At 35.3% G+C, this 144,179-nt stretch overlaps 11 protein-coding genes, 1 non-coding gene and 1 pseudogene across 21 annotated transcripts; 1 reads left to right on the top strand and 12 right to left on the bottom strand.

The window, feature by feature from the left end:
* Positions 1–10,721: 10,721 nt before the first annotated feature.
* LOC107415976 (PR5-like receptor kinase) lies at positions 10,722–12,868 on the bottom strand. The gene is made up of 2 exons (XM_048471245.2): positions 12,132–12,868; positions 10,722–12,042 (listed from the first exon to the last, which is right to left on the bottom strand). The coding sequence occupies exon 2, from the start codon at positions 11,969–11,971 to the stop codon at positions 10,943–10,945; it is 1,029 nt and encodes a 342-aa protein (XP_048327202.2). The 5' UTR covers positions 11,972–12,042; positions 12,132–12,868; the 3' UTR covers positions 10,722–10,942.
* Positions 12,869–13,663: 795 nt separating this feature from the next.
* On the bottom strand, positions 13,664–14,572 carry LOC112491346 (LEAF RUST 10 DISEASE-RESISTANCE LOCUS RECEPTOR-LIKE PROTEIN KINASE-like 2.1). The gene has a single exon (XM_048471249.2). It carries the CDS (start codon positions 14,555–14,557, stop codon positions 13,679–13,681), a length of 879 nt encoding a protein of 292 aa, XP_048327206.2. The 5' UTR covers positions 14,558–14,572; the 3' UTR covers positions 13,664–13,678.
* A 1,952-nt stretch (positions 14,573–16,524) lies between these two features.
* Positions 16,525–17,770, bottom strand: LOC107416010 (PR5-like receptor kinase; annotated as a pseudogene).
* A 26,668-nt stretch (positions 17,771–44,438) lies between these two features.
* Positions 44,439–99,367, bottom strand: LOC107415978 (LEAF RUST 10 DISEASE-RESISTANCE LOCUS RECEPTOR-LIKE PROTEIN KINASE-like 2.1). 4 transcript variants are annotated; one of them, XM_060816902.1, is made up of 6 exons: positions 50,188–51,081; positions 48,635–48,664; positions 47,255–48,549; positions 47,088–47,153; positions 45,198–45,249; positions 44,439–44,682 (listed from the first exon to the last, which is right to left on the bottom strand). In XM_060816902.1, the coding sequence occupies exons 1-3, from the start codon at positions 50,993–50,995 to the stop codon at positions 47,450–47,452; spliced, it is 1,938 nt and encodes a 645-aa protein (XP_060672885.1). In that variant the 5' UTR covers positions 50,996–51,081; the 3' UTR covers positions 44,439–44,682; positions 45,198–45,249; positions 47,088–47,153; positions 47,255–47,449. The 4 variants fall into 4 exon arrangements, with proteins under 4 accessions (XP_060672885.1, XP_060672886.1, XP_060672884.1 ...); XM_060816903.1 differs by lacking the exon at positions 45,198–45,249; XM_060816901.1 differs by lacking the exons at positions 44,439–44,682; positions 45,198–45,249 and having other exon boundaries at positions 46,825–47,153.
* LOC107416009 (PR5-like receptor kinase) lies at positions 52,251–55,200 on the bottom strand. The gene is made up of 2 exons (XM_060816905.1): positions 53,689–55,200; positions 52,251–53,599 (listed from the first exon to the last, which is right to left on the bottom strand). Exon 2 carries the CDS (start codon positions 53,418–53,420, stop codon positions 52,500–52,502), a length of 921 nt encoding a protein of 306 aa, XP_060672888.1. The 5' UTR covers positions 53,421–53,599; positions 53,689–55,200; the 3' UTR covers positions 52,251–52,499.
* Positions 56,124–63,350, bottom strand: LOC107416039 (uncharacterized). 2 transcript variants are annotated; one of them, XR_007240065.2, is made up of 6 exons: positions 62,764–63,350; positions 59,468–59,504; positions 58,803–59,039; positions 58,669–58,716; positions 57,649–58,108; positions 56,124–57,325 (listed from the first exon to the last, which is right to left on the bottom strand). XR_007240065.2 is itself a non-coding variant. In XM_016024487.4 (5 exons), exons 1-5 carry the CDS (start codon positions 63,066–63,068, stop codon positions 57,704–57,706), a joined length of 1,032 nt encoding a protein of 343 aa, XP_015879973.2. In that variant the 5' UTR covers positions 63,069–63,349; the 3' UTR covers positions 57,429–57,703. The 2 variants fall into 2 exon arrangements, 1 of the variants encoding a protein (XP_015879973.2); XM_016024487.4 differs by lacking the exon at positions 56,124–57,325 and having other exon boundaries at positions 57,429–58,108; positions 62,764–63,349.
* Positions 75,075–76,873, top strand: LOC107415972 (uncharacterized). Its single transcript, XM_016024426.4, has 5 exons — positions 75,075–75,352; positions 75,465–75,568; positions 75,697–75,822; positions 75,935–76,206; positions 76,496–76,873. Exons 1-5 carry the CDS (start codon positions 75,235–75,237, stop codon positions 76,686–76,688), a joined length of 813 nt encoding a protein of 270 aa, XP_015879912.3. The 5' UTR covers positions 75,075–75,234; the 3' UTR covers positions 76,689–76,873.
* Positions 79,976–80,862, bottom strand: LOC107415973 (uncharacterized). The gene has a single exon (XM_048471250.2). It carries the CDS (start codon positions 80,596–80,598, stop codon positions 80,092–80,094), a length of 507 nt encoding a protein of 168 aa, XP_048327207.1. The 5' UTR covers positions 80,599–80,862; the 3' UTR covers positions 79,976–80,091.
* Positions 83,070–94,754, bottom strand: LOC107415969 (LEAF RUST 10 DISEASE-RESISTANCE LOCUS RECEPTOR-LIKE PROTEIN KINASE-like 1.3). Of its 5 annotated transcripts, none has more exons than XM_060816898.1 (4): positions 94,199–94,754; positions 84,864–84,893; positions 84,414–84,764; positions 83,070–84,328 (listed from the first exon to the last, which is right to left on the bottom strand). In XM_060816898.1, exons 1-4 carry the CDS (start codon positions 94,698–94,700, stop codon positions 83,400–83,402), a joined length of 1,812 nt encoding a protein of 603 aa, XP_060672881.1. In that variant the 5' UTR covers positions 94,701–94,754; the 3' UTR covers positions 83,070–83,399. The 5 variants fall into 5 exon arrangements, with proteins under 5 accessions (XP_060672881.1, XP_015879909.3, XP_048327200.2 ...); XM_016024423.4 differs by lacking the exon at positions 94,199–94,754 and adding an exon at positions 91,843–92,881; XM_048471243.2 differs by lacking the exon at positions 94,199–94,754 and adding an exon at positions 88,876–90,120 and having other exon boundaries at positions 84,864–84,896.
* Positions 99,368–101,171: 1,804 nt separating the features above from the next.
* On the bottom strand, positions 101,172–101,975 carry LOC132803436 (LEAF RUST 10 DISEASE-RESISTANCE LOCUS RECEPTOR-LIKE PROTEIN KINASE-like 1.3). The gene has a single exon (XM_060816453.1). The coding sequence runs from the start codon at positions 101,973–101,975 to the stop codon at positions 101,172–101,174; it is 804 nt and encodes a 267-aa protein (XP_060672436.1).
* A 3,184-nt stretch (positions 101,976–105,159) lies between these two features.
* LOC107415975 (putative glutamine amidotransferase GAT1_2.1) lies at positions 105,160–106,117 on the bottom strand. The gene is made up of 3 exons (XM_060816454.1): positions 106,034–106,117; positions 105,707–105,931; positions 105,160–105,619 (listed from the first exon to the last, which is right to left on the bottom strand). Exons 1-3 carry the CDS (start codon positions 106,115–106,117, stop codon positions 105,365–105,367), a joined length of 564 nt encoding a protein of 187 aa, XP_060672437.1. The 3' UTR covers positions 105,160–105,364.
* A 3,676-nt stretch (positions 106,118–109,793) lies between these two features.
* LOC125421767 (putative glutamine amidotransferase GAT1_2.1) lies at positions 109,794–111,544 on the bottom strand. 2 transcript variants are annotated; one of them, XM_048471248.2, is made up of 3 exons: positions 111,314–111,544; positions 110,470–111,200; positions 109,794–110,317 (listed from the first exon to the last, which is right to left on the bottom strand). In XM_048471248.2, the coding sequence occupies exons 2-3, from the start codon at positions 111,178–111,180 to the stop codon at positions 110,120–110,122; spliced, it is 909 nt and encodes a 302-aa protein (XP_048327205.2). In that variant the 5' UTR covers positions 111,181–111,200; positions 111,314–111,544; the 3' UTR covers positions 109,794–110,119. The 2 variants fall into 2 exon arrangements, with proteins under 2 accessions (XP_048327205.2, XP_048327203.2); XM_048471246.2 differs by having other exon boundaries at positions 111,297–111,544.
* A 9,449-nt stretch (positions 111,545–120,993) lies between these two features.
* Positions 120,994–121,067, bottom strand: TRNAV-CAC (transfer RNA valine (anticodon CAC)). Its single transcript has one exon. It is a non-coding gene; the product is annotated as a tRNA-Val (tRNA).
* Between the last annotated feature and the right edge of the window lie 23,112 nt (positions 121,068–144,179).

Here is a 144,179-nt window from a genome sequence, read left to right on the forward strand (position 1 = left end):
ATGAGCGAACAGTGTCACCTAGGGTGGTTTTATGTGGCCTGAGACGCTTGCGTGAAAGAGGGGAGAAAAGAGAGAAAGAGGGGAGGAGAGAGAGAGGGAGAGAACCCACCACCGTAGACCACCACCGTTGACCATTGTTTGGTCATTTCTAAGCCACACGCACCAATCACCATCTCCGACCTTCCATTTCCAACTAACCCCTAAAATTTCATGGCCACCTGGCCACAGACACATCGTGAGCGAAGCCTTTTCCGAAAACCTTTTTGTGAAGTCTCACATCAGTTGAAAAGGGGAACGAAGCATGGCTTATAAGTGTGTGGATACCTTTCCCTTGTGAATGCATTACCATCTCCTAGAGACACACAGAAAACGGTGAGGGGAAGGTTTAGGCTCACCACCTTCCTTCCATAGCGAACAGTATCTTGAGTAGGCCTGGAGGCCCGGGGCAGTGGGACTGGCAGGTGACAGGGTGAGACCCCTAACCCTTAGGACTCATTTTGACAAAACCGTGCGGGCGGACGCAAAGAGGACAATATCCATATGCAGATGGTCTGGACTATTACAGTTGGTATTAGAGCCAGTACCCAAATCGGTGTGCTAGCGAGGACGCTGAGTCCCAAGGGAGGAGGATTGTGAAGTCCCACATTGGTTGGAAAGGGGAACAAAGCATAGTTTATAAGCGTGTGGATACGTTTTCCTTGTGGACGCGTTACCGTCTCCTAAAGACACGTAGAAAACCGTGAGGGGAAGGTTTGGGCTCACCACCTTGCTTTTAAAGCAGACAGTATCTTGAGTGAGCCTGGAGGCCCAGGCTAGTAGGACTGGCAGGTGAAAAGGTGGGACCCCTAACCCTTAGGATGTGTTTTGACAAAACTGTGCAGGCTGATCCTAACCTTTAGGATGCGTTTTGACAAAACCCTGTGGGCTGGGCCTAAACGGACAATATCCACATGCGGGTGGTCTGAGCTATTACACTTTCAACCTCAATTTCTCCCAAATCCAACCTCTGTTTGCCTCATTACCAGTCCCGTTGAGTCACCTGTCCTTCAATCTACCTCCCCACCAAAAATCACAGCCATTGGCCACCAGCAGTGGCTTTTCTGGTGGGCCACGGTGGCTCGCCGGAAAACACCATTTTGGTGGGTTTCTGATGATCCCACCTACCCTTCCCCACTAATTTGACTTCCCTAAACACAAATCCGAGGTTGGTTTCCTCCAATTTGCAATGGTTTGAGAGAATCGAGGACACTAAATTCGAAAGCTTTCTGACGAGATTCCGTCTACCATGGATCTGATCTCTAGGAGGTGAGACTTGATTCTTAATCTTCGCATTGTAAGCTTCATTTTGGTATATTATTTGTAAATTTTGGATATTGTTTATGTTAGCTCCCTCTGGTACCATGTATGAATTAATCGAATATAATATTAATTTATTTGTTGTTGTGTAATGTTGATATTTTAGGAGCACATGTGAATTGTGGAATTGATCCCGTTGAGGATCTTGATTGAATTGCGTGCTCGAGGTGAGTGATCCACCAAATTTATTTTTGGGTGTTAATTATATATATTTTGTGATAATTAAATATTTGGATTTGATATTTTATGTGTTGAAAAATTTGTGAATTTCTATTTGAAAGTTTTGATGTCAATTTGGGGTGAAGTGGAATATGTATGCATAAAAAATCATATTTTGATTTTTGAAAAATTATTAATTTAATTCTTATTAAATTATTGTTGAGTAAATGTTGAAATTATGACGCATGATAAATGTATTTAAATGATTTAAGAATATATGAATTTCATAAGGTTTAAATATTATTTTTGGTATGGATTGAAGGAAATTAATTATTTAAACTTATTATGCATTGAAATAATTGTGGAATTTATTTTATGGTATTGAAAGATTTCGGAATTTATTTATGTTTGATAAAAATATATTTATATGAATTTATGCATATATGGATTTTTATGCGAATTTCAATGCAATTTCAATTGTATTGAATTTGGAGAATGGATTTTAACGTAATGGATTTACAATGATGGTTTAAAGAAATATGAATTATATAGATTTGAAAAGAAGTATTTAATCCAGCGGTAATTATAAGATTTTGAGATTTGAAAAATATATAATTTTACTAATTTTATGATTTTTAAACGCACTCATACAATACTAGTGTTTCGTACTATATTTACATGGATATGATTAGCGCGCATGATTAGCACGCATAGTGAGCATTAGCCGTCCCCCTTTATGGTCAGGATGACTATTGATAACATCAGCCTGGTGGGACGCCACGGTGACTGAATGCAAATTCTCTCTTAACCTCCCCATCAGGCAGTGTTTTGGGACACTGGGCACTGTCGAGCATCACTGTTATATAGTATAGTGCGTCAGGATATTCTCAACATGATTTTCGAAATGAAATATTTTAAAATCATATTGAAAATGTATTTAATGGAGTTTTTACATTTATTCCAATTGATATTTTAAAAATACATTTTACTATGATTTTATCATTTAAATTGATTTAATGATTTAATATCGATTTTATTATATTTTACCACTTATTTCAATTAGATGTTTAAATTAATCTCAATATTTCTTTGATTATTTCATTGATTTAATTAGTAAATTTTATAATTTATATAATGAGTTTATTTTTATTTTTATGCCAAATTTCCTTAATGTAAGTTTAATTATGATTTTATTTTATTTCATCTTATTCTAGATTTAATAAGTGGTTTTTAGAATGCTTTCAATGTAAACTTGATGTCTAAATTATTATTTGCATTTTGTGTGCATCTTAATTTATTGCATTTTATTTATTTAACATTTCCTTTATTATTTTTGATATAAATTTTATTGTGATTTGTTTTATTCTATTTATGACAATGTGTTACAATTTAATAATTGTTATTGAAATTATTTTTTTAGTTTTCATTGTGAGTTTAGATCTTTAAATGATTGTATTTTATTTGCAATTTATTTAATTAATTAATTCTTGATTTTTGGGATATATAAATATTAGGTTTTGTGAAAACGTTTAAAAGGGGAACATTTCCAACTGATTAAACTATGAAGGTTTTGACAGAAAATATTATTTCTAGTGCTTAGTATTTATTTATTCACTTATTTATTATTAATGGATTAAGTTTATTGTATTATTATGCTAGTATTAGTATTGTATATTAGATTGGGTCACTCACGGAGATGATTAGCATCTCACATTTTTAAATTCATTCCCCTAGATCAAAGTTAGTAGATGTGATTGACTGGAGCGAGCTCGAGATTTAAATTGCCGCCGAATTCCAAGGAGTTCTTTCTTTCCTTTCCTTCCTACCTTGTACTATTTCTTTTTATACCTTGTTGTATTAAATTCCATAATTATTTGTAAACCCTTGATGCTCTATATACTATGTGGATGCATTTATATAATATTGCACTGGTTCCCTATCAATTTCGAAGTGTTGCAAAAATTGTGGAAACTAAATTGTAGTAAGGTGGGAGAAATAAATAAGGTGGTGCATATAGAAGTGTGTTTTTTGTGCAAGAAAATTTTCAGGTAAGTCCAACCCTTAGGGGAGATTCTACCAGATTTTTCATTGAAGGATTCGGTAGGATTTCCCTGGGATTAGGGCTTGTCTAGAGTTTCAGTAAGGAATCTTGGACGGGTCCTGACAAAGTGACTCACGAAATTGTGTCTGGTGGCTATCCTTATGGCACCTATACATTCCCAGCAAAGTCAAAATGTTGCTATGGCATGCTTGTAATGATGCATTACCATGTTTCTCCCTATTAGTTTCAAGACATATTGATGTGAACAAAGAATGTTTGCTTTGTTCCCCAAGGGGAGGAAAGTACACTGCACATATTTTGGAGATGTGTGAATGTGATTCGTATCTGTAAATAGCTTGATTTTTATCAAGAATGCAAGAGGGAGGTGTATGACTCATTCGCAGCGCTATGCTGTTCTGTCTTCACAAATCTACCAGATTTCCAACAGGAAAGGTTTGCATGGACATGTTGTAGTTTATGGGACAACCGGAATGCTATTATTCATGGGCATTTTGTAAAGTCAGATTCTCAAATGTTGGACTCTATTTCATGCTTACATATCGAATTTAAGGAAGCTGTGAAACCACCAACTTTCCAATGGGCCTGTAGTTGTGCCTAATGTTGGCTACCACCCCAAGAGGCTAACTTGAAAATTAATGTAGATGCATCTGTTAAACTGGGTACTCCTACGATTGGAATTGATGTTGTTGTACGTAATGCTTCAGGTGAGCTTATGGGAGCTTTGGCAAAACTTTTTGAAGCTTCATGGATTCGTGAAGCAATAAGCTTTTGTGTAGATGCTGGCTTCTTACAAGGTGAAATTGTTAGTGATTGCATAGAAGCTGATTAACCTGTCAACTCCGCAACCAAGTGTAACCAGCTAGATCAGAACCGCTTCTTGGTAGAAACATTGCAGGAGATGTTATTGGTCAATCCAGGTATAAGTTTTTCTTGTGCTTCTAGATAGGCAAACAATGTGGCTCATTGTATTGCAGAATATGCAGCAAGTATAGTTCAGTTTGAGTCATGGCTTGAAGATGGCCTGCAATGGCTAACAAATTTACTTCAGGCTGATGGTTGTAACTCTTCTGGTTAATGAAATTTGATGACTTCTTTTTAAGAAGACCATATTAATCTTTATTACATGATTACATTATAATTTTGTATGAATAAAAATATTATTAAAAAGAATATTATTGATATAAAAATAACCAAATAAAAAAATTATTCCCCTTTTTTTTTCTGTGCTATATATATGTTGATTGAGACTCACGTTTCTTTTTTTCCTTTTTTAGCTATAATTTTTTTCTTGTTATTGATAGAGGACACAAGTGGTGTATACTATACTATATGATTGACAATAAATATTTATTCAAAGTTCCCGCAAAATCAAGAAAAAAACTTGATTCAAACCCAAGAAAGGAAGAAAAAAATATAGTAATATATATTTACTATTTACTTTATATTCATTTAATCAACAAAGAAGAGAAGAAAGAAAATTGAATATGCATGTATATATATATATATATATCATCAATTTTGTTTCCATCGAGAAGGAAAAATTAAGGACCCATTTGATAAAGAGTTCATCTTTTTGTTTTTCATTTATTGTTTTTTATGTTTTTTTTAATGTAATGTATGAAAATTATATTAGTTTAAATGATATTATTAATATGAAAATAACCAGATAAATAAATATTTGCTTTTTTCCGTTTATATATATATATATATATATATGTTTGGTTGGGCATTGTAAAATTTTGATTTTCATAACTTACTACTTAATAAGTTAAAACAAGATCCAACAGACCCAAGCATGTTATAGAAAAAATTGCAGAAATATGAATTTTAAAGGGGGAAAAAAAAAAGAACTAATTTTTTTTTAACATAATTTTCATATTTTTTTTATTCCAGCTTTTTTTTACTCGAATTATTTTTTTTGCAAGTAATTGTCATAAATTTTCATGTGTTAACTTGCTAAAAGACACTAGAACTTCCATGTACTATTCCCAAAAAAAAACAAAAAACAAAAAAAGGTAACTGAAATAAAAAAGAGCAAAACAAAAATTAAGATAAAAGATAATAATAATTTCAAAAACTTATCTGATAGATAATAATAGTTTCAATAAGCGGATGGTAAAAAATTAATTTTAATTAATTATTTATTCATGGCACAGTTTATCCTCTTACTAATCCTTCCACTTATAAAGGAATTGTTTTGGATGGAAAGGTATCCCTCCTCCTTTCCATCCTTCCTCTTTTTCTTTTTAAGCAAACAGTGAATTTGCTCCCCCTCTTTTCATTTTTGCATCCCTCCTTTTCTTTCCTTCCACTCTTCCACCGAACCAAAGAAAGCCTTAAACTCTTCAACAAGATTTGTATTAAAAAAGCAATAAAATAATAACCAACCAAAAAACACTCTTCAGCAAATTAATTACTTGAATGCACTTTTCAATTTTTCCTTTAATGAGAATATAGATTTTCATTTAAGAAAACAAGTTAGCATCTCTTCCTTCTTTGAAATAACATGTAGAAATCCTTCTAAATATTCATTACATCTAAATTAAGCGAATTAAGAAATCTAGTGCGTATGGCACCAGCTTCTTTTATTTCTTCTCTCAATTCGTGGACTAGAATTTAAATTTTTATTTGCACATTATGTAGTATTTACTGTATGATTGCTTTCCGATAAGTAGTTTAGTTTTTAATCATTATTAATCTTTAATATAAAATATATAAATTATTGAGTATAAAAATTAACTTTATATAAAACAAATCCCTATAGGGCCAATCTTTCTTCGCTTAAAGCTTCATGTAACATTGAGCCCACCCTGGACAAGGGATCCACATGTACTCCCAATAGACAAGCAGTGGGACACATATGCGTGGGGACCGTTTGTGTGGGTCCCACCTCCATATGCTTGTCTCTTTAGTGTATCAAAGATTTCCTCCATGCTTTGATTGTGATTCTACCCAATTTAAATTTGTCAGTGAGTGCAAATTTCTCTAGATGTTCAATGTTAAGAGCTCCCTTTTGTCTTTGCACTCGAAGGCCAAAGCTTTGTATGCCTCTGTTAGTTTTTAAGAGGCCTATGCCCCATAGAAATTATCTATCTGAGACTGTCCCTTAGCCCGTAGGTCTTGACACAAGGTTAGAATTCTAGCTCTTACAGAATGATATCTCACTGATGGCTTAGACACCCCTCCCCCCCTCCCCCCTCTCTCTCCAGGAAGGAGGCCTTCTTCGCCCTCCACCTAAGCTGCGCAGGAAAAGCCGAAAACCAATCCCAAGGAATAGTGAAGCTTCATAAGGTTTTTCTATCCAGGTGCAGGTCGTCCACATCTTCATAAACATGTCTATTTCACTGAGCCTTTCTCCGAGATAGCGCCCAAATCGTTACGCCTTTCGTGTAGGTCGGAACTTATCCGAGAAGGAATTCGCTACCTTAGGACCGTTATAGTTACGGCTGCCGTTCATCGGGGCTTCAGTCACTGGGTCCCCTATCATCAGGTCACCAACTTCCTTGATCTACCAGCACTAGACAAGCATCAAGCCCTATATATGGTCTTATAACTTTACGGAGCCTGTGTTTTTGGTTAACAGTCACCCGAGCAAGAAAACAAGTATGTTTCACTTGTATGAGAAACTCTAGGATTGATATTCTTTCTTCCTCCTACCATTTCAAGAACCAACATTCCATAATGAAACATCATATTTATGAGATACTCCATCAAAGATTCAAATTCCTATTGAATGCTTCTGGTGTTATATATCGTGCAGTTACTCTGGCACCCATTATTGACACAATACTCTTCTTGTTTGACCATAATTTGGCTAGGCCAAAATCAAAGACTTTAGGACAAAAATCTTTATTCAAAAGAATGTTTTAGGCTGTATATCAAAATGCAAAATCCTTATGTTACAGTCACGGTGCCACCAATAGCAATAACGTACAAGGTTTTTCATTCGGGTCAACAATATGGTTTCTCATATTTTATAATAAATATAAATATGTCAAGTGAACCATTGGGCATGAAATCATAAAGCAAGGCTTTTTTGTTCCTTTCGTAACAAATCCAAGAAGAGTAACTATTGTTACATACGAGACATTCTACCCATACTAGCAATTTCATTTATAAAATCTTCTCCATTGCTTTCGGAATCTTTTAGTAGTTTCACAGTAACAAGGCAACCATCAGGTTGTGTTCCTTTGTATGCACAACCATATTCTCTTTCCCTATTACTTCAGCCAGTGAGTTTGCCATTTTCTTGACCTGTGAATAACTATAGTGCTTTGGATTCCTCGTAAATGCCACCACATCAAAATCCTGTCTACTATCTTTCTTCCAAAAGACCATTGCTTCTGTCTCATAGATGCATAGGATTATAGCAAAAAGTATCTAAAGTCCAACCACAGCCTCTGAAATGCCTACATTCAAAAAAATATTTTAAGTTGTACATTATATTCCATTTCTGTTGTAAAATAATAAAATTAATAACAAAAGAGCACGATATTATTTTACTGATTACCAAATTGTGCTTTGAAGAAGATTCTGCAAGAGAAGGTAAAACTAAAATTTAGCAAGTTAGATAAATAGAAAATCATGTTATATAATTGAAGTATGGTGTTATATTAGTATGTACTTTTCAAGTATTCATAGGCTTGCCAAGTGAAGAAATCACTTAGAATGCACCTTCAATCCTTAGATTCAATGAAAAAATTTTCAAAAGCTCTTGAGAGCACTTATCTCCCTTCTTACAAACATACGGGCCTTAGATGTGCGGGTCTCACACGGACCCCATATATTTGTGAGAGGGAGTAGTAATGCTTCCAGGAGTATCGAAAATTTCCTTAGGTCAACCAAAGCTAGGTGAAATCACCTCTTAAAATATATTGTAATTCCTTACCAAAAAATGTCTATTGTTGGTTCCATGTTTCCAAAGAAGATTAATCCTTGCCTTGTTTTTCCTCACATTTCAATTAAATCCACTATATATATATATATATATTTTTTTAAAAATTTTAGTATAATGGACAAAAATGATGGCATATTGTCATAGTGTCTAATTGAATGTTATTAATATGAACTCACAAAAGGTTCCAAGATCCAATAAAACAAAACCTAAACCAGGTCAAAGAATAGTAATAAAGTAAACTGTGTGTAGTCTGGTCTGTTATTTTATTTCGTTTCTAAAAACAATGAAACGTAAAATTTATCGCATGAACCGAATTAACCAACCTGTGTTTGTAAAGTAGACGAATTCATCAGAACTCAGGTCGTAGCCATGGCGGCCACCGCTTTGACATTGATCATCACAAAGATTGTCAGATTGTCATTGCATACCGACCCAAACCCGGCATCCACCATCTTTATCAGATTCTCATTTGACTTTGGCATACTGGCTTGTAAATCGGTGGCATCTGTTTGGGAAATATGAAGTTCCACACTTACATTGCACATACGTTCCCAGAGTGAGGCTTTGCTGGTGAAGCCAGGCAAGTTGCCTGCTCTACTCATGTCTCCTGCTGAGTAGAAATTATCAGTATTTGATCCTCCAGACACGCTGCATTTGAAGTGGTTTGGAATACAGGCAGTTTCAGTTACTGGGTATCTGAAGTGTAAGTAAACAAGGTGGTATCTAATAAGGTGGCGTTACGAGCTCTTTTTGACAAACATCTCCCCAGTAATATGCTCTAACAGCTTTTAGAGTACGTGTTCCCTCATTGATTTCCAGCACTCCGTATTCCTGCGAATATCTTTTCATACAAGCTACGTACATTGTCGTCTGTGCAGTTCAACTTGAAATCTGGATGGTCACCCCAAGAATGGATAGCTTATTGTGAAGTCCAGCCGCACCACCACTGCACCGACAGTGTGAAGACTGCACAGCCACCATCTTTGACAATGGCCATTGCTGCATTTAACACCGAAAATGGATTGCTCAACAATTGTAGGCTACTGTCAGAAGCTGTTGAAGATTGTGGCCATGCAACCGACCTTGTAAGCCTATAAATAGGCTCCATCCCGTTGCATGCAAGCCAAGCCAAGAGAGCAAGCTCAATATTATCCCAAGTGAGGAATATTGAGAGAAAACTCCGAGAGAGAGAGTGTTTAAGTTCCAGAGAGAGCTTGAGATAAGAGTGAGCAATTCCAGAGAGAATTAGATAGTGTAGAGAGAGGTTCCACGTAAGAATCTCCACGAGAGAAGTTTTTATTTTTGTATTCTATTTCTAAGAGAGTAATAGAATTCTTTTTATTTTTCTTATCGTATTTCTTCTCTAAAGTTGTCAGAGAACCACAACACTTATACTCCAAATATTACTTCCACAGCTGAAGGTTTTGCCGCGGCCAAAGAAGATGATGGGTCATGGATTGATAAGACTGCAATAACAATCAAAATTAACAAGGAGACCTATTTGGAAGGATGGGGTTGCATTTAGTCAGACCCAAAAAAAAAAAAAAAAAAAAAAAAAAGCCCTCCAAACTGTAAAGCCCATTGCATTGCATACACTTTTTATCCGCTTGAAATGTCATTTCTCCCAAACTTTTTCTATAATGTACTAAAAGTCAGCACAACATTTATAAATTTTGCGTTAAATTATAACTAATTATTCTACTTGTCCAACAACGATGTTTCAAATTCCGTTGAGTTTTCAACAAATAGCGCATGCAGTACTCTATTTTTTTTTTCTTTTCCCTTTATTTTTCTTTATTTTATTTTTTTCAACTTCTTTTTCTACTCTGATGCAGCGATAATTTTATCGAAGATTGTAAAGATAACTGTACATTAGCCTTTATATGAATTTGCTTACTAATTGATATTATTTTGCAGCAAAACTCCTGAATTACAACACTATCCTAAAACTAGAAGGTACTAAAATTATATTAAACCCAAAATCTTAGAACAAACATACAAACACTGTATAAATCATCATTATTACATGTCAACATCAAAAAAATTTATAATCAAATCTAGATAAATTCATTACTAATTTCGTTTTTCTAGGGGAAGTTGCCATGTAACTTACATCAAATTTCTTTTGAATGTTTCCTAGTCTTCGGATGTATTTGCTACGAGTCTTCAAGCCACACCTAACAATCGCACCTATATGCAACCAAACCAAGGATATTGCTGGCCCCATCCCCCCAAAAAAAAAATATATATATATCAACAATAATTATGGAAATTTCCAATTTGCCAATGGTCCGTACAAAAAAATTTAGATGTTCAGCTTATACGGGGAAATAGCCCCCAAAGCTACATCAACCGGGATTAGCATACAAATACATTTGCCATCTCCGGGATATGGAACTGAAAGAAACCAAAGATAAGGCTGAACCTAAAGCATGATAAATCTATTACAAAAGAAAGAAAATGGATTATTATGATGATTCTGTGGATTGTTGAGGGGATCTTGCTGGAGAAAACAAGAATGGCTTTGGTGGAATCTGGACATGTTGAAGTTCTCCTTCTAGCATATCCACAACCTTAGTCATTGGTGGTCGATCTGACGGATTTGTCTGAATGCACCAAAAGCTCACTAATAGCATCTTCCTTGCTATTTCTTTTTCTTCCTCTGTTGTGACTCCCAAGACTCTTAAATCTTTACCCAATTCCACATCTTCATAAATCCAATAAGGAAAGTAAATTTCACTATTATGAGAAACTCTAGGATCAATATTCCTTCTTCCTCCAACCATTTCAAGAACCAACATTCCATAACTATAAACATCAGATTTATGAGACACTCCACCAAAATTCCGACTGAATACTTCCGGTGCTATATACCCTACAGTTCCTCTGGCACCCATCATTGACACAATACTCTCCTTGTTTAACCATAATTTGGCTAGACCAAAGTCCGATATTTTTGGACAAAAATCTTTATCCAAAAGAATGTTTTGAGGCTTTATGTCGAAATGCAAAATCCTTGTGTTACAACCACGATGCAAGTATTCTAGTCCTCGTGCAACACCAAGAGCAATTTCATGCAATGTTTTCCATTCTAGGCACCTGGTTGTACTCCCATCTTCTTGATTAAATATGAATTTATCAAGTGAACCATTAGGCATAAAATCATAAATCAAGGCTCTCTTGTTCCTATCATAATAAAATCCAAGAAGAGTGACTATGTTAATATGAGAAGTTCTACCAATGCTAGCAACTTCATTTATAAAATCTTCTCCATTGCTCTTAGAATCTTTTAGAAGTTTCACTGCAACAAGGCGACCATTAGGTAGTGTTCCTTTGTATACACAACCAAATCCTCCTTTCCCTATTATCTCTGCAAATGAGTTTGTCATTTTCTTGACCTGTGAATAACTGTATTGCTTTGGTGCAAATGAACTATAATTCCTCATAAACGCCTCCACATCAAAATCCTCTCTACTGTCTTTCTTCCAAAAGATCATTGCTTCTCTCTTATAGCTATATAGAATTATAGCAAACACTATCAAAAGTCCAACAACAGCTGCTGAAATGCCTAGATTCAAAAAAGATATAAATTTAAGTTATACAATATATTTCATTTTACCATTGAAAAATAAGAAAAAGAGGATGGTGTTATTTTACCTATGACCAAACTGCGCTTTGAAGATGATTCAGCTCCTGCAAGAAAAAGGTAAAATTAAAATTTAGCAAATTAGATAAATAGAAAAGGAATTTGAGGTACCGTTGGAAATCCCTTAGTCATTATGTTCCATTTGTTTATATATATCTGTCTTTCTAAACAAATGAAATATCGTGTTATATAATGAAGTACGCGTCTATGTTAGTTTAATCATGTAATGTTAGTTCCATATTTCCATGGAGCTTTAAATCCTCTGCTATGTTTTTGCTTAACTTTTCAATTAAGCCACTCATTCATATTTTCATTTTAATCCAAGGGACAAAAATAATGGCATATAATCATTATGTAATTGAAACTTATTAATATAAACTCAAAAATGTTTAGGTGGTAAACTCTCTTGGCATAGTGCTAGGGACCTAAAGATCAAATCTTGTCACATAAGTATCCGCCCTGTGTTTGGATAGCAGACGAATACATCTGAGAAAATATATAAACACTAAAAGACGTAAACCAAGCAGTTCTAATCAAAGAAAAAGGAATATGGCAACCTAGACGAAATCAACAAAGCTTGGGGTTTGAAGTCAAATCCAATGTAAAGGTCTGTTGGCAAAATTCCCCCTAAAGTTAACACAAAAGATCGGACTAAATTCCTATTTTGATCCAAATCACTTCCTCTCCAATCGACGAGAGTCTTTCATCAATCATAAATCGCAATAGTCCAGTTCTATGTCTCTTAATTAGCACCTTGAAATTAACTAACAAAAGTAATAAAATTAAAAATTAAAAAAAAAAAAAAAAAAAAAACAGAACAGAGGAATAACAGGTCATCTCTATGAAAAGTCATTTTAAAATATATATGTATATATATATATATATATATTTACCCTTTATTATTATTTCAAGCAAAATTGTCTACACATGGGGACCGAATTTTTCCTTAAAAAAATGTAAATATTTTAATAGTATTGACCCAACAGCCGCCTAGTTTGCTTAATTGAATAAAGATCGCACATGGATTCCCCAAAAAAAAAAAAAAAAATAGTTTTTCTTAAAACTACTAGCTAAAAAGTTAATTATTGGTATTAATGGAGACAAAGAAAAAGTAGAAGTGATTTTAAAATTCTGATTTTATATGTTAAAAGCAGCCAGACAAACAGCAATCGTAACTCTGAATTAGAACAAGTTGAATGATGGAATAAACAGACAAATAAAAGGCAGAAATGTGGGACCCAAATGATAATAATAGGTGGAATGGAAGAGGAGAAAATATAATATAGACTAAAAGAGGTGTCTGAAACCGAGGAATTGAATATGGCAAGGTAGACTAAATCAAAAAAAGCTTGGGGTTTAAAGTCAAGGCAAGGTAAAGGTCGGTTTGGCAAAATTCCTCCTAAAAACTTAACAAAGAGTCGTATTGAATTCCCATTTCGATCTAAAATCACTCCCTCTAATCGACAAGAGTCTTTCGTTCACCATCGATCGCAATGTTCCAGCTCTATCTTTTAACTAACAACTTAAAATTAAAAAAATAAAAATAAAAATCAAAAAATCAAAAATTGCAGGCATATGTACCTGTACTGTTTTGATTTTGATAGCAGACGAATTCTTCAGAGCCCCGGTTGTAGCCACAGCGGCTACCATTGCTTACACAGCCATCGCACAAAGAATCGTTGGCATTCCATACCAAACTAAACCCAGCATCCACCACCGCTTTTATGAGAGTCTCATTCGACGCAGTCGCAAGGTTTCGTAAAGTGGTGGCTTGTGTTTGGGAAACATTGAGTACCACACTTCCCTCGCACCTTCCAAGTTCGCTAGGGATGTTGCCCGGTGTCCCGCTGAGGTTTTCGACAGAGTAGAAATTAACTGTATTTGATCCTCCGGACTCGCTGCAATTGAAATGGGGTAGTATACTGGTACCATTTGGGGAATCACATGTATAGAAAAGAGTCAATGGTTGAGTATCTGCGGTGTAATTAAACACGGTGGTATCTAATAAGGTGGCGTTACGGAGCTCTGTTTTACAAACATCTCCAAAGTAATCCGCTCTAACAGCCAAAAGAGTACGCGTATCCTGATTCATTTCAAGCACTCGATAAGCTTCGGTATTTATTGAGATCTCTGTGACTCCGTCGACGCAGCTTAATTCGAACTTTGGGTGGCCACACTGTTCTGGCCGATCGGAGCCCCAAAATGGATAGCTTATATTCTGGATATTACTTCCACAGTTGAAGGGTTTGCCGCAGTCGGCGTAATTGTCAGCGAACGAAGACGATGGACCATGGATTAATAAGATTACTAAATGTATCAAAATTAACAAAGAGATGTTTTTCGAAGGATTGGGATGCATTTTGTGAGGCCAAAAGAAAATCCTCTCAAATGTAAAGCCCATTGCATTGCATACGCTTTTATCCAGTTGAAATGTCATTTGTTCCGCACTGTTTTTCTAATGCACTAAAAGCCAGCAAACTATTTATAAATTTTTGTGTTAAATAATATTTAGTCTACTTTTCCAAACAAAGATGTATCATCTATCTTTAATTTTCAACAAATTCAGCTCAATAATTTCGATTCATAACCGTGTCTTCAGTACTCTGTTTTCTACTTTTCTTTTTCTTTTTCTTTTTCTTTTTTTGTCTTCCTCCTCTCTCCATACTTTGGCCTCTGTATCAACTTGCTATTTAATTTAAATTTTCTCTTCTTTCTTATAGCTGTATTACAACGTAATGTTAAATTAGTTGGTCTCAATTGAAGGGAAAAAGTTTAATTTTCTGTGCCACAGTAAAATATGGTTAAAACTAAAGGGACTAAGATTGTATTAGACCAAAATCTTATCATCATGACATATGAACATAATACACTGTAAATATCAAAACTAACTAAAAATTATTAATTAATTATTTAAATTTTCCAAAGGAATCTGCCAGGCAACTTAAATAAAATTAAGGAAGCTGCCCGACAACTTAAATAAATTTTTTAAGTTTTCAAGTCTTCGGATGTTTTGCTAGAAAGTCCGCAAGGTTCACCTACCCGGATCTTGCAAAAACCAACTTCTGGTATGTTTCACTAGTATGAGACACTCTAGGATCAATATTCGTTCCTCCAACCATCTTAAAAAATTAACATTCCATAACTATATAAGCAGATTTATGAGACACTCCATCAAAATTCTTACTGAATTCTTCCGATGCTATATATCCTGCAGTTCCTCTAGCCACAATCATCGACACAACACTCTCCTTTTTTAGCAACTTGGTTGACTTAATTTTCAACAAATTAAGCTCACTACTCTGTTTTTTTTTTTTTTTTTTTTTTTTTGGGGTTAATTTTCCCTCTGTTTTCCTTTGTTAAGTTTCTTTTCTTTTTTTCTTTTGTTTTTACCTCTGATGCAGCAATAATTTCAGCATAAATTATAAAGATAAACTTACTTTAGCCTCTATGAATATTGCCACATTAATTTCCTATGTTTTTGACAATGACCATTGAAGATAACCCCTAGATCTTAGATTGAAAATTTGGTGATGAAATCCCTTTTCTTCAATTTATCAAAAAGTATAAGGCACTTTATTTCAAAGAATATATATATATATATATATATGCTAGCAGCTACTATTTTATTTTCCCATACAAATGATGTCAAGATTGAATATTCCATCTTCAATATTAGAATATAGAGGCACCTTTTTATATTTTTTTACTTATAACTAATTTTTATCAAAATAAAATAAAACAATAAAAAAAACAGCATAATTACTTATGTTAGGAATCATATATATATATATATATATATTAGATTAAAATTTGGAGATGATGAAGATGAAAGCCTGGAATTCATTTTTACGTAGATATGATTAGGGTGGAGAAATGAAGTATTCATCAATAAAATGAATTACAACAATATGTTGAATGAAATCTTTAATTTTTTCTTTTTTTTAATTTTTCAAAAGATGAATTACAGCATAATATAGAATTCATGGGTTCAACTAGTAAAAACTACCTTGGTTCGGAAGAAGATATTTTTTAGTGCCACAATTAACATTGTTTACCCTCACCCACAATATCAAAAAAGTCAACCATATTGCTAAAATGTCAATATCCAAAAAGTTGATAATCAAAACCAACTAAATTAAATATTTATTTGATTTTTACTAGGGAAGCTGCCAAGTAAGTTAAATAAAATATTTTGAAAGTTTCCAAGTCTAAAGGAAATTTTGCTACAAAGTTTACAAGCTACGCCGACCCATCGTACCTAGTCTATCTACATGCAAACAAAAAGTAATTTCCACATGCTGACTTCTGGGAGGTCAGCACCCAACTCAAATGTATTTGAAGTTCCATAGTCGAATGGCTTGCTCTGATTATGAATATTCTACATAATACAATTTGCCAAGAGTAAGTGCAAGTTTCTCTAAATGTTCAATGTATAATAAAGCTCAGTTTGCAGTGTCCCTCCCCACTAAGATCTTACTTTTTTGCTGCTAACACAGAATCGACGCTCAACTTCATTTTCCATCCCCCGCACATGGAACCAAAAGAAACCAAACAGAAGACCAAACCTAAGCATCACATTTATATACAAAGGAAAATAAGCAAATCGTTGGAAAATAAAAAATCTGTTAAGAGGGAATTAGATACTAAGAATACCTACTTCTATTATGATGATTTTGCAGATTGTCGAGGAGACCTTGCAGGAGAAAACAAGAATGGCTTTGGTGGAATCTGGATTGATTGAAGGTCTCCTTCTAGCATATCTACTACTTTACTCATTTGTGGCCGATCTGATGGATTTGTCTGAATGCACCAAAAGCTCACGACTACCATCTTCATTTCTATTTCTTTTTCTTCCTCTGTTGTGACTCCCAAGAGTCTTAAATCATTACCCAATGTCACATCTTCATAAATCAAATAAAGAAAGTAAATTTCACTAGTATGAGAAACTCTAGGATCAATATTCCTTCTTCCTCCAACCATTTCAAGAACCAACATTCCATAACTATAAACATCAGACTTATGAGACACCCCACCAAAATTCCTACTGAATACTTCTGGTGCTATATACCCTGCAGTTCCTCTGGCACCCATCATGGACACAATACTCTCCTTGTTTAACCATAGTTTGGCTAAGCCAAAATCAAAGATTGTTGGACAAAAATCTTTATCCAAAAGAATGTTTTGAGGCTTTATGTCAAAATGCAAAATCCTTATGCTACAACGACGGTGTAAGTATTCTAGTCCTCTTGCAATGCCAATAGCAATATCATATAAGGTTTTCCATTCAAGGCAACGGGATGCATTCTCATATTCTTTATTAAATATGAATTTATCAAGTGAACCATTGTGCATGAAATCATAAATCAAGGCTTTCTTGTTCCTCTCGCAACAAAATCCAAGAAGAGTGACTATGTTGACATGAGAAGTTCTACCCATACTAACAACTTCATTTATAAAATCTTCTCCATTGCTTTTGGAATCTTTTAGGAGTTTCACTGCAACAAGACGACCATCAGATAGTGTTCCTTTGTATACACAACCATATCTTGAGCTGTGAAGAACAATATTGATTTGTTGCAAACGAAGTATAATTCCTCATAAATGCCTCCACATCAAAATCCTCTGTATTTTCTTTCTTCCAAAAAATCATCGCTTCTCTCTTATGTATAGATACATAGAATTATTGCAAAAAGTATCAAAAGTCCAACCGCAGCTGCTGAAATGCCTACATTCAAAGAAAACAAATATTTAAGTTATACATTATAGTTCATCTCACTATTGCAAAATAAGAAAAAGAGCACGGTGTAATTTTACCTATGACCAAATTCCGCTTTGACAAAGATTCTGCTACTGCAAGAAAAGGTAAAACTAAAATTTAGCGAGTTGATAAATAGAAAATGAATTTGAGGTACCTTTGGAATTGGAACTCCCTTAGTCGTTCGTTTCCATCTCTATCTTTCTAAACGGAGGAGATGTCATTTTATATAATTGAAGTAAGTGCGTATGTTGATTTTATTTCCAAGGGGATTAAATCCTCTGCTTGTTCTTCCTCAACTTTTCACTAAATAAAGTAAACGATTTTTTTCTTTTTTTTCCCCCCTAAAAATATGAAAAATAAAATTTGCGTCTGTATCAAAGTTACCAACCTGTGTTTGCATAGCAGACGAATTCATCAGAACTCAGGTCGTGGCCACAGCGGCAATAAAGGCATAAAGCATCGTTGGCTTTCCATATCAAACCAAACGCAGTATCCACTGCGTTTGTCAGAATATCATTTGACGCAACCGTATTGGATTCCAAAGTGGCAGCTTCTCTTTGGGAAATATTGAGTACCACAATTCCCCTGCACATTGCAAGTGCTTCTGGGAGTGCGGGGTTGCTGATACTTGGTGGGAAGTTGCCCTCAGAGCTCATGTCTGCTACTGAGTAGAAATTGATGGTATTTGATCCGGACACGCTGCAATTGAAACGGTTTGAAATATTGGGCCAAAGATTGGAACCACAAACATAGAACAGCGTCAGTGGTTGAGTATCTGGACTGTATTCAAAAGAGGGGTTATCCAAGGTGGCGTTATAGAGCTCTCTATGACAAACAACGCCCCAGTTATCTGATCTAACAGCTTTCAATATAGAGCTCTCTATGACAAACAACGCCCCAGTTATCTGATCTAACAGCTTTCAAAGTACGTGTTCCCTGATTGATTTCCAGCACTCTGTATTCCTGCGAAGAGATATTGATACACGCAACGTTTTCTGTGCAGTTCAACTTGAAATCTGGATGGCACAATGTTTTGGCCGATCGGAACCCCAGAATGGATAGCCTATATTCTGGATATTACTTCCACAATTGAAGGTTTTGCCGCAGTCGGTGTAACTGTCCGCCGACAGAGACGATGACCCATGGATTACTAAGATTACAGCAAGTATCAAAATTAACAACAGAGACGTTTTTGGAAGGAGGGGATTCATTTTGTGAGACCAAGAGAAAATCGTCCGAATGTAAAACGCATTAATGCATGGCACAAAATTTTATCCAGTTGAAATGTTATTTGTCTCCAACTGTTTTCTGATGTGCTAAAAAGTCAGCAAAATATTTATAAATTTTGTGTTAGATTATAATTAGTCTACTTTTCCAGTAAAGATGTTTCTATGATCCGTTGAATGTTCAACAAATCAAGCTTGATAATTTCTTAAAACGACTTGGTTGATTCAAACGAATTCATATGGCGTGTCCAGTACTCTGTTATTTCTTTTCCCTTTATTTTCTTTTATTATTATTGTTATTATTATTATTATTATTATTATTTTCCTCTGATGCAACAAATATTATAAAGAGAATCGTACTTTAGTCTGTGTAAGAATTGCTTACTAATTACTATTATTTTGCAGCAAAACTCCTGGACTACAACACGGTGTCAAAACCAAAAGGTAGTAAAATTGCAGGGATATTTGCAGTTTTGCACTCTGAATTATATCGTATTTTACGCATTATATCCTAAATAATTTTTGCATTTTGCAACTTAAACTTACTAAAACCTTGTGCCTTGGTCTTTTTAATTTTCTGTCAAAATCTTTAACAGACTTACAGTGTCCACATGAATAAATATAAGGTTATAAAGGTCTTTTTACCCATTAACCCACCTTTTCCCATTTCTCTTCTCATACTTCCAGCTTATCTTGATTTCCTCAACTATGGTTTCGCTCTCTCTCTCTCTCTCTCTCTCTCTCTCTCTCTCTCTCACTCTCTCTCTTTCTCTCACTGAATATATATGCTCTGCTCATTAGTACACAAAGCACGCCTGTCGCTCTGCTTAATTTCATGGGAATATGAACTTTGAGTACATCTCAATAAATATAATGACAAATAAAATTTTACCCAAATGAAAATTAGCTCTGCCCAGGATAGCTATAAATTGTCCAGTAGCTTTTAGTTTAATAGAGATTTTTTTTTTTTTTGTTTTTAATTTTAGTTTAATAGAGATTTTTTTTTTTTTGTTTTTAATTTTAGTTTAATAGAGATTTTTTTTTTTTTTTTTTTTTTTTTGTTTTTAAGGCTACCTTTACCACCATTGAACTTGAATCTGTTTTCAATTACTACCATCTTTTTGGAAATTTTCTTCAGCAAAAGCAGTAATTATCTTGTCAAACTTGTTAAACCAAGGCAACTAATCTTAAAATATTGGCCTAGTTCGTATATATATGTATATATACACCCATAATCATATAAGAAACATTCTTAATATATAGAAGTATTTATCAAGTAATCTTACGTGTTCAAAATGTGATCTCCTGCCTTAAGAATTATGAATTTTGCATAGTCTTTGATTGTAAGATGTAACTTGGCTAAATCCTCGGACTATTAACTTGTATTTCCAAATTTCAATGTAATCTCTTACGACTTTTCTAAGTTCAGGTTTTCTTCGAAAACCCACTTGCTCCAAGCAAGTTCACAAGATTTGAGCTTGATTTTCCAGCAGAGATGGTGGCAAAATAGGGCAGTCCGGATCCATTTACACCGGCTGCCCAGTTGAGGAGCTGCTGCTCGTTTTCGGCGTGTCCGACCTGGTCTATTAAGGGCCTGTATGGAGGACCGTCTGAATCGGACTTGGAAAAGATGGTTCTTGGGTTTCAAAGGTGGCGTTCTTTCTCGAGCTTGGTAAAGATGAGGGAAGAGGGTTAATGAGTCTAAAAAGACTTTTATACCCTTATATTGTACTCGTTCTGTTTACATGTTACCTCTGTTAAAATTTGGACAGAAAATAAAAAAAAAAAGGACCAACAGCGCAAAGTTTCGGTAAATTCAAGATGTAAAATGGAAAGGAAAAAAAAAAAAAATTGTTTTCAGGTGCATTATATAAGACTCGTTATCGTTCAAAGTGCAAGAGTGCCAACTTTGTAAAATTGTATTAAACCCAAAATATTATAACCCATATGCACCGTCTAAATGACCATATTACATCCAAAGTTTTTTTAATAAAAACTAACTAAATTGATTTTTCTAGGGGAAGTTGCCATGTAACTGACATCAAATCTCTTTTGAATGTTTACAAGTCTTGGGATATATTTGCTTAGACTTTTCAAGCTTCCCCTACCAATTGCACCTATACGCAAGCAAACCAAGGAGATTGTTGTCCCCATCCCCCCCACACCCCAAAAAAATAAATAAATAAATAAAAATAAAAAATAAAAAACAATACAGAAAATCAAAAGAAAGAAAAATCAACATTACTTTTGGATATTTCCAATTTGCCAACGGTCGGTGCAAAATTTTTTAGATGTTCAGCTAGTACAGGATATAGCTTCCAAAGCTACATAAACCGGTATCAACATTAGACTTCACTCGCCATCTCCGCGATATGGAACTGAAAGAAACCAAACAGAAGGCTGATCCTATAGAACGATAAATCTATTACAAAAGTAGAAATGTCAATTTGCCCTTCATATACCGAAAATCACTATGCACAGTCCCTAATGGGGTGGTTTTTCCCCTAAAAAATGAGACCGTAGGACGGGCTCGGGATAAATCTTTAAGCCCCGAATTAGGGATGGGCTGGGATCGAAAAATAAAGAAATCGGCCCGAACGCAGCCCAAATATATTTATTTATTATTAATTTTTATATTTTATATATTTTGACTATTGTATTTTTTAAGAATGTATTTTATCATAATTGTAAATTTGATCCTTCATGTATTTTCTTGTATTTTTATTACATTTTAGTCACTTTATTTATATTTTATTTATAAAAAAAAATTATATAAATTTTTTTAAAAAAATTATATCAATTATAAAAAAAATAAATGGGGAAAACCACTCCGTCCCATCCCCCATTGGGAAATTCCCATTCCCGCTTCGCATATAAAGAAACAGAGAAACCGTGGAGATGAGATGAAAAATTCCCTATAGGAACGGGAATGGGATTTAAAAAACCAGTCCGCTGTGCCCCATTAACATTCCTATACAAAAGAAAGAAAATGGGCACCAGGCCGGCTAAAGGCATAGGCCACTATGGCTCATGCCTAGGGCCCTACAAAAAAAAAAAAAATGAAAGAAACCAAACATGGGGCTGAACCTATAGAATGATACATCTATTACAAAAGAAAGAAAACGGGCACAGGGCCGAGTCTAGGCATAGGCCATTAAGGCTCACACCAAGGGGCCTACAAAAAAAAAAAAGAAAAAGAAAAAGAAAGAAACCAAACATAAATGCTAAACCTATAGAATGATAAAGGGGAATTTGGTCCAATACCTTTTTTTAAAGGGCTATAAGTACATTTGCCCTTCTCATCTCAAATGTTTTTGTTTTGCCCTTTAATTTTTCAATATTTCTAGATTACCCTTTTCAAATATAAAAGAAAAGGAAAAAACTAATGAGACATATTCCATTTTTTCTCTAACCTGGACGGAGCATGAAGAAAAGAAGAAGAGAAACTGAGAGAGAATCAGGTCGTTGCTAGCGATTGGAGGCAGAGAGAGGTTAGCACCATTTGAATCGAAGATGGAGAGAAGCCACCTCAAGTCGCCGATTGAGGATTCGAGAAGGTTCGCACTTTTCGGAAATCGACAGTGGTTATGTGGCGAAAACTTGATGGAGAACACCATTGTGCTTTCGCTTACGGACCAAAGTGAGGGCACGATCGAAATTCCAACACAAAAGAAACATTTGGGGTGAGTTTTCATTTCATAAGAAAAAAAAAAATACACATTATAACTTTTCATTTCCCTCCCCATTTTTTGTCTTTCCTGCTCTTCTTTTCTCTTTTGTTTCTGACATTTTGTCTAAACCATGGTAATTTCAAGCTACATTGTCCCCGAGTATCTCCTATAATTTCTCATCAATTTCTCACTTGAATCGGGTATTGCTTCAAAAAATTTTCAAAACCCATGCAATTTTTTTTTTTTTTGTTAGGTCATGGAAATAGGAGAAACTATGATTTGAAGCTCAGTCCAATGGGATTCCTTATAAAAGGAGGTTTGGTGAGCTTTCAAACGCTAACTTACAATTCTGCTTCAAACAAATTTCATACTACGAGCACTTTGGCTAATTTTATATAAATCATTTGTATTTAAAAGCTAGACAAAATGTGGTATGCATATTTCATCTTAAACATAAATGCATATATCGCACTCAAGCATTACTATACATAATTTGAAAAGGAAAATTGATGACATTATTATGGTATGTGCTACAGTGACAATAAAAAGGATAACTTTATAAATCTTGGAGAGAGCAATAGGAGTTATTGTGAGAGAAAAGGAAGCCCACGCTTATTTGTATGATATTAAGACCAGTAATTATTTTCACCTAAAGATGACTACCTCAACCAAAATAGTGTAGAATATATAGCTGGCAATAGCTGAATTTAGCGTAATCCTCTATGGAAAGTAGCCCTATAAGTACTGGATTCTGAGGGAGGAAAGGAGGAAGAACAAATGGTACCTAGGGTTAATCTATCTTGTATACTTCCTTTAATAGACTCTGGACATTCAAAACCTCGTGCATACATACTGAATATTCTTCATCATTTTGGTGTCAGGTCAGTCATCATCCAATGATTGTTGCTTGCCACTGTGAGGGTAAAGGATGGAAATTTTGGGGTGATAGCAATTTGAAGACTAAATTTTAGGGTCACTCAATTCAGCTCGATCATGTTGTTCTTTTAACGATGGAATTTGACGACAGTGAAATTTTTCAATGGAGTAAGGTAATGACTAACGATTCGACTAATATTCCCCTTTTTTTTGTTTTTGTTAAAAAGAAATATTTTTTATATTATTTATTCTTTGTTGTGTTTCTGTTCTTTTTTCTGCCTGGTTACAATATCAATTAACAACCTTATATTAGGAAAGCTCTATTGTGACCACTATGGTACAATGCGTATACAGGGGAATCATAACTATTCATGCAAGCTGAAATTCAAGGAGCAATCTATCATTGACCAAAATCCTCACCAGGTATTCTTTTTTTATCTTTTAATTTTCAAATGCTTTACTTGCATATAGTTTTATATGGATATTTGGAAGTCTTCTTGGATGACTGAAAAAAAGCATGGCAATTTTTTTCTCTAGGAACGTAATTTGGCATAACTTCTTCAATTGTTTGGTTTGTTTCTTTGTGGAATGAGATATAATTATGTTGTTTAATAACTTTAATTTAATTTGGCTGAAATTATACTTGGTTGAGGCTATCAAATTATTGAAATCTCTCTCCATATTTGTTGACAAAGGATTTATTTTATTTTATTTTATTTTATTTTATTTTATTTTATTGAAAGCCTAATATATAATAAAGTCTGGACAGCTTATAATCCCATTATATTGGATATATAATTCCATTAGTTTCTGAATATGATGATACCAACTTCGAATCCTCCAAAGGGGTTGGAGTTGACAGCAACAGAAATTTTTATTAGTTAATCCTTTATGGGAGTTGAAGTTGTCTGCAAGAACAATATGTATGGATTATGAGAGGCGAAGCATGAATCATTTTCTTACCCCTTTGGTTTTATTTTGCTTCTAGAAGAAAGCCTTTTTTTTTTTTTAAATAAATACATCAAACCAAAGGATTCTATTTTTGGGTGAACAGAATGGATTGAGGGTATAGATTCTATTAATAAGTACTATAATATTGTTAACAAGCTTAAGGATTGTTCTTTTAAAATTATTGCTGTTTTTTTTTTTTTGGGTCAAGTACATGGTTTAGTTCAAGATAGAAATGAAAAAACGATAGTAATACTATTTGGAAAATGGGATGAGAGCATGCATTATGTGGATGGAAATTGTTCTGGGAAGGGAAAAAGATTGGAGTCTTGACCTGATGGCCAGTTGCTTTGGAAGAGGAGCAAGCCACCCCAGTTTCCTATATAACTTACCACACTTTGCCATCACCATGAATGAACTCACCCTTGGATTAAAGGTAGTTTCGGTGACTTCATTACTATTACTTAATGCCCTGGTTTGAAACACTGCACTGGAACATTTTTTCTTTCTTTTTTTCTTTTTCCCAGTTGCATTTTTAGCATGGACATGAATTGATGACAAGAGATTTTAGAACATGCAAACAAAATAAAATCATTCAAGTGCTTTTAATTTTACTATTGTGTGAGTGGATGAGGACTTCTTAATCTTGATTTTAGTTGCAGGAAAAGTTGTCCCCTATAGATTTAAGGCTCAAGCCTGATCAAAAGTATCTAGACATTGATTGCTACAACTTTTTATCCCTGGCCACATGTAACATACATTTAAGTAACCGTTGTTGTTAAATTATTCATTTAAGTTATAATTTAAGTTATAATTTCCTGAAGCTTGTATCTCAAGGTACATAACAACATGTTGATTATTATGTTTTCTTTGTAACTTGAGAGTCAATTGGCTTCTAGGAAACCAGAAATACTACTTCGGTTGGGGAAACCAGAAAAGCATATATGGAAAGCACCATCGTTTGATACTGACTAAAACCCTTGAGTGGACCTTAAATTGGTGCATACTATAGAGCATGTTTGACAGGTATGTTAAACTTTATCGTGCATTTCTTGTCATGGATTTCTGTTCATATTTAATATACATATTTTGATTGGTTCGTACAATTGGACATATGTCAAGATGTAATATGTAAAATGTCCATTTCATATTTCTTAGACAATATGTAGAAGACAAGAAGTTATTTTTAAATTTAGCAGTTCTTACAAGTTTGTTCTTTTCAAGGGATGGTTACTTCTTATCCTAGATGCTTTATTGAACTTTATACCTTGCCTTTTAAAAGACAAGGTGGCAACGCAAATTAGAGATAGCCCTCAAATAGTCAGACAACCCTTTATAACTAGGAAATTTAAAATGTTTAAAAACTTGATATAATTAAACCTATGATTTTATCCAAGGATTTGACTTTTGTTCATTTTCTAGTAAAAACATGTCACATTTAATTGTCTGTTTGCAATTTGATATCTTAGAATGAATAAATTTTTTGCAATCAATTTATTTGGTTTGAATTTTAATTTTTCCTTATTTTATTTACAACTGATAATTTAAAAACTTAGAACCTAGTGGAGTTGGAAGGTTTGAAAAAAGCACACATTCAAGATGGCGTTGCAGTGGTGCATTATCTTGTCTGGTTGGACAAGCAGGTAGTCCGTGAAACTTATGCATCTGTTTATTTCTTGGACAAGTAGTTAATATACACTTTTTGGAGGAAAAGCTTTTTATGAAAACAATAAAACTAAAAAATAAATAAATAAACAAAAAGATGTCTAAGCTTTTAGTGCGTATACAAATGCAGGAGATATATGGGGTTTCTGGTTACCTTTTGGAGGGAGACAAAGTGACTAAGAAAAAGCAATTGAAAGTTTATTTTTTGCTTTTTGTTTTTTTGTTTTTTTAGGTTGTTATGCAACATCTAACATTTGATTGAAATACTAGTTGAGATGTATTATGGCCTAAATATTGCCTGAAAGAGGAATGTAAAAGGACATAAACCATATCAGGCAACTTGTCAGTACATAGCTAGTGTATATTTCTATGTGTCTGCACGCAATGCTCTGCTTGTGCAGTTTTAATACACACTAATCAAATAATGATGCAATATCTTGATGCGGGTGGACTGGGCCGTTACAGGACTGTAACGGCCCAGTCCACCCGTGTCAGGACCCGTCCAGAATTCCTCCCCGGAACCCTAGACAAGCCCTGATCCCAGGGAAATACCACCGAACCTTCCAACGGAAAATCCGGCAGCACCTCCCCTAAGGGATTTACTTACCATAAATTTACCTGCACTGAAAACACACTTCAAAAATATCCCCTTATTCCTTCCACAATACTACAAATTGGTTCCACAAATTTGAGCACTTCAAAATAAATACAGTAATCCAGTGCATAATAAATACAACAAGAATGAAAGAAATAATACAACTGCAATAAAGAAGAACAGGGTACTTCACGAAGTAAAACAGCGATGAAGATCAAGTCCGCTCCGAATGAACACCGACAACCTGGTACCTAGAGGAACGGAATTTAAGAGTGTGAGATGCTAATCATCTCAGTGAGCGACCCTATCTACTATACAATATAATATCACAGTAATAAGTATAAATAATAATTATTTGGAAATAATAATTTCTCTCAAAACCCTTACAATTCTCTCAGTTGGAAAGGTTCCCCTTTTAAAACATTTTCACAAAACCCTTTATTCATATTCCCCGAAAACCAAGACATCAAATAAATATCCGAACAGTAATAATTATATTTTTAATTCCAATACAGTTTCCAAACATTTTATTTTTAAAACACAGTTCTGAAAATCATTTGATGCACCCACTATATACCAGTGGCGCCAGAGTACCCAGCGTCCCGAGGTACTGCCAGACAGGAGGTTATAGAGAGAAACCGGCATACGGTCGCGTGGCGTCCCACTGCGCCGCTGCTAACCTGGTGTCCCGGCCAAAGGGGGGTGGCCGCCCTCTCCGATGGCATCCACAGGACACCCTCATAATATCAACCGCGCGCTACTCACACCCACCTGCACGCTAATCACATCACCTGCGCGCTAATCACACCCACCTGCGCGCTAATCACAACCGTGTGCACACTAACCATATCACATATACCATATCACATAATCAGAACACCAGTACGTGCACGGTGCATCTAAAAATCATAAAATCCATAAATTTCAATCATAAAACAAATTTCACATTTTTCATAAGCATAGCGGGCATAATCCATCCGCTTGAACCGGGAATTTTCCCACAATTTCTTTGTAATCAATGCCATAAATTCCATGATTTTCAAATCCACCAACTTTCAAATCCATCAATTCAAATATCCACATTTTTCCAAGCATAAATAATTCTCGAAATATCATAGTCAACTCTCATAATATTCCATGGGCATATTTTATAAAAATTGAAATCAGCAACATAACCAAATATTTTCTTTGAAATATTTGAAAATCAAATCGTGCCCAATTTACCATTAAAACCGTTAAAACCACACCAATTTCAAAATCCTCAAAACCATAAAATAATTCCACACGGCATAAATTTGTAGAATTCGCATTTTCTTAAATCCAATAAATTCATAAATAATTCTACAATAAATCCAATAAATATTTGGCACATAGAAATTAAATTCCAAATATTTAATTCACACATAATATATTCATCAATTAAATTCCCCAAAATTAATTTGAAGGTGGGTCACTCACCTGGAGCACGCAATTAACCCATGATCCACTACGGGATCAATTCTACGACTCACCGGTGCTCCGAATCGAAGCTCGAGTGATGCTAATCACAGATCCGGTCTTACTTCCCGGTGATCGGACCCGACGGGGTCGGAATCTCGCCGGAAAGCTTTTCGAGTTTCGGCTCTGCAATTCTCCCAAACCGTCGCGAATTGGCGGAAATGGAAGCCGGATTCGGATTCAGGAGGTCGAACACAGCGGACTGGAGCTGGCCGGAAATTTCGGGTACTCGCCGGAACAGTATTTTCCGACGGGCCGCCGCGGTCACCGGCAACCGTCGCCGGCGGCGCGTGCGTGCGGTGGCCGTTTGGCTGTGAAATTTTGCAGACTTGTAGATCGTGAGGAGAGCAATCCAACGGGACCAACGGTGAGCAAAACGGAGGTCGGACGGCGGAGAAATCACCGTTTGAAGATTTCCGACCCCTCGCCGGAAAACGCTCCGATCCCGGCGCGTCGGTGGTCCGATGGCCGTGATTTTTGGTGGGTAGGCCGGACTTGAGGAGAGGATGATGGGTGTACGGCGCGTGTACTGTATATCAGCCGGAATAGTGTCCGATTCGCAGTGGCCGGCGGTGGAGGGGGAAAAATCGCCGCCAAACTTCGGAGGTCCGATCCGGGTGCGTCCGGCGGCCGTTCGCCGTGAAATTTGGAGGTTTTGCCGGAAATGAGGTGGGCAATCTGGCTGGCCGGTGCGTGTACAGTAACTAGGCCGGAAAACGTGAAAATGATCGGCGGCCGGTGACTCTCTCTCTCTCTCTTTCTCTCTCCTCTCTCTCTTTCTCTCTCTTCCCCGAGTGTTTTAACAAATAAAACCCCTGTGTGACACTGTTCATGCCACGTGGACCAATCAAAAACTGACACATGGCATTTCACTGTTCACCGACCCAAAAAATATTAAAATAATACGGTATCCGGTAAACTTCAAATGTCCATAACTTTTTAACCGGATGTCCGTTTTGAGCGTGCCGCTAGTCTGTGAACTCGTATCGACGAGCACTTCACAACCATGCATGAGTCAAAGCTCAATTCCCCATAAACAAAAAGTCAACTCCGGCACCCCTTGGACAATTTGGACCGCAACTTGTTTCGCCCATAACTTTCAAACCGTAGCTCCGTTTTTGACGTGCTACTAGTCTACGAACTCAGGGCGTCATGCACTTCCCCACGGTACCCTGGTCAACTCGAAATTCTAACCGAGTCAAAAAGTCAACTTTTGACCCCCTTCGGTCAATGGTCAACGGTTAACCTCGGTCAACGTGCACGGATTCCGGTGCGATTCGGGACGGGGTGTTACAACCCGCATCAACATATTGTCTTCTTTGGCCTAGGGTTCACTCCCTCTCTCCCTCCTGGCCTCAAGGTTTTGTCAAAACGCGTCTTGAAGGGAGAGGTATCCACAGCCTTATAAAGACCGCTTCGTGCCCCTCTCCAACCGATGTGGGATGTTACAATCCTCCCCCCTTGGGGCCCAGGGTCCTTGCTGGCACACCAATCCGGGTACTGGCTCTAATACCACTGTAACAGCCCAGTCCACCCGCATCAAGATATTGTCCTCTTTGGCCCAGGGTTCACTCCCTCTCTCCCCCCTGGCCTCAAGGTTTTGTCAAAACACGTCTTGAAGGGAGAGGTATCCACGGCCTTATAAAGACCGCTTCGTGCCCCTCTCCAACCGATGTGGGATGTTACAATTGTAACGGCCCAGTCCACCCGCATCAAGATATTGTCCTCTTTGGCCAGGGTTCACTCCCTCTCTCCCCCTGGCCTCAAGTTTTTGTTAAAACGCGTCTTAATGGTTAGAGGTCCCACCTCTTTAACCTGCCAGTCCCACTGGCTCGGGCCTCCCAGGCCCAATCAAGATATTGTCTGCTTTGGAAGCTAGGTGGTGAGCCCAATCCTACCCCTCACGGTTTTACTTCCCTTATGGGACGTGTCTTGAAGGGAGAGGTATCCACAGTCTTATAAAGACTGTTTCGTGCCCTTCTCCAACCGATGTGGGATGTTACAATCCTCCCCCCTTGGGGCCCAGTGTCCTCGCTGGCACACTGATCCAGGTACTGGCTCTGATACCACTGTAACGGCCCAGTCCACCCGCATCCTCTTTGGCCCAGGGTTCACCTCCTCTCTCCCCCCTGGCCTCAAGGTTTTGTCGAAACGCGTCTTGAAGGGAGAGGTATCCACAGCCTTATAAAGACCGCTTCGTGCCCTTCTCCAACCGATGTGGGATGTTACCAAATGTGATTACCATAGGGGTTTCGGTAATTACCGATGAAACCTACGGTAATTTTTCCAGCAAGAACAAATTGATTACCGTAGGTTGTATCGGTAATTACCAAAGACCCTACGGTAATAAATTTTTTTTGGCAATTTAAGAACTTTTTCAGAATTTTTGGGATTTTTTCTCCTTAGGACCATTGAATAATATATATTTTGCATGTTGTTACATTTAACACACATTAGGGGACTTGTGGGGGCTAAAAAATTGGTAAAATGTGATAACCATAGGGGTTTCAGTAATTACCGATAAAACCAAGTGTAATTTTTCCAGCAACTACAAATTGATTGTCATAGGTTTCATCGATAATTACCAAATGCCCTACGGCAATCAAATTTTTGTGCCCATTTGAGAACGTTTTTAGAACTTTTGGGATTTTTTCTCTTTAGGATCATTGAAGAAAGTATATTTTGCATGTTGTTGCATTTAACATACATTAGGAGACCTGTGGGCGCTAAAAAATTGGTAAAATGTGATTACCACATGGGTTTCAGTAATTACAGATGAAACGTACGGTAATTGTTCCAGCAAGGACAGATTGATTACCCTAGGTTGCATGGGTAATTACCGAAGACCCTACAGTAATAAATTTTTTTTGGTGATTTGAGAATTTTTTCAGAATATTTGGGATTTTTTCTCCTTAGGATCGTTGAAGAATGTATATTTTTCATGTTGTTGCATTTAACACACTTTAGGAGACTTATGGGGGCTAAAAAATTGGTAAAATGTGATTACCACAAGGATTTCGGTAATTACCGATGAAACCTACAGTAATTTTTCCAGCAAGGACAAATTGATTACCGTAGGTTTCATCGGTAATTACCGAAGGTCCTGCGGTAATCAAATTTTTTTGCCAATTTGATAACGTTTCAGAATTTTTGGTGATTCTATTCATGCCTTCTCCAGCCTCCTTGATGCTGATTTTTAAAAAGAAACCTTGGCGAGCAATGTCAGAAACTTAAAAACACCCACAAATCCTAGTAGAACCGGAGCAAAAACACCATTTGCTAAAGACCCAGAATCTTCCAATCCACCATTCAAGTATTTCTGAAGCAACAGAGAAGAAACAACCACAAGTGAGAAGGTAAAAGCATTTCAATACTCGTAGAAATAAAGGCAAGATTGAATATGGGCATCGTCGAGCATTAACATGAAGATCTGAGCATCACTTTCTTCGAACTCAAACTTGTTGTCTTTAGATTTGGTTCTCTTTCTAATCTCAGCATTGGTTTTTGATGAGAACCCAAAAGCCAAATCGGAGGAGCCACAAAAGGTTTCCTTATATTAAATCTAAAATAAAGGACATACAACTTTTTTAAAATTTTTTTAAGGATGTAATGGATATTAAAGAACAAAAAAAAAAGTTAACCAATGAAAGGATATATATCATCATAACCCTTCTAAAAGGGACATTGGATCAAATTCTCCTATTTCAATATGCCCAAATAAAGGAAATTTGGCCTAACACCCCTTTTTTAAGCTGTCTAACGAATTCTACCCTTTTCTTTTTAATTTTTTTTTATTTACCCATTATTTTTTCATAATTCCAATTATACCCTTATCCATAAATTCCCTAAAAAACGCAGAACGCAAAGCCTAACAAAGGCCATATACACTCCGTTGAGGCAGAAACTTGAATACTTGGAAAGTTATTGTGAAGAGCTGAAGAGAGCTTTAAGAAAAGCCACACAAGCAAGGAATTCCCAGGTTACTAAATAGCTTGAAAATTTTTCAAAGAGAGGGAAATCCATTGATGGTCATACTGAGAATTCTATGCCTGTCAGCGAAGAAGTAATGGTTGAAGGTTTCTTGCAGATAGTATCAAAAGCAAGGCTATCAGTAAAACCATTCTGCAAGATCTTAGTCAGCTAGATTGAAGAAACTGATAATATGCTGATGGACAACTTCAATTCCCTTCTTTTACCATATAAACTTTCTCTAAATTCAAAGTATTCTAAGGCAGTTTTATAACATTTAGAAGCCATCATGAATCAGTCTCTTTACCAAGACTTTGAGAACTGTGTGTTTTAGAAAAATGGATCTCCAAAACTCCTAGACCCCCAACAAGATCTGATTCTAAACTTGAAGAAGAACACGGATGACGAATTTCATATTTTCTCTCTCCCTCTCTCCCTCTCTCTTTCACACATTCTGAAAAAAGAACAATGGCAAGTTTGAGAAAAAATCACGGAGAAAAAATCAAAAAGACATAAATTTGATTTTTCACGAGGGATGCTTTTTCACAGAGGGAGGAATTTTTTTTTTTTTAAGAGATTGTATGTGGGGGCTTTCTCTGGCAAAAAGAAAGAAAAAGAAAGCACAGGTGTAGAGACTCGGAGTTATCGGCTTATAAAGAGAAATTGTGAGATCCCACATCGGTTGGAAAGGAGAACGAAGCATGCCTTAAAAGAGGGTGTGGATACCTTTCCCTTGCGATGCGTTTTCATAAGGGAAAGTAAAACCGTGCAGGCTGGGCCCAAAGCGGACAATATCGTGATTGGACCTGGAAGCCCATGCCAGTGGGACTAGTAGGTAGGGGTTGTAAGAGGATTCCCCCTAACCATTGCAACACGTTTTGACAAAACCGTGCGGGCTAGGCCCAAAGTAGACAATATCGCATGCAGGTGGACTGGGCTGTTACAGATGGTATCAGAGCCAATACCCAGTCGGTGTGCTAGCGAGGACGCTGGGCCCCAAGGGGGGGATTGTGAGATCCCACATCGATTGGAAAAGGGAACGAAACATGCTTTAAAAGAGGGTGTGGATACCTTTCCCTTGCAACGCATTCCCATGAGGGAAAGTAAAACCGTGCGGGCTGGGCCTAAAGCGGACAATATAGTTATTGGGCCTGGAAGCCTGTGCCAGTGGGACTGGAAGGTAGGGGTTGTAAGAGGATTCCCCCTAACCATTGCGATGCGTTTTGACAAAACCATGCTGGCTAGGCCCAAAGCGGACAATATCGCATGCGGGTGGACTAGGCTGTTACAGAAAAGGAAAAAACAAAGTAGTTTTTTTATTTTATTAAGGGTAAAATAGGAAATAGAGGGTAGATAAAAATCTTGACAGAGAAAGGGTATATATCGTTAGCCTTTTACTTTGGTGGGTAATGGGCTATATTCCCCAATGATAAATCTATTGCGAAAGACAAAAAATGGGCACAGGGCCGGCTCAAGGTATAGGCCACTAAGGCTCACGCCTAGGGCCCTACAAAGAAAAAAGGGCATTCAAAAAATTTTTAAAGGGGGAATTTAGTCCAATACCCTTATTTTAGACACCTTAATGAAAAATACCCTCCCTCTTATAAATCTTTTTTATCTACCCACCCTTTTTTCATTATTCCAACCTTACCCTTACTCTATAAACCACGTACAATTTCTCTCTCTCTCTCTTATCAATATCCCACCTACCACATTTCATATCCAATTTCCCTCTTTCTTCTCATAGTTCTTTTTGATGTTGGATTCGAATGACGATCTTGACGCTGTGGAAGGAGGTTTTATGTTCAATTTCAGGCATCCAAATGGTGGACCATAACACACATGTCATTGATTCCGCAACAGTGGAGAGAGAGAGAGGAAGAGAGTTGTGGGGAGCTTTTGTGTGATTAGTTTGCTGATTTCTTTCTTCAACCACAAACTTGGAATCGAATTATGAAATCACTTGGACCACCAAGTTCATTAGCAGTGGCAGCTTCACCAAAGTCGCTTTACAGGTGATTACTCCTCTTTGATTCTCGTGTCTTTTTTTTTTCTTTGGAAAAATTAAAACATATGAAGTAGCAGAAATAGATTATTTTGCACCGCCTTTTTACTAAGTTTTTAGGGTGATTGTGTTTTGGTTTGTGAATAAAACTAAACTAACCAAGTTTGTAATTTTCATTTCCTAGATGAGCTCCTAAACGAGTCGGTGATAGTTGGGAGTGTTTTGCTGGACAAGCTTTAGTGTCTACGAGAATCTCAATCCAATAGTGATCGGAATGGCAATGTAAAAGATGTATCTTTGTTTGTGATGGCCGACACAGTGTACGGTAGCTGTTGCGTGGATGAGGTTGGAGCATCGCACATCAATGCTGATTATGTCGTGCACTACCGCCATGAGTGCTTCCGCCCATGAGTTCTCATTAATAATACCTTTGCTAAAGCCTTTTTTTTTAAAAAACAAACTATAATTATAGGATTGTTTGTTTCAAAGCCCAAAAAAAAAAAATAATGAGTTTTTGTACCAAACTCATAAGACATTAATTCAAGAAATTTTGTTTTAGTTGTAAATTGTTGTGTCTCAATCTGTTTGTGTTCTTTTCGGGCATAAAGATTAGGATTTGAAGCCAATGAAGCTTCTTTTTTTTTTTTTTTTTTTAACCTTTTGAACTTTTCTGTATATTATGCAACAATTAATTTTGGTTTCATAGTTTCAAAAGCCTCTTCTTTTTCATTATTGGCAGGACTACAACTCTTCCAACATTCTTTGTTTTTGGAAAAGCTTCAATTGGTGTGTCCAATTGTGTAAAACATTTATCAGATCATGCTGCGAGAAATGGCAAACCTATCTTGGTAAGATGGTTTACTAAAGACTTATAATTATGAACTTCTATGCTATACTAAATTTGCAATAAGCATGCTTTTTCTTTTTTTCTTTTTTTTTCACCTTTAGAAGGATTTGGTACTAAGATCATGTCGTTTCACATGCAGCCAAAACAAATTATCTCAGCTATCCAATCTCAACATAGTTCGTTCAATCTAAATGCAGGTTCCCTTTGGGCTAGAATATGCACATTTGATACAGCATATAAGAGATGAAGTGGTAGAAGCATGTATGAGTAGCTCTAGATTAGAAATACAATTTGCTGAAACTATGTCTTCTGACATGAATCCATCAGAATCTTGTAAGATCTCCAATGGGAACTTGGAAGTAGCTAGTGTCTTCTCTGATGATAAATGTATCAGGACTTAGCATTGGAGGCTTGGTTTGGGAATTATATGGGGAACACAAAATGGAGGACTACTTGTTTTTTTGGATTGGTTCTGAAAATGCTGCATTTGCAAGTGTTGTACTGACATTAAATGGTTGTGAAATAGGTATACATATAAATTACCAGGTTTTGTATGAAATTTATTGTGTATGCATGTAATATTGCTTGAGATATTTATTGTGTTATTTACTTTTCCTTTTGCCAAATTGCTTCTAGTATATGCAAGTCCTTGTGCTAGTTCTCTCTCTCTCTTTCTCTAAATTAATAAATCTTTCTTTAATTTTGGTATTATCGGTTTTAATCAGATATGATGCAAAGTCAAATTGCATGGTGACAGACTTATCTCAACAAAAAAGAATTCTTAAGCGTAGGCAAAGGATGTGAACATTGTTGGTATTCTGGTTGGAACTCTTGGTGTAGGTGTGTTCCTTTTGGCTCCTTTAATATTTCTCCTGTAGTAATTTACTCTGCATTTTTCATCTTTAGATAAGGCATGGCTTTTCACTGTCGTGGGATTCAAGTAAATTTTTAAGGATCTTATCATGCACAGCTTGCTAAAAGAAAACTTTGTTGAATGATTTATTTTTTCCCAATTCTGTAGTAATTTTTTTGGCATACATCATATATTTATTTATTTTTTTCTAATTTCCACCATCATAAGTTTAGCATATGTATGTATAATTCCACAACTATTGATGCAGCTGGCTACACATGATTAATCATATGAAAGAGCTTATCACAGCAGCACGTAAAAAAGCATATACCCTCGTCGTGAGAAGACCAATCCCTACAAAACTTGCCAACTCTCCTAAGGTAAACTTTGGTACATGCAAGTACTAAGACTATCATGTACCTTTTTGTTAGGGATTTAGAATATTTAAAAGTTTTAATAATAAATTTTCATTTGTTGTGTGACATTCTTAGCAGTTTAGCTACTTTTTTTCTTTCCACTTCTCATCCATGTATATATAATATACTTATCTCGAAGCCTCTTCTCTTGCAATATCCTTTGAATCTAAAGATTGTATTGTTCTTTATTGAATGAAGTTTAATGTTAACTGCTGATAGAGGAAGTGAATGGACTGGAGCTTATTGGAGTTGAGGTTCTCATATTAGAGTTGCTTTTGAAGTTTTTAAGCAATTTTATTTTCCATTTTTTGCATTGTGTATCTTGGGATTTCTTTTGGATGATAAAAATAAATTGTAGTCAATATAAGCAGGTAGTCCCTGAAACTTGTGCATCTGTTTATTTCTTAGACAAGTAGTCAATATACCCTTTTTGGAGGAAAAGCTTTTTATGAAAACAATAAAACTAAAAAATAAATAAATAAATAAAAAGATGTCTAAGCTTTTAGTGCACATACAGATGCAGGAGATATATCGGGTTTCTGGTTACTTCTTGGAGGGAGACGAAGTGACTAAGAAAAAGCAATTGTAAGTTCATTTTTTGCTTTTTGTTTTTTTTGTTTTTTTAGGTTGTTATGCAACATCTAACATTTGATTGAAATACTAGTTGAGATGTATTATGGCCTAAATATTGCCTGAAAGAGGAATGTAAAAGGACATAAACCGTATCAGACAACTTGTCAGTACACAGCTTGTGTATAATTCTATGTGTCTGCATGCAATGCTCTGCTTGTGCAGTTTCAAATACACACTAATCAAATAATGATGCAATGATTGCAGGCAAACACTTAAAATGACAGAGGTGACTGCAACCGATAAGCTGGAGAGTTTTCGTGCAGTAAAAAAGGTACTGTGAACTTCCAATGAAAATTCTATATGATAATAAGTGGTAATGGTTGAAAATTCTATATGATATCTATGAACTTCAAAAGAGGTATATTTGACATTGTCATTTATGCACATGAGTGGTAATGGTTCTTAAGTTGTATTGCATGGGCAAAACCTGCTTCTGAAGCAAGCATGGCAAATTTCACCATATAAAGATAAATAAAGTGTTTTCCAATTTAAAATGAACTTTGACATGGATATGCTAATTCCTACTTTAGCAACCACTTTCAAAAGCTAGCATGACATTCTATGCATAACGAATTCCAATATATCAAGAGAAATAAAGGGTTTTCCACTTTTAAAATGAACTTTGACATGGATATGTTAATTCCTACTTTATCAACTACTTTCAAATGTTCTTGTTAAAAAGTTATATAGTTGAAAACGCTATATTGCAACAAGTTCTAATCTATTTAAACCATGCTATACTGCATTAAGTGCTAATCTATTTTATTTTTCCTTTTTATTATCATTATTATTATTATATTTTTTCAAGTCTTGCAAAGTAATTTTGTTTGCTTCATTTTGCAAGTCCTCAAGGGTCATATTGCATTTGGGAATGCTCAATTTCCTAATGGAACCAATGGTATTTTATTTTATTTTTTAAATTATGTATTTCATTTTAAGTGAAATGTATTGACTATATTCTTGTAAGATTGTGTGATAGGAAAGTATATGTTCATTTTCCTATAGGCAATGCCCTAGATATTCTTGCTTGAGTTCCACTATAAAAAAATGGTCTTGATTATTGGCATGGTACAGGCCATGGAATTGGGTCTTACCTTCATGTTCATGAAGGCAAGTGTGTTTTACTACTTTCCTTTATTATTACTGGGTATGAGCTATTGCCTCAATTGTTAGATTTGAACTTTTATACTTCTTTATGGATACTCTAGGTATTTAATTATTTTCCTTGAAACTTGTAAGCTAAATATTGTAACTAACCGCAAATATTTCGTTTGATTTCATCCAGATATCAAATCGATCTCCATTATAGTAGAGGTGTCCCGTATGCTTTTAATGCTGTCACTAAAGTTTGGCATTATACCAATTGTGGTGCCAATTGGTGTTCGAGATTTTGACATTAATGGGGAACTTTGGGTCAAATTAGGATTGATACCAACAAAGCCTTTTGTAGGAGTTTTAATATTCTCTAGATTTGATCATAAAACACTTCTACATTTTTCTCTTGCTAATTCAGATTTAGTTTTTAGTTTTTCTACATGATTCTCATGTCAAGATGAAGTGTAAGGATCCAATTTCATTATTAACTTCTCTATATTGTTTGAGATGTGGAAAAGCAAGAAATAAGAATTATGAGAATTTAAATGGATGGTAATTGAGTTCTCAATATTGGCTCTCTAGTTTGGGTCCATTTGAACTTGTTTGAATGATATGCATTGAAATTTAGTTAGTTTTAAATTGGAGACTATTTCCAGCTTGAAAGCTCCTTCCAATCTCTTTTAAAATGTGGCTCCATGGTAGTATGTCCAAAAGAGAGTAGTTATCAGGGAATTAATTGTGCAGTTGTGGAAAATATTTAAATAAATGGATATAAAAGTGTTGAATAACTAGAACCATCTTCCATTTCTCATCCACCCTCATTTCTCATTAACTGGTGAATAAAGTGAAAAATATTTTGCATGTTGTTGCATTTAACACACATTAGGGAATTTGTGGGGGCAAAAAATTAATAAAATATGACAACCATTGGGGTTTCGGTAATTACCGATGAAACCTACAGTAATTTTTCCAGCAACTACAAATTGATTACCATAGGTTTCATTGGTAATTACCGAAGACCCTATGGTAATCAAATTTTTGTGCAAATTTGAGAACTTTTTCAGAACTTTTGGGATTTTTTCTCTTTAGGATCATTGAAGAATGTATATTTTGCATATTGTTGCATTTAACACACAATAGGGGACTTGTGGGGGCCAAAAAATTGGTAAAATGTGATTACCATAGGGGTTTTAGTAATTACTGATGAAACCTACGGTAATTTTTCAAGCAAGGACAAATTGATTACCGTAGGTTTCATCTGTAATTACCGAAGGCCCTATGGTAATCAAATTTTTGTGCCAATTTGAGAACTTTTTCAAAACTTTTGGGATTTTTTCTCTTTAGGATCATTGAAGAAAGTATATTTTGCATGTTGTTGCATTTAACACACAATAGGGGACTTGTGGGGGCCAAAAAATTGGTAAAATGTGATTACCATAGGGGTGTTAGTAATTACTGATGAAACCTACGGTAATGTTTCAAGCAAGGACAAATTGATTACCGTAGGTTTCATCGGTAATTACCGAAGGCCCTATGGTAATCAAATTTTTGTGCCAATTTGAGAACTTTTTCAAAACCTTTGGGATTTTTTCTCTTTAGGATCATTGAAGAAACTATATTTTGCATGTTGTTGCATTTAACACACATTAGGGGACTCGTGGGGGCCAAAAAATTCGTAAAATGTGATAACCATAGGGGTTTCGGTAATTTCCGATGAAACCTACGGTAATTTTTCCAGCAACCACAAATTGATTATCGTAGGTTTCATCGGTAATTACCGAAGGCTCTATGGTAATCAAATTTTTGTGCCTATTTAAGAACTTTTTCAGAACTTTTGGGGTTTTTTCTCTTTAGGATCATTGAAGAAAGTATATTTTGCATGTTGTTGCATTTAACACACATTAGGAGACTTGTGGGTGCCAAAAAATTGGTAAAATGTGATTACCACAGGGGTTTCGGTAATTACCGATGAAACCTACGGTAATTTTTCCAACAAGTACAAATTGATTACCGTAGGTTGCATCGGTAATTACCGAAGACCATATGGTAATAAATTGTTTTTGGCAATTTGAGAACTTTTTCAGAATTTTTGGATTTTTTCTCCTTAGGATCATTAAGGAATGTATATTTTGCATGTTGAATTTAGCACACATTAGGGGACTTGTGGCGGCCAAAAAATTCGTAAAATGTGATAACCATAGGGGTTTCGGTAATTATCGATAAAGCCTACAGTAATTGTTCCAGCAACTACAATTTGATTGTAATAGGTTTCATCGGTAATTAGCGAACGCCCTATGGTAATCAAATTTTTGTGCTCATTTGAGAACTTTTTTAGAACTTTTAGGATTTTTTCTCTTTAGGATCATTGGAAAAAGTATATTTTGCATGTTATTGCATTTAACACACATTAGGAGACTTGTGGGCGCTAAAAAATTGGTAAAATGTGATTGCCACAGAGGTTTCGGTAATTACCAACAAAACCTACGGTAATTTTTCCAGCAAGGACAAATTGATTACCGTAGGTTGCATCAGTAATTACCGAAAACCCTACGGTAATTAATGTTTTTGGCAATTTGAGAACTTTTTCTGAACTTTTGGATTTTTTTCTCCTTAGGATCATTGAAGAATGTATATTTTGCATGTTGTTGCATTGCACACACATTAGGGGACTTGTGGAGGCAAAAAAATTGGTAAACTGTGATTACCATAGGGGTTTCGATAATTACGGATGAAACCTATGGTAATTTTTCTAGTAAGGACAAATTGATTACCGTAGGTTTCATAGGTAATTATCGAATGTCCTACAATAATCAAATTTTTTTGCCAATTTGATAACGTTTTCAAAATTTTTAGTGATTCTATTCACAGCTTCTCCAGCCTCCTTGACACTGATTTTTCAAAAGAAACCTTGATGAGCAACGTTAGAAACTTAAAAACACCCACAAATTCTAGTAGAACCACCATAAAACCACCATTTGCTAAAGACCCAGATTCTTCCAATCCACCATTCAAGTATTTCTGAAGCAGCAGAGAAGAAACAACCACAAGTGAGAAGGTAAAAGCATTCCGATACTCGTAGAAATAAAGGCGGGATTGAAGATGGGCATCGTTGAGCATTAGCCTAAAGATCTGAGTATTGCTTTCTTCGAACTCAAACTTATTGTCTTTAGATTTGGTCCTCTTTCTAATCTCAGTATTGGTTTTTTATGAGAAACCAGAAGCCAAATCGGAGGAGCCACAAAATGTTTCCTTATATTATCTAAAATAAAGGACATACAGGTCTTTTAAAATTTTTGTAAGGATGTAATGGATATTAAAGGACAAAAAAAAAAAAAAAGTTGACCGATGAAGGGGTATATATCATCATAGCCCTTCTAAAAGGGACATTGGGCCAAATTCCCCTTTTTGAAATGATGCGAAACTGTTATCCCTATAGTCTCATCGAATTTTTCTTTTTGATAGAATATTTTATTTTTTGTGTTCGAAATCTCAATCACATGCCTTTCTTGCTTTAAAAAAAAAAAAAAAACATATTAAAATTGCTATATATGACTTTAAACATATATATATATATATATATATTAACATTTTTCATTTACTAAATAAGAGAGAATACTTTACATTGTAGATATAAACTTTTGACATTTTAAAATTCAACATTCATTTTAACTTATTATTTTTAACTTAGTTGTTACTAATACTTTTTTATCTTTGAGAAACAGAATCAATCAACTGTTACATTGTATTTATTAAAAAAAAAGAATTAAATAATTTATTTTCTATGTTTATTTCTTAAGCTATAAAATAATAATAAGTTAAAAACCTCCATATTAATAAGTTTTTCCACCTCCTATCACTCTTTTTTTCTTTTTATTTTACTCAAATTTCACATTTAAAAATTGTTAAATTTTATTATAAGTTTACATACTTGGATCCAAAGCACCACAAAGGAACATGATCTTATTTGTTATTATTTACTTAATAAATTTATATTCATTACTCATTCTCACAATAGTTTTTATTTTATTATTATTTTTTGCATGAATTCATATTTGCAGTTATTTTATAAGTTTTTTATTATAGTTCATGGCATTGAACTTTTGTTTTTTTAATGGAAGTTCATGGTATAGAGCTAATCAATTCTTTTTAGCACTCTTACATGGTTTTCTATTTTTATAAATTAAAAAAGATTTTATCATCGAAATTTGAATACAATATTTAATTGATAATTTTACATCTTAAAATAAAAAAATATAGATAGATAGACAAAAAAATTAAAATTAGTTTTAAAAATTTATTGTTATTTTTGCCTAGTGTCTCAGTAAGGGATAAAACGATTTTGAATGGGCAACACATATGGGGGGAAAAAACTGATTACCTTGATGGTTCTATAGATTGCTGAGGAGATCTTGCAGGACAAAACAAAAATGACTTCGGTGGAACTTGGATATGTTGAAGTCTACCTCCAGCATGTCTACAACCTTGCTCATTGGTGGTCGATCTAATGGATTTGTCTGGATGCACCAAAAGCTCACTAATAGCATCTTCCTTGCTATTTCTTTTTTTCCTTTCCTGTGACTCCCAAGACTCTTAAATCCTTACCCAATTCCATATCTTCATAAATCCAATTTGGAAAGTAAATTTCACTAGTTAAAACTAGAAATACAAACACTGTCTAAATCATCATTATTAAATGTCAACATCGAAAAAATCTACTATCAAAACTGGATAAATTCATTACTTATTTCGTTTTTCTAGGGGAAGTTGCCATGTAACTTACATCAAATTTCTTTTGAATGTTTCCTAGTCTTTGGATGTCTTTGCAAGCCACACCTAACAATCGCACCTATATGCAAGCAAACCAAGGATATTGCTAGCCCCACCCCAAAAATAAAGAAAAATCTGAAGAAGAAATTTTGGTCCGTTTAATGTCTTAATTAGTTCGCGAGAAACATAACCCTAAATGCACATAAATTATAGCTTACTTCTGTCGACCAACTATGTATTTTTTTTTTTTTTTTGGTGAATATACTTAATTAGTTTCTATCCAGCTAGAAGAAGACACAAATATATATATATATATATATATATAATATAAGAAAAGAGAAAGATTATATGTTTATATGGGAATCATTAGGGCATTTTAATCAACAATTAAACTATTACTTCTTATGATAAGGTGGGGTAATTTTTGCGGTAGGAGAGAGAGGAATCGAGTGCAATGCGGAAGAGAAGGGAAGGGCAATCGCGGGAAAAGAGTAGTGTATGGTTCTCTATTTGACAGAGTCGTACTGATTTTTGTTTGATTTTTCATTACATTATGGAACGAATAACTATGGTCCACTGGGACAGGCGTAGCAGGTTAGCCACAATTTGAAATTTTCCAGAGTCGTCGGTGATCGTCTTGTTTGAGGTCTTGAAAAGTGCTTTCAGCGAAACCACTTACCAAGGAAATTGCCACCCTGTTCACATAATATAAAATTATTTTCATCCAACATTGCCATGAATTATATAAATTATTCCCAGTAAAATATATATATATATATAAATATAAATATACATATATTTATATTTATATTTATATTGTACAAATGATAACATGACTATCACCATACCGAGTTTTTTTTATATACAGTGCAGTACATTAATAAATAGTCAACATGCAAGATTCAGCATAAATAATTACATGAGTCCCACCATATTGGTCTTTTTATATGCAGAGAAATATATTAACAAATAGTCAACATGCAAGATTCAGCTATGGGCTTCTCACAAAGTCTAGCCTCTTTTGCCACATAAACACATACTATTATAGAAGGGGTTAAAGCTAATACGTTTGAAAAAAAAAAAAAAAAAAAAAGCACTTTAGCAGCATAGCTATTGTGCCACTAAATGTAAAAATTTCTTTGCTAAACTCATTTAATGCCAAAAAAACGTTCGTCAAAAGTTCGTAGCATCTTCATAACTGATCATAACATTTTAATGACAAAGCGTATATTAATCACAGAGTGGCATTCATTTGGTGACACAAATATTTATCACAGAACCTATTATCTTATCACTCAATTTGAAATTTCGTGGCTGATTAGGGTGTAGTCTCCCGTCAAACCATTGGAATTAGTTACATATACCTATTTTTTTGCTCAAAAAATTCAGTGACAAAAGTAAGGCTCTAGCAGCACGCTTGATGCCACTTTTAAGTGCAAAATATAACCAGTAACAAATTTAAAATAACACTTCAAGAATTGCAATTTAAAATGAACAATATTTTATTACCACCAAAACATTAAAATTCCAATATCAAATGCACTGCACAGTATCAAAGACAATAGCCGCACACTAAAAATGGGGGGTGGGGGGTGGGGAGTGGGGGACGCATTGTTTAGTGGGAAAAAAATTGCATTACAGTTGCCTAGTCTCAACCATCTTTAGAGAATTAAAGTTATGCTCAACGTGCAAAGTGTCCAAAATCCAATGCTCCTACTGTAGTAGCTGGAACACAAATGACCTGGCAAGTAATAGGCAAAAGAGAACGGAGAAGCTATCAGAGAATTCTCCACTTGCAATGGGGAAAAAAAAAAAAAAAGTAATGCTACATGCAGTTTATTATTGGAAAGTTCAATGAAAAAAGAACCATGCAACTTCAGATGTCATGAGATGCACGTCATTCGCAAGCCTAAGCAAGAACTTGTAAAATCACAAGAAAAGAACTATATATGCAATATATGGGGACCTTTTTGAATTAGATATAGCACCAGAATATTTCTTCCTCCCCATATATAGTCAATTTTACAAACCACGTGTACGTGGAATGGAGGTTTTCAGTGCTTTAGCAGCAACTAATCTGGGAGCAAGGGATGTGGAACATAAAAAACATGACTGTCTAATTTCATAGACAACATAATTGTAAACAACGACATGATTGTACAATTCTCTAATTCTATTGATGGAAAACTTTTACCAGGTAGAGCAATACACAATCATAATTTTATCAATTTAGCTTCCATTAGATGAAAAGCTTACCTTCATTAGATGCTATAGTTTACTCGATTAGTAGCTGAAAGAGTGCATGTTCCTGCAAATAATCAAATTATATCAAATAACTAATGATGACACTAATTATTTATTGCTTGTTGCTATTGACATTGTTGTGGGAAATGGATCGGGTATCTGGTTGCTTATGGTATAGGTTGTGCATATAAATACACAAATAGATAAAAGATATGTTTGTCTCAATAATGTATATATATGTGCATATAAATACACAAATAGACAAAAGATATGTTTGTCTCAATCTAGGATACAAATAGATATCTATCCCAGATGTCCTTGAAGAGTCATAATATAGATGGATGTTATTGCATACAACGATGTGATCGGTATTCTTTGGGAAAAGATAAACAGATTTTAAGAAGCATCACTTCCCTGGTAGTCCAGAATGGAAAAGGCACCAAAACAATACTTGATAGTCCATAGTGGAAAAGGCACCAAAATACCAGAAATGTATTCAAAAGGAAACTAAACCAGCTGGGCCGGTATCTTTAATTTGGGCTGTGGGTGGTGATGGAAGAAGAAGAAGAAATGGAGGCGATGATGAGGAAAGGCTGGAATTCATTTCCAGTTGTAAAGGTTAAGGTGGAGAAAATGAATTCTTTTCGTGAATTAAAAATGAGTGGTGGATCGTAGAAAGATTTGACATTTAGTTGACTCGAACGAATTCATAATGGCGCCTCCGCTACTCTGTTTTTCACTTTTACTTATTTGTTTTGCTTTCTCTCTCCAACGTGGTTTATAATTACAGCAAAAACTATAAAGATCACCGTACTTTGGTCTTCATATCAATATGCTCTTTAATTTTTATTTTTATAGCTGAATTGCAACATAAAAGTCAAATCGGTTCCTCCTTTAAAATATCATGGTCTCAATTAAAAGGAAAAAAGTTTAATTTCCGTTGCCGTAGTTAAATTAAATTGGTTCAAACTAAAGGTACTAAGATTGTAGTGCTAGATCCAAAATCTTATCACGACATGTGACCACAGTAACATACTGTCTAAATCAACAGTATTATTGAATGTCAATATCTAAGTGCTTATTTGATTTTTCCAATGGAAGCTGCCAAGTAAATTAAATCAAGTCTTTAATATGAAGTTTCTAAGTCTTCGGATATTTTGCTACAAGTCTCCAGCTAGTTTCACCAGCCCGTTGCATCCTATTCTATCTACATGCAAGTAAAAATGATTTTCCACGCACCCAACTCGAGTGTAACTTTCCTTTGTATACAAGAAAAAACAAAACACAAAAATAAAATAAAATAAAATAAAATAAAAAGTTGCGTTGATTTGTTTTCAAAAACTCTAAAAAGTAATGGAAAAACAATTTCTTTAATATATAGACTTTTGCTTATCTACGGGAGCCCCTGACTTCACACATGTCGAATACCAGATATTCAAACACAATTCCAACAAAGATGTTTCAAATTCCGTTGAGTTTTCAACAAATTAAACTCAATATAATTTGCTCACTTAAATGACTTGGTTGACTTTGAACGAATTCATAATAGCTCGTCCAGTACTCTGTTTTTTCTTTTCCCTTTCTTTTTTTTTTTTTATTTTTTTTTTTTCCCTACTCTGATGCAGCAATAATTTTATCTAAAATTGTAAGGATAACTATACATTAGCCTTTGCATGAATTTGCTTACCAATTGATATTATTATGCAGCAAAACTGCTGAATTACAACACTATGTTAAAACTAGAAGGTACTAAAATTGTATTAAACTTAAAATCTTAAAACAAACATACAAACACTGTCTAAATCATCATTATTAAATGTAACATCGTAAAAATTTATAGTCAAAACTAGATAAATTCATTACTTATTTCTTTTTTCTTGGGGAAGTTGCCATGTAACTTACATCAAATTTCTTTTGAATGTTTCCTAGTCTTTGGATGTCTTTGCAAGCCACACCTAACAATCGCACCTATATGCAAGCAAACCAAGGATATTGCTGGCCCCACCCCAAAAATAAAATAAAAAAATAATAAAGTAATAAAAAAAATAAATAAAGAAAATCAACAGTACCTGTGGAAATTTCCAATTTGCCAAGGGTCTGTTTTTAGATGTTCAACTTATACGAGATATAGCCACGAAAGCTACATCAACCGGGATCGACATTCAAATTCATTTGTCATCCCCGCGATATGGAAGTGAAAGAAACCAAACATAAGGTTGAACCTAAAGCATCATAAATCTATTACAAAAGAATGAAAATGGTTATTATGATGATTCTGTGGATTGTTGAGGGGATCTTTCCGGAGAAAACAAGAACGGCTTTGGTGGAATCTGGACATGTTGAAGGTCTCCTTCCAGCATATCTACAACCTTACTCATTGGTGGTCGATCTGATGGATTTGTCTGAATGCACCAAAAGCTCACTAACAGCATCTTCCTTGCTATTTCTTTTTCTTCCTCTGTTGTGACTCCCAAGACTCTTAAATCTTTACCCAAATCCACATCTTCACAAATCCAAAAAGGAAAGTAAATTTCGCTAGTATGAGAAACTCTAGGATCAATATTCCTTCTTCCTCCAACCATTTCAAGAACCAACATTCCATAACTATAAACATCAGATTTATGAGACACTCCACCAAAATTCCGACTGAAGACCTCCGGTGATATATACCCTGCAGTTCCTCTGGCACCCATCATTGACACAATACTCTCCTTGTTTAACCATAATTTGGCCAGACCAAAATCTGATATTTTTGGACAAAAATCTTTATCCAAAAGAATGTTTTGAGGCTTTATGTCAAAATGCAAAATCCTTGTGTTACAACCACGATGCAAATATTCTAGTCCTCGTGCAACGCCAAGAGCAATTTCATACAATGTTTTCCAATTTAAGCATCGGGTTGTATTCCCATCTTCTTGATTAAATATGAATTTATCAAGTGAACCATTGGACATAAAATCATAAATCAAGGCTCTCTTGTTCCTCTCATAACAGAATCCAACAAGAGTAACTATATTAACATGAGAAGTTCTACCCATACTAGCAACTTCATTAATAAAATCTTCTCCATTATGCTTGGACTCTTTTAGGACTTTCACTGCAACAAGGCGACCATCAGGTAGTGTTCCTTTGTACACACAACCAAATCCTCCTTTCCCAATCACGTTCGTAAATGAGTTTGTCATTTTCTTGACGTGTGAATGAGTGTATCGCTTTGGAGCAAATGAAGTATAATTCCTTATAAATGCCTCCACATCAAACTCCTCTGTTTTTTCTTTATTCCAAAAGATAATTGCTTCTCTCTTGTAGATAGACAGAAATATTACAAAAATTATCAGAAGCCCTACCACAGCTGCTGAAATGCCTATATTCAAAACAGTATTTAAGTTGTATATTTAGTTTGTTAAGCTGTGGCAAAAAAAAAGAAACAGAGTATGGCGACATTTTACCTATGATCAAATTACGGTTAGGAGAAGATTCTGCAACAGCAAGAGAAGGTCAGACTAAAAACAAGCTCATAATTAGAAAACAAATTTGAGCTAAAGTACATAAACTAATGCTTAGTCATTAGTTTCCATCTTCTTGTAAACCTGCCATCATAAGCAGAGTATATCATGTTATATAATCGAGTGAGTTATTGCTTTTTAATACCCTCTAATTTGGAGAAATATTTTCTAACATCAAGTTTAAAATGTTGCAATTTAAAGCTCTTGAGTTTCAATTTATTGTATTTTTGTTAATTTTTTTTTTTTCCCCCTAATTGCAGGCAATGGTCAAAAAGTACTAAAATGCAAAATTTTGAAACTCGAGAGTTTTAGTTGCAACAAATTGAACCGAAAAGGCCTAAATAATTGCAACAAATTCGATGAAATTGCATATTAATATTGATCACCTGAGAATTTAGAATTACATGAAATAGAGTTGTCAACCACCTTTTGCTAAGGCTCCAACTGGACCAAAAATGCAACAGAGTAAAAACTTTAAGTTCAAATTAATGTTTTAAATTTGAGACCTGAAATTGCATCCTTCTCAATTTTTTTTTTTTTTTTTTTGATCATATCCTTCTCAAAATTAAAGTATACCAAAATGAAATAAACCTACAGATTGAATCTTAAATTAAAATAAATTAAAATCTTTTGATAATTTTCAATTTTGTATATGTTCATTATTTCTTACCATAATAATGATAAGAGCAAAACAAAAATAATAATAACTAATAAAATCCTTTGAGATGATGAGGGGATATTCGATCTTTCCACAATGAGGCCACTTGGCTACTTTAAAGTAACAACTTGCAATCATAAAGAACTCATCAAAAAAATAAAAATAAATAAAAAACTAGAAACAGTTAAGAGTTACCTAAGATATTATAATGGGATTCCTTCAAAAATTAAATAAATAAAGCCATTACAGCGGGAATAGAAAGAAAAACACATAGCAGTAGAATTAGAAAAGTAAAATATGGAATAGTGGAAAACCCAGGACCGGACCAAGTCAACTAGTCAAGGACATTAAGGAAGGTCGAAAGTGGGTGCGGTAAACCTTACGTAGTAAGGTCTGTTTGGGGATTAATTCCGCTTATAGGCCTATCTCCAAATCAGCTGCAAACCATTGAATCGTTGATGTTATCTTGCTTGCTTGCTTATATTCCAAAATAGTATCAATACGATTCAATCCAGCAGCAGTAATTAATTTCGTCTATAAGACAGAGAATTTAAAGTAGTCTCTCATCTAATTTTAATTTTTTATCTTTAGTAAAAAAATATATATTCATCCAACACAATTTGCTCTCTCTTTTTTATATGTTAAATATATATATATATATTTTTTTTTAATAACAAATAACCACCAAAAAAAAAAAAACTCTAAAATCTAATTCCCTCAAATCGATTACTCTTTGATTAATTTCTAAATAATCCTTTTTTTTTTTCAACCAAAAAAAAAAAAAAAAAAGGGGGGGGGGGGGGGGGGGGGGGGGGGGGAAAGATAAGAAAAAGCATACCTGGGCTGCCGCCTAGAGATTGATAGCAGGTGAATTCATTTGAAGTAGTACTGAAGCCGCAGCGATTAGTACTGTTTTGGGTTAGGCATCTATCGCACTGAGCTTTAATAGTGGCATTCCACGACGACCGAAACCCAGTACTCACCGCCGTTATCACATTCGCTATTGGTAGAGCAGTCATAGTCGCCGATTGTAAAAGGATGGCTTGTGTTTTGAAAACAGGGACCAAAACATTTTGTGCACAACTTCCAAGGAGAATCTCAATTACATTAGCTCCAGGTGGAAGGTTACGATATGAAGCTATTTGGGCTTGTGTGAAATAGTAATTAATAGATGGACTGCAATTGAAATGGTTTGGCAAAGTGGCACCCAATTGGGAATTGCAGGAATAGAACAGCCTCAGGTCTTCAGTATCTGAGGTATTGGTGAATAAACCGCTCTGTTGTATGGTAGTGTTTTTGGGCTGTGTTTGACCATCAAGACAAACATCGGTCCGGTATTCATTCCTCACAGCGTCCATGGTACCCGCATCTTCATCGATTTTAAGAACTCGATAATCCTCAGAAAAGATTGAGAGCAGTGTCACGTTGGCAGCGGGGCAGGTCAACCGGAAATCAGGGTAGCCACAGTGTTTCGGTCGATTGGATCTCCAGAAGGGATAACCTACCCGGATACTTCCGCATTCAAAGAGTCTGCCACAGTCGTCGTATTCGTTCGCGGACGAAGATGGTGGACCATGTATTGACAAGATCACTGCAACAACCAGAAGAAGCAGGAGGTGGCTTCTGGTGGGAATTAAGGGATGCATTTTGTGTTATGAGAGATAAGAGAAAAAGATATGTAGCAACCAAATAATAAAAATACAACTTTTTCTACTAAAATTATCAAACTATTAGTAATTTTGTATTAAATTTTAGTCCATTTTTCAACATATGTACACTGTATCTAACTCTAACTATTTCCGTTGAATTTTAAAAAAAATAATAATAATTTCTTCATATCACCTTTTAACTTTTTAATTATTTAGTAGAAAGTTTATATATAAATTTTGGATTATCACATATATTTTTTTACATTTTCTTGTATAAATTCTGGTCAAATATACTGATTTGTCTAACAAAACTTACATATCCACAGGATTAAGACATGGAACTTTCCCCCCCCCCCCCCCCCCCCCCCCCCTTCGAAATGCATAATTTTGGTTTCAGGGTCTCAAACATGGTCAAATATGGACGCCGTTCATATATTAATCAGAAAAAGGAACATGCTAAAAGTCTTATTGCATACGCTTTTATGATTATAAAAATTAACAAGGAGACATTTTTGGAAGGATGGGGATGCATCTTGTGAGACCAAAAGAAAGTCCTCCCAACGTAAAGGCCATTGCATTGGATACACTTTTATGATTATCCAGTTGAAATGTCATTTCTCCCAAACTGTTTTCTATAATGTACCAAAAGTCGGCAAAATATTTATAAATTTTGGGTTAAATTATAATTAATTGGTCTGCTTTTCCAACGAAGATGTTTCAAATTCCGTTGAGTTTTCAACAAATTAAACTCAATATAATTTTTTCGCTTAAACGACATGGTTGACTTGAACGAATTCATAATAGCGAGTCCAGTACTCTGTTTGTTTCTTTTCCCTTTATTGATTTTTTTTTTTTTTCTAGTCTGATGCGGCAATAATTTTATCTAAAATTGGAAAGATAACTGTACATTAGCCTTTGTATGAATTTGCTTACTAATTGATATTATTTTGCAGCAAAACTCCTGAACTACAACACGATGTTAAAACTAGAAGGTACTAAAATTGTACTAAATCCAAAATCTTAAGATAAACATACAAACACTGTCTAAATCATCATTATTAAATGTCAACATCCTAAAATTTATAATCAAAACTAGATAAATTCATTAATTATTTCGTTTTTCTAGGGGAAGTTACCATGTAACTTACATCAAATTTCTTTTGAATGTTTCCTAGTCTTTGGATGTCTTTGCAACGAGTCTTCGAGCCACACATAACAATCGCACCTATATGCAAGGCCCCACCCCCCAAAAAAAATCAAAAATACTATTTGAAATTTCCAATTTGCCAAGGGTCTGTACAAAAAATTTTAGATGTCCAGCTTATACGAGATGTAGCCCTCAAAGCTAGATCAAGCGGGATCAACATTCAAATTCATTTGCCATCTCCGGGATATGGAACTGAAAGAAACCAAACATAAGGCTGACCCTAAAGCATGATAAATCTATTACAAAAGAAAGAAAATGGGCAACACATAGGAAAAGAAAATAACTAATAAATTATTATGATGATTCTGTGGATTGTTGAGGGGATCTTGCTGGAGAAAACAAGAATGGCTTTGGTAGAATCTGGACATGTTGAAGGTCTCCTTCTAGCATATCTACAACCTTACTCATTGGTGGTCGATCTGATGGATTTGTCTGAATGCACCAAAAGCTCACTAATAGCATCTTCCTTGCTATTTCTTTTTCTTCCTCTGTTGTGACTCCCAAGACTCTTAAATCTTTACCCAATTCCACATCTTCATAAATCCAATAAGGAAAGTAAATTTCACTAGTATGAGAAGGTCTAGGATCAATATTCCTTCTTCCTCCAACCATTTCAAGAACCAACATTCCATAACTATAAACATCAGATTTATGAGACACACCACCAAAATTCCGACTGAATACTTCCGGTGCTATATACCCTGCAGTTCCTCTGGCACCCATCATTGATACAATACTCTCCTTGTTTAACCATAATTTGGCTAGACCAAAATCTGATATTTTTGGACAAAAATTTTCATCCAAAAGAATGTTTTGAGGCTTTATGTCGACATGCAAAATCCTTGTGTTACAGCCACGATGCAAGCATTCTAGTCCTCGTGCAACACCAAGAGCAATTTCATACAATGTATTCCATTCTAGGCTCCTGGTTGTACTCCCATCTTCTTGATTAAATATGAATTTATCAAGTGAACCATTAGGCATTAACTCATAAATCAAGGCTTTCTTATTCCTCTCATAATAAAACCCAAGAAGATTGACCATGTTAATATGAGAAGTTCTACCAATGCTAGCAACTTCACTTATAAAATCTTCTCCATTGCTTTTGGAATATTTTAGAAGTTTCACTGCAACAAGGCGACCATCAGGTAGTGTTCCTTTGTATACACAACCATGTCCTCCTTTCCCTATTATTTCTGCAAATGAGTTTGTCATTTTCTTGACCTATGAATATCTGTATTGCTTTGGTGCAAATGAACTATAATTCCTCATAAATGGCTCCACATCAAAATCCTCTCTATTGTCTCTCTTCCAAAATATCATTGCTTCTCTCTTATAGCTATATAGAATTATAGCAAAAACTATCAAAACTCCAACCGCAGACGCTGAAATGCCTAGATTCAAAAAAGATATATTTTTAAGTTATACAATATATTTCCTTTTACCGTTGAAAAATAAGAAAAAGAGCATGGTGTTACTTAACCTATGACCAAATTGCGCTTTGAAGATGATTCAGCTGCTGCTGCAAGAAAAAGATAAAATTAAAATTTAGCAAATTAGATAAATAGAAAATGAATTTGAGGTACCGTTGTAACTCCCTTAGTCATTAGGTTCCATTTTTTTATATATCTCTGTCTTTCTAAACAGAGGAGATATCGTGTTATATAATTGAAGTATGCGTCTATGTTAGTTTAATCATGTAATGTTGGTTCCATATTTCCAAGAGGCTTTAAATCCTCTTCTATGTTTTTGCTCAACTTTTCAATTAAGCCACTCATTCATATTTTCATTTTAATCCAAGGGACAAAAATAATGGCATATAATCATTATGTAATTGACACTTACTAATATAAACTCAAAAATGTTTAGGTGGTAAACTCTCTTGGCATAGTGCTAGGGACCTACAGATCAAATCTTTTCACATAAATAACCAACCTGTGTTCGGATGGCAGACGAATACATCTGAGAAAATAGATAAACAACTAAACCTTTATAAACGTCATTTTATTGACATGAATAAGTGTATCGACATTGGGGCAAATGAAGTACTAGTATAATTCCTTATAAATGCCTCCACATCAAAATCCTCTCTATTTTTTTCTTCCAAAAGATCATTGTTTTTCTCTTATAGATAAACAGAATTATAGCAAAAATTAGCACAGCTCCAACCACAGCCGCTGGAATGCCTACATTCAAAAAAGTGTTTAAGTTGTATATATATATATATATTATATATATTGTTAAACTATCACAAAATAAGAAAAAGAGTGGCGACATTTTAACTATGATTAAATCATGGTTAGGAGAAGATTCTGCAACAGCAAGAGAAGGTCAGACTAAAAATAAGTTCATAATTAGAAAATGAATTTTAGCTAAAGTACTTAAACTAATGATTAGTCATTAGTTTTCATCTTCTTGTAAACCTATCTTTATAAGCATAGTATATATCATGTTGTATAATTGATTGAGTTATTGCACTTTAATACTCTCTAGTTCAAAGAAGCAAAATGTAATTTGTCATCAATGGTAAATAATCATTGGTGAGACCTACATGCCAAATGGCTACCATTAAAAGGTTTACTCTTAGAATTTTAATATTAAAAATAATAAAATTAAATATTTCAATTGAAATTTGTCACACGTAATTATCATCAATGATAACAAATAGTAAAACTTTTTGGAAAAGTATTTTTGAGCATCAAGTTTAAAATGTTGCTATTTAAAGTTTTGAATTTCAATTTATTGCATTTTCGTTAATTAAGATTTTTCTTTCCTAATTGCAGGCAATGATAAGAAAATATTAAAATGTAAATTTCCAAAACTCTGGAGAATCTTAATTTGCAACAAATTGACCCTAAAAGGTTTAAATAATGACAACAAATCATATAAGATTGCATTTTAATATTTATCATTTGAGAATTTAGAATTACATGAAATAGAGTTGTCAACCACCTTTTGCGAAGGCTCAAATTGGACCAAAATGCAACATGTTAAAAACTTAGGCTACGTTTAATATACAGATTACATATTTCTTTAAAAATAAAAATAGTTATTCATAGGAATAGAATATGGGAAAAAGATTCATAATTCCTATTTATATATTTGATAAAAATATCGACTTGAAATTAAGGTTTAGAAATTATAAATATTTTTTTTCAAAAAATTTAAATTTGCTACTTATTTATATATTTTTAGTATGTGATAATCAATTTAAATTTAAATATAATAAGGATATTTTAAAATTTATCCAAATTAAAATATAAAAATAAAAATTCTGAGATTTTAATAAGGAATTATTATTCCTTTAAATGAAAGCATATCAATTTTTATGAAATAGTTATTGCTAAATTCAAAAACTTACCAAAATATAGAAAAAATAAAATCTATGGAATAGAAATTCTATTTCTATGTTTATTTTATAAACTAAACATGCCCTTAACGTTTAAATTATAGAGTGTTTGAAAGAGATCTTTGAGCCAAATTTAAATGTGTTTTATATCCAAACATTTTACTGCTTATTTATTAAATATTTATTTACAAAAATACTATATAAAATAAGTGCTATAAAAAAATAAGTGTTTATGACAAAAACACATCCAAATACACCCGTAAAGTTTAAAATTTGAGACCTGAAATTGCATCCTTCTCAAAATTAAAATATACAAAATGAAATAAACCTTTAGATTGAGTTTTAAATTAAAATAAATTAAAAGCTTGAGATAATTTTCAATTTTGTAGGTTTATTATTTCTTACCATAATAATGATGCGCCCAAAAAAGAGATGATATGAAATAATAAAATCCTTTGAGATGGTGAAGGGAATCCTATCATTCCATAAGGAAGCCACTTGGCTATTTTAGGTAACAACTAGAAAGTATAAAGAATTCAACAAAAAAATAAAGAAAGAAAGAAAAGATAAGAAAACTAGAAACTTTAAAGAGTTAGATAAGACATTATGGTGGGATTCCTTCAAAAATTAAAAATAATAATAAATAAATAAATAAATAAAAGCCATTATAGTGGGAAGAGAAGGAAAAAATACACAGCATTAGAAATTAGAAAAGTGAAAGCTGGAATAAAATAAAACCCAGGACAGGACCAAGTCAACTAGTCAAGTCAAGGACATTAATGAAGGTCGGTGCAGTCGACCTTACGCAATAAGGTCTTTTTGGGGATTAACTCCGTTTCTAGGTATATCTCCAAATCAGCTGCAGACCATTGAAGTTATCTTAGCTTAGCTCATAATCCGAATAGTGTCAATGTGATTCAATCCAGCAGGAGTAATACTAATTTGGTTTATAAGACATGAAACTTACAGTAGTTTCTCATCTAATTTTATTATCTTTTATTATATGTGAAATCTTTTTCTTTTTCTTTTTAATAACAAATAAGAATAACTACCACCTGATCTCTCACATCTCTCACATTCAACCTGATCACCACCATTTTACCACCTCAATTCAAAACCTTCATCAAAAGCATCGCTGATAGTCTTATTCCTAGCTTCAACACCCTGAGCCGCCTATTCAAACACCGGAACAAAAACACTGCTATTACAACTCCCACCTTCCGGATCAATCCTAATCTCTCTTTTGGCTACATACACCCCCTATTCCCACCCTGTCCACTATTGATGTAATGTAATTTCATTTAAAAATATTAACAAATAAATAAATAAATAATTAACAGAAAATGAAAATACAAGTTTTCTAACATAAAGTGGAAATTGATCTATGATTGAATGGTAATGGAGATCAAGAAATAATAATAAAAAAATAAAAGGGAATAGAAGATATGCATCCTAATATATTAATGCGTATATTTTTAACCCCATACCCATTTTGCCCGAAAAAATAAATAAATAATATTACCCTCCTACTTAAGTTAGGAATAATATAACTAATATTAAAAATATATATAAAGCCAACTTTAGACCCAACCATGGAGAAGCTCCTTCTTACTGATTTGGCAAGCCAATCTGCAGCTGTGCTCGGTTCTTTTGAGATACAGAACCTCCTGGGAATTTCTTAACCTAGACCAAAATTCCTTGATATCCTCAATAATGTCCCACAGAGGTTTCCTTGGATGGCAAACCAACCTCAGCATCAAAGAAATCGACTCTACAACAGATAAAAAGAACGTGACTTGAAGATTTGCTGGCTTTGCCAGAATTTGTCCTCATAAGTAGAGTTGCAGCCCAGTAAACTCAAGCACAGAGTGAAATTCAACTTAAACGACCAAAAGACAAGGACTTTTTAACTGCAAGTGGTTCATGAGGCTGAATTTTACATAAGAATATAAATGCAAGATTTCCCCTGGTCTCTAAATATACATTGAAATGGAAAAATAAAATTTTTATGTGAAGAAACACACTCTGAGATGATCTATTCCATTTAGAAATGATACATCATTAAATATGAGGCAGAGAAATAGAATAGATTACCTCCTCAATTATAAGCGTGGATAATTTATTTTTAAATGTTCCGTGTAATAACAAATCACCAAACTAAACCCTTTCTTCTCCTAAACCTGTCAACTCGGTCAGTGCTCATCCGGGACTTTTCAGGCTTGTTTGACTTTTTAGTCTTCTCAAGTCGACTATCTAAACTGTTTCTAGAAACTTCTGGAAGGTCAGTACCCAACTCGAATGTATCTGAGGTTCCAGACTCCGACTGCTTGCTCTGATTGTCAGATTCTACCGTACTCTTTTTCAGACCATTTGTGCCACCCGGTTTTGATTTGCCAAGGGTCTGTACAAATTTCTTTAGTTGTTTAAGGAATTCTGGGTAAAGCTCAAGATTACAGTGTCCACCCCCGCTAATCCATAAAGGTTCGTACTTTTCATTGCAAAGCTCCCAAAGCTGCTTTCCGTGAGACCAATCTACAACTTCATCAGATGTCCCCTGATATGGAACCAAAAGAAATCTATTACACATTTCCATTGGTAATGTTATCAAAACAAATACAATATCTGAAAATTTCAAGATTGCAATGAGGTCGGGGTAAATGAGCGAACTGGCAGTAACAATATCATAAATTAAAGCTAACTACTGTACCTTATTCTAGTGCTTTTGCTTATACATAAAACTTGATTGATCTAAGTCACCAGATAATTGCTAATTAAGTACAGATTATCCATACATTTAGAATAGCTTGCAGAATCCCTTAGACAAATCACCACCATATGTGGTTTTAGGTAAGATTAGTATGAAATCCCGCTTAAGATTGTTATCTCACTCAAAATTCTAGGAAACTGTTCTGTGATGTCCTTTTTTGATCGATTATACTTTCTTATCAGTGATTTATTTTCCAAAATATCGGATCTGTGCTTTCCTAAAATTCATGTGGATATTTCCTCTGAGGCTGCAAAATTTCTCTCAGATCATAGAAGGAGAGAGAGAGAGAGAGAGAGAGATGATGGGGACGAAAACTGAAAAATCGTAACAAAGGAGACATTACTTACATGTATAACCAGAACAGGACAGCTCACCATACTGATTTTGTCAATGTTCTGGAATAGTTAAGAAAAGAAATATAATTAGATCATCCATGTTTATCAAAAGTTGCATGTAGAGTAGAAACTTCAGAATATACTACCTTGTAAATGTCAAACCAGAATGTCCGCTTGACGGGGTACAACACCCTAAGGCCAGACAAAATTGGACTATGTAAAACAACGCCTCTCAAGGTGGTTAAACGTGATGCAAGATCAACTGTTGGACCACTACCAACAGACTGACCATATAATATTAATTGTTCATCTTTAACCCCATACTGCTCCTTGAGGCATTTATATGCTGCATCAATGTCTGCATATGTATTGCATTCTGTTGGCTATTTCAGAGAGAAAAAAAATTGATTGTTAGTTCTAAGCAATGTTAATTAAAGGAAAACAGTTCTTGAATAATTTCTACAAGAAATCTCCCAAATAAAAAATTTGATGCTTAAATAAGCCTAATCAAGGACATTCCATTTTGTCTTGAAATACATCTAAAATTCACTTGGAATTGGAAACTTAAACAGTGATATAGTCAATATGCCACAGATAGTGACACTGGTCATACACCTAATGACATCTGTTAAAACTCAAAATTTGATTTATGACATCCACGCATTGAAATGACGGCCATATTTACCTAATATAGATAATTTCCATCTGTCTAAGAAAAAGATATCTAAAATAAAAATCCAAATAAATAAACTTGTTAAACATATAATATTATTTTTTATTTTATTATAAATGTTGGAGCCAGGCATCTAACCTTTCCAGTAGATTGTCCATAGCCAGAGTAGTCATACCTACAAATGAATATAAATAAACACAATGAAACCAATTCGACAAAGGTAATAAACTATGAAACATTAAAGAACGAGAGTAATATATAAATACTAGACATGTTTTTATGCATGCAAGAATGAAAATAAATAAATAAATCCAAGTTCATGAAAACATTATTTTTGTGTTTCAACATGTCAGAACTTATTAATAAATTCAGCTTTCCTCATCAAACAAGAACTGAAGTGATACATTTTTAAGCTTCATATAATACTAATAGAGAACTCTTATTTACTGCTTAGAAAGTGATTAATAAGGATGACATGGAATCATAAAGAAAGATACTAACAAGAAGAATAGAGAACAAGCAGGTCAGGAAAGTACATCCAGCAGTATGGGTGAAGGGATGATGTAAAGTACTCCAAGAAGATAATTCAACAAATTGTATGCTACTTCGATGGACGGGAAACGAACAAAAGGTTACTAGAATATGAAAAGATCTAATTGACAATCTACATTGACATTGAAAGGAAATATTACAAACTTATTAAATGCTGAATCTCACTTCAGCATAAACGAGTCCTCTGGTGTTACACCTACATTATAAAAACCTAGATATGTCTTAGCATTTTGCATTGCTTCCATGTAAAAGATTAGAATCTGCATTCACTGTCCAAAGTAAACTACAAATCTATAGATATAACAGAGAGATTTATATATTACTCAGCTCTGCAAAATTTTAAACTTATTTGTTACATGCATAATTAAAATTGGTTTGCAGAAGAGCAAGTTCCTTGAGGGTGATATTCTCAGGGTACTGTAAGTATTAGACACCTAAAATGAGGAAGGAATGCAGCACATTTCTGTGCGTTTGGTCCACCATATTAGGTATCAAGTTGAAATGGGTACATAAGGAAAAATGTGCAGAAAAACCTTGATACAAGTTAACTAATTGATGGGCAGAGTATTTTGGATAAATCTTCTCACATTATGGGGTCAAAAGGGCAGTCATGGTCACAGTTGATGGTTGGGAGAGGGGCTGCACAATAATGCTTTGCTTAAAGGTAGTAGGGCGGATTTGACCCAAACTGACCTCACCAAACCCATGAGAGTGGACGTTTGCAAAATCAATTTCATCATTTTCTTATCATTGCAGTTTTTGAACTTATTAATAATATGTTTTTCACTGAAAAACAGCATTGGCAGCATATCTATATAAGGAATTATTCAAAGGATATTGACTTAAGGGAAACAACTAATTACTATAACACTTCAACCACCTTGCCTCAAATTGTGTATCCTTTTGAGACCTGATTATATCGACTGGAAAACTTGTCACCTAACCCTGTAACATATGCCCAAATAGAGGTATTATAATTTTTAATACCAAAGTGCCCATATCAAATGTCATGGTAGCAGGACAAGAGTCAGCAAGTAAAGATTGATGCCTTATGATATTACAGCTATTCCCATCATACAGTAAATTCATGGAGAATTATTTTCTCATTACTGATGTCTTTTAGGCTGCTAGAGGTTTTCTACTTTCCTGATGTAATAATTCCTCTTTCAGTTTTGATATGACAAAAACTTTTGCGAGCCTAAGCCACAGTCAGTCTAGCTTAGGATTATCACCAATAGAGGATCACAGGATTCATTGAAGGGGAAGCATTTATTTATCTCTCATTTTAAACTCTAAGAATAGTGTGCATGCTAGGTTTGTTGAGATTGGTTTGCAAAACCCACTAGGCATAAAATTGTTTGGAAAAGGATCATAACAAATATAAGACACTAGCAGATGAGTATGATGACTGACAAATATAGGAACAGTATTAGCCTAAATGCAGAAATATGTGCTAGCAAATGCATCAAAGGATTTCATTTTCTTTGCCGTAAACATAAATACACAAATAATAGAAATATAAAACCATCCCCACCTCCAAACTATGGACCACGTATAACCAATCATCATGATAAGTCATAAAATATCAGACATGTTAAAATTGTGTTCAAGTAAATATCGTTTTCAAATTTTCTACCATATTATAAACGTGGTTAGAGAGGGAGAAGAAGAAACAGAAATAAAAGCAATAACTATAATTTGACATTTGCCTAATTCTTTAGGGAACTAAGGCTAGACTTTCTACTCCTACAACTCTTTTTGAAACCAAGGCTGGGAAAAAAAAATAGCGTAAATGAAGTTTAATAGTTTATGACAAACATAAATCAAAAGATTTATATAAATCGAGAAAAAGAAAAAGTTCACTTCTTGCAATATAGCACGTAGCTGCTTTTCAGTTCTTGCTATATAGCACCTAGTTTGTTACAGTTGGAGGATGGAAAAGTAATCGAACAAATAAAAGATAATATAATGTGGTCCTTAAAGGGGGGGAATTTGTGGAGAAATATTCATTGTTCATCCATTGATCAGATATTTTTTCAATATCTTAACCTATTGTAGTTAGAAATTCTAAGATCTTGCAAGTTTGCTCATCCAACAGTGAACCGATTTAAAAGAAACTGAAAAACTTATGTTCAAGATATCTGAACATGATGTGTCCTTGATTTATTAGAATTAAGCAATGCCACCAGTAAAATGTAAATGTCACTGGATAAGTATTATAGCTTAAGATTTTTAATTAACACTATCGATGGACTCAGAGTTCGTATACAATCTCTTGTTTTCTGACTAATTACTAATAAATAAAACTCTAGCTCTTTGATAAAATCTAAAATGCTTCGTCTAAACCTCGCTTAAACTCAAGCAGTCGACATGAAGCCACTTTAATTACACAAACTCAATTTGAGCTAATTGCAACAGTTTTGTAGCTCAATCAGGTTTTTTCAATGCGCAGCTATGCTCAGCAGCTGAAGCCAAGCTAAAGATTTTTCCTTTTTCTTTTTCCTTTCTTTTTTTTTTTTTTTTTTTTCCCCCTCTCTCTCTATCTCACTAGATTGACCAGCTTTGAGCTTTGGATTAGTTCAGATCGTTTACACCAAAGGCACCCAATAGAACAAAAATATGAAAATAAGAAGCAGAGGCAATTACCAAGTTATGAAAAATCTCAACAAACTAACTAATACCCAAAATAATTTAGGATTCCCAATCACTAGAACATGTCCAAACCCAATAAATCAATCGTTTTTAACACAAATTTAAAAACCCAGAAAGCAAATCAAGCGTTAGATGTCAAAACTCTAACTTTTGATTTCGTTCCAGTAAAACACAGACAAATTTTTTACTTCTACAAAAAAGATAAATAAATTAAAAAAAAAAGCGTTTACCCCATCAAGTTAACGCGAAGACGAGCACTCAATTCGACAAAGAGCTCGAACATCTGGCCCAAATCAGCAGCATTTCCATGGGAGTAGAGCAGAGTAGCAGAAGCCTTGGGATGCTTGACGTGAATGGCCACAATTTCATTACCACGACGAGTCTTGAGCTTGAGAACATCAACATCGTCTCTCCTGGGGACATCTGGAATTACAAGTTTGCCACCAGACGACTCGTCGGAGATCACTTTGTACGACGGCGGATTAGGCGGAAAGAAGGCGAATTTGGCGGCGATTGACGATGTAACTCCGCCCATGATCTTCTTCTCATCAGAAGCTCTGAATTCATAAAGCCAATCAATCCCACCCACCACCCACCACCCTCTCTAAAACCTTCTTTCTTCTCCTTAGCCTTCTTTATTATTATTTTTTTTTTTTTCCTTCTACTCCTTTTAGATCTTAGCTTGGAGAGAATAAAGTGAGAGAAATGAAAGATTTTTTTTTGTTTGGATTTCAGGAAAAATGAAAGTAAGTGTTTGAAGAGAGAGAGAGAGAGAGAGAGAGAGAGAGAGTAGAAAGGGAGGAAAAGAAGAGAGGAAGTAGAAAGAAAGAGGACAAAAGATACAGGAGAGAGAGAGAGAGAGAGAGAGAGAGAGAGAGAGTAGAGAAGGGTGGGCTAGAAGGTAGTGGTGCGTGGAACGGTGAGGATGGCGGTGGCGCGTGGAAGGAAAGAAGGCAACGTGCGTGTCAAACTTTGGAGAGAGATCAGATCATCATCTTTTAAACGTTGGAAGTCTAAAATTTCTTTTTTTTTTTTTTTTTTTTTTTTGTTTAGAGGGAGAGAGAGAGAGAGAGAGAGAGACCGTTCAATAGAGAGCATTGTTCCCTGACGGCGACTTTATATGATTGCCTACTTCTGTATATAGCAGGAAGACGTTATTTCTGTACATACCATGCCTAATGGGCAGTGGGACCCTTTTAGAGCTCTGATAATTTTGGTAAGTGGGTCCCATCATTATATTTTGGATAATCTAGGTTGGATCTGCTTATATTAGCATGCTCATATCTCTTTTACATATTTTTCAGTTGGATTTTGATTTTATTTGTTGCATCGATAAAAAATACGCAGAATCTATTTGTATTTAAAAAAAAAAAAAATTAATGATAATAGACCGAATTGGTGATTATAACGTTGCATTTAATCTATTTTAATCAGGATAAGGGTGTCCACCATGGTTGCTGACTTGTCAAATGGAAGGTGACGTGTCATGGGGTTACATTTCTCTCATATGTCTCATTTGTAGGGTAGGAGTGTAGGAGGGAAATATACGTAGGTTAGGCACAATTTGATATGAGAGGTTGCTTTTTTTGAGTGTTGTGCAAAGGGGACAAAAGCATGTTATATGGGGTTTGGTTTGGTTTGGTTTTTTGGTTTTATTCTTTCCAAAAGCTCCATCAAGCTTATTATCCCACTCGCCAAGATATGGGAGGCCTTGCCTAGGTGTCCTCCAAATGGAGGATCCTAAAGATTAGCTTCAAGATCCAACTGAAGTGCTGTGGGTGTGGGGTAACATTTTCAAAGCACTCTTTAACTTGCTTATAATTGAAGTTTTGAGCAAATGGAGGGCTTATGTGGACCTTTTGGCTTTGGCTACTTTCCAATGGTATATGTTTTTGGATTCCTTTTCATTTTGATTGGCGAAATATGAATCATTATATTAGTTGAAGATATATATCATACGAATCTGTGTAATCAATGTTTAAACCCTAATTAACCCCAACAAAATATTGTACAAAGCAAGGAATATATCCTTGTCTTTATTCTAATGAGTTTAATGTATTTTAGTTTAGACTATCTTTCTTGCTTATTGCAGGTTGTTATTCTCCTTAACAGTCTCTAAGATTCTTTAAAAGGTCTATATATTGCATGTTGTGATTAAATATTGTTCTTTAACATTGTTTTAGACTTTAGTGTTTTTATATATTTAAAGGTACGCATTGTTTTCCAACTGTCAAGTATGGCATTGTTATGCTTTCAATTCAGAGAAAAGAATAAAATTCAAATTAAAACTCAGTCTACAAATAACATTTCCTTTAAATACTTCACAAACACAGATAAACATAACTTACTTTTTAAGAATATTGCATCAAACTAGTTTACAAGGTCCAAAATTTTTAAAATATTTGGTCTAAATTGTTTATATAAAATAATTTTGACATTTTGAGATTTAAAAGTTCAAAATTAAGTATTCTAAATGTTTAAGGTCTAAATTTCTTAAATGTTTTATTATTTTCCAAAACCCTTTGTAGTTCCCCAAAATGTTTGTAATTGTCCAAATTATTTCTTTTTGGTTACACTTAATATGTTACTGTTCCTTGTTTTCATTTAAATGCTTAAAAATTTTACATGTACGTTGTTCCAAAGCGATGGTTTACAAGGGTAACTTATGCAAACTTCATTTTTAGTTTTAAATTTGTTTATATATGCTTTTGATTTTTTTTAATGTATATGTGAATAACTTATCAATTAAGTCAACTTCAATATATATATATATATTAAATTACACATATATTCTTTTTATAGTTACAATTTTTTTTATATTATATTATTTTTTTATGTCAAACTTTGAAATCTTGACAAAAAAATAATATTTAAATTTATTTATTTCTAAAATATGATTTAAGAGCAAATTACACAAATTCCCCTTGTATTATTATTTTAATATCTTATACTAAGGGTACTTCTATCATTATAAAAATGGTTAGAGTATATAACTCAATTTTGATCTACCTTTCATGAGATTTTGAGGTCAATGGTGCTTTGTGGGATCATGTTGGAAAAAAACCAAAAAAAAAAAAAAAAAAAAAGCCTATAAAAAAAAAATGAAATTAGAAGGGGAATTTATGTATGACATGGTAGCTGTTGTTTAGGTAATTGAAGAAACTTGAATATGGGCCTGGCACAAGGGAAAGAAGCATGTTCATACCAGTACATGGCCTCAATATTGTTATAAGAGGCAAGCTCCGGAAACTATTCAAATGAACTTTCAATATCATTATTATATAATATAATGTTCCTTTCTTTTTCTTTTTCTTTTTTTTCTCCTTCCCTTTTCAATTTATATTAAATTTTTATTAATTTCCTCGTAATTTTCTTTTAAGAAGACAATTGAAAGTATATATAATGTTTTTCTTTCTTGTTTTTCTTTACCCTTAAAGATTCCGAACGCCAAATCAAATGTAAGAAATATCTTACATGAAGATTCAAGCATTATCAATATGATGTTTACAGGTGAATTTTATATATGAATTCTATTTTTTTTTTTCTTTCCTTTTTCTGGCCATTGTCCAAGATGAAATTAAAAGGTTGCTCATAACAAGGTAAATCATGTCCTAGATTGCAACATATAGCACTTTAGTGATAGGTCTAATCCAACCATGCTAAAGTCATATATGGAGAGAAAGAGGAAAAACGAAAAAAAAAAAAAAAATTGGTACACAGCTATAGGGCTTCTATTTTGTCCAATATAAATGTCTCAACATATATGTCTTTTTAAAGTTGGACACTTTATACAAAAAGCAGTTTTATACTCTTGTTTCCTTTTGATGCTGAAGTTTTATATTATGGCTTTAGCTTTCATCGCAAAACCCTTTTCTTTTTCCAGACTTTTCCTTGAGAATCATTCAATGACTTCAATAAGACAAACTTTATACAACAAAGTTTGAGATTTATGATTTTTTGAACCATAAAATTTCCATCTTCCTTTCTTTTCATGTTATTAAATTATACATATATTATTTATCAGCTTTGGTTTTGGACCGTTTTGCGATATACATGTCTCTCATCAAAGGAATTTCATTCAAACAAGGAAAAAAAAAAAATTAAATTAGGAGTGGGGCATTAATTAGCAAAAGTGATCCTCATAAAGGCTGTCCAACACTTTCACATCCGATGAAGACTGCTCTAATTGTCCACTCTCTTATTAATTAATTTGTTTTTTTTTTTTAAATAATAACTTCGGTGATTATCATTGGTTAAGAAACTATTTGAATAAGCATATCGTTGGTTTGTCTTTTGCAAACGTATGAAATTTTATACCAACAATATGTTAGATTTTATAGATCTAAATATACATAATAAATTCTATAAATTATAAATTACTAATTTTCAAACACAGCCATTGATAAATTAAATTTTTAATCCTACAAAATTAAAAACAATGTAAAGTAGTGCCTATGGACACACTAATCTCAAACCACTCTCAGATCTCTGAAAACCCTAATATCAAAATACCGTATATACTCTCTCTGTCTGCTTGCCCTAGATCTTTTATATAGTCTCTGCAAATCACACTTACCCATGAATTTTAACACATACAAAATACTATAATTTAATAATATAACAATAGAAAAATATGGGTAAGTCATTGGGTTTATGAAGAGAGTTGGTCCTCCAGTCCAATGGACCAACTGGAGTCTTATAGAGAGTGTGTGACCAAGGACCCTAATACAAAATATTAAAATAAATCAGTCTCGTTAATGGCATAAATAGGCCCTGTAAGTGAATAATTGATTATGCTAAGTCCACAAATTATTTATTTATTTAACATTCTCCCACTTGGACTGCATAATCATCATCATATATATAATCAAAACTCACTTACTACAGAATCTCTCGAATCATAATACCATTTCATTTGAATATATAGCATACCGACAGAGCACAACAATATGCTAGACTAGGCAGTAGAGATTCTCTCAGTAAATCTCCCAAAACATGATACCGTTTCTACTGAGCACTATGTATGCCATAAAATGAGTCTAGGTAGTAGAGATTTACTTAACTACGTGCAATCCCCCCAACACACAATACTATTTCATTTGAGCGTATTGTGTATCGACAGGATACATCAATATACCCAAACTAGGTAGGAGGGATTCACCATGGCACCTGTGGATCAACATACACATATAAATAGACTAATAGTCTCAACAGGCCTATAAACATAGGAGTAATAATATATGTAATAAATCATCTCATAAATATATAATGATTCACATACATCAATGTATCAAAATACTCAAATAAATAAATAATACTCAATATGGATATTACTGTAGAAATTATAACAAACTCCCACTAACCCACAGCAGTCTCAGCTGTCTAACAATCTCATACGGGACACATGCTCCTTAAATATGCCTACAGGTAAAGCCTTAGTCAGTGGATCTGCCACCATGCTGTAAGTAGGTATGTGAATTACAGTAATGAGGCATTCTTCAACTTTCTCCTTAACCACAAAATACTTAACATCAATGTACCTCGCACCAGGGGTACCTTTTAAATTATTGGAGAAACATACTGCTGCAGTATTGTCACAATACATCATAATAGGCCTCTCAATGGAGTCAACCACTCCCAAATCATGAATAAAATTCCGAAGTCAAACTGCATGACGAGTAGCCTCATAACGCGCCACATACTCTGCCTCCATAGTTGAGGATGCTGTTACTGACTGTTTGGCACTGCGCCAAAATACAGCACCTCATGCCATGATAAATATATACCCAGTGGTAGATTTCTTATCATCCACACAGCCTTTATAATCTGCATCACTATAACCAACTACATCTAGGGAGTTGGTACGTCGATATGTCAACATATGATCTTTAGTACTCTGAAGATACCTAAAGACCTTCTTAACTGCTTGGTAATGAATAGGACCAGGATTGCTCATAAATCTACCAAGCACACCCATAGCAGAAGCTATATCAGGCCATATACATACTTAAGCATACATCAAATTATCCACTGCTGAAGAATAGCGAGCATTTTTCATCGCCATCCTCTCTTTATCATTCTTGGGACATTAATCCTTAGAAAATCTTTCACCCTTTGTGATCGGTACACTTCCAGGAGAACAATTATGCATATCAAATCTTTTAAGGATTCTATCAATATAGGCTCTTTGAGACAATTGTAACACACAATTAGTCCTATCTCGAACAATTTTGATGCCCAAAACAAAAAAAGCATCTCCAAGATCTTTCATATTAAAATGGTTGCACAACATCTGCTTTGTCTCAGCCAACAGGTCAGTGTCATTAGTAGCCAAAAGTATGTCATCAACATACAACACCAGAAATATAAAACTGCTCCCATTGACCTTTATATATATGCATCTATCAACAACATTCTCCTTAAAGCCATTTTGGATGATAACCTCATCAAACTTAAGATACCATTTCCTCGAAGCTTGCTTAAGACCATAAATTGACTTTTTAAGCTTACAAACCAAATTACAATTCCCTGTTTGCTGGAAGCCAACTGGTTGATCCATATACACATATTCAAATAAATCACCATTTAGAAAAGCAGTTATGACATCCATCTGATGCAACTCTAGGTCATAATGTGCCACAATTGCCATAATGATTCTAAAATAATCCTTTGTGGATACAGGAGAAAATATCTGTGTGTAATCAATTCCTTCCTTCTAGCTAAACCCTTTGGCTACAAGTCTAGCCTTATACCTCTCTACTTGACCATTAGAGTCTCTTTTAGTCTTAAAAATCCATTTGCACCTTATAGGCTTGCTACCCAATGGTAACTCAAACAAATCTCAAACACCATTTGATGCCATGGATTTCATTTCATCTTCCATTGCATCCAACCAAAAATTTGAGTGCGAACTGCTTATGACTTCCTCATAAGTGACTGGATCTGAATCATCACTTATGTCAAAATCATGCTCCTGCAAGTAAACCTCATAGTCATCAGGAATAGCTGACCTTCTAGTCTTTTGTGACATTCTCAAAGACACATCATCATCTACAATAGCTGGGATATTCTGCTCCTCAATGATGGGTTCATCCTGATCACCTACTAGTTTATCAACTACTGGATTAATAATATCTCTATCAGGAACTACAACACTGGAATGAATACATTTTCTTCTCTAAATTGAGGCTCCCTTGGACCATTACTATCATCAAATCCAAAATCATCTTCAAAATAAACAGCCCTGTCTGATTCAACAATTCTCGTGGTGTGAGCTGAACAAAAGAATCTTGAACCCCTAGATCCTATACAATAGCCAACAAGATACCCACTTATAGTTTTAGGATCCAACTTCGTAACTTGGGGATTATAAATCCTTATTTCAGCTTTGCAACCCCACACTCGAAAATGATACAAATTTAGGCTTTCTCCCTGACCACAACTCAAAAGGAGTCTTAGAAACAGATTTACTTGGAACTTGATTCAAAATATAAGCAGCCGTCCTTAAAGCCTCTCCCCACAAGTAATCTGGCAAGCTAGAATTTGCCAACATAGATTGACCATGTCCAACAAAGTGTGATTTTTCCTCTCAGTTATGCCATTCTGTTGAGGTGTACCAGATATTGTATATTATGCATCAATGCCACACTCACGTAAATAAATTGCGAATGGCCCTGGGTTCCGTCCAGTCTCATCATATCTGCCATAAAATTCATCATCTCTATCAAACCTCACAGCCTTTATCTTCTTATTCTTTTAAAGCTCCATCTTTACCTTAAACTCCTTAAAAGTAACTAAAGAATCTGACTTCTCACGGATAAATTCAACATGTCCATAACAAAAAAAAAATCATTAATAAAGGTAATAAAATACCTATAACCACCCAAAGCAGTTGGAGTGAAAGGTCCACATACATCAGTATAGATTAATTTCAAAACATCTCCACACCTTACTATCTTATCCTTTCTAACCTTGGAAGTTAGTATCCCTTTCACACATTCTACACAAGTCGACAGATCGGAGAAATCAAGGTTAGCAAGTATTCCATCCTTCACTAACCTTTCCATCCTGTGCCTAGAAATATGACCCAAACGCTTATGCCACAACATTGAGGAATTATCATTAATTCTTGAATGTTTAGAAGCAATAACAGGGGCAACAATATAATTAATAGAAGAATTGAGACAATTACTAAATAAATCAAGTCTATATAAATTGCCACATAAAGTTCCAAAACCAACAACTTTATCATCCTTATACATCTCAACTTTATTATTCCCAAACAAAAAACTAGAACCTTGACTATCCAAAAGTGAAATATATAACAAATTCCTCCTAATTGAGGGTACATATGAAACTTCTTGTAATTCTAAAATATATCCAGTGGCAACCTTCAACTTGATTGTTCCCATGATATCTACCTTCACTTTTGAGTTATCTCCCATATAAACATGCTGCTCAAGATTGGTTGGCCCCCTTTGCCTTATCATCCCCAACAATAAATTGGTAACATGAATTGTTACTCAAGTATCAAACCACCAAGTATTCATAGGCACATTAATAATATTGGTCTCAATCATTAAAATATTATCTTTCTTCTCTTGCTTTCCCTTTAAATTCCAACATTCTATCTTCTTGTGTCCAACCTTATTGTAGTAGTCACACCTTTTATTGAAGTACTCTTTCCTCTCTCCTATCTAATAAGCATCATCATACTTGGTATTATTCAAATGGTCCAAATAATAATGCTTCTCATTCATATCAAACTTGATAAATTTCTTTCCTATCTCCTCAAGAAGTTCCTTTGCTATATCAACCTTAGGAATACTAGCATATATAACTTCGTCCATGTAATTCTCCATCATCATTATGCAGCACTTATTAGAATGCTTCCAATCCTCATAAAGTTTCCTAATTACTATACTACTATCATTAGTTGGTATCTTGGGTGAATCTATCTCCAAAGGCAAATCCAATTTCATAAATGTCAAATTCATAACCAAGGTCTTTTTTCACTTCTGATAATTTATCACATCCAATTTCATCATAGAAATCATGGGCAGAACATTCGAGGTGCTACTAATTGTGAAAATAGTAAACACAATAAAACATTTAATATATATAAAACAATAACTATTTTCCAGCCCCTTAACAAAAAACATAAAATATCAATATCGCTAGGATCTTTGTAACACTAAAGATACCTTTTCACGGGCCAGGGACAGTCAACCAAATAACCACAATCAAATGCATTGAACTGAATCACCAACAGGGTAACTCAGAACCTGCGATACATGGCATTTGATTAACTTTCACTGCCATTCCAGGCGTCATACAAAGCAACTAACACTACCGACAGGGTAGCCTAATTACCAGTATAGACCCTGGTTAACAAGTGGGAGAAAATAACAAATTGACAATTTCATGAAATAGGCAAATATAAAATATCCCATCCACTATGCCAACAAACATTACATTGGTACACATAATGTAGATAAAATAAATCTCATGATATGTAAGTATCCAAAATTCCACACTACTATACCAACTAGGCACAAAGCCTCTTTAGAAAAAGCTAACACAATCAATTTACCAAGCATAGATATGTAATTTAATTCAATAAAATTGGAATGAAATAAATAAACAAATAAATAAATGAATAACATCCCTTGTTTTTTCTTTTTTTCTTTTTTTTTTTTTTTTTTTTTTTTGTTAATAAGAGGGAACAATAGATAAATAAACAAATAACCAAATAAATAAATAAACAAAATAAAAATAAAAAGGAAAAAAAGTTTTTTTGTTTGGCTGCTGATGTCAGCACCAAGCCTCCAAACGGCATGCCGTTTCTCTTCTCTTCTTCACCCAACCGGGTCACGGGTGACCCGATTCCAGTCTAAACTGGTCACGCGACCCGCTATTTTCACCCGACTTTATCTTGCCATTCCGGCCATCATTTTCAATGATTTCGGCGGCTTTAGGTTCTTCCGGTTACGGGAAATTGTTTCCCCAATTCAATTTGAATAAAAAAACCTCCAAAGTTTAACACCCAAACAAGATGAATTCGACCTTTAAACAAGAATTTTCAGATCCAATTTCGAAGTTTTCAATCCAAATTAACTCAAAAAACTAATTCCATTCGACTTAGAGAACAAGAACCACAATACCCAGATAAAAAATTCATACAAAACACAATTTTGTCAATATTTTGCAAAAGCAATATACGGCCGAAAATTTTACAATTTTTTATTTATTTATTTTATTATTATTATTATTATTATTGAGTATATAACAGTCAGATTATATTTCACAGACAATCAACATATAATATTTGATTAATAAAGGAAGAGCAAATAATAATAAAAATAAATATCGTGTAATCAATGTACAAATCATCAATGGCCGAATATATGCTGTTCAACCCGATCATCATAGATACAACAAAGACTAATCATAAAGAAATTTATTATGCATATTAAACATGCTCTGATACCAATTGTTAGATTTTATGGATTTAAATATACATAATAAATTCTATAAATCATAAATTACTAATCTCCAAACACAGCCATTGATAAATTAAATTTTTAATCCTGTAAAATAGAAAACAATGTAAAGTAGTGCCTATATACATACTACTCTCAGATCTCTGAAAACCCTAATATCAAAATATCGTATATACTCTCTCTGTCTGCTTGCCCTAGACCTTTTATATAGTTTCTGCAAGTCACACTTATCCATGAATTTTAACATACACAAAATACTAATAATTTAATAATATAATAATAGAAAAATATGGGTAAGTCATTGGGCTTATGAAAAGAGTTGGTCCTCCAGTCCAATGGGCCAACTGGAGTCTTATAGAAAATGTGTGACCAAGGGCCCTATTACAAAATATTAAAATAAACCAGTCCCATTAATGGCATAAATAAGCCTTATAAGTGAATAATTGATTATGTTAAGTCCATAAATTATTTATTTATTTAACACAATATACATCTTCATAATCCCCTCCACTAGGTGCGATTTAAGCATGCTGACCTGCACACACAAAGTGTTCATGGAGCTTGTCAAGGATTAAACTGGCAACCTCGAACTCAAACCAGCAAAGTAATTTAGTCATCGGGTTTCCTTCCATTTGCTTCAATTCTCCGTGTGTTAATTAATTTGTTTTTTATTTAATCAATTAGAGTTCCAAGAAACTAGATTGTATCCTCAAATTATATGATCTTTTGATAAAATGTGTCTTATAATGCTCCAAAATAATATAATACCTCATAATTTATTTTAACTGACTCTTGAAGATCTACTAAGGAGTAAATAATATAATTTTTTGGTCATGATGAATAAAAAAAAAATTTTATTTTATTTAAAAAATGATTAAGCATTGGAATTGTGTAAGAAATTGGTTTTACAAAAATTATAATGTGGAGACTAAGATAACGAATAAAGTTGCTTACTGGGTTTCTAAGGCAAGAGGAAGAAGAAGCTTTGCCTAGGATGGAAAAATAATTTACCAACGAATAGATTAAGGGGCTACCTTGTTATAAAGTATCTCCCGAAGACCAAAACAAAAAAAAAAAAAAACAAAAAAAAAAACAAAAAAAAAAAAAAAAACAAAAACAAAAACAAAAACAAAAACAAAAAAATAATTGATTAAGAATAAAATAAGAGTGAGTTTATCTTAAAATGGGAGAGGTTCGATTGGCACAAGCCACCTGTAATGCTTTTCTTTGAGGTCAAACATCACTCTCTTATCATTGCATTTAGACATTAACCTCAGCGCCGTGGCTGTAAAAGTAATTTTGAAAATGAAAATTATCCTTCTAACAATATAGGTATTCTTTTGAGTAATAGCACAATGTAGGTGCATTGTGGGATACTCAGATAGGTTTATGTTAGGTTCTAAATTGGTTTTTCCTTTTTTTTTTTTTTCCAAAAGAAAATCAATTGAAATTTATAAAATTTGCTCATCATCTAATGAGATCTATCACAAAAAAACATAGATTTAACTAAATATATAGAATTTAAATAATGCATTTTTGAACCTGACCTTAGATAGTTGATAAAAATTAATTGTGCCAATTCCAAGTTCCAACCAATACAACCTTAGTCCTACTTTGCATACCATAAAAGTCCCATTTGCAAAATATCAAAACTTGTGGTGGGAAACGTTTACGATTAAATTGGTTTTGGAATCCATTATATATATCCTTTTAAAAATACTTTGGACCTGAAAACGGAAAACTTTCTAGTTTGGATGTGTAACTTATAGGACAGAATTAAAGCAAATTCTGAGAAATGGATGTCTTCGGTTAAAAATTAGTTGACTTTATATGCCGACTAAACACATTAAATTATTATTTTATTTTTTGATGAGACACGTTAAATTAATTAATTACTGCATTTTTCTCTCCCTATTTTTCTCTCCCTAATAATACGCAGCTACAATTATTCAAATGTGGCGACGAAAGTTCTTACGTGTTCATACTTTATCATCTTTGAAATCACAATGTATAACAAAACATCATTAACAAAAAATATATATAAATACCATTCGCCCACAGAGAAAACAACAGCTTATTTCATCGTGTCACATATAAAATAATAGAAAGTTTCAGGATATATATGAAGAATGCTGACATTGTTGCAGCCACTTTGATCATTTTCTTGGGTATATGCAAAACTTTATGTTTTAGAGTAAAATGTATAAATTACTTCCTAAGTCCACCCCTGATCATTATTCTGATTTTCCCATCTCCCAAAAAACCTCATTAGCCGCAGTTCCAGCAGAATCCCTATGTGAAGCAGTCTTTGCAGGAGGTCTCTCTCTCTCTTTCTCTGTTTTCTTGCATGAGCTTTTGGGTGTTATATAATAAATTTATAAAATATATATTATATTTACATAAGTTAATTAATTAACTGCAAACTGCAGATAGCTTCTCGGGTTTGGAAGCTGCATTTGGGAGAGTAGATGGAGTTTCCAAAACGGCCGCAGGATATTGTGGAGGGACTCTAAGAAAACCTACATATAGAGAGGTTCATAAACATTATATATATATATATATATATATACACATATATATGTTTAAAAACCAAATATAATATCAAACTTTTGAAAAATAACATTGTTTTTTAAATTTGCCATATATGTTCATGATCTACAGGTCTGTGAAGGAAGAACCGGCCACACTGAAGCAGTCAAAGTCACCTACGACAAGAGAATTATCTCATACAAATCTCTCTGTGATATCTTCTGGGAAACCCATGATCCAACCAACAAAATTTACCTTGTAATGTTGTTTATAAATTTCTCATTGACTTTAATGCATATTAAGCTCATACATATCTATATATATATGGTCCAGTTATAATTATATGTCTATAATTAATATTGTTTCGCAGGAATTTGGAGTAGGGACGCACCATAGATCTGCAATATTTTACAGCAACGAAGAAGAGAGGAAGCAAGCTCAGGAATCAAAGATCAGGAGGCAAATGAAGCTGAACAAGAGGATTGTAACCAAAATCATACCCTTTGACTCTGAGTTGTTCTTCATGGCAGAGAACCATCATCAGAAATACCATTTGCAGGCCAAGTTTAGGCTTTGTGACAGCTTGGGTCTGAGAAGCACAGAGCAATTTGTTGAGTCAAACTTAGCTTGCAAACTCAACGGGTACGGTTTTACCAAAATAATAGTGCCAACTTTATGATATCAGAATGATAAGGTCAAAAGGAGCTAGAAACAATGTACATCTGCATCCTCAACGTGGGACCACCATTATTTTGGTCAAAAGTCTAATGTTCATATGGATTTTGTCCTTTTTTTTTTTTTTTAAATTTTCCATTTTTCAAATGGTTTTCAGTACTTTCCCATTTGAACATATTGAAAAACACAGCAGAAATTTTTGATGATTTGATTTTTCTGATATGGTTTATTATTTTCTGCTTCACATATTTGGCAGGATTTTAGGTGTGGAAGAAAAACTTATTGTTGATAAACTGACGAAATTCCTGAAAACCCATCAGGAGCTCACAAAGCAGACCAAGTCAGCCTGTGAAGAAATCATTTTAGAACTCCTAAAAGATGAAGATGATGAATATTTTGAAAATCCAAGAGTTATAGAAGGAAAGCAGAACAAGTCAGCTCCAGCTTAATATGTTAATTACTTATAGAAGATAATGAAGCTGCACAAAACGTTTGCAAAATTAGTAAGTAAACCAAATTATCTCCAATTCTTATATTAAAAAAATTCAAAGGCAGCAAAATGACAGCTTAGAACAAGGAGCATCTTGATTGTATTTATATAATGGAATGGAATGCATGCATTTTTTTCCTGGCAGACAGCTTCCCGGATCATATGATGAGGTGTTGGTCCTGATCTTTTTTTCTTTTTTTTTCAATTTTTATTTTGTCAACGCATAAATTAGTGGGTCCCAATGTTCTAGTTACTCTATCCACGTCAGATTTTACCTCACTAAAGGGATCCAAAACTGCAAGTGGGTCGGTTATAACCCTGAAACTGAAGCAACCCATTAATGACCCTTTTGGTTTTGGGTTATGAAAATCTTTTTAGGGGAACCAATTTCGACAAGACCTCTCAACTCACTCACCCAACATTGTAGCACTAGCATTTGTATTGGTCTTTAAAGCTTTTCATCAAACAGCTGATGTACAATACCTAAAAGAGAGTAAAGTTCTTAGGAGAATGAACTAGGAACGAACTAGTACATCAAACAGCCGATGTGCAATGCGCAAACAGCTAATTAGAATATAAAATAGCAACGAGACGGTGGTGCATAATAATTAGTGACAAAATGGGTCTCAAAGACCTATGTTAAAGGGCTTTGACAGGCTACCTACTCTTAAAGGACCATTTTAGATCGATTAAACCATTACATAATGTTTGATTATTCAAGTTCGATGTGTATATATATATATATATATATACACACACATATAATTACAAATACACATTCAAAAAAGAAAAAAAAAAAAAGAAAAAAAAAATTGCATATACGCATAGACAGTGATTAGTTGTTGCAGTGATCACTTAGCAGCACGCGAATCAATGCTGCATGGCATGGCAGATAACTGTCCATCTCAGATCATGAAACTTCATAGCACGAATTGGGAATCATTTTTTGTACACTTATATTTTGATATGACATCAAGTAATTGACAAGAAATAGAAATAGAATTCGCGAATTAATGAGACGGAACAAAATTTCCTCTCATTTCATTTTTACTTCATTTTCTTGTAAAAAAAAAAAAACCAATGATTTTCTTACCACAATAACATGGCCATGGAATGCAAAAAACTTTTTGGGTTTGGTCAAATATAGTTCCAATTTACAGCTGTTGTCATTCTTTTGCCTTTTAAAAGCACGTGGATATGTTGTTTGTTTCTTGGTCTTTCATTGCTTTATTTTTGTGAAATGGCATTGTAGAGAAGGCAAAAATAGATTCTCTTTTACTTAGCTTGTTACAGAAAATAGGGATCCGAATAAGCTTAAGTCCAATACTGGAAGCCAAAAGAAGTGAAGCTGTGTATGTATGTGTTTGTTGTCTAGCCGTGTAGGTACTGAGTTTGAGAGCAAGAAGGAATCTAGCTAAAGTTAGGCCGTCTATGGAAGTATCCAATACACACATACCCTGGGTTGTTACCCAAAAACTGTCTCTATTGCAGGGTTGCATACAAAAGGTTCTTGTCAATTTGAGACCACCATAATGTGCGCATGTTGGGCCACTTTCTTCCTATATATATATATATATATATGTATATATATAAAATGCTAATTTTGATGGGTGTTACAAAGTCTATATCACTTATGTATATGGAGCAGAGCTGCAAATGGGAATAATTTCAAGTGAAATTTTAAGTTATTGGGACTTGGGTTGAGAGTGCAACTAATTATCACACTTAATAATTAATCAAACGTTGTCAATTTACCACCAAAATTGTGTCCATTATATTAAATATCACTCGGTAATTTGTTAGATCTTATTAATTAACCAAGATTCATTATTATTTATCAGCATGCTGAAAATATTGTACCTTTTTTTTTTTTTTTTCTTTCCAAATATGTGTATATGCACTGTCTTTACTCTGTACATTATTATTGTTCAAAACTAATGTTAATAGACCAAAAATGCTTGTTTTCATTGTCTAGTCCTCATATGAGTACTATGAAAAATAGCACACTTGACTCATCCACCCAAATGTCTGAAAAAACTCATTCTACCAATTGTGTTACTCATCTTACATAATAATAATAATAATAATAATAATAGATAATAATTAGCAAGTTGTACCAAACATATGAAATTCAGTAAAAAAATTCACATTGACCAATAGTTATTAAATAAAAGAGTAAATTATGCAACAAAACAAATTCCGGAATCAACATGGATCTCTAGTTATTAACTAATTCCAAAAAAAAAGGGGGGACCAAATTGAGATAAAATTATCTGAAAAATATGCTCCACTCAAACCTTACAGACAACTAGAACAATTAATTAAATACATAAAAAGACAAAAAAAAATAAAAAAAATAAAAAAAAAAGGATTGTCTTTTCAAATTCTCAGTAAGGATAATAAATAAATAAACAAGGCAAAGTTCCTTCTCATTTCTTGAATGTTATTTAAATAACAAAATGATTTAGAATGATTAAATTTTGTATCTTGGTGCTTCCCATCATGGTTTAAATCCCCAAATCCTGCGAGTTTAAAGCTAACAAACCCAATAATCTAAGTATAAAATAGCAAAGAAAAATAATAAGTAATTTTAATTGGGTCCCAATGTATTAGGATTTAGGAAGTACAAGTACACCAATTTTTTTTGTACCTATACAAACTCTTTAAAGAAAACATAATAATGTAACGCTCTCTGAGCATGAACACATGGACGCTGCAATAGAGACAGACTTTTTATTAAAAATTATAAGCTTCTTCATATCTTTGTCCTAACTTTGTCCTCATGATCTATAGCACTTTTATTGCTCCAACCCCACCTACCTTATAATAACATTTAATTACTCATTTATTTTCTTTTTCATCGCCAACAAAATTCTCAAAGATCAAAACGGTGTCGTATATGCCAAATAAAAAAGGCCGAATTTAATATATTAAACAGTGTCGTACTATCTATTATTGTTTTTTATAAAATGCGCCGACGATATAACGGGGTGCACAATACCCCATGCTATTGTGTTTGTGTACCGACTACACCCCGCACGTTCTGTGGCCGTTTATGTCGCAGAGACCGTTACGTCCTGATAAGATGGCTTATGTTATCAACAGGCGGTATACGTTAGCAAAATACGGCGGCAAAATGTATAATATTTATTATTTTTAAAAAAATAATTTTATTTTCGCACCCGTTGAAATTCGTATTTGCCATTAGAAGAAATTGAGAAAATACAAGAAATTGATATTTTTCAATAAAAGAAAATAGAGAAATCTTTATATATATATATATAACAAATAAAAATAAAAACAAAAAAAAATTCGAATTTTCCGTACATTTCTTTCCTGTTTTTTTTTCACAAGGATTTTTTTTATTCAGGGATAGTAACGAGCACAGGTCGCCAAGCTCTTCTTAGAAATCTATACCGAAACGTCGCCGTCACCGGTCGGAGAGACCTAACTCCACCTCGTCGAGTCGAAAACCCACCGCCACTACCACCGAATCCGCCACCAACACCCCCGTTCTGCGGCAACAACAACCCGCGCTGTTCCTCTTCTTGCCGGCCCCTTTTATCATCAATCGGCGGCGGAGACGACACGAACAGATCCTTCAATTTGTGGCGAACCCTAACCTCCTTCCTTTTCTCCGGCGGATCCTCATCGTCATCATCACCGTCACCTCCCTCGCCATCGAAATCCCGAATCTCCGATGCGGTATCACGGCGAGACAAACGGCGTCGTTCTGGACGGCTGAGTAGCATGCGTAAGGTCTTGCGGCGGCGAAGGTGGATTACCGGACTGGCTGATGGGCTTCTTGTGGGGCTTCCGGCCACGGCGCATTGAGTGGCTAGGAGCTTAAATTTCTGCAAGGTCGCCATTAAATTGGGAGTTTTCAAGAAGATGAAGAAGTTTTAATTTTTTTTTTTTTTTTTTTTTTTAAGAGTGAAACGGTTGCTTGATAGAGAGAGAAAGTGAGATCTGATCTGAAGCCATTGGGATTCGGTTTTTTTGAAGCCCTTTTTTAGTGTTTGGAGTGAGAGAAAATGGCTGTGAATTGCATTTTTTGGAGTAGAGAAAGAGAGGAATTGGAGTGGGCTTTTAGATAAAAATAAATAAATATTAAAAAAGAAAAGAAAAAGAGAGTATGGAATACGGACAGTTTAATTTATTATTTTATTTTAATTTTGTTTTTATTGTTTTATTCAATTATGGGATATGAAATGAATTGGGTGTGCTGGCACTGAGAGCTTTCCATCTACAAAAAGCTATATGCTTACACGTGGCAGCCTCTGAGGATATTTGCATCCTTTCCTTGATCCATTAGGAGGCCAGCTTCCAACAACCCATGGGTTTAGAAATTAATTTCATTTGTTTAAAATTTTTCTTTTCTTATTTTAAAACAATATAAGACTTTAAGATTGTTGAACTTGAATTTGGAGTTATTTTGGAGATTTAAATGAACTAAATGATATAGCTAATGGTTGACTCTGTTTAAGCATTTGTCTAAATTTGCATCCAAAAAAATAAAAAGAAGTTAAAAATAGAAAAGAACATTAATGTTTGAACATTTCTAAAGGTATGAATTCTAGATTGCAATGCATGATAATATTTTAGAATATTAGCTTGCTATTTATAATAAATTGAAGAGGAACTTTTAACATCAGAAATAAAAGGATTAGATATTTTTAGTTTTCGTTAGAAAAAAAAGAGAGATTAAATAAAAGTGAGATTTAGTGGCAGATGCAATCAATGGCATTAGTGTTTTTGGTTATGTAGTAAAGCAATTTTAAAGATGTTTGCCATTTGATAAAAGTTGACAGCATAACAAATGTGAGAACATGGCTATATGTAACAATCTAATAAATATGTGAAGCACCCAATGTAGTAACAATATAATAATAAAACCAATGGTACTAGAAGATAAAACAGAACTATATTTTTTGAAAAATATTTTGCCACATCAGTTAAACATTAAAAATTTTGATAAATGAGTTTGAGTGCTGTAGCCATCAACCATAAGTCATTAAAACAAGTTTTTTGATAGTCATAAATGCATTGAGAGGAACTTTACTTTGTCCTTTTGAGAGTTTATTTATTAAGTCGTTCAATAATTTTCATTTTTCTCTTTTATTTATTAGGTTGATCGTTTAACAGTTTTCCCTTTTTTTTTTTTTTTTTTTCATTCAATATCACTGTTTCAACCATTCCTGTCAAATCACTTTAAAATTTAGATCTTTAAAGTTCAAAATAAAATATTCTAAAAGTTTTCTTGAACAAGTAGGTTATTAGAATTGTTTAAAAAGAAAAAAGGCAGGTGATTAGACTTCTTAACTTTTCCCTCTACTGGCATTGGACTTATTTTCTCAAACAGAGGATTGACAAAAAAAAAAAAAAAAAAAAGGGGCTAAGACTGAAAACTAGCATCCCATTTGGTGAGGATAGCCTTTTTTTTAAAAAAGAAAAAAAAAATTATTGAATGTTTTGTTGTTTTTAGAATTCAAACAATTTTCTTCTTGTTTTGGTATATTTTAATCGAGTAAGCTTGAATATAAACATTCGTAGGCCGCAAAAATCCATTAACTGCCTACTGGAAGTTTATAGGGCCAAGAAACGGGTCAAGGATTTCTCTGCTAGTCCAATTTGGGATGAAATTGGTTTGTATTTTTGAGATTTTTATTTTTTATTTTTGGTTTCCAGAAAAATAAATGAACTTCCCAATTTAAAAAAAAAAAAAAAATTATTTATTGGAAACAGTTTTCCGAAAGAATAATAGCTAAAAGCTTTTACATTTCCTTTTTTATTTTTCCTCACAGGTCCGTATTCCAAAATCTATAAAGAAAGAGAAGGAAAAACAAATTAAAAAAAAAAAAAAAGAGAAAAAGGGGAAAAAAAAAAAAAAAACTAAAACAAATACAAATACGAAATAAAAATTAAAAAAAAAAAAATTTGAAGAAAATTTAATTTACTGTAAAGTGGATGATACTACATTGTCCACCTATTCTATACGTTATGGTTCGTATATCCTAAATTCTCAAGAAACTCCTATGCGAAACCATTCGGATTCTCTTTGATTCTTGAGTCTCGATGAAAGTGCTGTTTCTTGAATTATGACCACCATATACCATTACTTCACTTATAATGTTAGACAAAAGCTAGATCGTTCTTCAATTTGCTGCCATTTACTCAATCTTCTCCTTACCAACATGAGTTGGGTCACAGTGTTCTGTTCCACATCTTCACCTGCTGAAAAAATACAAAACACAAAAAAAATTTAGGATGAATGATCACCACTGCATTTCATCAAACTTTTTCCAAGTTACGTATCCGATTACCATATATCAATAAGAAATTATCCAAGAGAAGATACTAAATAATGACTATAGAAAAAAAATATATCAAAAGTCTCCAAAAGGTATATGTCTGTCAATCACCGAAGCTTTACAGGCCAAATATGAATATAAGTGTAGACAGCTGCATTGATTATATACATGGCCTAACCTGAATAAAATAGTAAAGTCAACAAAAACAAGCACATGGCAAGGCTGAGAAGGTTGGAACAACTTATTGACATCCTAAAGATTTAGTATGTATTTGAGTGTAACATACAATACTTATACCACCTGGTATAGAAATTGGAGCCCAAAGAAAAGAGGAAAAGGTAAAAGAAGGATCCCATGTGCTAAAAGGAACTAGGTGTAGTAGAGCTGCTAACCCATTTATCAGCCACAACAGAATCTGGTGAAAGTGGTGGAGGCAAATTCTTCAAAAGCCCAATTTCATCTGCCACAATATCCACGACTTCTACTTTCTCCAATTCGAACCCTTCATTCTTTATTGCTTTCAAAACCTTAACCACTTCATCCATGGAAGGCCTCATGTCTCTCTCCTGTTGCAAACAACGGAAAGCAAGTTCTGATACAGCTGTCGTCATTCTCCTTATGGCATCATCCATTTCGAATCCAAGGGCAGGATCAACCAACTCACCGAATGAGTGATTTTGAATTTTGCTAACAACCATGTTGGCCAAATTAATATCATGTCGGTGCCTATTGGTGTCCACAGCTTGTAACGATGATACAAGCTCAGCCAAGACCACCCCAAAGCTATAGACGTCACTCTTATCAGTAAGTTGGTAGCACTGGTAATACTCAGGATCAACATAGCCGGGTGTTCCTTGTGGAGCAGTTGAGACATGAGTGACATCATTGGGGAACAATCGTGACAGACCAAAATCGGCCACTTTGACACAGAAGTTGTTATCTAGGAGAATGTTGTTGGATTTGACATCACGGTGTATAATATCCTTTTTATGGAGGTAAGCCAAAGCCTCAGCTGTCTCAATGGCGATGTTCATTCTAACAGGCCAACTGAGCAAACCAGTGCTTGATCGTTTCCCATGAATATGATCAGCCACTGTTCCATTAGGAATATATTCGTATACTAGGAGGAGTTCTCGGCTACGCTTTGAGGTGCATCCATACAGCTTCACAAGGTTTTTGTGATTTAAAAGGGTTAGAATCTCAACTTCATTCATGAACTGCTCAACGCGTTTGAAATTGTTTTCATAAAGACGCTTAACTGCAACTACACGGCCATCACTGAGGTTGCCTGATAAAACGAGCACGAGGAGTAAATTAATCAATGAGACATATAATGGTTATTGATAGAGATGCCAGAAGGATGATTTTCTCACCATAATAAACAGTGCCAAAGCCTCCTTCTCCAAGTTCCCTAGAAGGGTTGAAATTGTCAGTGGCTTCCTCTAATTCAGCGTAGGTGAAGACCTGAACTCCAAAGTAGGTGCTTCCTTTCTCAAGGTTTCCTTTCTCAAAGTTTCCTTTCTCAAGGTCAGACTTAGAGGAGGGATACGATGGGATGCTTTGGGAGAAATTCATTGAGGTAACAGGAAGGCTTTTGCTAGAAGGGGGTGTTGGAAGGTCTTTGCTCTTAGCTAGCATTGCACGCTTCTTCCTTCTGTGTAAGAAAAAGCAAATATAGAATCCTATGAAAATGACTGCAAGGCCACCAGCTCCTACTGCAATGCCTGTAGATGAAACAGAAGATTGCTCAAAATTTTCTTTTTCTTTCTGTGATATGATCTCATTGAAAACAATACATGTAACTTTCAAAATTAAAATTTTACCTTCTCCAACTGAAAGCTTGTTGCTACTCCCTGAAATAATGATGAGATGAAAAAATGTCAGGCAAAACATGAATAACTATGTTTGATGAGATATTTCGTCGGAATTATTTTTCGGAATAAGTTGCCAAAGATGTAGCAAAAATGCAGCTCCAAAATGTTCAGCAAAGTTGGAGCAATAAGACAATCGAAACCTCAAAGATGAGCCATCCAGGACAAGAAAGATAGATTATGATAACGATGCAATATCTATTACATATACAAAAGAAGTACAAACAACAACAATATTAATGAAGTAAACGTTTCCAATAAGTAAGATAAACACTTTAAAAACTTCAATGTGATTAAACATTTTCTTGTTCAACAATAATTTTATTGAGAGATCAAAGAATGTTCTGATTAAAACTGAACATAGTACTTACAGTAGACAAGCACAGAGGCATAATTAACTTCCTATGTTTAACGTCAAACATGAAGATGGACAATACGAGACCAAATTGAAAGAAGTCAAGCGAAAAATAAAAGAAAGGGAAGCAAGATTCTGACCATCGAGAGTTCGCAGACTACCTTTAAAAAATACAAATAAAAATAAAAAAAAGCAGAAAACCATGAAGGGTGAACTGAACTTAGCACGAAGTAAACCAGGCCAGCAACAAAGTTACCCAAAAAAAAAAGAAAAAAAAAAAAACATAGTTACCCATTAAAGTAGCAAATTTGATAATTCCGCATTTTCAACTACTGAGATTTTTTTCCTATCCTTATTACAGTTCCCAGGTAAAAGACCCCAATTCAGGTTCTGTAAAATCCTAATGGAAAAAAAAGCAAAAAATACCTGGAACGGAACAAAGCAGAGTGCCACAAACGCAACCGGTTTTATTGGAACCGGAGTCAAACGCACACATCTGACCCAATTCCATGCACTTAACGCACCGATCGAATTGGGGAATACTATAATTCAGCTCGAAACCATTCATCAATGCCTCACCAAGCAAAGACCGATTATTTGTAAGATTGGCAACCATGGATTGCAGAATAGGAACCCTAAGACTATCACTACAGTTCACTATATTGAGAATCGGGTCGTTCGGAACCGGACCCAACAAGTAATAAGAGTCGGCCAGAATACCCCTGTTTTCACAACGAAACCAATTACCGGCCTTTCTAGTGGTATCCGTTGCATTGCACGAGTAGAACATGCTCAAATCGGTGTTGTTCGGGCCGTACCGGAAAATGGCGGGATCGAAGGTTGAATTTACCACTTTGACAGGACAGGTCTCGTTCCAGAGGTCTAATCGGGAAAGGGTCATGGATCGCTGAACCGGGTCTAGTTGGAGGACACGGTAAGTTAACGACATGATGGTAATCTCCGGCGAGTCGTCGACGCAGGTGAGTCGGAATTCAGGTAGGCCGCAGTAGGACGGCCGGTCGCCGCCGGTGAAAGGGTAGGAGACATTTTTAAGAGTGCCGCAGTTGAATGGGCGGTTGCAGTTGGAGAAATCTTCAGCATCGGAAGGAAACGACGCCTTAACGTCGATGGAGAAGTAGAAGAAGAAGAAGAAGAAGTGGAGGAGGAAGACAGTGGAGGTGGTAGGAGAGAGAGGGATCGAGTGCATTGCGGAAAGAGATGGGAAGGTGAAGGAAGAGTATGAGATGGCATTTGGTAATAGGGTGGCGGGCGGAGGAAGAGAGTCAGAGAAGCTGGCTTTGGTTGACTTGGAATGTCGTCATAAAAAGTAGATGGATATAGATTTTGAATATCTGTATTCGGAGGCTGCATGCATGTGTGTGAAAAATGACAAAAGTCCCTATTACTGTGTGCTGGTCTTATGGATTTTATCTCCTTTTTTTATTATTATTATTCTTAAATAATTTAATGTGGGGTTTTAATAAATTTGTGGTCTTATTTTGACCTTTTTGATCATTCCATGTGGGCCATTTGAAAAGTCGTTGGATAGTTTGGGCAGGTTAGGAAGGTCAACAAGGACTTGCCCAGAGTTGTTTGGACAAGTTGTTTTGAATGGTAAATTTAAGGTAAATACCATCTAAACAAATAATTATTAGGCAAGCTGTACTACAATTTATACATATTTATTTTAAAATTTAATATTTTTTTAATTAATAATTTATATCTATTTTATTTTTAATGATTTAAAATTAAACTTAAATAATGTTGAAAAGAGAAGGAAAAAAAGTTTAGAGGAAAAGTGAGGGAAAAAATATGAAAGAAAAAAAAATTAGATTTTTTTTTTTTAAATGTTTGGTTAAAACATATAAGAAAGAATAATATTTAATACATATAACGAAAAATCTGAAGAAGAAATTTTGGTCCCTTTAATATCTTAATTAGTTCGCGAGAAACATAATCCAAAATGCACATAAATTATAGCTTACTTCTGTCGACCAACTATGTATTTTTTTTTAGGTGAATATAATTAATTATCGAGAAGGAGACACAATAAAAATATAATTAAGAAAAAAGAATGATATATGGTAATAATCTTCAAGTCATAGGTTGGGTGGGGCTTAGGTAGATCTTTCTAGGTAATTAGACAAAAGAAAAGAAAAACTACAATCTTTATATGATTTTTCGTTGAAAAACTATTCAGAGTTCACAAAGTTTCTAGACTATTGACTTTCTCAAATTTCATAGAATTTTTTCACAGCCTTACAAAAAAGAAAATTTAACTAGATTTCTGCAGACCTGTCAATTTGACTAGATAAAATATCAAATTTGTTTTAATAGTCTTTAAGATGAAAGGTTGACTAGTTTACAATTTAATGGACTTAAAAAAAAATTATAAATTATAAATTCACATACAAATTTATAAAATTTTAAATGAAAATTTTGAATAAAATAATATTTCATAATAATTTTTTTTTCACAATTTTATTTATTCAAATCCAATAAAATTTATTTTTTTTAATTTTTAAAGTTTAGCTACCTATAAATTTTAAAAAACTTCTACAAAATTCTAATTAAATACAATTAAATTTTAATAAAATATATTAAAATCTAAATAAGATTATTTAATTTGTATAAATTTTTTTAAAATTTAAATTAAATACCTATATACTTTTAAATTCTTTTAAAATCATTTAGCTTTTAAATTAAATACACTTTCTTAATTTCTAGCAACTTTTACGAAGAAGAATTTTTTTCCTTATTTATTTATTTATTATTATTATTATTATTTTAATTCTTAAGTTTGTACTATAGCTAAAAGCATTTCATGCTAATTTAAAACCAACTCTATAAACTCATTTATGTTTATTTTCATAATTTTTAAAATAATTTTTTTCAACATTTATTAGCTCCTAATAATACCCTTAACTTTGTTCTGTTATGTGTATTCCTTCAAGAAATTCTCTGCACATGGGGACAGAATTTTTCCTAAGAAAAAACATGTAAATATTTTAATCGTATTGACCCACCAGCCGCCTAGTTTGCTGAATGAATAAAGATAGCATATGGATTCAGAAAGAAAAAAAAAAAATGTTTTTCTTAAAACTACCAGCTAAAAATTTAATTATTGCTATTAATGGAGACAGAGAAAAAATAGAAGTGATTTTAAAATTCTGATTAAATATGTTAAAAGCAGCCAGACAGACTTAACAGGAAATGTAATTTGGAATTAGAACAAGTTGAATGATGGAATAAACAGACAAATAAAAGGCAGAAATGTGGGACCCAAATGATAATAAGAGGTGGAATGACTAAAAGAGGTGTCTGAAACCGAGGAATTGAATATGGCAAGGTGGACTAAATCAAAAAAAGCTTGGGGGTTTAAAGTCAAGGCAAGGAAAAGGTCGGTTTGGCAAAATTCCTCCTAAAAACTTAACAAAGAGTCGTATTGAATTCCCATTTCGATCTAAAATCACTCCCTCTAATCGACAAGAGTCTTTCGTTCACCATCGATCGCAATGTTCCAGCTCTATCTTTTAACTAACAACTTAAAATTAAAAAAATAAAAATAAAAATAAAAAAATCAAAAATTGCAGGCATATGTACCTGTACTGTTTTGATTTTGATAGCAGACGAATTCTTCAGAGCCCCGGTTGTAGCCACAGCGGCTACCATTGCTTACACAGCCATCGCACAAAGAATCGTTGGCATTCCATACCAAACTAAACCCAGCATCCACCACCGCTTTTATGAGAGTCTCATTCGAAGCAGTCTCAAGGTTTCCTAAAGTGGCGGCTTGTGTTTGGGAAATATTGAGTACCACACTTCCCTCGCACCTTCCAAGTTCGCTAGGGATGTTGCCCGGTGTCCCGCTGAGGTTTGCGACAGAGTAGAAATTAACAGTATTTGATCCTCCGGACTCGCTGCAATTGAAATGGGGTAGAATACTGGTAGCAACGGAATCACATATATAGAACAGCGTCAGTGGTTGAGTATCTGAGGCGTAATTAAACACGGTGGTATCTAATAAGGTGGCGTTACGGAGCTCTGTTTTACAAACATCTCCAAAGTAATCCGCTCTAACAGCCGAAAGAGTACGCGTATCCTCATTGATTTCAAGCACTCGATAAGCTTCGGTATTTATTGAGATCTCTGTGACTCCGTCGGTGCAGCGTAATTCGAACTTTGGGTGGCCACACTGTTCTGGCCGATCGGAGCCCCAAAATGGATAGCTTATATTCTGGATACTACTTCCACAGTTGAAGAGTTTGCCACAGTCGGCGTAATTGTCAGCGAACGAAGACGATGGAACATGGATTAATAAGACAAAAGTGACAATCAACAGGAAGGCCAGATTTTGGTACAGATTATTGGGATCCATTTTTTTTTTTTTTTTTTTTCTTGAGGGGGGTTGAAGAGGGTGTGAGACGGTGATGTAAAAGGGATAAGAAAGTGGAGATGCATATGATATTTTGTGATAGGATTAAAACATTGGTGGGGGGTTGGAAAAATAGAAATAGAAAGCGTGGGTTGAGTAGGTTGTTTTTCGTTTTTTTTTCAAAAAGAAGGTTCTAATGGAGAGCGTGGCGGTCAAAACGAAAATTAATTAGGTGACCCAGTCTAGCATACATATATACATATATTATAATTTACCAAAAACTAAACATTTATATTATTATATATATCATTCTATGTTTCCACGAAATCCCGTTTTGTCATTTTCCTAAACCTTTCTTCTACGTTTTCCTATTTTTTCCAAAACTCGATAGGAACACGTATATTCTAACTTGGACTAATACAGGCGATCCCAACTCAGTCAAACAAATAAGCCTAACTCTCCATAGGACAAGGACTTTAATAAATGGTGTATATATATATATATATATATAAAGGGCTATTACTGTGCATGAATTTGAATAATATGGTTGTTTATCTACACAATCTCCATAATTTAACGACTAAAAATTTTAACGGTTAAAAATGATTGTTGTCCACCTAATAATTTAGAACTTCCCCACCACTATAGTATTTTCATCTATATATATATATATATATATATCTTAGACTAAAACCATATTGTAGTTAATTATTGTAAGTTCAAATCCCTGACATGTCCAACAACACCATTATAAAATATATAAACAAAGCTGAGCAATGTGAATTTGAAAAAATAGTGGTTTTGAGCATTTAAAATGTACAAGTAATATTAGAGGCCACTTGGAAAACTCTAAGCATAAATAATTCAATAGCTCAAAAAATATTTCACCAAATAAGAATATCGGCACGTAGTAGGAAAGCGTGCAAACAAATTAATTTATATTTACATTTTGCAAATTAAGATTGTGGAACTGTACAAGCAAATTATAAATAATTGAATGTCTATATTAATGTGTAAATTGTAAATTAAAATGATTGGTTTATTCAAATGTGTGTTGCACAAATGCAGACTTTAGACTTCCTACTACCTACTGATCTGATGGTACCTAAATTACCCCCAGTTAGTTCTGTTGCAGCGACCAAAATAATTAAATTTTTACAAGTCATTTAGATTTACACATAAGACAGAAAAATTTTATTAGCAGTAGAATTGTGAGACGAAAAAGAACCATATGCATCTTTACGAGTAAACGTAGATGAAAAAACAATATTTATTTTTTGAAATTGATGAAGAAACAGATTAAAACAGCCAAAATAAAAAAAATAATCTTAAAGAATAACAAGACCAGTTCCATGAAAATAAGTTCTAGAAATAAATATAATTTTGTCAGGATTTATTAATTTGTGCTACGATACTAGTTTGATTCTTCTTTGTTGTCTTTTTTGGGGAAATTTCGTTAGAGTTGTGTTCTAGAGAGATTCTCTACACCAAGAAACCAACTACTTCCTTAAAAAAAAAAAAGCATGTAAATTAATATTTTATTATATATGTTAACCCACTGGCCGCCAAGCTAGTACTAACTAGAGAACAAGATATGGCTTCTCATAAGAATCCTAGCTACCAAAGTTAATAATTGTTACAGACAAAGACAAGGAGTATAAAAGAAAAAAACGAAAAAGAAACAAACAGGCAGTAGCTTGAACTGACTTTAAAAATCAGGTTTTAATCAGATTTTAAACAAGAGACTAAGAGGAGTTGTAATTTGGAATTAGTACCAAAAAAAGAACAGCTATTCAATTTCAAGCGCACAAAGTTAGTCATGAAGAGAAAGAAGTAGAGGAAGGGGATCCACGATAGGAGGAATAAGGAGAGCAGAAATTTCATAAATATGGGCATGAAAACTGAGAAGTTTTAATTGTCGAAAAGGATTATCTAATATGGACCAATTCAAAGAAAGTGAGAGCTGGGTTTCGGAGTCAAATGAAGGTAAAGGTGTGTTTCGCAATTCCCGGCCGGATTTCGCCTAATACCAAAGTTAGAATCAAATTCCTATTCCGAACCTAAGAGATCTGATCTCACTCGCTAGCGTTCAAAGTTGTACAAACAATCTAATTCCCTCAAATCGATTACTCTTCGATTAATTTCTAAATAATACCCCTTTTTTTCCAACAGAAAAACAAGAAAGATAAGAAAAAGCATACCTGTGCTGCCGCCTAGAGCTTGATAGCAGGTGAATTCATTTGAAGTAGTACTGAAGCCGCAGCGATTAGTACTGTTTTGGGTTCTGCATCCATCACACTGAGTTTTGATAGTGGCATTCCACGACGACCGAAACCCAGTACTCACCGCCGTTATCACATTCCCTATTGGTAGAGCAGTCATAGTCGCCGATTGTAAAATGATGGCTTGTGTTTTGAAAACAGGGACCAAAACATTTTGTGCACAACTTCCAAGGAGACTCTCAATTACAGTAGGTCCAGTTGGAAGGTTACCCTGTGCGTTCTGTGTGGCTATCTGGGCTTGTGTGAAATAGTAATTAATAGATGAACTGCAATTGAAATGGTTTGGCAAACTGGCACCCAATTGGGAATTGCAGGAATAGAACAGCCTCAGCTCTTCAGTATCTGAGGTATAGGTGAATAAACCGCTCTGTTGTATGGTGGTGTTTTTGGGCTGTGTTTGACAAACATCGGTTCGGTATTCATTCCTCACAGCGTCCATGGTACCCGCATCTTCATCGATTTTAAGAACTCGATAATCCTCAGAAAAGATTGAGAGCAGTGTCACGTTGGCAGTGGGGCAGGTCAACTGGAAATCAGGGTAGCCACAGTGTTTCGGTCGATTGGCTCCCCAGAAGGGATAACCTACCCGGATACTTCCGCATTCAAATTGATTGCCACAGTCGTCGTATTCGTTGGCGGAAGAAGATGATGGACCGTGGATTAAAATTACAGCGACCATGAAGATGAAGAGGCTTTGGTAGAGATGCTGGGGATCCATTTTTTTTTTTGTTTTTTGGGTGAAACAGAGAGAGCGAGAGAGCAGAGATGGTGAAAAGCAGGGGACGAAGATAGGAGATGAATGGAAGTAAATAGTATTGGTTTTTTGTTGACTAATAAAATCCGTGGAGAGGTTGAAGAAAAAGATAGAAAGCGTAGTAATGAGTAGTTTTTTCCAAAGAGAAGGTTCTAGTGGAGAGAGTAGCGGTCAAAACTTGATTTGAAGTGAAGTGGGCTGAATGGTAAGCCACTCACACTTGAACAAACACCAAGATGGAGGAATTTATTATATTATGAGGGATATTCTAAACTTGATTAGATGACCCAGTCTAATATATACTATTATATATACCATTGTCAGTTTCCACCAATTCGCATTTTTTTGACCGTTCTTCTGTGTTACAACTTTATGATCGGAACATAAACTAGGCTAATTCCCAATTAAGTCAAACAAATCAGCCCCACTCTCCAGAAAAATATTAGCCAAAGACTTTATTAAAATGGTATAAATATTGCTGAACCACGTTCTAGTTAGTTTTTTACAACTTCGAATCCCAGATGCCAAATCAACATGATCAAAATAAATAAATAAAGTTGAGCCTTGAGGGTTTGAAAACCAGAATATTTTTTTTGAGCTTTTAGAATATAAATCAATTTAATTTAATAGGACGAATGCAATAAAAAAGATATATAAAATTACTAATATGTGGAGAGACCAACAGGAAACTCTAAGCACAAAAGCACAAAAAATGAGAAATTGGAAATATTGACTTCTAGACTGAAACTATTTGAAGAACCAATCAAAATTTAAGAAACATTGACTATTTGACAAAAAATCGCATAGAATTCAAGTTCAAGAAGAATACACGGAGAGTTTTATTGTTTATTACAAGTTGTGAATTTCACTGACCAATTAAATAGTTTCTATATTCTATGCATAGCCTAGGGGTTATATCACATATAGATGTTATCACATTGTTGAAGGATCGGTTGAGTACATCTACAGCTATGAAAGCACCCAAAAAAAAAAAAAAAAAAAAGGAAAAGAAAGAAGAAGGTATACATCTACAGCTAAACCTTGTACCAAGGAAGTACATTTTGTCTCGTGAACATCCACCGCATTTGTAGGTCCTATTCTATTAGACTTATGAGTACTAAAATGAGTTACATGTATATATAGTGGCATCTTTTGCTATTTTTAAATGCATTTCATATAATTACTTCAAAATGTTACATATTATGATTTTTTATTTTAAACTTTGCTACCATTTACCCAACTATCAATGAATTGTTCATTAAATAAGACCATCTAGAAATAAAATTACTATTTTCTCATATAATAATAAATTTATAGTCATAGTTAATAAGTGTCAACCTATAAATTTCAAACTAAATAATACTCAAATATTTAAATTTAATATGTAGTATTACTTTATAAAATAGATATGGAATTTTAGGAGGTTGAGATTTTAAGTCCTTCATAAAGATTAGGCTCCAAAAGTTACTTTCAATTATAGAAAGATTAAAAAGAATGGTTAATTGTACTGTAACCAAGTACCTGGTCTGGTTGAACATGTAGCATTTGGTTGATCAAAACAAAAGCAAACGAAGCGGCTCTCACTCGAATTAAACCCACAACGTCCACCTGATCTCTCACATCTCTCACATTCAACCTGATCACCACCAATTTGCCACCTCAATTCAAAACCTTCATCCAAAGCATCACTGATAGTCTTATTCCAAACTCCAACACCCTGAGCCGCCGATTCAAACACCGGAACGAAAACACTGCTATTACAACTCCCAACTCCCGGATCAATCCTAATCTCTCTCGTGGCCACATACACATTGCTCGTAGTGTTTATATCGCAAGCAATTGGACCAAATAACTCCGGAAGCACTACAGAGAAACTGCATCCGTAGAATAGACTCAAGTTTGTGAGGCCGGAACCGAAAGTGAACAAAGAGAAGTCAAGAGTTGTGTTGGCTAGATGTGAAGGACAAATGGTGTCCCAGAAGTCCTCCCTAGCAACTTTGAGAGTTCGGACATCTTGGTTCATTTCAAGAACTCTGTATGTGTTCGATGAAATCGAGATTCGTGGGATTTTGTCTAGGCAAGTGAGTTCGAACTCGGGACGACCGCAATGATTGGGTCGGTTTGATCCCCAAAATGGGTAGCTGATATCTTTGAGGTTTCCACAGTTAAAGGGTAGACCACAGCTTATGTACTGTGGATCGTCAGCACATGAAAATATCGGAATTTTGATTGAGATTAAAGCAAGGAAGAGAAAGAGAAATGAAGAGCAATGGCAAAGAAATGGATACATTTTTGTTGGTTTTGGAAAAAAGTTAAGGTGAATTTGCATTGAGTAAGAGGAAATTAAAAGAACCCAGGGCTCTATGTATTTGTTTTCTTCTCTTCAATCAGAGGCTATTTTTTGATTAATTTGACCAGCTAATAAAGATATCTAAGGTGTCTGTATTAGAGAGATATTCCAAAAAATCGAATTCTTCACCAACATCTAGAAACCTTATGTCAATTGACTCCTAGACATGGAACATATAATATTGCCAAAAGCTATAGCAAAGTAGCAGCGACAAAAATTAAGATAATAAATCAATAAGAATCGAGGAAGGGAAGAACACGACGAAAGGAAAAATACACAAAAGTTTATTCACATTTTTAGTACTCCAGGAAGGCTAATCCAATTGAAGTATATGAAAATATTGTTTTATAACTCCATAAATATACCAATAAAAAAGAATAATAATAATAGTAATAAATAACTCCAGGAGTATAATCAAAATTGAAGAGATGTACGTAATTCCAAATTAACATACAACGTGAGATGAATTTATGATCCTAACCTCAATTCCACATGCAAACAAATCATGTTGTATATAAAACACATATATATAACCACACAAATCAAACTCTGACTTAGAATGGAAAAGTGTGTGTATATATATATATATAAAGCATTGTGTAATTTTGGATAAGTTCAATAGCTCATAAATATCTCACCAAATAAGAATATCGGGAAATAGTAGGAAAGGGAGCAAACAAATTAATTTATATTTTAAATTTGCAAATTAAGATTGCAGTGGAAGCAATACAGGCAAATTATAAATAATTGAATGTCTTTATTAATGTGTAAATTGTAAATTAAAATGATTAGCTTATTTAATGTGTGTTTCATAAATGTAGACTTCGCACTTCCTCCTAGTCCTCTGAAGGTACCCAATTCACCCCCAATTAGTTCTGTTGCAGCGACCAAAATATATAATTAATTTTTTACAAGTCAGTTAGATTTATGAGTAAGACAGAAAAATGTTTATTAGCAGTAGAATTCTAAGACAAAAAAGAACCATGCATCTTTATGAGTAAAGGCCCCGAAGCAACAATTTTATCTTTTGAAATTGATGAAGAAACAGATTAAAACAACCAAAATAAAAAATTTCAAGGAATAACAAGACCAGTAACATGACAATAAGTTCTGGAATATACATAATTTTGTCAGGATTTATTAACTCGTGGTATGATACCATTTTGATTCTTGTTTTTTTTGTCTTTTTTTGGGAAATTTTGCTACAGTTGTGTTTTGGAGAAATTCTCTACACAAAGCAACCAAATTCTTCCTAAGAAAAAAGCATGTAAGTTAATATTTTATCATGTTTACACATTGGCCGCCAAGATAGTACTAACTAGACAACGAGATATGGCTTCTCATAAGAAGACTAGCTACCAAAGTTAATAATTATTACAAGCAAAGACACAGAGTGCAAAAGAAAAAAGAAAAAGAAACAAACAGGCAGTAGTTAGAAGTGATTTAAAAAGTCTGGTTTTAATCAGATTTTAAAAAAGAGACTAAGAGGAGTTGTAATTTGGAATTAGTACCCAAAAAACCACCTACTCAATTTCAAGCGCACAAGTTAGTCATGAAGAGAAAGAAGTAGAGTCAGAGGATCCACGATCGAAGGAATGATGAGAGCAGAAATTTCATAAATAGGTTTGAAAACTGAGAAGTTTTGATTGTCAAAAAGAATTATCTAAGATGGACCAATTCAAAGAAAGGGAAAGCTGGGTTTGCAGTCAAAGGAAGGTAAAAGGTGTGTTTGGCAATTCCCGGCTGGATTTCACCTCAAACCAAGTTAGGATTAAAATCCTGTTCCGAACCTTAGGGACCTGATCTCACTAGCAAGCTTTCAAAGTTGTACGTACAATCTAATTCCCTCAGATCGATTACTCTTTGATTAATTTCTAAACAATCCCTCTTATGTTTTTCTTTTTCCAACATAAAAAACAAGAAAGGTAAGAAAAAGCATACCTCGGCTATCACCTAGAGCTCGATAGCAGGCGAATTTTTTCGAAGAAGGATTGAAGCCGCAGCGATTAGTATTGTTTTGGGCTAGGCATTCGTCACACTCAGTTTTAATACTGGCATTCCACGAAGACCCAAACCCAGTACTCACTGCCTTTTTCACATCATCTATTGGTAGAGCAGTTACAGCCGAATGTAAAATGGTGGCTTGTGATTTGAAAATAGGGACCCAAACATTTTGTGAGCAACTTTCTAGGAGACTCTCTATTACACCATTAGTTGTCAAGACATTCTGTTCGGCTATGTGGGCTTGTGTAAAGTAGAAATTTACAGATGAACTGCAATTGAATTGGTTTGGAATTGGAATAGTTATACTCAATAGGGTCCAAGTGCAGGAATAGAAGAGCCTCAGGTCTTCAGTATCTGAATTATAGGCAAATAAATTGCTCTGTTGTAAGGTGGTGTTCTTGGGCTGTGTGTGACTATCAAGACAAACATCGCTCTGGTATTCAACTCTTACAGCCTCCAGAGTACGAGCTTCTACATCTACTTTAAGCACTCGATAATCCTCAGAAGAGATTGAGATCAGTACCACGTTGTTAGCGCTGCAGTTCAACCGGAAATCAGGGTGGCCACAGTGTTCCGGGCGATTGGATCCCCAAAATGGATAACTGACCCGGATACCTCCACACTCAAAGAGATTGCCACAGTCGTCGTATTCGTCGGCGGATGAAGATGATGGACCGTGGATTAAAATTACGGTGACCATGAAGATGAAGAGGTTTTGGTAGAGATGATGGGGTTCCATTTTTTGTCAAACGGGGAGAGAGAGAGAGAGAGAGAGAGAGAGAGCAGAGGAGATGGTGAAAAGCAGGGGACGAAGATAGGAGATGAATGAAAATAATGGCATTGTAGAAAGAAGAATGATAATTAAAATTGGTTGGGGAGGTTGGAGTAAAAGAAAGAAGCCAGGGAGTGAGTAGTTTTTTTCAACGAGAAGATTCCAATGGGAATTGTAGCTGTCAAATCTAAACTTGACTAGGTGGCCCAGTCTAAACATAACATTATTTATCGATTGGAACATATGTATTTTAACTGGACTTATTTACGCGATCCCGACTAATCAGTCAAACAAGGCGGCCCCACTTTCCGGAAAAATATTAGCCAAAAAGACTTTATTAAAATGGCATAGATATATTGCTAGTGAAACTAGCTAAGAACCACGTTCTAGTTATTTCTTTTACAACTTCGAATCCCGGCATGCCAAAACAGCATCATTCAAAATAAATAAATAAAGTTGAGGCTTGAGAACTTGAAAACCAGAGATGGTTTTAATTTAATTTAATGGGACGGATGCAATAAAAAATATATATATAACATTACCATATAAAATGTATTAGAGAACAATAGGAAAGTCTAAACCACAAAAGGACAAAAAACGAGCAATTGGAAACATTGACTACCAGACAAACTATTTGAAGAACCAATCAAAATTTTAAGAAACACTGACTACCAGAACAAAACAATCGCAAAAAATTTCAAAATTTTAAGAATACACTGAGTTTTATTGTCTATTACAAGTTTTGAATTTCGCTTTCCATTTTAATGTATAGTTTCTATACTTAATGCACAACATATAGGTTATGCATAGATGTTATCACTATATTGAAGGATGCGGTTGAGTGCATCTACAGCTAAACCTTGTACCAAAGAAGTATATGTTCTCTCGTGAACATCCACCGCTTTTTTAGTTTCTAATCTACTTTACTTCCACACATTAAGACAACCTATATATATCTACATATAGTGGCATCTTTTGCTAATTTCAAATTTCATCTCATATAACATCAAGATGCTACAGACATATTATGATGTTGATGTTGACTTTAAACTTTGCTACCATCTACCTACCCATCTATATTGTTCATTAGGAGAGAGTCTTGTAGCAAGATTACTGTTTTTTTTCAAACAATAATGAGGTTATTGATAGTTACAAACTATCAATCTATAAATTTCACATTGGGACTCAATAATGCTACGTATTTAAGTACTGTTGAAATATTGCCCTATCAATTAAGCATGAAACTATAGGATATTGAGATTTTAATTCTACTTCCAATTATTGAAAGATTGAGAAGAATGGTTAATTGTATCGTAACTAAGTACCTGGTCTGGTTTAACATGCAGTATTTGGTTATCAAAACAAAAGCAAACGAAGCGGCTCTCACTCGAATTAACCTCACAACGTCCACCTGCAACAACCTGAGCCGCCGATTCAAACACCGGCTCGATAACACTGCTATTACAACTCTCAACTCCCGGATCAATCCTAATTTCACTCGTGGCCACATACACATTGCTCGTAGCGTTTATATCGCAAGCAATCGGACTGGATAACTCCGGGAGCACTACAGAGAAAACTGCATCCGTATAATAGACTCACGTTTCGAAGGCCCAAACCAAAAGTGAACAAAGAGAAGTCGACAGTTGTGTTAGCTAGATGTGAAGGACAAATGGTGTCCCAGAAGTCCTCCCTAGCAACCTTGAGAGTTCGGATATCTTGGTTCATTTCAACAACTCTGTATGTGGTCGATAAAATTGATTCGTGGAATTTTGTCTAGGCAAGTGAGTTCGAACTCGGGACGACGGCAATGTTTCGGCCGGCTTGATCCCCAAAATGGGCAGTTGATATCTTTGAGGTTTCCACAGTTAAAGGGTAAACCACAGCTTATGTACCGTGGATCGTGAGCACAAGAAGAGAAAGAGAAATGAAGAGTAATGGAAACGAAATGGATACATTTGTTGGTTTTGGGGAAACCAAAAAATATTAAGGTGAATTTGCATTGAGTAAGTGGAAATTAAAGGAACCTAGCTCTTATGTATTTGTTTTCTTCTCTTCAATTTAAGGCTATGTTTGATCGATTTGACCAGCGAGTGAAGATATCTAAGGTGTATGTATTAGAAAGATATTCCAAAAAATCGAAATCTTCACCAACATCTAGAAAAATTATGTCAATTGACTCCTAGACATGGAGTATATGATACCAAAAGCTATAACAAAGTAGTAGTGGTGACAAAAATAAGACAATAAATCAATAAGGATCAAGGGAATAGAATAAAACTCCTTTAGATAAGAGAGAAAAAATGTTTATTAGGAGTAGAATTGTGAGAGTGACTAGCGATCTCATAACCCCTAGAAGAAAATGCTAGTAGTTCTTTGACCCAAAATAGATGGCCCGAGACATGATTGAAGGCTAACATCGATCATATATAAATAAAGTTATTGAAGGCCAACATGGATCATAGATAAATAAAGTTTATCATCAGCTGTCTCTCTATTAGTTTATAGTTATAATGTTTTTTCTTCGACTAATTATTAATTCTTAATTTTCTCAGCAAAATTATTGATTCTTAATTTAGTCAATGAATAAATTATGAATGTTGAATGCGACGCGGGGTCCACATAATTATAACAAAAATTAATTTTTTATTTAACAAATAATAATAATAAAAAACTAATAGCAATGGTAATTTTTCTTTCTGAGATGATACCTTTGGAAAATAAATAAATAAATAAGCCTAGAAAAAGGTAATATGATTGCTGTAGATGAAAACTAATCTCTGCTTGGAATTTGACGTACAGTTTGTCGTGGACTAAAATATTACTTCATTATCTAATAGATACGTAATATTACAATTTATTTTGAATAATATATTGGATAATTAAATTGTTTATTTTAAAAAAAAAAATTATTAAAGTAGGATACATACTGTTTCTATGATGCATATATATCCGTAAAATTTTAATTGAAAACGAAAGATAGGTAGGGTATGTGTTTCTTGTTTTTCAAGTTAGATATTTAGTCCTGTTAGTCAATCTACTGGTCCAAGTTGTTAGGGGAAACCTTTCAGGTTCTGTTAAGAGTTTTCATATCAATACTCGATTTGGTCTAAGCCTATGGACTGGTAACACATACTAAGCAAATCTAGTAGGGGAAAAGTTATGAAATTGTTTAGTATGTGACTCTTAGATAATCATGAATACGAGCAAATTTATCCTAATTAAGCACTAGTAGAAAGTACACAAAAAAAGGGCCAAAAAAAAAAAAAAACGATAAAAAAAAAAAGGTGCGAATTAGAGTTAGAAAGTGTGAAAAGTCGTCGAGATGTGTATCCCAAAGTACCAAATTATACGCAATCTAAGTGAAATTAAAGCAGCTGGGTTGGGTTGGTACCTTTAAGTTGGGCTGAGGGTGGTCGTTGGGGAGGACATGGGCTCTCCCGAGAATTTCCATCTGGGCAGTGGCAAGTAGGCTTGTTGGAATCCACGTCATGAACACAAACTCCTCCGGATCCGGTGCAGCCCTCCTTACATAACAAAGTATCCACCTTATATTTCACTCCAAATCCTTCTCTGATCAGTGCCTCTTCCATACTCCAAAAATCTCCAAAATAATTCACACCAATCCCAACTTGGAGGTTCGAACTGCATCCCGGATGAGTTTCAGATGCAACTTGTATGAAGACATCCTTATAAGTGGACCAATCAGGGCACGAGAAATAACCTGGCACTCCTTTAAGGGCAGGACAATCATAGTTTATTGTAATTTCTGCAAACCCTGGAGCATATTCAAATAGCTGGGAATCGAAGGTGGTATTTGGGTATTTTGGTGAACATAATCCTTTACTCTCGAAGAAATCATCCCTTTTGATTTGGAGAATCTGGGTGTTTTGGTCTATTTTTAATACCTCGTACACCACATCTTTGATCTTAATGGTGGTAGTTTTGTTTTCGTCGCACTTGAGGTGTAGATCAGGATGCCCACAAGCTTCCACCCTATCATCTCCCCAGAAAGGGTAGTCAATGTTCGTGATATTCCCGCAATTGAATGGTTTGCTGCAGCTACTGAACGAATCCAAGCTCCAACATGGAGGAAACTTGATGCTAAATAACAGCAAAGAAAATTGAAGAAGAAGAAGAAAAGGAGTCGAGGAGGAAAGCCTGGAATTCATTTCCAGAAAGTAGAGGTTTTGGTGGAGAAGATGAAATTTTAGCTAGGAAATTGAACTACTGAGGTTAATATATATTTATATATATCATAGGAAAAATAAATATTGTTCAAAGGAAAGTGATAGATACTGAAACTAAACAAAGCCTGGAATTTCCTAGACGTTAAGTTGACTTAACAAAATGACTAATGACTCTCTATTTTTCACCTTTTTTTGTTTTATTTTTTAAATACTTTTAAACATGCAGTTTCCTTTTAATTTCTCTGAGTTATTTATAATCTATTACTTTCTATTGTTTAAAAGAAAAAAAAAAAAAAAAGTTCACCTGCACATGTTCTCCAACTCTACCAACCTAATTCTATAGACTCTTGCTAGCCATGTCACTATTTTACAAATAGATTACTATTAGGAAGTTATACTAATTCCAAGATTTTTTTTTAATTAATTTTTTTTTAGTCTAACTTGGATTGGAAAGGCCAATTCTTATGACAAAATACTGTTCCATTTACGATAGAATTTTCTCTCTCGTACGATATTTCTAAAACGCATTTTTAAGAATAGAAATTATAGGCACAAGAAATGTATATAAGACAGTGGGAATTAAAAAGAAAATTGTGACTTGCAGGCCGAAAGTGAGAGTGGCTTTTGGTGCGGCACTGTGCGTGGTCATGGTGGTTTAGACTTTCATATCACTTTTGATTCTTCTTTGTTGACGAAGTAATAAGTTGGAAAATTGATTCAATTGGACGCGTCAAATACGTGCGAGGACAGGTTTAATTTATTATAAATCAACGTAGTAAGTATGAAAGCATAAATGTGAATGCTAGGAAGATTATTAGAAATTGAGTTTGTGCGACTCTTTTATTCCAATTCTAATATGGATTGTTTTTTATTTTTATGTGGACAACGAAGAAAGTTTGTTTTCACACGTAGAGGGACACGCAGTAAACAGATTTGCTAATTGAAAGATATCTATGTGCTGAAAATTCCAAGTCCTTTTAATTTTTCTCACTGCAAGAAAATATCTAACTTGACTCGACTGTAATTATGACTATAGGAGGGTTTTGGTATGAATTTATTAAAAAAAAAACTCTTTTTTTTTTTTTTGAAAAAATCTGCATTTTTTAAGAGAAAGTTTAAAACATATATTAAACATATATTAAACGTATTACCTGTTATACAAGTGCAAAAAAAAAATATTTTTGAAAAAATAAATAATTTCAATTATATTTTCGTTTTTTCAACAATATAAAAAATGTTTATAAAAATTTTTTTATTTAACTATTTACTTATTGTTATTATTATTATTATTATTATATAAAAGTGGGAGATTGGAATTCAAGACCTTTCTAGACGGAAGCGTGTCCATTTAATTTTTAGTAGATTTATTCTTGATAATCTTTAAAATAAAAGTTCAGACGAGGAACCAATATATTATGTCACCATTCAAAGAAAGTTGCTTTAAAAATTTAAAAATAAATAAATATTACTAAGGGTAAAAACAAAACTTAATTAAAAATTTATTTTTTAATTTAAATTCTTTCAGTTTATTTTTATTTTTAATTTTTTTATGGAACCAAATTTATTATTAGAATTTTTTATTTGGATTGAACGATTTTGAGTTTAACCCAATCTAAGGGATACCTACACTATTAATTCCTAAATTATACTGTCATTTACATTTTAAGTTCCTAATTCTATTTTTTTTTTTAACAAAACATTTTTCAATTTTAAACTCATAAAGCAATGCGACATAGATCTCTTTTCTATATCTTTTCTAATTAAATGAGATTGATTTAATTAGAAATTAACTCATACCACATCAGCGAGATTGAGATTTAAGACATCGAAAAGGAAAGCGATTTTAAATTATAAAAACAAAAATCCCTTTTCCCCCTTATTATTTATTTGTTTATTTATTTATTGTCCATTTTCTAACAGAAGTAGCACCGTGAAACGTTTTTGACCCAGAAATGAAGGTGAACAAGGTCTTTTCACATACTATGTCCCATTGCCCTTCGTTTCTCTCTAGTGTGGCTCATCAGAGCCATCAAATCTAATCCCATAAAGCACAATTCGAGCAAAATAGCCATTTCTTCTTCCTCAACAAGCTTTGTTATTCAAAAACCTTTTTTAATAACCAGTTGAACATCAACAAGCTCATATCTCTTCAATGACAACAGAGCTTTGCCTAGAGTGGCTCAATCAGTCTTATGTGTATGTGTTTGGATTGATGAACACCATATGATCAATCTCACTATGATTGAGGCTGCGAAAATTTCCCCCCAAAAAAAAAAAAAAAGTTTACAAAAAATTTCATGGATCTTTGACACGTGGCTCTGCTGAAGATTCTTAAAAGTTAAAACAAATAAGTTTTTGTAAAAGATAGTGGCTTGGCTTTCATACTAGACTCAAAACACAATTAACAATCACACACCGAGTATTTGCTCTGTTTTTTTTAACTCCATTCAGGAGTAAAAATCTTCACCAAGTCTAATGTATCAATAACCACAAAATCATATCGTAAGCACTACCCAAAAAAAAAAAAAAAAAAAAAAAAAAAAAGAAACAAAAGTATGATGTTTGAAATTAAAGAAGGCCAACGGATTTGGTACCATTCATGAGGGATGCTTGCAATTGAAGAAGCCCAACAGATTTGGCACAATCATAAGGGATGTTAGAAATTTCCACGTATGAACCAAATTTGACCCCGGGGGGGGGGGGGGGGGGGGAGGAAAAAGTTACCAAACAATGTTAATTGTGACAACAACAAACGAACCTATTTATTTCCAGTTGAAAAAAAAAAAAAAAAAAAAAGAGCCCATATAGGCAAATACAACGCTCGTATAGATGATGTATGCATGATGTGGTGTAAAAAACAGAGTACCTCATAACGAATTCCATAAGCCTTTCTTAAGTTGTATCTTATCACTTTTACCATATAGTTAACTGCCATTCAAGTGAAATTACATAAAACCTTTATTATTACTTATTTCATTTGGTAATCTTTGTTTTTATTTTTATTTTAAATTTTTCATAAATTGTGAATTTTCATGGTGAAAAGTTGGAGTAGAAGCATAGTATCTGTCAACTTCCTATCCCCATGTGAATAAAATTTCTTTTCAACTATCTGTGGAGTTGAGTGAGCCATGAAACTACAACTTTCTTATTTCATGTTCAAGTTTACCAAACAGAAAAGTTTTACACCTTTCTCAATAACGACAAACTAAAGCAATAGATAAAAAATAAAATAAAATAAAATAACCAAACAAAAGGAAAGATAGAGACATAGGCCCCATCAACCAAGATTCATGTGAATCTTTTTCAACAACAAAAGCAAAATGCTATGCCCCAAAAAACCACATCATACACCAAAAATATGTTCAACAAGTTCAAGAACCAAGCTGCTCATGTACAATGCCATTTAGCTTTCTTTCCAAAACTTCAGAGCAAATCTGCTCCATCATGTGGTAGAAAGACATTAGATCAGACAACTGCTCCACTGACATTTTCCCCATCACATTCTTTGCTACTTTCTCTCTCTCCTCATTCATCTTCAATCTCTCTATGTATGAACCTCCATTTCTTACTGTTGCTCCCATTTGCTTCAATCTCTTCTCTTGCTGCAGACTCAATGCTGTATTTGACTGCAAATTACATGTCATACTATGGATGATTAGCTTAGACTAATTAAGATTACTATCAAACACTTGGTTATCTGAAGGTTAATATACCTGAAGGAAATCTGCTCCTATTTCAAGCTCAGATTCATTAACCAGATGTGTGCCTCGGCCAGTGGTGTAAATATTCTTAGCAAGTGAGAAACTTCGGATAATTTTGTTTCTCTTCTTATCCATTTCTTGATCAAGCTTCAAAGCTTTTGGTACTGATATGGCGCTGTTTAGCTTCTTCTGATATCCAATCACTGCCTTTGCAAATTCCTGTTCAAGAAAACCAATTTAACATCAATGGGGCCAGTTTTTACTATGCTTTTACATTAAATTTCTAATAAGAAAAAGAAAAAAAAAAAAAAAAAGAAACAATTAGATATAGGTTTATGCCTGATAAGCAGATGGGCAACCAGGATAATCAAATTCCTCAGAATCTGGCTTCCTCATTCTCTCAGGATGAAATTGTAAACCCATTATAGACCCATTATAGACTTCCCCTCTTCAGGATTATAAGCATCAGGATCATAAAAACCTTCAATTAGCCCATCAGGAGCAAAAGCCATTGGAACAAATCTCTCTGCCAATCTTTTAACTCCTTGATGATGATAACTATTAACCCAATTATCCATTTTTTCTTCTTCCAAAGAATCCTTAAACCAATGATGCAAAGGGGTATTTTCCACCACCTTCACAACATGTCTATGGCCATTATAATTATCATAATCAATGTGTTGAGATAACTATTTTGGAGTGTTTGGGTAGTAGTAAAATTAGTAGAAATCTAAAATTTTCAAGCAAAGTGAAATTTTTTTCTGTTTAAACAATTTTTAAGAAAAGAAATTTGTGGATTATAGTGGAAAATAAATTTCATAATGTGAAAAATTGACAGGGAAAGTGAATCTTATTAAAGATGTGTCATTCTAAAATTATCTGAGAAATAGATTTTACGTATTTTTTTAAATATAATTTTATCCTTTAATTTTCATATATAAATTCATTTAATTACTTATAAATCCTATTTTATTTTGTAACTAATCAAACACTATAAAAAGAATCTCAAAAAAACTCGTTCTCAGAAAACTAAATCCCAAGAAATTGATTCCCAAAAATCAGTTTCCTTCAGTACTTTTTATTTTACCAAATATCCCATTTGTGTCTGTATCTCTTTTTTTTAGGATAGTTCATTAGCAAAGCCATCCATTTCAAGTACCTAATCTAAATTTAAATTTGAATTCTCACATTTTAAATAAATAAAAATTAAAAAGGTATCATTTAGCAACCATTAATTTTGCACGTTTGATCATCCATCTTTTGCCTCTAGCCTCCTAATTTCTTGGACCATTATTCATTTTACGATTCGTATTCGTATATTCTTCATTTGGTGCATGCATGCATGAGTGGCTTATTGCACATATTACATAAATTATATCCAACCTTTTGTATGATAAATAGAATAGTTTTTCAACAATCTTTGATGATGACCTTTATTCGTTAGATGTTAATCGGATATTCCCCAAAATTTTTAATTCATTTCTATGGACGTCTCTAGTTGCTCGATTTTAGTTAGAAAATCTAACACATATTTTCTTTGTGACAAAGAAATGTCATGTTTTAATCTTGCAACTTAGATCCCTAAAAGATATTTTAATTAACCAAGATTATTCTTTTCAAATTTGGTGGCCAAATACTCTTGCATTTTCTTTATTTTATTTGGATCATTACCTATCAAAACCATATCATCCGCATACACAATTCAAGTTGCTACTTTTTTTATTTTATGTTTATAAACAAAATATGATCATAATTTATGTGTTTATAACTAAATGCCTTTATTGTCTTTGAGAATCTTCTAAACCAAACTTTTATAACCAAATGCTTTATTGTCTTTAAGAATCTTTTAAACCATACTTTTTTTTTTTTTTACTATTTCAACCCATACAAAAACTTCTTCAATGTATAAAGTTTACCATTATCTAAGGGTTCACATTTATTTTTGGATGACAAATCCATGTATACTTTTTTAAATCCCCATTTGAAAAAGTATTTTTAACGTCAAACTACTTCAATGGCCAATTTCAAATAACTGTTATGAACATAAGAATCCGGGTTGTATTGATTTTCACTACCGAGACAAATGTCTCTTGATAATTCACTCCATACTTTTGCATGTATCTTTTTGCAACTAACATTGCATTAAATCGAAGCCCAAGTTTAATACCCAAGCTTAAAGCCTAGTTCAATACTCTGACTCAGACAAAATTCTCTTACCCATTTGAAAAAAGTCTAACCAAAGCCTAAATTTGGGGTCTTAAGCCAGACTAGGCAATCCAAATTTACACCCTAACTATAATCTTATTCTTTAAAGTGTGCCATGCATACGTTGTGAATTTTCATGGTAACTGTTGGACAAGCATAGTCTTCTTATCCATGTGAAAAAGAAAAAAAAATTCTTTTCAACTTTGTGTGGAATTGCAGTGAGCCAAGAAACTACAACTTTTCATTTTCAAGTTTACCAAACTGAAAAATTTTACATCTATAGGTAAAAGACAAAATAAAGAAAAAAGAAAGATAGAGACAAAAGGCCCATAAACCAAGATTCATGTGAATCCTTTTCAACAACAAAAGCAAAATGGTTATGGTATCCCTAAAAAGTAGAGCATACACCACAAATATTTTCAACATTTTCAAGGACCAAGCTCATGTACAAAGCCATTCAGCTTTCTTTCCAAAACTTCAGAACAAATCTTCTCCATCATGTGGTAAAAAGACATTAGATCAGATAATTGCTCTACTGACATTTTCCCTATCACATTCTTTGCTACTTTCTCTCTCTCTCTCTCTCTCTCTCTCCCCCCTCTCATTCAATTTCAATATCTTTGTGTATGAACCTCCATTTCTTACCATTGCTCCCATTTGCTCAACCTCTTCTCTTGTTGCAAGTTCAATGCTGTATTTGACTGCAAAATTACATTTTGATTAATTCATATTCATTCATAATTTTTTTAGAACTAATTAAATTATTATTATTAGCAAACAATTGGGCTATCTATTTTCCTGAAGGAAATCTATGATACATTCCTTTTACCAAAAGGAAAACAATAGTTTAAGATAGAATAGAAGAAAAGAAATAGGTAGAAGAGAAAGAGATAAAGATAGAGTTTGATTATAAATAAACTTCTTTTATTCATAGGTTCTTCTATAGTCAACATAACACTTATAGGCTAAACCCACTTCACTATCTATAAGTAACTATTAGTACTGGCTAAACCCACTTCCTTATCTATAAGTAACTATTAATACTTGGAAGAAAATAAAGAGCACATAAAGAAACCATTATCTGCTACTATCAAATGCTTCTACAAAGAAACTGACATTGGACCCTTTTGCATGGAAAGTAATTAGAGATATGAAACATACACATAGAGACTAGGACCCATATGCCAAATTGGGTACATATATTCCCACTCCCCTCTGTTCATCCTTGTCCTCAAGGATGGTGGTAGGATCGGAAATCAAGGACAAGCTTATAGATACTACATGAATTGGACCTTTCTTGTTTCTTGAGTAAACTCATATGGAAAGCATTGTAAATCAATGAGCCCGTGCAAAACTCCTAAATCCTTATAATGGTGAGGTTGTGTTGTAAATCCTTTGCAAGTTGGCTTCGATTGCAAAGGAAGTCATCCCTCGCTTGGATGTTAGTCATGCCAGAGACATAGGATGTCGTGGAGGGTGGTGGAACCCCATAAACAACTTCAAATAATGAAATTTTATAGGCGAGATTTTTTAAATGAAGGTTTGAAGTCAAGGAGTTGCTATCCATTATAGAAGGTACAAAGGTGTACCCATAGCAAGGAACGAACTTGTGAAGAGTCCCTTTATGGAAGGAATTAGGGTCATGTTCCACTGGTTGTTGCATTAGACGGACATGCAAACCTTGTAAATCGATAAGAATCATTTGCAAAGTCGCATTGATTCGTTCAAATTTGGTTTCATGCCTTGCCAAAATGTCCAGAACTTTCACTTTCGAATTCAACACTTGTTTTCTCATAGGTATCCATGCAAAGATGCTAAAATTCCAAATGATATGTTCCTTTTTACCAAAAGGAAAACAACAGTTTAAGATAGAAAAGAAGAGAAGATATAGATAGAAGAGAAAGAGATAAAGATAGAGTTTGATTAGAAATAAACTTCATGCATTCAAAGATTCTTCTACAGTCAACATAATACTTATAAACTAAACTCACTTCCCTATCCATAAGTAACTACTAGTACTGATTAAACCAATTTCCCTATCCATAAGTAACTACTCATACTTGGAAGAAAATAAGGAGCACATAAAGAAACCTTTAACTACTACTGTTAACTGATTCTACAAAGAAACTGACACTGGACCTTTGTGCATGGAAAGTAACTAGAGATACAAAATACACATATACATATAGACTAGGACCCATATGCCAAATTGGGTACATATCAATCTGCTCCTACTTCGAGCTCAGATTCTTTAACTAGATGTGTGCCTCGACCAGTAGCGTAAATATTCTTAGCAAGTGAGAAACTTCTTATAATTTTCTTCCTCTTCTCCATTTCTTGATCAAGCTTCAAAGCTTTTGGTACTGATTTGGAGCTGTTTAGCTTCTTCTGATAAGCAATGGCTGCCTTCACAAATTCCTGTTTAACAAAGCCAACGTAACATCACTCGGGTCAGTTTTTTTTTTTTTTTTTTTTTTTTTTTTTTTTTTTTTCTGTATTTTCACACTGAATCTCTAATTAGACAAAAACAGAAAAAAAGAAAAAAAAAATAGAGATAGATATATTTATACCTGATAAGCAGATGGGCAACCAGGATAATCAAATTCCTCAGAATCAGGCTTCCTCATTCTCTCAGGATGAAACTGCAACCCCATCATAAACTTACCCTCTTCAGGATTATAAGCATCAGGATCATAAAAACCTTCAACTAAACCATCAGGAGCGAAAGCCATTGGAACAAATCTCTCTGCCAATCTTTTAACTCCTTGATGATGATAACTATTAACCCAAATCACCATTTTTCCTCCTTCCAAAAAATCCTTAAACCAAATATGCAAAGGAGTATTTTCCACCACCTTCACAACATGTCTATGACTATCATAATTATCGTAATCAATGTGTTTGACTTTTTGTCCAACTGAGCAACTCTTGGAGAGCTCTTTCTCAACGTCGAAATAAAGTGAACCACCACATGCAACATTCAAAATCTGAGAGCCTCTGCAAATTCCCAGATAGGGTATGTTCCTTTCGAGGCAGAGCTTTGCAAGCCTCAATTCGATCGAGTCCTTTTCTTTGTCGATTGCGGTATAGCTCGCGTGAAGTCTCCTGATTTCTTCTAGCTCTTCCGCTGAAAGACCTGAAACTTCGTTTTCGTAAAGAGAAGGATCGATATCTTCTCCTTCACAGAGAAAAACTCCATGAATGGGTTCGAAGCTGTCCAATAACCTATGGACACCTGAAACTCTGGGTATAATAACTGGTACTGCACCATAACCCACCATAAGATCGAGATGATATTCGCCTGCAGATCATATATAGATTAGACTAAGAAACACATAAATAAATGTAACAAATATCAAAAACTCTGTTTTGGTTTCATGGAAAAAAGAGAACGAACCCACGAAATCTACGAACTTGTTCTTGCGAACACTACGCCTAGAGACTATGAGAACGCGAGGAAGCATCACAGACAGATCGGAAGCCCTGGCTGAGATTGGTTAGTACATGTTTTGCTTCCAAGTTTTTCCATCTATATATAGAGGAAGAAGAAGAGGAAGTGTTTGTTTTTTAATTCTAGTTAGGAACTAGAACTCTCTGATTTTGTGTTTAAAGAAAGGGAAATAAAAATTGCACAGCCCCGGCGCCGCATAACTTCATATTTCCAACGTTCGGTGGAAAAAGCAGTCTAATAATTATTATTTATTTATTTGTTTATTATCATTATTATTATTATTAAAAATGTTTTCCTAAAAAAGCGATTTCAATTTCTTTTATTTTTTTGTTCCCAAAAAAGAAGCAAATTAACAACCTAATTACATTTTTTTTTTTAAACAAGGTTTCTTTTTAAAGCTGATTGGACATATCTTATCCTGTTTCTACAACTTATAATTAATCATAATAATATATAGTGTGCATATATATATATATAATGAATGCTTTATGTATCAAAAACTTTGATAATAAGTTATTCAATTTTGTTGTGATTAATTAATTTTTATCCTTAATTAAAGTTTTTGAAAGTTACAAACTTATTTTACGTGAAACAATTATGCACCATTGGATTAACTTCATCTAATAAATAAGATGATTTACCAAAAATGCCTGTTAATTAATTACCTGGTACATTGAATGATCCTTTTTTTTGGGGGGGGGGGGGGGGGGGGGGGGAGGCACCTCTTTTTTTTAAAATAATAAGGACGTATGTGAAATGTATTGTTGTATCATTCTATTTTAATTTTGACAATTTTTTCACTTATATAATAAAACAAATACAGCAGAATAATTAGGATTTAACAATTAATTAATTATAAAAGTCCTAAATTGACTCATAGTACGGATATAGAGTAGAGTTCAATTTTAATTTGTGAAATAATTTAACAGGAAACCAGGGAATCATCCACTTGGAAATGCATGCAAATTATACAGAGTACGTTGACAGAAAACTGGGGCGGTGGTGCTTATCTTGGACAAATTGATGATAAAGGAAGTGGTCAAAGCTTAGCGGGGCAAAAATGTGGGGTAGGTTCATTTTGGATTGACATAAGATGACGTGGGTGTTACAGGGACGGTGTTCGGTGGCAAACCTATCCAGCTCGGCAGAGTTTACCAGAAGAAACAAACGCTTATCAACAAAATCATGCATTTGCATTTAATACTTGGATACATATGCTTAGCAAATATACTAATTTATAATTAATGACCTACCTTGTACATATTTCTATAATTTTAGTTTTTTTGTTTTTTAGGGTCACTAATAATGATGAGCTTCAACGGATGATTACTCATATGACCAGAGCGAAACTGCCCATGGGCAACGGTGGGCTTGACTTAAATTAAAATTATATCTATATATATATTATTAATAGTTTTATTATATAATAATGCTACATTTGTCATCAATTGATACTATTAAATAATTTATTATTAATTAATACAGTAATTTTAAAAATGAAAAAGACATACGTACAATAGTGAATACTAACAATATTAATAATATCATTATCTAGTTTACATTTCTTAAATTGTTTACTTATTGATATTATATATATATATATGTATAGTATTATTATTGGTATAAATTATATTCTTATAGAACAGTTTAATAATTTAGCCACTGTTTTTTTTCAAATACTTATTCTCTTCATTTATTCATATATATATATATATATATGGACTCAGTACCACGTAGGATAGTAACAGCCACTACTGGTGACAAATAATATTATTCTATTTTAAAAGATAAGGTTTACTATTGTTACTTTTTTACTCCAAACCGAAATTAATGTATTGTAATTTATGTATATTTAAAATTGACCGTCTTCCTCTACTAAGGAGGTGTATTCTTACTTTTAATTGATAAAATTACCTTGTATTGTTAAAGTTGATTTAGAAGGAAAAAAAAATTATGAAGCCACCCCTTATATTAAACCTGGCTACATCACTACATATGACAATTGCCTTTTTAGGTTAAATATGTGTAACATAAGGCATTAAGAAAACTAGTCATGTAACTGTCTTTTCTTTTAATGTTAATCTAATAATAAAGTCATCTGTTTCTTATAAGGAATTTGAATTCAAATTCTCACATTTTAAATAAATAAAATAAAGTTTTATGCAAGTGTCATTACTTTTTCATCATTATCAAGTGGTATAGTCATCTTTTTCTCATAAGAAATTTCAAATCAAATTCCCACAAGGTAAATAAATAAAGTAAAATTCAGTTAATCATGCCGTTCAATTGAGCAATTTTTTTCCCTCACGGATTACAATCAAAAGGGACGAGGATTTTACATAAAATTGGTCAAACTCATACGTATTCTGAATAGTTTTAGTACTAAATTAAGTTTACGAGTACAATTGAGTATGTTTGATGATCTATCTCTTGCTCTAGTCTCTTTGAAAGTCGAAAGAGCTCGTTCTATTCAAGTATTTATGTTTGATGATCTATCTCTTGCTCTAGTCTCCTTGAAAGTCAAAAGAGCTCGTTCTATTCAAGTATTTATGTTTGGTGATCTATCTCTTGCTCTAGTCTCCTTGAAAGTCGAAAGAGCTCGTTCTATTCAATGATGATCTATCTCTTGCTCTAGTCTCCTTGAAAGTCGAAAGAGCTCGTTCTATTCAAGTATTTCTTTGTTTGTCTTCTTTATTAAAAATCTGACTTTGGTAACATAGAAACAAACAGAAATTTCATTAAAACATTTTTTTCCTTTTTTTTTTAAAAAAAAAAAAAGAAGAAAAAGAAACCTCTAAGGGTTGAGAAATATGTCTAAAGCAAATATTGCAATTAAAAGGAGGCTTATATATAAATTGGGCTGTTCATTTATCAAGATAGTTGATAAAATTATTTAACCAGTCTCATTTTGTCTATTAAATATTTAGATTTAATGGTGTGTAAATTATCTGGACAACTATCATAATTTTTCAATGCTTATTCATCTTTATATCTATTCAATCAAAAATTAAAATGATTTATATTTTGATAGATTTAATCATTCAACAAACAAAATGATATTCGTTAATATATATATATATATATATATAATTATCAAATATTTTAGTATATTAAACATTTTATCATACATATATATATATATATATGATAAAATTACGGTACAGACCGATCGCATATGCAAATCTACACCATAAAATTACTATACAACAGTACGAATGAGTCTCCTTAACGTTCCTTAAAGTCCTGATCCTCAAAAACCTTCAAAAAGTGGCATACCACTTTCATAAAAGATATCAGGGATCAACAGGCCTTTTTTTTATTATTTTTTTGGAAGTTGAGATTCTTTTATGAGCTACACAGGCACCAATGAACCAATGTAATTGGTCGGTGCAATTCGACACTACTTCTGTCTGAAAGATGAATGTTTGACCTTACTACAATTCTAAGACATATCAAGAGCTTTTACAACTTTGATTACTATAAAGAAGAAATAAGGAAATTATTGTAAGACAAAATTACATTTTAAATAAAAATGTTGGGTGAAAACGAAACAACTTTTCTGACAATCAATCAATAGATAATGAGAAGAAAATAAATTATCACATGTGATGTACGATATTGCTCACAACTTTGATGACAATAAAGACTCTCACAATCTTGACGTCACCTACAAAGAAAAAAATAAAATAAAATAAACAATCAAGAGGTTGACAGCTTTGATGACTATCAAGAGGTTCACGGCTTTTGTGATAGACAATTAAGAAAAAAAGTGGAAAATGATGTAGAAAATCCTAGAAGGAATTACCAAGGAGTAGGTCTCAGGCTCTCATTCCTGTCCAGATCTAACTCTGGTCCAATTCCACCCCAGTCACGGAGAATGAGAGAAAACAAACACTTTCAATATATTTCAAAAATAAGAATTCTATCCTTTACATTTTTTTGTAGGCTAACTTTTATATCTCTCTTTTGTCACCATGCAGGGTGAAGGATAAAAGGCATAAAGCCACCTCAGCAGATAAAGTAACAAAAACAAAGCCATATCAGCAAGGAAAAGTAAAAGGAAATTAAACGCTGCGTTTAGACAGAAAACAACAAGAGTTATGCAGGAAGTATATAAGGAGCAAATATATTGCAGCTGCATCATTCGCTCACACTTGAAGAGAGCTCGACCATGAGCGAGGAAGATAAAGAGCAATCAGCAACATCAGGGGGATGGTATTCAAAAAGATCAGCAACGTTGAAGGTGTTGGAAATCTTTAGATGTGAAGGGAGCTCAAGTTGGTAGGCATTATCTCCAAGTTTCTTTATTATGCAACAAGGACCGATCTTTTTAGCATGGAGTTTGTTGTAGGCACCGACAGGAAACCTTTCTTTCCGAAGATGAACCATGACAAGATCACCAACTTCAAACGACTTATGGCGACGATGGAGATCAGCTGTAGCCTTGTAACGAGCATTACTGGCATTCAGATTGTGTTGGACCCGGGTGTGAATATCTTGAATTCTATGGGCCAAAGTGTCAGTAGTTGTGTGAGGAGGGAAAGAGGTGGAGGCAAGGTCGACAATATGGTTGGGAGGTTTGGTATAGACAATAGCAAAGGGACTAAATCCTGTGGAACGATTGACCATGCTGTTATAGGCAAATTCAGCTTGGGGCAAGTATGAGTCCCACTGTTTTGGAGAGTCACCAGCAAGGCTACGCAGCATGGAACCAAGAGTTCGATTCACAACCTCGGTTTGACAGTCTGTTTGAGGGTGATAAGCACTGCTAAACTGAAGCACTGTATCAAACTTATGCATAAAGTTTTCCAAAAATGGCTAAGGAACTTTACATCTCTGTCAGAGGTGATCGATTTCGGTATGCCATGAAGTCTCACAATTTCACGGAAGAACAGGTTGGCCACATACGAAGCGTCGACAGCTTTCTTGCAAGGAAGAAAATGAGCCATCTTGGAGAACCGATCAACTACAACCAAAATGGACTCGACTTTGCGTTGTGAAAGTGGTAGACCAAGGACAAAATCAAGTGAAATGTCCTCCCAAATATGATTTGGGACAGGCAGGGGTGTGTAGAGGCCTGTGTTTTGTTGTTGGCCTTTAGCGGTTTGACAAACAACACAATGTTTGACAAATTTGGTGACATCACGTTTGAGGTGAGGCCAAAAGTAGCGCTCTTCAAGTAAGGAAATTGTTTTGTCTCGTCCAGTATGAGCAGCCAAACCACCTCCATGAAGGTCTCTTATAAGCTGAAAACGAAGAGAAGTTCGAGGAATACATAGTTGTAGCCCTTTAAAGAGATGGCCATCATAAATATGAAAATTGACGGTTGCCTCATGCAAACGACATTTTTGCCAAATGTGTCCTAGGTCGGGATCATCGGGGTATTGGTCTTGGAGAGCATCGAATCCCACAACCTCGATTTGCAACTTATTTAAGAGGCACACCTTGCGACTGAGAGCATCTGCCACTCGATTGTGTTTCCCAGCTTTATGGTGGAATGTATACGGAAATTTTTGAAGAAATTAGGACCATTGGATGTGCATCTTGTTGATGTGTTTTTGTGAGCTGAAATGTTGCAAAGCTTGGTGGTCACAATGAAGGACAAATTCCCGCTGAATCAGGTAATGTTCCCAATGCTTGAAAGCTCTCACTATAGCATATAATTCTTGTTCGTAGGCCGACCACAATTGACGGGCAGGGCACAATTTTTCACTGAAAAACTCAATAGCACGCTGTTCTTGCATAAGGACAGCTCCAATGCCCTTTGAAGACGCGTTCGTTTCGACTTCGAAGATCTTGTCGAAATCAGGAAGTGCTAATACCGGAGCTTCAGTAAGATGTTTTTTCAGAATTTCGAAGCTTTGCTGCTGAGCAGGCCCCCATTAGAATTTTCCTTTCTTGAGGTAGTCTGTTAGTGGACCTGCAATAGAACTGAAGCTGAGAACAAAACGCCTATAGAACGTTGCGAGTCCATGGAAGCTGCGAACTTCAGTGACTGTTGAGGGTGTTTTCCAATCACGGATTGCAGCTACCTTTGAGGGGTCGGCCTTGATTCCATGCTTGCCCACAATAAACCCGAGGAAAAGAAGCTCTGGGGTCATGAATACACATTTCTTGAGGTTAAGATACAAATGGTTTTCCTTGAGTATCACGAAAACCCGCTGCACATGCTCAATGTGGGCTTCGGTTGAGTGCCTGTACACAAGAATATCGTCGAAATATACCACCACACAGATGCCAATGAGAGGTTGTAGAACTTGGTTCATCAAACACATGAAGGTACTCGGTGCATTGCATAACACGAAGGGCATGACCTGCCACTCGTAGAGACCCGAAGGAGTTTTGAAGGCGGTCTTCCATTCATCTCCAGGCCTTATCCGAATTTGATGGTAGCCGCTGCGAAGATCCAACTTAGAGAACACTTGAGCCCCACTTAATTTGTCTAACATGTCTTCCAACCGGGGAATGGGAAACCGATATTTGGTAGTTATTTTGTTGATAGCACGGCTGTGAATACACATTCTCCATTCACCATTCTTTTTGGGGACTAGAAGAGCTGGTACTGCACAAGGACTTAGGCTTTCTCGGATAAGGTTCTTCTTCAACAAGTCCTTAACCATCTGCTGTAGGATTTGAACTTCTTTTGGTGGCATTCGGTAGTGAGGAAGATTAGGAAGTCTGGCCCCGGGTAGCAAGTCAATAGCATGTTGGATGTTTCTCATGGGTGGTAGAGAATCCGAAAGTTCACTTGGACATATTTCAGCAAATTCTTGAAGAAGTTGTTGAATGGGTTGTGGAAACTGAGAATCTGCAGGGGCTTGAATTGAAGCTACAATACCAAAACAAATCTGTGAGTGTTTAGCTTGAAGTTCAAAATGTTTTCCCGAGGTTGTTAAAAGTATAGGACCCTTTCCCGAAAGTTGTTCTGGTGGTACTCCAGATGTGGGCAGTAAAGTAGGATCATTTTGGGGCTTGGAAGGGAGTAGGACAATTTTCTTCCCATTCCATTGAAACGAATGTGTGTTTTGTCGACCATCATGCAATACGGAGCTGTCAAACTGCCAAGGTCGGCCTAAGAGAATGTGACATGCGTCCATCTCCACAACATCATAAACAACCTCATCGGCATAATGTTTTCCTATACTGAAATGAACTTTACACAGCTCAGTGACCTTAGTTTCGATACCTTTTTTTAATCCAACCCACCTTGTAAGGATTCGAGTGACTCATAGTAGGAAGCTTCAAGGCTTTAACCAAGGACTTGGACACTATGTTCTCGCTGCTCCCGCTGTCTATAATCACCTCACACACCTTCTTGTTGATAGTACATTTAGTTTTGAAGATTGAATGTCGTTGAGGCTCCATGGGGTGTTTAGGAGAGAACAATAGCTTCTGGATGATGCAAATGACTGGTTCTCCTTGGTCTTCATCCACCAACTCAGTTTCATCCCCCACGGTGGCAAACTCTTCTCCCGAATCGTCTTGAGTTTCCACTATATTAACCTGTTTACGCAGTGGACATTCATTAGATTTGTGGCTCTGCTGGCCACACTTGAAGCACTTGAGTGGAAAGTTTTGGGCATAAGGATTTGAAGGCCTGTTGGGTTGATTTTGGGGTTTACTGATATTTTTCATGGAATTATCAGCAAGGGTGGCCTTTTGGTAAGGTGCTTGTGGTGATAGGGATTTAACTTTTGGTGGGTACAATTCACTCATGGGTTTCCATTTAGTTGGTGTCTTAGTTATATGCCTCTCAATTTGCTTTTCAATCTTGAAAGCTAAATTGACAGCTTCACTAAGATTCCACACAGGACTAAGCTCTATTCTTTCTTGAATTGGAGTAAGTAACCCAGCCACATATCTAGCAAATAGTTGGCCTTCATTTTCATTCAAGTTCACCCGAGCACTCAGTCTATAAAATTCTTCAGTATACTCACTAATAGAATGGTTACCTTGGTGGCAATGGTGATATTGCTGGTAAAGGATTTGCTCAAAATCAACAGGGAGAAATCTGGCTCGTAACATTCGGCGTAATCGTGACCAAGATTGTATCGGACCTTTTCCTTGTTTTCGTCTATTACTCAGAACCTGTTCCCACCATGGCGAGGCTCTCCCACGGAATTTGTAAGCCACCAAACGAACCTGTTTATCCTCCGGTATGGACATATACTCAAAGAAAGACTCAACAGTTTGTACCCAATCAAGAAAATCCTCAATATTCAGAGACCCATCAAAATTTGGAATATCAACTTTAATTCGGTAGTCTGAAGGTTGGTGGTCTCGAGCATACCTGTTAGGAGCAGCTTGAGGGGCTCGATTCATGGCCATTGTCTCCATCTCATCTTCCGAGTCCGAGTCGATTGAGAGTGGAATACGTTGCTGAACATCAAGAAATTGACGGTGTTGAGTTCTGGGAATTCGAGGAGGAGGCGAGTCTTGGAGGTTTGGATCTGCTGGATGTGCCAATGGAATGGGCGTCTGTGGCATTTGTGTTGCTGTAGATCGGTCGCCGGAGTGCTCTGAGAGGTGAGAACCAGCAGCTCCAGATTTCAACGTAAGACCAGAATGTATTGCGGCACAAAGTTGCCGAATCTCATTAGAAAGGGTGTCGAATTTCTGATCTAATTTAGCAACAGCAGATAAAAGCATTTTCGAGCTTGGGTCCTCGCAGGAATTTTGTTGAGAGTTTTCACCGGAACTAGCCATGGAAATTTCAGAGAGGATAACCTTGCTCTGATACCAATTTGATGTAGAAAATCCTAGAAAGAATTACCAAGGAGTAGATCTCAGGCTCTCATTCCTGTCCAGATCTAACTCTGGTCCAATTCCACCCCAGTCATGGAGAATGAGAGAAAACAAACACTTTCAATATATTTCAAAAATAAGAATTCTGTCCTTTACATTTTTTTGTAGGCTAACTTTTATATCTCTCTTTTGTCACCACGCAGGGTGAAGGATAAAAGGCATAAAGCAACCTCAGCAGATAAAGTAACAAAAACAAAGCCATATCAGCAAGGAAAAGTAAAAGGAAATAAAACGCTGCGTTTAGATAGAAAACAACAAGAGTTATACAGGAAGTATATAAGGAGCAAATATATTACAGCTGCATCAGAAAATATTGAGATTTTTATGTTTAAAATGATACTAACACGTCAAGATACTATTTTACGATTTTGATGACAAATAAGAAAGTAGATGAAAAGTTTGACCTTATGACTTGTATGATGAGCCACGCTGCTCTCAACTTTTGTAACAATGAAGTAAAATAGATGTAGGTGGAAATTATATGTTAGAAGAGGGAAAATAAAAAATAAAAAATAAAAACTGAGAATTTGACCTTATAATATGTTATGCATCATGGAAAAAGATTAATTTCACAATTATAAAAATTTGGCATATGCGAAGGTAAGACCATGTGTTAGACAAATCGGATGAGTGAAGATCTTACAATATGTTATGCATCATGGAAAAAGATAAATTTCACAATTATAAAAATTTGGCATGTGCGCAGTGAAGATCTAGACCATGTGTTACACACACAAAAATAAATAAAAAATAAAAAACAAGAAGCATAAGCGGAGTGAATATCATGTGTTACACAAGTCGGACCTTTAGATAACTTGTTGTGCATCACACATTTCAGTGTCTGAGCCCGGGTTTGAATCGGGGACCTCTAGTGTGTGAGACTAGCGTGATAACCAGCTACACCACCCAGACATGTGTGAAAAATTTCGACCTTATCATTCTTGGCATTGATTATCTTACTTTAATGGGAGACTATATCGATATTTCTTTACACGATGTTGTCATAAAAAATAAAAATTCTATATTTCTAACATCTATGTGTGCATGTTTTTAAATTGAGATTAATTAAACTAAAAACTCTTGTACAAATGGACACACTCGAGTTATTCTTAATTTATTGTATGCTCAAAATTTTGTACAAATGACTTTGTAGAACAAAACGTTTGTCAAGGATGAATTTTGAGCAATTATCCAAAAAAAATAAACAAATAAAAGAAAAAGCATAAATTTGAGTAGAGTAATTGAAGAGACCAATTTATTTGGCTAAGTTGTTTGACTACAAATTGATGCCATAAAATATATATATATATATATTATTGTTATTATTATATTATTTAAAAAATTAATGTTTTTCATTTCCGATAATCTCAAAAATATAGATAGGCAATGCAAATACTTTTGGTTAAGGATAAACATGGGAAGTTTTATATTAGGATCACAATGTTAGTCTAGTTTAAAAGAGTTTTAACTTGTTGTTATATATGAAATGTCTTAATATACTTATTACTTATTGACTATATACTTAATTAAATAAATAATTAATGCTTTATTAATAAGAATAAATTCCTAAAAATTTTAATTTTTATATAGGCTTCCAATTATTTAAATTTATATGAAAAAGTAAACCATTCTATTAGATTAATAAGTAATTATTATATTTTACATATATATATATATATATATATCTGTTATTGTAGAAAAAATTATCTATCATGGTAAACGATAGCCGTTTATAGTAATTAAATCTGTACAATTTGACAACTGGCACTGGATTATACTCTTTCTTATGGTAGAGACTTCCTCCACAATAGCATTTTCTTCTTTTCTTTTCTTTTTTTTTTTTTTTGGGTAATATACATGTATATATATATATATATATATATAGTACATGAGTTGTTTTCACGATTTGAATGACTACCATGATTACAAGAAATGTTATACAACTTAGCATAATCAATATAAGAAGTGAAAAATAATTTGTCTTTAAGGAATAGACTCCAAATTATAAAAAGCTAATTAATTAATTAATTAAGGCAAGTAGCAATCAGGCAAGCGAATGCCACAGTTGGCAAAAAACCCTTCTAGCATTTTGAGAGGGCATGGAACGCCCAAGGTTTGGATCCTTAGAGAACTCACAATAGCATTGTCTTTGCTCTCTCACATTCCGGCAGCAATTGGTTGACGGTGACGTCCATGTTGTGATTGCCGTTATGCAGGGTTCCATATTCAGTAGGCTGCCAATATGATCATCTGCCGCCTCCGGTGCCACATGATAATGTGTGCTAGAAAATATTATCAATGTTGTCGCAGCTACCAAACACAATCTAACACAGCACATTATTGTATTCTTCTTCATCTCCACTAATGATATTGAGAGGCAGAGAAGACATAGATTAGGAGGATAGTTGGGCAGGAATTCCTGACTGAGCATTTATATAGACAGAGAGTTCATTGATAAACACTAGGGAGGCCATGGAAATTCTTTGTGACCCATCCAAATTAACGATAATATATATTTTTGCCTCTTCACTAGTGTGAAAAGGAGCTCCTAGCTAGCTCTGCTTGATACTGACATGTCAATTATCATTGGTTTATTTGTTTGTTTGTCTGTTTCGACCTTTTGATTCGCTTAAAACTTTATGATCAATGCAATTAATTAATATCACCCATTTCAACGTTATTAGTATTTATTGGATGCCTTAAACTGATAAGTTTTTAGCTGTGACTTCGATATATATATATATATATATATTTGGGTTTTTGCAATTGTGATTGTGAGAGAGCAGATACCATACTTTTAAATCTTTTTTTATGTATTATAATTTATATGATATACAATTTATTAATCATATATTTCTTGAATGATCAAAGCCATTTAATTATCTGCTCAAATGAGAGAAGAATTCAACGACTTTTATTATTTGCTTGGTGGACCTTAATGAATAATAAAATAGGAAAAGAAAAAAAGAAAATAAAAGATTGACAAGTATTATTATAAAGACAAAAAAGTATATTATTATTATTATTATTTTTGTAAATATAACTCTACAACAGAATCGAAAATAAAACTTAACTTATTAACTCAGTTGTTCCAATTATGAAATTAATATATCACACCCACCGACGGACCTATATTTTCCATTGTTGTGGCCCCTCGACCCGCCGCCCCACCACACCGGGCGCCGGCGCAACCCCCCCCCCCCAAAAAAAAAAAAAACAAAATCCATGTTTGCATTTTTAATCTTGCTAATTCCCCCACAACCAAGCCTGCTAACTGCTTTTGAATTTTTAATATCATTCTTTTTTTTTTTTAATAATTTGTTTCATTTATCGTTTTTTTCTAGGAATTTGTTTCATTTATCTAAACCATCGTTTTTGCATATATTTCTAGTATTTTTATTATTTATCTACTTTTTTATTTTTAATATCTCATTTATCTAAAATTATATTTGTAATAGTCATTGCCATTTTTTTTTAAGTTATATCATGCTTCATATGTTAACAAAAAATTATATCACGCTTATTTAATTATTATTATTAGTTATAGTTGAAACTAGAAAAATAAATTTATAATTGACACTAGAAATATACGTCTGAAAAATATAATATTTATTTAATTATTTTTTGATTTACTGCACATAGAAATTTATGAAAACTTTTGGTTATAATGAAAATTTCTTTCATTATTTTTTTAATTATTTTTGTGGTTAATCTTATAAATTTAAAATAAATTTAAAATATATATTAAATTTGGAACAATGATGAAGAAGCACTTGTAAATAAAATATTCATTTCATCATCGTTAGAGGCTAATGTTTTAAAAAGGTTTTGTTAGCCTTGCAATCCGTTTACGTTATTTTCGTTTCAAAGAACAAATTTGTTTTAGTAAATTTTCTAGTTAGTTAGACCATGTATAGCTAAACTTGTTGCATTTTTATCTATATTATTATTCCTTCAAAATACAATTGGAAAACATTTGATAATTAATTTTGTAATGGTGTCCCCTCTAAAATAAATTTATGGGTCTGTCACTTATCACACCAATATGATTTGTATTAACTAAACTATATATAGTATCTGAATTAATTATAAATTAAGTCAGTAGAAATGGATATATGGATCAATATCAAAACATGTAAAAGCATTTTCAAAGGGCTCTTTATCTATTATAGATTCGTTATTTTGAAGAGTCAATTTCTAAAAACAAACTCCAACCCATTCTGTATTTTGACTTTTTAAAATATAGAGTGGATTTGGCTCTCTAAATTTGGAGAGTCAAAAACACTCTTTATATTAATATTATTTAATGTTTATCAAATTCCAAAACCACTATATTATATTAATATATTTTAATTACTATTTATTGTTAAAAAACAAAAAACAAAAAGGAAGAAAATACACATAAAAATAAATGTTCATTGAAAAAATAAAAATAAAAAATGTGATACAAAGAATATTGTTGAAAAAGTTTTAAAAGTTCCACTCTTTATGTTCAAAAATATTCTTTATTATATGAAAAATACTCTTTATTTTTGAAGAGTTATTTGGGGATGCTCAAGTGGTTAATTGATTAGTATGAACTCTTCCATACTAGTGAGGAGGCAAGTATTATTCCCTATCAAAATAAAAAGACATTTTGTAATGCTTAGGATCCACTTTTTAATTTGTTATGGATATCAGTGTAACACCCCGTCCCAAATCGCACCGGAATCCGTGCACGTTGACCGAGGTTGACTGTTGACCGTTGACCAAAGGGGTCAAAAGTTGACTTTTAGACTCGGTGGGAATTTCGAGATGACTAGGGCACCGTGGCGAAGTGCACGATGCCACGAGTTCGTAGACTGGTAGCACGTCGAAAACGGAGCTACGGTTTGAAAGTTATGGACGAAACAAGTTGCGGTCCAAACTGTCCAAGGGGTGCCGGAGTTGACTTTTTGTTTATGGGAAATTGAGCTTTGACTCATGCATGGTTGTGAAGTGCTCGTCGATACGAGTTCACAGACTAGCGGCACGCTCAAAACGGACATCCGGTTAAAAAGTTATGGACGTTTGAAGTTTACCGGATACCGTATTATTTTAATGTTTTTGGGTCGGTGAACAGTGAAATGCCACGTGTCAGCTTCTGAGTGGTCCACGTGGCATGAACAGTGTCACGCAGGGTTTTAATTTTGAAAAACTCTCGGGGAAGAGAGAGAAAGAGAGAGAAGAGAGAGAAAGAGAGAGAGGAGAGAGAGAGAGGACCCGCCGGCCGCCGGTCATTTTCATGTTTTTCCGGCCTAGTTACTGTACACGCGCCGGCCAGCCAGATTGCCCACCTCATTTCCGGCAAAACCTCCAAATTTCACGGCGAACGGCCGCCGGACGCGCCCGGATCGGACGTCCGAAGTTTGGCGGCGATTTTTCCCCCTCCACCGCCGGCCACCGCGAATCGGCACTATTCCGGCCGATATACAGTACACGCGCCATACACCCAGCATCCTCTCCTCAAGTCCGGCCTACCCACCAAAAATCACGGCCATCGGACCACCGACGCGCCGGGATCGGAGCGTTTTCCGGCGAGGGGTCGAAAATCTTCAAACGGTGATTTCTCCGCCGTCCGACCTCCGTTTTGCTCACCGTCGGTCCCGTTGGATTGCTCTCCTCACGATCTACAAATCTGCAAAATTTCACAGCAAACGGCCACCGTCGGAAAATACTGTTCCGGTGACGGTTGCCGGTGACGTGGCGGCCCGCCGGAAAATACTGTTCCGGCGAGTACCCGAAAATTCCGGCCAGCTCCAGTCCGCAGTGTTCGACCTCCTGAATCCAAATCCGACTTCCGTTTCCACCAATTCGCGACGGTTTGGGAGAATTGCGGAGCCGAAACCCGAAAAGCTTCCCGATAAAATTCCGACCCCGTCGGGTACGATCATCGGAAATTAAGACCGGATCTGTGATTAGCATCACTCGAGCTTCGATTCGGTATATAATTCGTAAATTTTAGTTATCGTTTGGTGTTCGCTCCCCGGGTACCCATTTGGGGATTACCCGAATAAAATATTAATATTTGTGGTTTTGGTACTGTGGATGTTTTAGGTGCACGTGCAAGTAGCGGAGTCGATCCTGCGGAGGATCTTGATTGAGATACGTGCACAAGGTGAGTGACCCACCTTCAAATTAATTTTGGGGAATTTAATTGATGAATATATTATGTGTGAATTAAATATTTGGAATTTAATTTCTATGTGCCAAATATTTATTGGATTTATTGTAGAATTATTTATGAATTTATTGGATTTAAGAAAATGCGAATTCTACAAATTTATGCCGTGTGGAATTATTTTATGGTTTTGAGGATTTTGAAATTGGTGTGGTTTTAATGGTAAATTGGGCACGATTTGATTTTCAAATATTTCAAAGAAAATATTTGGTTATGTTGCTGATTTCAATTTTTATAAAATATGCCCATGGAATATTATGAGATTTGACTATGATATTTCGAGAATTATTTATGCTTGGAAAAATGTGGATATTTAAATTGATGGATTTGGAAGTTGGTGGATTTGAAAATCATGGAATTTATGGCATTAATTATAAAGAAATTGTGGAGAATTTCCCGGTTCAAGCGGATGGATTATGCCCGCTATGCTTATGAAAAATGTGAAATTTGTTTTATGATTTAAATTTATGGATTTTATGATTTTTAGATGCACCGTGCACGTACTGGTGTTCTGATTATGTGATATGGTTAGTGTGCACACGGTTGTGATTAGCGCGCAGGTGGGTGTGAGTAGCACGCGGTTGATATTATGAGGGTGTCCTGTGGATGCCATCGGAGAGGGCGGCCACCCCCCTTTGGCCGGGACACCAGGTTAGCAGCGGCGCTGTGGGACGCCACGCGACCGTATGCCGGTTTCTTTCTATAACCTCCTGTCTGGCGGTACCTTGGGACGCTGGGTACTGTTGGCGCCACTGGTATATAGTGGGTGCATCAAATGATTTTCAGAACTGTGTTTTAAAAATAAAATGTTAATGAAAAATATAATTGTTACCGCTTCTGGTATTTAATTGATGTCTTGGTTTTCGGGAAATATGAATAAAGGGTTTTGTGAAAATGTTTTAAAAGGGGAACCTTTCCAACTGAGAGAATTGTAAGGGTTTTGAGAGAAATTATTATTTCCAACTAATTATTATTTATATACCTATTATCGTGGTATGATAGTGTAGAGTAGTAGGGTCGCTCACTGAGATGATTAGCATCTCACACTCTTAAATTCCGTTCCTCTAGGTACCAGGTTGTTGGTGTTCACTCGGAGCGGACTTGATCTTCCTCGCTGTTTTAGTTCGGCAGTACCCTGTTTGTATTTATTTTGCACTGGATTACTGTATTTATTTTGAAGTGCTGAAATTTGTGGAATCAATTTGTAGTATTGTGGGAGGAATAAGGGGATATTTTTGAAGTGTATTTTCAGTGCAGGTAAGTTTGTGGTAAGTAAATCGCTTAGGGGAGGCTCTGCCGGATTTTCCGTTGGAGGGTTCGGTAGGGTTTCCCTAGGATCAGGGCTGTCTAGGGTTCTGGGGAAGGGATTCTGGACGGGTCCTGACAGTTGGTATCAGAGCTCTAGGTTCTAGTATTCCTAAGGGACTGTGCATTGTTGTGTGTCCCATCCGTGTCTAATCTCTCATTTTACCCGTGTGAAAGCGTTCTTTCTGTTTGTCTCGAAGTAAATTCGTTGCCCGAGTTTGAATAACTCTAATCTTCGAGGGTGTCAATTAGGATCATCTAGCCTAACGGGGAATTCCTATGGCCTAGTCGATGGTCGAGGATGCCTTTTCTTTTTGAAGGTCAAGCTTATCATCGTGAATGGTATCCGTTTCGTTCATGGAGAAGAATGATGATTGCCTAAGGATGTGTGTTGATCGATTTCAAGGCGTCAAAATATTTTCCCGATCGATTATCAAAATTTAAATGCTTTTCAAAGTGGTATTTGAAATTAAAGGTGTTTTATTCAAGTATTTTTGGTTTGTGTTCATACATGTATTTTTATGTATGTTGTTTGAATATTATACTGCACCATATGGAGGCGGCGAACCAATGTGGTCCATGTAGAGCTAGCCCCATGATCATGTTGCCTACGAGCCCGGGGAATTGGACGGCCAATATAGGCAACCACCCTGGTTTGTATTGGTAGCAGAGTGTCGGCGACAGTTGGAATCATGGATTACGTAACATGTAGAAGGTGTTGTACGTACCTCCATTACAAGCGTGCATATTTTATTTTATGCTATGAATTTTAAGATATGAATTTCAATGTGGAGTTTTAACAATTGCCTATGCAAGTTAGGTATAGTTGAAAAATATATTTTATTATTTGTTTTATGTTATGGTTTTTCCAAAAGCGACTTAAGGTTAAGTATCGCCAGTCGAGAATCCAAAGCAGGGTATCGTTGAGTTCAAAAAGGAGATCCTAAAGGAAGCACGCGATTCAAGGTATGCGATACACCCCAAGGGTACCAAGACGTATGGAATGCTCACTAGGTAACATTGTGGTTTGGCACGATAAAGGAAGTTGCAAGATCCGAATAAAGGTACTTAGGTCACCGATAAGTAAGAGTAGGGAGATGTAAACATGGATTTCGTGCTTAAACTATCGTTCACAAAGAGAAGGTACGACAGCGTTTAGAGAATCAAGCAAGCTCCGGATAGCGACTAAAGTTCTACTTGGTGGTTGATGAGGTTAATGAGATGAGGATGATTCCTTAGGCATGGTTGGATGTTTAAGCATGGTTATTTTTCATTCTAGAAGCTAAGATCTTGATATCTTATTTCCTTGGAGATTTAAGGTTCGTATTGGTGGTGCTTTATCGATTCAAGGTGGTTGATATTGTTGGTGATAATTTACAATGATAAGGAGTATGATTTTTGGGACGGAGTTAGAATTTAAGAAGTGTGGAATACTTTATTGGGTTAAGGATCTAGTGATTTGTTCATAGTATTGGTGGTGATGCTAGAATTAAGATTTAAATTTCTTATTGCTTGAGGTGTGGATTCATGGAATCTATTTGAAATGGGGGAAACTTAGGGTTTTCAAGAATGGTATTTGGATGTTGAGAATTTTATTCATGACCTTGATGAATTTAGTTAAAAGAAAGATTGATGTTTGTCGAGGTTAAGACTATTGGTTAATCAATGAGGAGCAAGGGTTTTATAATTGTAAGTACTAGGAGGGTAATCGAAGACAAGTGAATTAATCTCAACCTTAACTTGGTGATACCAGTATTTGGGGAAATTAGACTTAAGTTCTAATCTAACCTTTTAAAGTGCTGATCGAGTCACGAGAGTTGGTTGTTGGTTTAAGGATGCATGCTTTAGAAGCACCTTATGGTTAGCGTTCGACTATGACCAAGACTTGCAGATCGTGTTCTCGTGGACCAATTTTAATATCCTTAATTAGTGGGCATGAGAAGGAAAGTTGCACAAGAGGGAAGTTAAAGTCACTATTAGGCGAATGTAGTGGCAGATGCCTTGAGTAAGAAGGCTACTGGATCCCTTGCTCACATCCAAGTCATCCAACTACCTCTCATGGTGGAGTTGAAGAAGATGGGGGTGTTAATGCATATGCATCCTTCAGGAGTTCTCATGGCTAGCTTCCAGGTACGACCGGTGTTGGTGGATCGTATAGTAGAGACCCAAATGGAAGATCCTAAGTTGAGGACAATTAAGGGCAAGGTACAAGAAGGTCTTGATCTGGAATTTTCCATAAGGAGGGATGGAGCCCTCGTGTATAAAGGACGACTTTGCGTTCCGGATATCCCAGGACTCAAGAAGGAGATTTTAGAGGAGGCGCACAGCTCGATGTATGCGATGCATCCTGGGAGTACCAAGATGTACCGGACGCTTGTTAAGTATTATTGGTGGATTGGTATGAAGAGAGAAGTGGCAGACTTCGTATCAAAGTGTTTGATTTGTCAACAAGTGAAAGCAGAAAGACAGAAGCCTTCGGGACTACTCCAACCTTTACCGATTCCTGTGTGGAAGTGGGAAGAACTCAACATGGAAGTAGGGTCGCTCACTGAGATGATTAGCATCTCACACTCTTAAATTCCGTTCCTCTAGGTACCAGGTTGTTGGTGTTCACTCGGAGCGGACTTGATCTTCCTCGCTGTTTTAGTTCGGCAGTACCCTGTTTGTATTTATTTTGCACTGGATTACTGTATTTATTTTGAAGTGCTGAAATTTGTGGAATCAATTTGTAGTATTGTGGGAGGAATAAGGGGATATTTTTGAAGTGTATTTTCAGTGCAGGTAAGTTTGTGGTAAGTAAATCGCTTAGGGGAGGCTCTGCCGGATTTTCCGTTGGAGGGTTCGGTAGGGTTTCCCTGGGATCAGGGCTGTCTAGGGTTCTGGGGAAGGGATTCTGGACGGGTCCTGACAGTTGGTATCAGAGCTCTAGGTTCTAGTATTCCTAAGGGACTGTGCATTGTTGTGTGTCCCATCCGTGTCTAATCTCTCCTTTTACCCGTGTGAAAGCGTTCTTTCTGTTTGTCTCGAAGTAAATTCGTTGCCCGAGTTTGAATAACTCTAATCTTCGAGGGTGTCAATTAGGATCATCTAGCCTAACGGGGAATTCCTATGGCCTAGTCGATGGTCGAGGATGCCTTTTCTTTTTGAAGGTCAAGCTTATCATCGTGAATGGTATCCGTTTCGTTCATGGAGAAGAATGATGATTGCCTAAGGATGTGTGTTGATCGATTTCAAGGCGTCAAAATATTTTCCCGATCGATTATCAAAATTTAAATGCTTTTCAAAGTGGTATTTGAAATTAAAGGTGTTTTATTCAAGTATTTTTGGTTTGTGTTCATACATGTATTTTTATGTATGTTGTTTGAATATTATACTGCACCATATGGAGGCGGCGAACCAATGTGGTCCATGTAGAGCTAGCCCCATGATCATGTTGCCTACGAGCCCGGGGAATTGGACGGCCAATATAGGCAACCACCCTGGCTTGTATTGGTAGCAGAGTGTCGGCGACAGTTGGAATCATGGATTACGTAACATGTAGAAGGTGTTGTACGTACCTCCATTACAAGCGTGCATATTTTATTTTATGCTATGAATTTTAAGATATGAATTTCAATGTGGAGTTTTAACAATTGCCTATGCAAGTTAGGTATAGTTGAAAAATATATTTTATTATTTGTTTTATGTTATGGTTTTTCCAAAAGCGACTTAAGGTTAAGTATCGCCAGTCGAGAATCCAAAGCAGGGTATCGTTGAGTTCAAAAAGGAGATCCTAAAGGAAGCACGCGATTCAAGGTATGCGATACACCCCAAGGGTACCAAGACGTATGGAATGCTCACTAGGTAACATTGTGGTTTGGCACGATAAAGGAAGTTGCAAGATCCGAATAAAGGTACTTAGGTCACCGATAAGTAAGAGTAGGGAGATGTAAACATGGATTTCGTGCTTAAACTATCGTTCACAAAGAGAAGGTACGACAGCGTTTAGAGAATCAAGCAAGCTCCGGATAGCGACTAAAGTTCTACTTGGTGGTTGATGAGGTTAATGAGATGAGGATGATTCCTTAGGCATGGTTGGATGTTTAAGCATGGTTATTTTTCATTCTAGAAGCTAAGATCTTGATATCTTATTTCCTTGGAGATTTAAGGTTCGTATTGGTGGTGCTTTATCGATTCAAGGTGGTTGATATTGTTGGTGATAATTTACAATGATAAGGAGTATGATTTTTGGGACGGAGTTAGAATTTAAGAAGTGTGGAATACTTTATTGGGTTAAGGATCTAGTGATTTGTTCATAGTATTGGTGGTGATGCTAGAATTAAGATTTAAATTTCTTATTGCTTGAGGTGTGGATTCATGGAATCTATTTGAAATGGGGGAAACTTAGGGTTTTCAAGAATGGTATTTGGATGTTGAGAATTTTATTCATGACCTTGATGAATTTAGTTAAAAGAAAGATTGATGTTTGTCGAGGTTAAGACTATTGGTTAATCAATGAGGAGCAAGGGTTTTATAATTGTAAGTACTAGGAGGGTAATCGAAGACAAGTGAATTAATCTCAACCTTAACTTGGTGATACCAGTATTTGGGGAAATTAGACTTAAGTTCTAATCTAACCTTTTAAAGTGCTGATCGAGTCACGAGAGTTGGTTGTTGGTTTAAGGATGCATGCTTTAGAAGCACCTTATGGTTAGCGTTCGACTATGACCAAGACTTGCAGATCGTGTTCTCGTGGACCAATTTTAATATCCTTAATTAGTGGGCATGAGAAGGAAAGTTGCACAAGAGGGAAGTTAAAGTCACTATTAGGCGAATGTAGTGGCAGATGCCTTGAGTAAGAAGGCTACTGGATCCCTTGCTCACATCCAAGTCATCCAACTACCTCTCATGGTGGAGTTGAAGAAGATGGGGGTGTTAATGCATATGCATCCTTCAGGAGTTCTCATGGCTAGCTTCCAGGTACGACCGGTGTTGGTGGATCATATAGTAGAGACCCAAATGGAAGATCCTAAGTTGAGGACAATTAAGGGCAAGGTACAAGAAGGTCTTGATCTGGAATTTTCCATAAGGAGGGATGGAGCCCTCGTGTATAAAGGACGACTTTGCGTTCCGGATATCCCAGGACTCAAGAAGGAGATTTTAGAGGAGGCGCACAGCTCGATGTATGCGATGCATCCTGGGAGTACCAAGATGTACCGGACGCTTGTTAAGTATTATTGGTGGATTGGTATGAAGAGAGAAGTGGCAGACTTCGTATCAAAGTGTTTGATTTGTCAACAAGTGAAAGCAGAAAGACAGAAGCCTTCGGGACTACTCCAACCTTTACCGATTCCTGTGTGGAAGTGGGAAGAACTCAACATGGAAGTAGGGTCGCTCACTGAGATGATTAGCATCTCACACTCTTAAATTCCGTTCCTCTAGGTACCAGGTTGTTGGTGTTCACTCGGAGCGGACTTGATCTTCCTCGCTGTTTTAGTTCGGCAGTACCCTGTTTGTATTTATTTTGCACTGGATTACTGTATTTATTTTGAAGTGCTGAAATTTGTGGAATCAATTTGTAGTATTGTGGGAGGAATAAGGGGATATTTTTGAAGTGTATTTTCAGTGCAGGTAAGTTTGTGGTAAGTAAATCGCTTAGGGGAGGCTCTGCCGGATTTTCCGTTGGAGGGTTCGGTAGGGTTTCCCTGGGATCAGGGCTGTCTAGGGTTCTGGGGAAGGGATTCTGGACGGGTCCTGACAGTTGGTATCAGAGCTCTAGGTTCTAGTATTCCTAAGGGACTGTGCATTGTTGTGTGTCCCATCCGTGTCTAATCTCTCCTTTTACCCGTGTGAAAGCGTTCTTTCTGTTTGTCTCGAAGTAAATTCGTTGCCCGAGTTTGAATAACTCTAATCTTCGAGGGTGTCAATTAGGATCATCTAGCCTAACGGGGAATTCCTATGGCCTAGTCGATGGTCGAGGATGCCTTTTCTTTTTGAAGGTCAAGCTTATCATCGTGAATGGTATCCGTTTCGTTCATGGAGAAGAATGATGATTGCCTAAGGATGTGTGTTGATCGATTTCAAGGCGTCAAAATATTTTCCCGATCGATTATCAAAATTTAAATGCTTTTCAAAGTGGTATTTGAAATTAAAGGTGTTTTATTCAAGTATTTTTGGTTTGTGTTCATACATGTATTTTTATGTATGTTGTTTGAATATTATACTGCACCATATGGAGGCGGCGAACCAATGTGGTCCATGTAGAGCTAGCCCCATGATCATGTTGCCTACGAGCCCGGGGAATTGGACGGCCAATATAGGCAACCACCCTGGCTTGTATTGGTAGCAGAGTGTCGGCGACAGTTGGAATCATGGATTACGTAACATGTAGAAGGTGTTGTACGTACCTCCATTACAAGCGTGCATATTTTATTTTATGCTATGAATTTTAAGATATGAATTTCAATGTGGAGTTTTAACAATTGCCTATGCAAGTTAGGTATAGTTGAAAAATATATTTTATTATTTGTTTTATGTTATGGTTTTTCCAAAAGCGACTTAAGGTTAAGTATCGCCAGTCGAGAATCCAAAGCAGGGTATCGTTGAGTTCAAAAAGGAGATCCTAAAGGAAGCACGCGATTCAAGGTATGCGATACACCCCAAGGGTACCAAGACGTATGGAATGCTCACTAGGTAACATTGTGGTTTGGCACGATAAAGGAAGTTGCAAGATCCGAATAAAGGTACTTAGGTCACCGATAAGTAAGAGTAGGGAGATGTAAACATGGATTTCGTGCTTAAACTATCGTTCACAAAGAGAAGGTACGACAGCGTTTAGAGAATCAAGCAAGCTCCGGATAGCGACTAAAGTTCTACTTGGTGGTTGATGAGGTTAATGAGATGAGGATGATTCCTTAGGCATGGTTGGATGTTTAAGCATGGTTATTTTTCATTCTAGAAGCTAAGATCTTGATATCTTATTTCCTTGGAGATTTAAGGTTCGTATTGGTGGTGCTTTATCGATTCAAGGTGGTTGATATTGTTGGTGATAATTTACAATGATAAGGAGTATGATTTTTGGGACGGAGTTAGAATTTAAGAAGTGTGGAATACTTTATTGGGTTAAGGATCTAGTGATTTGTTCATAGTATTGGTGGTGATGCTAGAATTAAGATTTAAATTTCTTATTGCTTGAGGTGTGGATTCATGGAATCTATTTGAAATGGGGGAAACTTAGGGTTTTCAAGAATGGTATTTGGATGTTGAGAATTTTATTCATGACCTTGATGAATTTAGTTAAAAGAAAGATTGATGTTTGTCGAGGTTAAGACTATTGGTTAATCAATGAGGAGCAAGGGTTTTATAATTGTAAGTACTAGGAGGGTAATCGAAGACAAGTGAATTAATCTCAACCTTAACTTGGTGATACCAGTATTTGGGGAAATTAGACTTAAGTTCTAATCTAACCTTTTAAAGTGCTGATCGAGTCACGAGAGTTGGTTGTTGGTTTAAGGATGCATGCTTTAGAAGCACCTTATGGTTAGCGTTCGACTATGACCAAGACTTGCAGATCGTGTTCTCGTGGACCAATTTTAATATCCTTAATTAGTGGGCATGAGAAGGAAAGTTGCACAAGAGGGAAGTTAAAGTCACTATTAGGCGAATGTAGTGGCAGATGCCTTGAGTAAGAAGGCTACTGGATCCCTTGCTCACATCCAAGTCATCCAACTACCTCTCATGGTGGAGTTGAAGAAGATGGGGGTGTTAATGCATATGCATCCTTCAGGAGTTCTCATGGCTAGCTTCCAGGTACGACCGGTGTTGGTGGATCGTATAGTAGAGACCCAAATGGAAGATCCTAAGTTGAGGACAATTAAGGGCAAGGTACAAGAAGGTCTTGATCTGGAATTTTCCATAAGGAGGGATGGAGCCCTCGTGTATAAAGGACGACTTTGCGTTCCGGATATCCCAGGACTCAAGAAGGAGATTTTAGAGGAGGCGCACAGCTCGATGTATGCGATGCATCCTGGGAGTACCAAGATGTACCGGACGCTTGTTAAGTATTATTGGTGGATTGGTATGAAGAGAGAAGTGGCAGACTTCGTATCAAAGTGTTTGATTTGTCAACAAGTGAAAGCAGAAAGACAGAAGCCTTCGGGACTACTCCAACCTTTACCGATTCCTGTGTGGAAGTGGGAAGAACTCAACATGGACTTCGTATTCAAGCTTCCTTCCACACCTAGAAGGTACGACGGCATTTGGGTAATCATTGATCGTCTCACCAAGTCGGCACACTTCCTACCGGTACGAGAACGTTTTTCACCCGAGAAGTTAGCCCAGTTGTTCGTGCAAGGCATACGTGGGATCAGTTCAAGATGGCCTTCTCTACTGAGTTTTGTCCTCCTGCCTACCGTGAAGCAAGAAGGAGAGAGTTCGAAGAACTACGACAGGGGAACATGACAGTGACAGAGTACAAGAGGAGATTCCGAGAACTATCAGAATTCTACATGCACCTAATTCCCGACGATCACACGAAGAAGGTGAGATTCATAGACGGATTGAAAGAGAGCATCGGCTACACCCTTTCTGGATCAGTACATCCCACCTATCAGTCCGCCAGGGATGCAGCGCTCGAGCTAGAGAGACAGGAGGAGATACACAGACCCTCGAGGCGCAGATCATTCGAAGGTTCGTATAGCGGAGTACCTCAACAGGGGGCAACTAAAAGAAGCCATAGTTCAGGCTCAGACAATGATGGGTTAAGCCCACGAGGCAGATTCCAGAGGAGAGATAGTTATCGTATGCCCCAGCCAGCTCGCCATTCGATCAGTGTGGATACAAGCTCGTACCAGCAGTCACGCATTGGTTCTCCGCGGATTTGTCCACTTTGTAGGGGGAATCATTCTGGGCAGTGTCAGATGGATGGTTTATGCTTTCGGTGTGGGCAGCCAGGCCACATAAGGAGGGATTGCCCTTATGGTAGCGGCAGTGTGCTAGGAGCAGGTCGACGGACACAGCATACGGGAGTATTTCCAGGACAGAGTTCCTAGGGGAGTCAGCCAGTAGGAGTTTCTTCGGGATCAGTCCAGCCGTCTGCAGGATTTAGTCGAGGTAGAGGAAGGAGACCCCAGCAGACAAGTCAAGGCCGGGTGTTTGCTATGACGCAGCAGGGAGCCAGGACTACGCCCGATGATTTCACAGGTACTTTGACTATTTTTGGTAATGACACATGTGTACTTATAGACCCGGGAGCAACACATTCGTTCATCTCAAGAGAGTCTGTCGTTCGGGTCGGTATGACCCCTACTCCTTTAGAATGTCTGCTAGAAATAGCCACTCCTGTAGGAGAATCCTTGTGGCCTAGCCAGTTAATCAAGGAATGTTTCTTCTGCATCGAAGATCAAGTGATGGAAGCGGATCTGATCCTGTTGGATCTATTCGGACTTGAAGTAAGTTTGGGCATGGATTGGTTGGTAAGGAACTACTTAGTCGAGGAAGCGACATGGGAGCCCGAAGCGCAGGTGCGTGATCAGAACCCTTATCTGTTCTAGTGACGTGCGGAAATTTCGAGGACGAAATTTTTGTAAGGGGGGAAGGCTGTAACACCCCGTCCCAAATCGCACCGGAATCCGTGCACGTTGACCGAGGTTGACTGTTGACCGTTGACCAAAGGGGTCAAAAGTTGACTTTTAGACTCGGTGGGAATTTCGAGATGACTAGGGCACCGTGGCGAAGTGCACGATGCCACGAGTTCGTAGACTGGTAGCACGTCGAAAACGGAGCTACGGTTTGAAAGTTATGGACGAAACAAGTTGCGGTCCAAACTGTCCAAGGGGTGCCGGAGTTGACTTTTTGTTTATGGGGAATTGAGCTTTGACTCATGCATGGTTGTGAAGTGCTCGTCGATACGAGTTCACAGACTAGCGGCACGCTCAAAACGGACATCCGGTTAAAAAGTTATGGACGTTTGAAGTTTACCGGATACCGTATTATTTTAATGTTTTTGGGTCGGTGAACAGTGAAATGCCACGTGTCAGCTTCTGAGTGGTCCACGTGGCATGAACAGTGTCACGCAGGGTTTTAATTTTGAAAAACTCTCGGGGAAGAGAGAGAAAGAGAGAGAAGAGAGAGAAAGAGAGAGAGGAGAGAGAGAGAGGACCCGCCGGCCGCCGGTCATTTTCATGTTTTTCCGGCCTAGTTACTGTACACGCGCCGGCCAGCCAGATTGCCCACCTCATTTCCGGCAAAACCTCCAAATTTCACGGCGAACGGCCGCCGGACGCGCCCGGATCGGACGTCCGAAGTTTGGCGGCGATTTTTCCCCCTCCACCGCCGGCCACCGCGAATCGGCACTATTCCGGCCGATATACAGTACACGCGCCATACACCCAGCATCCTCTCCTCAAGTCCGGCCTACCCACCAAAAATCACGGCCATCGGACCACCGACGCGCCGGGATCGGAGCGTTTTCCGGCGAGGGGTCGAAAATCTTCAAACGGTGATTTCTCCGCCGTCCGACCTCCGTTTTGCTCACCGTCGGTCCCGTTGGATTGCTCTCCTCACGATCTACAAATCTACAAAATTTCACAGCAAACGGCCACCGTCGGAAAATACTGTTCCGGTGACGGTTGCCGGTGACGTGGCGGCCCGCCGGAAAATACTGTTCCGGCGAGTACCCGAAAATTCCGGCCAGCTCCAGTCCGCAGTGTTCGACCTCCTGAATCCAAATCCGACTTCCGTTTCCACCAATTCGCGACGGTTTGGGAGAATTGCGGAGCCGAAACCCGAAAAGCTTCCCGATAAAATTCCGACCCCGTCGGGTACGATCATCGGAAATTAAGACCGGATCTGTGATTAGCATCACTCGAGCTTCGATTCGGTATATAATTCGTAAATTTTAGTTATCGTTTGGTGTTCGCTCCCCGGGTACCCATTTGGGGATTACCCGAATAAAATATTAATATTTGTGGTTTTGGTACTGTGGATGTTTTAGGTGCACGTGCAAGTAGCGGAGTCGATCCTGCGGAGGATCTTGATTGAGATACGTGCACAAGGTGAGTGACCCACCTTCAAATTAATTTTGGGGAATTTAATTGATGAATATATTATGTGTGAATTAAATATTTGGAATTTAATTTCTATGTGCCAAATATTTATTGGATTTATTGTAGAATTATTTATGAATTTATTGGATTTAAGAAAATGCGAATTCTACAAATTTATGCCGTGTGGAATTATTTTATGGTTTTGAGGATTTTGAAATTGGTGTGGTTTTAATGGTAAATTGGGCACGATTTGATTTTCAAATATTTCAAAGAAAATATTTGGTTATGTTGCTGATTTCAATTTTTATAAAATATGCCCATGGAATATTATGAGATTTGACTATGATATTTCGAGAATTATTTATGCTTGGAAAAATGTGGATATTTAAATTGATGGATTTGGAAGTTGGTGGATTTGAAAATCATGGAATTTATGGCATTAATTATAAAGAAATTGTGGAGAATTTCCCGGTTCAAGCGGATGGATTATGCCCGCTATGCTTATGAAAAATGTGAAATTTGTTTTATGATTTAAATTTATGGATTTTATGATTTTTAGATGCACCGTGCACGTACTGGTGTTCTGATTATGTGATATGGTTAGTGTGCACACGGTTGTGATTAGCGCGCAGGTGGGTGTGAGTAGCACGCGGTTGATATTATGAGGGTGTCCTGTGGATGCCATCGGAGAGGGCGGCCACCCCCCTTTGGCCGGGACACCAGGTTAGCAGCGGCGCTGTGGGACGCCACGCGACCGTATGCCGGTTTCTTTCTATAACCTCCTGTCTGGCGGTACCTTGGGACGCTGGGTACTGTTGGCGCCACTGGTATATAGTGGGTGCATCAAATGATTTTCAGAACTGTGTTTTAAAAATAAAATGTTAATGAAAAATATAATTGTTACCGCTTCTGGTATTTAATTGATGTCTTGGTTTTCGGGAAATATGAATAAAGGGTTTTGTGAAAATGTTTTAAAAGGGGAACCTTTCCAACTGAGAGAATTGTAAGGGTTTTGAGAGAAATTATTATTTCCAACTAATTATTATTTATATACCTATTACCGTGGTATGATAGTGTAGAGTAGTAGGGTCGCTCACTGAGATGATTAGCATCTCACACTCTTAAATTCCGTTCCTCTAGGTACCAGGTTGTTGGTGTTCACTCGGAGCGGACTTGATCTTCCTCGCTGTTTTAGTTCGGCAGTACCCTGTTTGTATTTATTTTGCACTGGATTACTGTATTTATTTTGAAGTGCTGAAATTTGTGGAATCAATTTGTAGTATTGTGGGAGGAATAAGGGGATATTTTTGAAGTGTATTTTCAGTGCAGGTAAGTTTGTGGTAAGTAAATCGCTTAGGGGAGGCTCTGCCGGATTTTCCGTTGGAGGGTTCGGTAGGGTTTCCCTGGGATCAGGGCTGTCTAGGGTTCTGGGGAAGGGATTCTGGACGGGTCCTGACAGTTGGTATCAGAGCTCTAGGTTCTAGTATTCCTAAGGGACTGTGCATTGTTGTGTGTCCCATCCGTGTCTAATCTCTCCTTTTACCCGTGTGAAAGCGTTCTTTCTGTTTGTCTCGAAGTAAATTCGTTGCCCGAGTTTGAATAACTCTAATCTTCGAGGGTGTCAATTAGGATCATCTAGCCTAACGGGGAATTCCTATGGCCTAGTCGATGGTCGAGGATGCCTTTTCTTTTTGAAGGTCAAGCTTATCATCGTGAATGGTATCCGTTTCGTTCATGGAGAAGAATGATGATTGCCTAAGGATGTGTGTTGATCGATTTCAAGGCGTCAAAATATTTTCCCGATCGATTATCAAAATTTAAATGCTTTTCAAAGTGGTATTTGAAATTAAAGGTGTTTTATTCAAGTATTTTTGGTTTGTGTTCATACATGTATTTTTATGTATGTTGTTTGAATATTATACTGCACCATATGGAGGCGGCGAACCAATGTGGTCCATGTAGAGCTAGCCCCATGATCATGTTGCCTACGAGCCCGGGGAATTGGACGGCCAATATAGGCAACCACCCTGGTTTGTATTGGTAGCAGAGTGTCGGCGACAGTTGGAATCATGGATTACGTAACATGTAGAAGGTGTTGTACGTACCTCCATTACAAGCGTGCATATTTTATTTTATGCTATGAATTTTAAGATATGAATTTCAATGTGGAGTTTTAACAATTGCCTATGCAAGTTAGGTATAGTTGAAAAATATATTTTATTATTTGTTTTATGTTATGGTTTTTCCAAAAGCGACTTAAGGTTAAGTATCGCCAGTCGAGAATCCAAAGCAGGGTATCGTTGAGTTCAAAAAGGAGATCCTAAAGGAAGCACGCGATTCAAGGTATGCGATACACCCCAAGGGTACCAAGACGTATGGAATGCTCACTAGGTAACATTGTGGTTTGGCACGATAAAGGAAGTTGCAAGATCCGAATAAAGGTACTTAGGTCACCGATAAGTAAGAGTAGGGAGATGTAAACATGGATTTCGTGCTTAAACTATCGTTCACAAAGAGAAGGTACGACAGCGTTTAGAGAATCAAGCAAGCTCCGGATAGCGACTAAAGTTCTACTTGGTGGTTGATGAGGTTAATGAGATGAGGATGATTCCTTAGGCATGGTTGGATGTTTAAGCATGGTTATTTTTCATTCTAGAAGCTAAGATCTTGATATCTTATTTCCTTGGAGATTTAAGGTTCGTATTGGTGGTGCTTTATCGATTCAAGGTGGTTGATATTGTTGGTGATAATTTACAATGATAAGGAGTATGATTTTTGGGACGGAGTTAGAATTTAAGAAGTGTGGAATACTTTATTGGGTTAAGGATCTAGTGATTTGTTCATAGTATTGGTGGTGATGCTAGAATTAAGATTTAAATTTCTTATTGCTTGAGGTGTGGATTCATGGAATCTATTTGAAATGGGGGAAACTTAGGGTTTTCAAGAATGGTATTTGGATGTTGAGAATTTTATTCATGACCTTGATGAATTTAGTTAAAAGAAAGATTGATGTTTGTCGAGGTTAAGACTATTGGTTAATCAATGAGGAGCAAGGGTTTTATAATTGTAAGTACTAGGAGGGTAATCGAAGACAAGTGAATTAATCTCAACCTTAACTTGGTGATACCAGTATTTGGGGAAATTAGACTTAAGTTCTAATCTAACCTTTTAAAGTGCTGATCGAGTCACGAGAGTTGGTTGTTGGTTTAAGGATGCATGCTTTAGAAGCACCTTATGGTTAGCGTTCGACTATGACCAAGACTTGCAGATCGTGTTCTCGTGGACCAATTTTAATATCCTTAATTAGTGGGCATGAGAAGGAAAGTTGCACAAGAGGGAAGTTAAAGTCACTATTAGGCGAATGTAGTGGCAGATGCCTTGAGTAAGAAGGCTACTGGATCCCTTGCTCACATCCAAGTCATCCAACTACCTCTCATGGTGGAGTTGAAGAAGATGGGGGTGTTAATGCATATGCATCCTTCAGGAGTTCTCATGGCTAGCTTCCAGGTACGACCGGTGTTGGTGGATCGTATAGTAGAGACCCAAATGGAAGATCCTAAGTTGAGGACAATTAAGGGCAAGGTACAAGAAGGTCTTGATCTGGAATTTTCCATAAGGAGGGATGGAGCCCTCGTGTATAAAGGACGACTTTGCGTTCCGGATATCCCAGGACTCAAGAAGGAGATTTTAGAGGAGGCGCACAGCTCGATGTATGCGATGCATCCTGGGAGTACCAAGATGTACCGGACGCTTGTTAAGTATTATTGGTGGATTGGTATGAAGAGAGAAGTGGCAGACTTCGTATCAAAGTGTTTGATTTGTCAACAAGTGAAAGCAGAAAGACAGAAGCCTTCGGGACTACTCCAACCTTTACCGATTCCTGTGTGGAAGTGGGAAGAACTCAACATGGACTTCGTATTCAAGCTTCCTTCCACACCTAGAAGGTACGACGGCATTTGGGTAATCATTGATCGTCTCACCAAGTCGGCACACTTCCTACCGGTACGAGAACGTTTTTCACCCGAGAAGTTAGCCCAGTTGTTCGTGCAAGGCATACGTGGGATCAGTTCAAGATGGCCTTCTCTACTGAGTTTTGTCCTCCTGCCTACCGTGAAGCAAGAAGGAGAGAGTTCGAAGAACTACGACAGGGGAACATGACAGTGACAGAGTACAAGAGGAGATTCCGAGAACTATCAGAATTCTACATGCACCTAATTCCCGACGATCACACGAAGAAGGTGAGATTCATAGACGGATTGAAAGAGAGCATCGGCTACACCCTTTCTGGATCAGTACATCCCACCTATCAGTCCGCCAGGGATGCAGCGCTCGAGCTAGAGAGACAGGAGGAGATACACAGACCCTCGAGGCGCAGATCATTCGAAGGTTCGTATAGCGGAGTACCTCAACAGGGGGCAACTAAAAGAAGCCATAGTTCAGGCTCAGACAATGATGGGTTAAGCCCACGAGGCAGATTCCAGAGGAGAGATAGTTATCGTATGCCCCAGCCAGCTCGCCATTCGATCAGTGTGGATACAAGCTCGTACCAGCAGTCACGCATTGGTTCTCCGCGGATTTGTCCACTTTGTAGGGGGAATCATTCTGGGCAGTGTCAGATGGATGGTTTATGCTTTCGGTGTGGGCAGCCAGGCCACATAAGGAGGGATTGCCCTTATGGTAGCGGCAGTGTGCTAGGAGCAGGTCGACGGACACAGCATACGGGAGTATTTCCAGGACAGAGTTCCTAGGGGAGTCAGCCAGTAGGAGTTTCTTCGGGATCAGTCCAGCCGTCTGCAGGATTTAGTCGAGGTAGAGGAAGGAGACCCCAGCAGACAAGTCAAGGCCGGGTGTTTGCTATGACGCAGCAGGGAGCCAGGACTACGCCCGATGATTTCACAGGTACTTTGACTATTTTTGGTAATGACACATGTGTACTTATAGACCCGGGAGCAACACATTCGTTCATCTCAAGAGAGTCTGTCGTTCGGGTCGGTATGACCCCTACTCCTTTAGAATGTCTGCTAGAAATAGCCACTCCTGTAGGAGAATCCTTGTGGCCTAGCCAGTTAATCAAGGAATGTTTCTTCTGCATCGAAGATCAAGTGATGGAAGCGGATCTGATCCTGTTGGATCTATTCGGACTTGAAGTAAGTTTGGGCATGGATTGGTTGGTAAGGAACTACTTAGTCGAGGAAGCGACATGGGAGCCCGAAGCGCAGGTGCGTGATCAGAACCCTTATCTGTTCTAGTGACGTGCGGAAATTTCGAGGACGAAATTTTTGTAAGGGGGGAAGGCTGTAACACCCCGTCCCAAATCGCACCGGAATCCGTGCACGTTGACCGAGGTTGACTGTTGACCGTTGACCAAAGGGGTCAAAAGTTGACTTTTAGACTCGGTGGGAATTTCGAGATGACTAGGGCACCGTGGCGAAGTGCACGATGCCACGAGTTCGTAGACTGGTAGCACGTCGAAAACGGAGCTACGGTTTGAAAGTT

Source organism: Ziziphus jujuba, chromosome 4, assembly GCF_031755915.1.
Source record: "Ziziphus jujuba cultivar Dongzao chromosome 4, ASM3175591v1".
Lineage (NCBI taxonomy): Eukaryota > Viridiplantae > Streptophyta > Magnoliopsida > Rosales > Rhamnaceae > Ziziphus > Ziziphus jujuba.

What these genes read in the sequence shown, in the direction of transcription:
- LOC107415969 (XM_016024423.4), bottom strand. Translation starts at nt 92,641, where the DNA reads ATGGATCCCCAGCATCTCTACCAAAGCCTCTTCATCTTCATGGTCGCT. An exon ending in AGCTCTAGGCGGCAGCACAG is followed by an intron (nt 84,894 to 91,842) that starts GTATGCTTTTTC and finishes TCATTATTTCAG; the next exon opens with GGAGTAGCAACAAGCTTTCA. An exon ending in CAAGCTTTCAGTTGGAGAAG is followed by an intron (nt 84,765 to 84,863) that starts GTAAAATTTTAA and finishes TTTCATCTACAG; the next exon opens with GCATTGCAGTAGGAGCTGGT.
- LOC107416039 (XM_016024487.4), bottom strand. Translation starts at nt 63,068, where the DNA reads ATGGGCGGAGTTACATCGTCAATCGCCGCCAAATTCGCCTTCTTTCCG. An exon ending in CTTCGCGTTAACTTGATGGG is followed by an intron (nt 59,505 to 62,763) that starts GTAAACGCTTTT and finishes ATTCATTTGTAG; the next exon opens with GTATGACTACTCTGGCTATG. An exon ending in TCTGGTTTGACATTTACAAG is followed by an intron (nt 58,717 to 58,802) that starts GTAGTATATTCT and finishes TAACTATTCCAG; the next exon opens with AACATTGACAAAATCAGTAT.
- LOC107415972 (XM_016024426.4), top strand. Translation starts at nt 75,235, where the DNA reads ATGTATAAATTACTTCCTAAGTCCACCCCTGATCATTATTCTGATTTT. An exon ending in GAAAACCTACATATAGAGAG is followed by an intron (nt 75,569 to 75,696) that starts GTTCATAAACAT and finishes CATGATCTACAG; the next exon opens with GTCTGTGAAGGAAGAACCGG. An exon ending in TTAGCTTGCAAACTCAACGG is followed by an intron (nt 76,207 to 76,495) that starts GTACGGTTTTAC and finishes CATATTTGGCAG; the next exon opens with GATTTTAGGTGTGGAAGAAA.
- LOC132803436 (XM_060816453.1), bottom strand. Translation starts at nt 101,975, where the DNA reads ATGAATTCCAGGCTTTCCTCCTCGACTCCTTTTCTTCTTCTTCTTCAA.
- LOC107415975 (XM_060816454.1), bottom strand. Translation starts at nt 106,117, where the DNA reads ATGGGTTTACAATTTCATCCTGAGAGAATGAGGAAGCCAGATTCTGAG. An exon ending in GTTGCCCATCTGCTTATCAG is followed by an intron (nt 105,932 to 106,033) that starts GCATAAACCTAT and finishes CATTGATGTTAA; the next exon opens with ATTGGTTTTCTTGAACAGGA. An exon ending in TAGGAGCAGATTTCCTTCAG is followed by an intron (nt 105,620 to 105,706) that starts GTATATTAACCT and finishes TGTAATTTGCAG; the next exon opens with TCAAATACAGCATTGAGTCT.
- LOC107415973 (XM_048471250.2), bottom strand. Translation starts at nt 80,598, where the DNA reads ATGGCGACCTTGCAGAAATTTAAGCTCCTAGCCACTCAATGCGCCGTG.
- LOC112491346 (XM_048471249.2), bottom strand. Translation starts at nt 14,557, where the DNA reads ATGACATTTCAACTGGATAAAAGCGTATGCAATGCAATGGGCTTTACA.
- LOC107416009 (XM_060816905.1), bottom strand. Translation starts at nt 53,420, where the DNA reads ATGACAAACTCATTTGCAGAAATAATAGGGAAAGGAGGACATGGTTGT.
- LOC125421767 (XM_048471246.2), bottom strand. Translation starts at nt 111,363, where the DNA reads ATGCTTCCTCGCGTTCTCATAGTCTCTAGGCGTAGTGTTCGCAAGAAC. An exon ending in CAAGTTCGTAGATTTCGTGG is followed by an intron (nt 111,201 to 111,296) that starts GTTCGTTCTCTT and finishes TATGATCTGCAG; the next exon opens with GCGAATATCATCTCGATCTT. An exon ending in GTTGCCCATCTGCTTATCAG is followed by an intron (nt 110,318 to 110,469) that starts GTATAAATATAT and finishes TTTGTTAAACAG; the next exon opens with GAATTTGTGAAGGCAGCCAT.
- LOC107415978 (XM_060816903.1), bottom strand. Translation starts at nt 50,995, where the DNA reads ATGCATCCCTTAATTCCCACCAGAAGCCACCTCCTGCTTCTTCTGGTT. An exon ending in ATCTCTAGGCGGCAGCCCAG is followed by an intron (nt 48,665 to 50,187) that starts GTATGCTTTTTC and finishes TTGCTGTTGCAG; the next exon opens with AATCTTCTCCTAACCGTAAT. An exon ending in TAACCGTAATTTGATCATAG is followed by an intron (nt 48,550 to 48,634) that starts GTAAAATGTCGC and finishes TTTTGAATATAG; the next exon opens with GCATTTCAGCAGCTGTGGTA.
- LOC107415976 (XM_048471245.2), bottom strand. Translation starts at nt 11,971, where the DNA reads ATGATCTTTTGGAAGAAAGACAGTAGAGAGGATTTTGATGTGGAGGCG.